Source organism: Rana temporaria (assembly GCF_905171775.1).
Source record: "Rana temporaria chromosome 2 unlocalized genomic scaffold, aRanTem1.1 chr2k, whole genome shotgun sequence".
Taxonomy (NCBI): Eukaryota; Metazoa; Chordata; class Amphibia; order Anura; family Ranidae; genus Rana; species Rana temporaria.
Window position 1 is genome coordinate 888,435 of NW_024404415.1, and position 124,084 is coordinate 1,012,518.

The 124,084-nt window shown below is 51.2% G+C and overlaps 2 protein-coding genes and 1 long non-coding RNA gene across 3 annotated transcripts; 1 reads left to right on the forward strand and 2 right to left on the reverse strand.

Annotated features, from left to right (window-relative positions):
* The first annotated feature begins 24,644 nt into the window (after positions 1-24,644).
* On the forward strand, positions 24,645-118,872 carry CASQ2 (calsequestrin 2). The gene is made up of 11 exons (XM_040334154.1): positions 24,645-24,906; positions 68,564-68,648; positions 68,767-68,867; positions 70,903-71,014; positions 80,798-80,871; positions 93,807-93,937; positions 103,884-103,929; positions 110,780-110,834; positions 111,014-111,114; positions 114,977-115,051; positions 118,375-118,872. The coding sequence occupies exons 1-11, from the start codon at positions 24,673-24,675 to the stop codon at positions 118,615-118,617; spliced, it is 1,257 nt and encodes a 418-aa protein (XP_040190088.1). The 5' UTR covers positions 24,645-24,672; the 3' UTR covers positions 118,618-118,872.
* On the reverse strand, positions 35,204-56,424 carry LOC120921636. Its single transcript, XM_040334153.1, has 2 exons — positions 56,054-56,424; positions 35,204-41,900 (listed from the first exon to the last, which is right to left on the reverse strand). Exon 2 carries the CDS (start codon positions 39,622-39,624, stop codon positions 35,692-35,694), a length of 3,933 nt encoding a protein of 1,310 aa, XP_040190087.1. The 5' UTR covers positions 39,625-41,900; positions 56,054-56,424; the 3' UTR covers positions 35,204-35,691.
* Positions 73,570-74,156, reverse strand: LOC120921638. Its single transcript, XR_005744921.1, has 2 exons — positions 73,861-74,156; positions 73,570-73,777 (listed from the first exon to the last, which is right to left on the reverse strand). It is a non-coding gene; the product is annotated as an uncharacterized LOC120921638 (long non-coding RNA).
* Positions 118,873-124,084: the final 5,212 nt, after the last annotated feature.

The window sequence follows — 124,084 nt, forward strand, 5'->3', positions numbered from 1 at the left end:
TCTCCCAACCCTAACCCTCAACACTAACCCCATCTCCCAACCCTAACCCTCAACACTAAGCCCACCTCCCAACCCTAACCCTCAACACTAACCCCCATCTCCCAACCCTAACCCTCAACACTAACCCCCATCTCCCAACCCTAACCCTCAACACTAACCCCATCTCCCAACCCTAACCCTCAACACTAACCCCATCTCACAACCCTAACCCTCAACACTAACCCCATCCCCCAACCCTAACCCTCAACGCTAACCCCATCTCCCAACCCTAACCTTCAACACTAACCCCACCTCCCAACCCTAACCCTCAACACTAACCCCATCTCCCAACCCTAACCCTCAACACTAACCCCATCTCCCAAACCTGAACCCTCAACACTAACCCCATCTCCCAACCCTAACGCTCAACGCTAACCCCACCTCCCAACCCTAACCCTCAACACTAACCCCATCTCCCAACCCTAACCCTCAACACTAACCCCCATCTCCCAACCCTGACCCTCAACACTAACCCCCATCTCCCAACTCTAACCCTCAACACAAACCCCATCTCCCAACCCTAACCCTCAACACAAACCCCATCTCCCAACCCTAACCCTCAACACTAACCCCATCTCCCAACCCTAACCCTCAACACTAACCCCATCTCCTAACCCTAACCCTCAACACTAACCCCATCTCCCAACCCTAACCCTCAACACTAACCCCATCTCCCAACCCTAACCCTCAACACTAACCCCACCTCCCAACCCTAACCCTCAACACTAACCCCATCTCCCAACCCTAACCCTCAACACTAACCCCATCTCCCAACCCTAACCCTCAACACTAAGCCCACCTCCCAACCCTAACCCTCAACACTAAGCCCACCTCCCAACCCTAACCCTCAACACTAACCCCATCTCCCAACCCTAACCCTCAACACTAACCCCACCTCCCAACCCTAACCCTCAACACTAACCCCACCTCCCAACCCTAACCCTCAACACTAACCCCATCTCCCAACCCTGACCCTCAACACAAACCCCATCTCCCAACGCTAACCCTCAACACTAACCCCACCTCCCAACCCTAACCCTCAACACAAACCCCATCTCCCAACCCTAACCCTCAACACTAAACCCCATCTCCCAACCCTAACCCTCAACACAAACCACATCTCCCAACCCTAACCCTCAACACTAACCCCACCTCCCAACCCTAACCCTCAACACTAAGCCCACCTCCCAACCCTGACCCTCAACACAAACCCCATCTCCCAACCCTAACCCTCAACACTAACCCCACCTCCCAACCCTAACCGTCAACACTAGGCCCACCTCCCAACCCTAACCCTCAACACTAAGCCCACCTCCCAACCCTAACCCTCAACACTAACCCCATCTCCCAACCCTAACCCTCAACACTAACTCCATCTCCCAACCCTAACCCTCAACACTAACCCCATCTCCCAACCCTAACCCTCAACACTAACCCCACCTCCCAACCCTAACCCTCAACACTAACCCCACCTCCCAACCCTAACCCTCAACACTAACCCCATCTCCCAACCCTGACCCTCAACACAAACCCCATCTCCCAACGCTAACCCTCAACACTAACCCCACCTCCCAACCCTAACCCTCAACACAAACCCCATCTCCCAACCCTAACCCTCAACACTAACCCCACCTCCCAACCCTAACCCTCAACACTAACCCCACCTCCCAACCCTGACCCTCAAAACAAACCCCATCTCCCAACGCTAACCCTCAACACTAACCCCATCTCCCAACCCTAACCCTCAACACAAACCCCATCTCCTAACCCTAACCCTCAACACTAACCCCATCTCCCAACCCTAACCCTCAACACTAACCCCATCTCCCAACCCTAACCCTCAACACTAACCCCACCTCCCAACCCTAACCCTCAACACTAACCCCATCTCCCAACCCTAACCCTCAACACTAACCCCATCTCCCAACCCTAACCCTCAACACTAAGCCCACCTCCCAACCCTAACCCTCAACACTAAGCCCACCTCCCAACCCTAACCCTCAACACTAAGCCCACCTCCCAACCCTAACCCTCAACACTAACCCCATCTCCCAACCCTAACCCTCAACACTAACCCCATCTCCCAACCCTAACCCTCAACACTAACCCCATCTCCCAACCCTAACCCTCAACACTAACCCCACCTCCCAACCCTAACCCTCAACACTAACCCCACCTCCCAACCCTAACCCTCAACACTAACCCCATCTCCCAACCCTAACCCTCAACACAAACCCCATCTCCCAACCCTAACCCTCAACACTAACCCCCATCTCCCAACCCTGACCCTCAACACTAACCCCCATCTCCCAACCCTAACCCTCAACACAAACCACATCTCCCAACCCTAACCCTCAACACTAACCCCCATCTCCCAACCCTGACCCTCAACACTAACCCCCATCTCCTAACCCTAACCCTCAACACAAACCACATCTCCCAACCCTGACCCTCAACACTAACCCCCATCTCCCAACCCTGACCCTCAACACAAACCCCATCTCCCAACCCTAACCCTCAACACTAACCCCACCTCCCAACCCTGACCCTCAACACTAAGCCCACCTCCCAACCCTGACCCTCAACACAAACCCCATCTCCCAACCCTAACCCTCAACACTAACCCCCATCTCCCAACCCTAACCCTCAACAGTAACCCCACCTCCCAACCCTAACCCTCAACACTAACCCCACCTCCCAACCCTAACCCTCAACACTAACCCCACCTCCCAACCCTAACCCTCAACACTAACCCCATCTCCCAACCCTGACCCTCAACACAAACCCCATCTCCCAACGCTAACCCTCAACACTAACCCCATCTCCCAACCCTAACCCTCAACACTAACCCCCATCTCCCAACCCTGACCCTCAACACTAACCCCCATCTCCCAACTCTAACCCTCAACACAAACCCCATCTCCCAACCCTAACCCTCAACACAAACCACATCTCCCAACCCTGACCCTCAACACTAACCCCCATCTCCCAACCCTGACCCTCAACACAAACCCCATCTCCCAACCCTAACCCTCAACACTAACCCCACCTCCCAACCCTAACCCTCAACACTAAGCCCACCTCCCAACCCTGACCCTCAACACAAACCCCATCTCCCAACCCTAACCCTCAACACTAAGCCCACCTCCCAACCCTAACCCTCAACACTAACCCCACCTCCCAACCCTAACCCTCAACACTAACCCCACCTCCCAACCCTAACCCTCAACACTAACCCCCATCTCCCAACCCTGACCCTCAACACTAACCCCCATCTCCCAACTCTAACCCTCAACACAAACCCCATCTCCCAACCCTAACCCTCAACACGAACCCCATCTCCCAACCCTAACCCTCAACACTAACCCCATCTCCCAACCCTAACCCTCAACGCTAACCCCATCTCCCAACCCTAACCCCCAACGCTAACCCCATCTCCCAACCCTAACCCTCAACACTAACCCCATCTCCCAACCCTACCCCTCAACAGTAACCCCATCTCCCAACCCTAACCCTCAACACTAACCCCATCTCCCAACCCTAACCCTCAACACTAACCCCACCTCCCAACCCTAACCCTCAACACAAACCCCACCTCCCAACCCTAACCCTCAACACTAACCCCATCTCCCAACCCTAACCCTCAACACTAACCCCATCTCCCAACCCTAACCCTCAACACTAACCCCATCTCCCAACCCTAACCCTCAACAGTAGCCCCATCTCCCAACCCTAACCCTCAACAGTAACCCCATCTCCCAACCCTAACCCTCAACACTAACCCCATCTCCCAACCCTAACCCTCAACACTAACCCCATCTCCCAACCCTAACCCTCAACACGAACCCCATCTCCCAACCCTAACCCTCAACACTAACCCCATCTCCCAACCCTAACCCTCAACACTAACCCCATCTCACAACCCTGACCCTCAACACTAACCCCATCTCACAACCCTAACCCTCAACACGAACCCCATCTCCCAACTCTAACCCTCAACACTAACCCCACCTCCCAACCCTGACCCTCAACACAAACCCCATCTCCCAACCCTGACCCTCAACACAAACCCCATCTCCCAACCCTAACCCTCAACGCCCAATCCTAACCTCCTAATCCTCACCTCTGATCCCAACCCTAACCCTCAACACTAAACCCATCTCCCAACCCTAACCCTCAACACTAACCCCATCTCCCAACCCTAACCCTCAACACTAACCCCATCTCCCAACCCTAACCCTCAACACTAACCCCACCTCCCAACCCTAACCCTCAACACTAACCCCACCTCCCAACCCTAACCCTCAACACTAACCCCATCTCCCAACCCTGACCCTCAACACAAACCCCATCTCCCAACGCTAACCCTCAACACTAACCCCACCTCCCAACCCTAACCCTCAACACAAACCCCATCTCCCAACCCTAACCCTCAACACTAACCCCCATCTCCCAACCCTGACCCTCAACACTAACCCCCATCTCCCAACCCTAACCCTCAACACAAACCACATCTCCCAACCCTAACCCTCAACACTAACCCCATCTCCCAACCCTAACCCTCAACACTAACCCCCATCTCCCAACCCTGACCCTCAACACTAACCCCCATCTCCTAACCCTAACCCTCAACACAAACCACATCTCCCAACCCTGACCCTCAACACTAACCCCCATCTCCCAACCCTGACCCTCAACACAAACCCCATCTCCCAACCCTAACCCTCAACACTAACCCCACCTCCCAACCCTAACCCTCAACACTAAGCCCACCTCCCAACCCTGACCCTCAACACAAACCCCATCTCCCAACCCTAACCCTCAACACTAACCCCCATCTCCCAACCCTAACCCTCAACAGTAACCCCACCTCCCAACCCTAACCCTCAACACTAACCCCACCTCCCAACCCTAACCCTCAACACTAACCCCACCTCCCAACCCTAACCCTCAACACTAACCCCATCTCCCAACCCTGACCCTCAACACAAACCCCATCTCCCAACGCTAACCCTCAACACTAACCCCATCTCCCAACCCTAACCCTCAACACTAACCCCCATCTCCCAACCCTGACCCTCAACACTAACCCCCATCTCCCAACTCTAACCCTCAACACTAACCCCACCTCCCAACCCTAACCCTCAACACAAACCCCATCTCCCAACCCTAACCCTCAACGCTAACCCCATCTCCCAACCCTAACCCTCAACACTAACCCCATCTCCCAAACCTAACCCTCAACACTAACCCCATCTCCCAACACTAACCCTCAACACTAACCCCATCTCCCAACCCTAACCCTCAACGCTAACCCCATCTCCCAACCCTAACCCTCAACACAAACCACATCTCCCAACCCTGACCCTCAACACTAACCCCCATCTCCCAACCCTGACCCTCAACACAAACCCCATCTCCCAACCCTAACCCTCAACACAAACCACATCTCCCAACCCTGACCCTCAACACTAACCCCCATCTCCCAACCCTGACCCTCAACACAAACCCCATCTCCCAACCCTAACCCTCAACACTAACCCCACCTCCCAACCCTAACCCTCAACACTAAGCCCACCTCCCAACCCTGACCCTCAACACAAACCCCATCTCCCAAACCCTAACCCTCAACACTAACCCCACCTCCCAACCCTAACCCTCAACACTAACCCCACCTCCCAACCCTAACCCTCAACACTAACCCCCATCTCCCAACCCTGACCCTCAACACTAACCCCCATCTCCCAACTCTAACCCTCAACACAAACCCCATCTCCCAACCCTAACCCTCAACACGAACCCCATCTCCCAACCCTAACCCTCAACACTAACCCCATCTCCCAACCCTAACCCTCAACGCTAACCCCATCTCCCAACCCTAACCCCCAACGCTAACCCCATCTCCCAACCCTAACCCTCAACACTAACCCCATCTCCCAACCCTACCCCTCAACAGTAACCCCATCTCCCAACCCTAACCCTCAACACTAACCCCATCTCCCAACCCTAACCCTCAACACTAACCCCACCTCCCAACCCTAACCCTCAACACAAACCCCACCTCCCAACCCTAACCCTCAACACTAACCCCATCTCCCAACCCTAACCCTCAACACTAACCCCATCTCCCAACCCTAACCCTCAACACTAACCCCATCTCCCAACCCTAACCCTCAACACTAACCCCATCTCCCAACCCTAACCCTCAACAGTAGCCCCATCTCCCAACCCTAACCCTCAACAGTAACCCCATCTCCCAACCCTAACCCTCAACACTAACCCCATCTCCCAACCCTAACCCTCAACACTAACCCCATCTCCCAACCCTAACCCTCAACACTAACCCCATCTCCCAACCCTAACCCTCAACACGAACCCCATCTCCCAACCCTAACCCTCAACACTAACCCCATCTCCCAACCCTAACCCTCAACACTAACCCCATCTCACAACCCTGACCCTCAACACTAACCCCATCTCACAACCCTAACCCTCAACACGAACCCCATCTCCCAACCCTAACCCTCAACACTAACCCCACCTCCCAACCCTGACCCTCAACACAAACCCCATCTCCCAACCCTGACCCTCAACACAAACCCCATCTCCCAACCCTAACCCTCAACGCCCAATCCTAACCTCCTAATCCTCACCTCTGATCCCAACCCTAACCCTCAACACTAAACCCATCTCCCAACCCTAACCCTCAACACAAACCCCATCTCCCAACCCTACCCCTCAACGTCCAATCCTAACCTCCAAATCCTCACCTCTGATCCTAACCCTGAACCCACAACACTAACCCCATCTCCCAACCCTAACCCTCAACACTAACCCCACCTCCCAACCCTAACCCTCAACGTCCAATCCTAACCTCCTAATCCTCACCTCTGATCCTAACCCATACCCCACAACCTTCATTCCTAACCTTCAACTCTAATCTCCTAATCCTAACCCGAAGCCTTATCCTTCTAATCCTAACTTCCAACCCTAACCTCCTAAGCCTAACCACCAACCATAACCCTCAACACTAACCCCCTAACCCTATCTCCCAATCTCCCAACCATAACCCTCAACGCTCACTCCTAACCTCCTAATCCTAACTACTACCCCCAACCCTACACTTCTAATCCTAACTTCTAACCCTAACAATGAACCCTACGATCCCCAACACTGGCCCCTAACCCTAATTCACAAACTCCCAACCCTAACCCCCAAACCCTCACTCCTAACCTTCCAATCCTAAACACTACCCCCCAACCCTAACCTTCTATTTCTAATCCTAACCTGTAAACCAGGGGTCTCTAAAGTCTCACTAGGCATTGCAAGGCTGACAGTTACAAACAACAGGCAGAGGCATATTGGAACTTGTAGTTTACAACAGCTGGAGGGCCGACAGTTTTAGACCCTTGCTCTAAACCCTAACCACCAACCCTAACCTCCTAATCCTAACCTCCAAGCCTAACCACCAACCCTAACCTCCTAATCCTAACCTCCAAGCCTAACCACCAACCCTAACCTCCTAATCCTAACCTCCAAGCCTAACCACCAACCCTAACCTCCTAATCCTAACCTCCAAGCCTAACCATCAACCCTAACCTCATAATCCTAACCTCCAAGCCTAACCACCAACCCTAACCTCCTAATCCTAACCTCCAAGCCTAACCACCAACCCTAACCTCCTAATCCTAACCTCCAAGCCTAACCACCAACCCTAACCTCCTAATCCTAACCTCCAAGCCTAACCACCAACCCTAACCTCCTAATCCTAACCTCCAAGCCTAACCATCAACCCTAACCCTCAAAACTAACCTCTGACTTCTTAATCCTAACCCCTAACGTCCTAATCCTAACTCCTAAACCTAACCCCCAACCCAAACTCCTAACCCCCTAATCTTAACCACTACCCCCCAATCCTAACCTTCTTATCCTCACCTCTAACCCTAACCACCAACTCTAACTCCCAACCCTAACCCCCCTAAACCCTAGCTTCTAATACTAGCCCCTACCTCCAGCCCTTACCCCCTAGCCCCTAAACCTAACCACCAACCCCAATCCCCAACACTAACCCTTAGCCCTAACTCCTAGCATCATAATCCTAACCCCTACCCTCAACCCTAACATTCTAAATCTAACCACCAACCCTAACCCCACAATCCTTTCTACCTAATCCTGGCCCCCTAACCATAACCACCTAACTCTAACCCCCTAACAACCAACCCTAACCCCCAACCCTAATCATAACCATAATGCCCTAAGCATAACCCCCTGAGTTAACATCCAAAGACAATGGCTTGTTATTGCCTAGGCCTATGCCAATGCATCAAAACGCATGCTATATGAATTTTCAAGCCTTACTATTGACTTCTATTGGACGCCCAACTCTCTAATGCGCCAAAAAGAACACAAATTTTCCACCGCACTACGTTTTAGAAAATACGATATGCTCTTGTTTTTCTTCTGTGTTTTAGTGGGCTGGGAAACGCAGGAAACGCACGTTGACAATTCAGCTGCCTAAACGCACCTCTACGCACAAACGGATAAATGGGCTTCCAAATCTGGGGTATAAGGGGGACATTTTTTTTATATTTTTTACCAATGAATCCTTTTTGCCGTTTTATTCATAACTTCCCTCCTGCAAATCGGAGCAAAGGTGATTATGTTGCCCTTTTATATCAATGGCCCCCCCCATAGGATGGCGACTCGACTTTCCAGCCCATCTATAGAATAAGCCGCAGGCTAAGAGACGGCTCAGCCACCCGCCTCCGTCATTCCGCATTATGGGGCTCGTCGTTCCCATCCCAAATTCACCCCAATATTTCTGATGGACTCCCCATTCTCTACCTGAGGCTAATACTAACCTCTAACCCTAACCACCAACTCTAACTCCCAACCCTAACCCTCTAATCCTCAACCTTAACCCTCTAACCCTAGCTCCTAATCCTAACCCCTACCTCCAGTCCTTACCCCCTAACCACCAACCCTAATCCCCAACACTAACCCTTAGCCCTAGCTCCAAATCCAAACCCCTACCTCCAGTCCTTACCCCCTAACCACCAACCCTAATCCCCAACACTAACCCTTAGCCCTAACTCCTAATCCTAACCCCTACCTCCAGTCCTTACCCCCTAACCACCAACCCTAATCCCCAACACTAACCCTTAGCCCTAGCTCCAAATCCAAACCCCTACCTCCAGTCCTTACCCCCTAACGACCAGCCCTAATCCCCAACACTAACCCTTAGCCCTAACTCCTAACATCATAATCCTAACTCCTACCCTCAACCCTAACATTCTAACCCTAACCTCCAACCCTATCCACCGCAACCCTTACCCCATAATCCTTTCTACCTAATCCTGGCCCCCTAACCATAACCACCTAACTCTAACCCCCTAACAACCAACCCTAACCCGCAACCCTAACTCCTAACCCCCTAATCCTAACCACTACCCACAGCCCTAACCTGCTAATCCTAACCCCCAACCCTAACCACCAACCCTAACCCCCTAACAACAAACCCTAACCACCTAACAACCAACCCTAACCACCAACCCTAACCACCAACCCTTATCCCCCCAACCACCAACCCTAACCCCCCCAACCACCAACCCTAACCACCAACCCTAACCCCCTAACAACAAACCCTAACCCCCAACCCTAACCCCCTAATAACCAACCCTAACCCCCAACCCTAACTCCTAACCCCTAATCCTAACCACTACCCCCAGCCCTAACCTTCTAATCTTAACCCCCAACCCTAACCACCAACCCTAACCCCCTAACAACAAACCCTAACCACCTAACAACCAACCCTAACCACCAACCCTAACCCCCTAACAACCAACCCTAACCCCCAACCCTAACTCCTAACCCCCTAATCCTAACCACTACCCCCAGCCCTAACCTTCTAATCCTAACCCCCAACCCTAACCACCAACCCTAACCCCCTAACAACAAACCCTAACCACCTAACAACTAACCCTAACCACCAACCCTAACCACCAACCCTAACCCCCTAACAACCAACCCTAACCCCCAACCCTAACTTCTAACCCCCTAATCCTAACCACTACCCCCAGCCCTAACCTTCTAATCTCAACCCCCAACCCTAACCACCAACCCTAACCACCAACCCTAACCCCCTAACAACCAACCCTAACCACCAACCCTAACCCCCCAACCACCAACCCTAACCACCAACCCTAACCCCCCAACCACCAACCCTAATCCCCTAACAACCAACCCTAACCACCAACCCTAACCCCCTAACAACAAACCCTAACCACCAACCCTAACCCCCTAACAACCAACCCTAACCTTTTAACCATAACGCCCTAAGCCTAACCCCCTAACCTGTTGACATTCTTTCATAATGTATATTGGTGCTCTGATGTCTTCTATACCTGAAGCCCCCTCTTCCCTCCCATCATGCCCTGGGTTGTTTTGGTGATGCTTACTGGCCCCTACAGTAAGTGGTGCCAACCCTAACCCCAACCCCTCCTAATCCCGGCCACTACCCCCAGCCTTAACCTTCTAATCCTAACCCCCAACCCTAATGGATCTTTTTTGCTGTTGTTTTATTCGTAACTTTCCTCCTGAAAATCGGAGCAAAGGTGATTATTTTTCCCTTTTTTCTCAATGGCCCCCCCCCCCATAGGATGGCGACTCGACTTTCCAGCCCATCTATAGAATAAGCCGCAGGCTAAGAGACGGCTCAGCCACCCGTCTCCGTCATTCCGCTTTATGGGGCTCGTCGCTCCCATCCCAAAATCACCCCAATATTTCTAATGGACTCCCCATTCTCTACCTGAGGCCCCCTCTTCCCTCCCATCATGCACCGGGTGGTTTTGGTGATGGCCCCTACAGTAAGTGGTGTCATCAGTCGTCTCCAAATCAGAAGAAGCAAAATATGAGGCCCCCGTATATCTCAGGTTCAGGGGGCCCCTCCAACACACAATGGAGGTGTCCTACCTGGCCTCTGCCAGGTGGAGCTATTTGGTAGGAAAACACTATAGTGGGAATATGGGGCCTCTACTTTAGCGGGGCCCTGGGGGGGGACCTCTACTTTAGCAGGGCCCTCGGGGGGGGACCTCTACTTTAGCGGGGCCCTGGGGGGGACCTCTACTTTAGCGGAGGCCCTCAGGGGGGGGACCTCTACTTTAGCGGAGGCCCTCGGGGGGGGACCTCTACTTTAGCGGGGCCCTGGGGGGGACCTCTACTTTAGCGGAGGCCCTTGGGGGGAGGGCGGACCTCTACTTTAGCGGGGCCCTCGGGGGAGGCCTCTACTTTAGCGGGGCCCTCAGGGGGAGGGGGGTTGTCACAGGATGAATGTAAATATGTAAAGTGATAATTCTGGAGCCCCTAACCCAATACTTTCCCTCCCTGGTGTTAGGATACAGGGGGGGGGGGGTAATAACCTCCAACCCTTGAGGACTCCAGTCTTCTATATTGTGTGGACTGAGGTCTATATCTTTTATCAAAATGTTTCCCAACAAGGACTGTCTGCATTGCCCTTCAGCAGCCAATCACATTGAAGTCTGTGCTAGAAAGTGAAGGACAGTGATAGATTGAATGTGATTGTCTGCGGTGGGGTGATAAGACCAGTTTTTACTGAAGGGGCACTCACACATAATAGCTATTTATATTGGGGGCCCCCAATGTCTACCTAGAGGGGCCCTTATCTCCAAAAGCACATAGAGCCCCTCCATCCCGCTGCCGCTGGCTTTGCTTGGTCAGGGAAATGTACTAGTTCCTAACCAGGAGCCATTATACTGTGTGGTCGCTCTGCAATACCAGACTTCACCAGCAGGTGGCGAGTTCTGTAATTGCAGGTTTTGTCTGGAGGTCCAGAACTTCCAGGGGGAGATCATTCCATTTGAAGAACAAAGACTGCAGTCTGGGTGGGGGGTTGTTTTTTTTCTTCTTCAGATATTGGGGGGGGGGGGGGTTCTCTGCCTTGTGGGAGGGGCCAGTCTCTGACAGTGCCCGCCTCCCCTCTCTTGTCAGTGAGCTGTGATTGGAGTCCTTCATCCTCATCTCTCCCTCATCAGGCTTCTGATTGGTTGCTGTGGGCAGTGTTCTGCCCGTGTTTGTAGTGCGGTCTGGTGGTACCCGGTGTGGGGGCGGGGCTCCATAATGAGGTCAGCGGTCAGATATATACCTAATACTTCTAATCCAAAGATCTTTGGGTTCAGGGTTTGTGACTTTCTACGTACAATGCAATATTTTGTAGTGAATCTGTCTCCTCGTTTCTACAGATAGACTTTTCTTATGACTCGTGTCCGATATCGTCCAATCACTGTAATAAAATCTTCTATGAAAACTACAAAGATTGTGTCCAGTCCTTGTGTCGTGAGATCCATACCACCGGTACCAGGTCCAGTCCTTGTGTTATGAGATCCATACCACCGGTACCAGGTCCAGTCCTTGTGTTATGAGATCCATACCGCCGGTACCAGGTCCAGTCCTTGTGTCGTGAGATCCATACCGCCGGTACCAGGTCCAGTCCTTGTGTTATGAGATCCATACTGCCGGTACCAGGTCCAGTCCTTGTGTCATGAGATCCATACCGCCGGTACCAGGTCCAGTCCTTGTGTTGTGAGATCCATACCGCCGGTAAGAGGTCCAGTCCTTGTGTTATGAGATCCATACCGCCGGTAAGAGGTCCAGTCCTTGTGTCGTGAGATCCATACCGCCGGTACCAGGTCCAGGCCTTGTGTTATGAGATCCATACCGCCGGTACCAGGTCCAGTCCTTGTGTTGTGAGATCCATACTGCCGGTACCAGGTCCAGTCCTTGTGTTGTGAGATCCATACCGCCGGTAAGAGGTCCAGTCATTGTGTCGTGAGATCCATACCGCCGGTACCAGGTCCAGTCCTTGTGTCGTGAGATCCATACCGCCGGTACCAGGTCCAGTCCTTGTGTTATGAGATCCATACCGCCGGTAAGAGGTCCAGTCCTTGTGTTGTGAGATCCATACCGCCGGTAAGAGGTCCAGTCCTTGTGTTATGAGATCCATACCGCCGGTAAGAGGTCCAGTCCTTGTGTCGTGAGATCCATACCGCCGGTACCAGGTCCAGTCCTTGTGTCGTGAGATCCATACCGCCGGTACCAGGTCCAGTCCTTGTGTTGTGAGATCCATACTGCCGGTACCAGGTCCAGGCTTTGTGTTATGAGATCCACACCGCCGGTAAGAGGTCCAGTCCTTGTGTTATGAGATCCATACCGCCGGTACCAGGTCCAGTCCTTGTGTTATGAGATCCATACCGCCGGTACCAGGTCCAGTCCTTGTGTCATGAGATCCATACCGCCGGTACCAGGCCCAGTCCTTGTGTTATGAGATCCATACCGCCGGTAAGAGGTCCAGTCCTTGTGTCGTGAGATCCATACCGCCGGTACCAGGTCCAGTCCTTGTGTTATGAGATCCATACCGCCGGTACCAGGCCCAGTCCTTGTGTCGTGAGATCCATACCATCAGTAAGAGGTCTAGTCCTTGTGTTATGAGATCCATACTGTCGGTAAGAGGTCCAGTCCTTGTGTTATGAGATCCATACCATCGGTAAGAGGTTCAGTCCTTGTGTTATGAGATCCATACCGCGGTACCAGGTCCAGTCCTTGTGTTATGAGATCCATACCGCCGGTACCAGGTCCAGTCCTTGTGTCGTGAGATCCATACCGCCGGTACCAGGCCCAGTCCTTGTGTTATGAGATCCATACCGCCGGTAAGAGGTCCAGTCCTTGTGTCGTGAGATCCATACCGCCGGTACCAGGTCCAGTCCTTGTGTCGTGAGATCCATACCGCCAGTATGAGGTCCAGGCCTTGTGTTGTGAGATCCATACCGCCGGTAAGAGGTCCAGTCCTTGTGTTATGAGATCCATACCACCGGTACCAGGTCCAGTCCTTGTGTTATGATATCCATACCACCGGTACCAGGTCCAGGCCTTGTGTTGTGAGATCCATACCGCCGGTAAGAGGTCCAGTCCTTGTGTTATGAGATCCATACCACCGGTACCAGGTCCAGGCCTTGTGTCGTGAGATCCATACCACCGGTACCAGGTCCAGTCCTTGTGTTATGAGATCCATACCGCCGGTACCAGGCCCAGTCCTTGTGTTATGAGATCCATACCGCCGGTACCAGGTCCAGTCCTTGTGTCGTGAGATCCATACCGCCGGTACCAGGTCCAGTCCTTGTGTTATGAGATCCATACCGCCGGTACCAGGTCCGGTCCTTGTGTTATGAGATCCATACCGCCGGTACCAGGCCCAGTCCTTGTGTTATGAGATCCATACCGCCGGTAAGAGGTTCAGTCCTTGTGTCGTGAGATCCATACCGCCGGTAAGAGGTCCAGTCCTTGTGTCGTGAGATCCATACCACCGGTACCAGGTCCAGTCCTTGTGTTATGAGATCCATACCGCCGGTACCAGGTCCAGTCCTTGTGTTATGAGATCCATACCGCCGGTACCAGGTCCAGTCCTTGTGTTATGAGATCCATACCGCCGGTACCAGGTCCAGTCCTTGTGTTATGAGATCCATACCGTCGGTACCAGGTCCAGTCCTTGTGTTATGAGATCCATACCGCCGGTACCAGGTCCAGTCCTTGTGTTATGAGATCCATACCGCCGGTACCAGGTCCAGTCCTTGTGTTATGAGATCCATGCCGCCGGTACCAGGTCCAGTCCTTGTGTTATGAGATCCATACCGCCGGTAAGAGGTCCAGTCCTTGTGTTATGAGATCCATGCCGCCGGTACCAGGTCCAGTCCTTGTGTTATGAGATCCATACCGCCGGTAAGAGGTTCAGTCCTTGTGTTATGAGATCCATACCGCCGGTACCAGGTCCAGTCCTTGTGTTATGAGATCCATACCACCGGTACCAGGTCCAGGCCTTGTGTCGTGTGATCCATACCGCCGGTACCAGGACCAGGCCTTGTGTTATGAGATCCATACCACCGGTACCAGGTCCAGTCCTTGTGCTATGAGATCCATACCGCCGGTTCCAGGTCCAGGCCTTGTGTCGTGAGATCCATACCGCCGGTACCAGGTCCAGTCCTTGTGTCGTGAGATCCCTACCGTCGGTAAGAGGTCCAGTCCTTGTGTTATGAGATCCATACCACCGGTACCAGGTCCAGTCCTTGTGTTGTCAGAGCCATACCACCAGTACCAGGTCCAGGCCTTGTGTTTTGAGATCCATACCACCGGTACCAGGTCCAAGCCTTGTGTTGTGAGGTCCATACCGCCAGTATGAGGTCCAGTCCTTGTGTTGTGAGGTCCATACCGCCGGTACCAGGTCCAGTCCTTGTGTCGTGAGATCCATACCGTCGGCAAGAGGTCCAGTCCTTGTGTTATGAGATCCATACCGCCAGTATGAGGTCCAGTCCTTGTGTTGTCAGATCCATACCGCCGGTACCAGGTCCAGGCCTTGTGTTGTGCGATCCATACCGCTGGTACCAGGTCCAGTCCTTGTGTTGTGAGATCCATACCGTCGGTAAGAGGTCCAGGCCTTGTGTTGTGAGATCCATACCGCCGGTAAGAGGTCCAGTCCTTGTGTCGTGAGATCCATACCGCCGGTACCAGGTCCAGTCCTTGTGTTGTGAGATCCATACCATCGGTACCAGGTCCAGTCCTTGTGTCATGAGATCCATACCGCCGGTACCAGGTCCAGTCCTTGTGTTATGAGATCCATACCGTCGGTACCAGGTCCAGTCCTTGTGTTATGAGATGCATACCGCCGGGAAACCAGGTCCAGTCCTTGTGTTATGAGATCCATACCGCCGGTACCAGGTCCAGTCCTTGTATTATGAGATCCATACCGCCGGTAAGAGGTCCAGTCCTTGTGTCGTGAGATCCATACCGCCAGTATGAGGTCCAGTCCTTGTGTTGTGAGATCCATACCGCCAGTACCAGGTCCAGGCCTTGTGTTATGAGATCCATACCACCGGTACCAGGTCCAGTCCTTGTGTTGTGAGATCCATACCATCGGTACCAGGTCCAGTCCTTGTGTTATGAGATCCATACCGTCGGTACCAGGTCCAGTCCTTGTGTTATGAGATCCATACCGCCGGGAAACCAGGTCCAGTCCTTGTGTTATGAGATCCATACCGCCGGTACCAGGTCCAGTCCTTGTATTATGAGATCCATACCGCCGGTAAGAGGTCCAGTCCTTGTGTCGTGAGATCCATACCGCCGGGAAACCAGGTCTAGTCCTTGTGTTATGAGATCCATACCGTCGGTACCAGGTCCAGTCCTTGTGTCATGAGATCCATACCGCCGGTACCAGGTCCAGTTCTTGTGTTATGAGATCCATACCGCCGGTACCAGGTCCAGTCCTTGTGTTATGAGATCCATACCGCCGGTACCAGGTCCAGTCCTTGTATTATGAGATCCATACCGCCGGTACCAGGTCCAGGCCTTGTGTTATGAGATCCATACCACCGGTACCAGGTCCAGTCCTTGTGTTATGAGATCCATACCACCGGTACCAGGTCCAGGCCTTGTGTTATGAGATCCATACCACCGGTACCAGGTCCAGTCCTTGTGTTATGAGATCCATACCGCCGGTACCAGGTCCAGTCCTTGTGTTATGAGATCCATACCGCTGGTACCAGGTCCAGTCCTTGTGTCGTGAGATCCATACCGCCGGTACCAGGTCCAGTCCTTGTGTTATGAGATCCATACCGTCGGTACCAGGTCCAGTCCTTGTGTTATGAGATCCATACCGCCGGGAAACCAGGTCCAGTCCTTGTGTTATGAGATTCATACCGCCGGTACCAGGTCCAGTCCTTGTATTATGAGATGCATACCGCCGGTAAGAGGTCCAGTCCTTGTGTCGTGAGATCCATACCGCCAGTATGAGGTCCAGTCCTTGTGTTGTGAGATCCATACCGCCAGTACCAGGTCCAGGCCTTGTGTTATGAGATCCATACCACCGGTACCAGGTCCAGTCCTTGTGTTGTGAGATCCATACCATCGGTACCAGGTCCAGTCCTTGTGTCATGAGATCCATACCGCCGGTACCAGGTCCAGTCCTTGTGTTATGAGATCCATACCGTCGGTACCAGGTCCAGTCCTTGTGTTATGAGATCCATACCGCCGGGAAACCAGGTCCAGTCCTTGTGTTATGAGATCCATACCACCGGTACCAGGTCCAGTCCTTGTGTTATGAGATCCATACCGCCGGTAAGAGGTCCAGTCCTTGTGTCGTGAGATCCATACCGCCGGGAAACCAGGTCTAGTCCTTGTGTTATGAGATCCATACCGTCGGTACCAGGTCCAGTCCTTGTGTCATGAGATCCATACCGCCGGTACCAGGTCCAGTTCTTGTGTTATGAGATCCATACCGCCGGTACCAGGTCCAGTCCTTGTGTTATGAGATCCATACCGCCGGTACCAGGTCCAGTCCTTGTATTATGAGATCCATACCGCCGGTACCAGGTCCAGGCCTTGTGTTATGAGATCCATACCACCGGTACCAGGTCCAGTCCTTGTGTTATGAGATCCATACCACCGGTACCAGGTCCAGTCCTTGTGTTATGAGATCCATACCACCGGTACCAGGTCCAGTCCTTGTGTTATGAGATCCATACCGCCGGTACCAGGTCCAGTCCTTGTGTCGTGAGATCCATACCGCTGGTACCAGGTCCAGGCCTTGTATTGTGAGATCCATACCGCCAGTACCAGGTCCAGTACACGTGTCAGGAGAAGAATACTGGTTCCAGTTCATGTGTCCAGAAACCAGTACTGAGACCAGTCCATGTGACTATAGACCAATATTTGCCCGGATTCACAGACAGCAGGCGCACATTACGCCGCCGTAGCGCAAATAATATACGCTACGCCAACGCAGCGCAGAGAGGCAAGCAGGGAATTCACAAAGCCAGTGCTCCCAAAACTGCGCTGGGTTTCTCAGGCGTAAGCCGGCGTAGGTGGAAGTGGGCGTGAGCCATGCAAATGAGGCGTGACCCCATGCAAATGATGGGCCGAGCGCCAGACAGATACGTATAACGAACGGCGCATGCGCCGTCCCGTGGACGCATCCCAGTGCACATGCTCACAACCACGTCGGAACAATTGCCTAAGATGCGTCGGATCACTGTGTACGTCGTTAACGTAACCTACTCCCAGTCACACACACGTCCAACGTAAACTACGTAAAATACGCCGGCTTGAGTTCCCTGGTGCAGCCCTTTGCATGTCTGCTGCCGAGTTACACCTCCTTTATGGGGAATAACTTTACGCCGGACGTAGAACTTACGCAAACCGCGCATAGCATGCGCTGGGCGCACGTACATTCGTGAATCGCCGGATTTCCCTCATTTGCATATTTGAATGGCGGATCAATGGGAGCGCCACCATGCGTCCAGCGTAAATATGCGCCCACCCTACGCCGGTGTAGGCAAGTTACGTCGGTGGGATGAAGCCTGTTTTTAGGCGTATCTTAGTTTGTGGGTCCGGCGCACAGATACGACGGCGCACATTTGCACTTACGTGGCGTATCTGGAGATACATCAGCGCAAGTGCTTTGTGAATCCGGGCCCTTGTGTCCAGTCCGTGTGACTATAGACCAATATTGTGTCCAGTCCGTGTGTCCCGAGACAAGTATACGGTGTATCTGCAGTGTGATGTCATCTAAGGCTGGGTTCACACTACGGTTTTCCCGTCCGTCAGCCGCATACGATTTATATGGAAAACCGTATGCGGCTGAAACGGACGGGAACGTATGGAACCGCACACATGTGCGTTTTCCATTAACATTAATGTTAAAGGAAAACTTATGCGTTTGCCATACTGTTTTAAAAACGACCGCAAAACCGTGGTTGAACACGGTTTTGCGGACGTTTAAAAAACGTTTTGCCAGCAAATCGTACGCACCCGGATGCATCTGAGTGCATACGATTTGCAATGCATTCTCTATCTATACGTTTTCCCGTCCGGGCCCGTACGTTTTCAATACTGAAATCGTATGCGGCTGACGGACGGGAAAACCGTAGTGTGAACCCAGCCTAAGGCACTGCCGGTCTCACCAGATGTGGAGTGAGATTTGGTGATGACACTCCTGTGCTGCTCACGGTTCTCCTTGCTGGAGAGGAAGATGTACCTGAGGAGCTCCAGTGCAAGGATCTCCCTGATTCTTCTCCATCCATTCTGTGGATCATTGATCCCTCCACCTCTCATTACCCCACCAGTTATCAGAGGGGGGTGGCTCTGATCTGAGGAAGCAAAGCCCTGCCTTTACCAAGATGGCCGCCTCCACACAGAGTTGCAGAAGAAAGCCTGGTAAGTCAGCGATGAAGGAAAAAATCACCTGCAGAGAGACGGCAGACAATCCCGGTGGCCAGACCATTGTCTCGGCTTCCACCCCCCCCTTCCCCCACACCCGCCACTCATTAGAGGCTCACCCTTAGATTTGTCTGGAGTGTGATATTTCTGAAACTTTATCACCAAAACCAACTCCACCGTGATATGTTTTTAGTATTAGATGGAGCGGAGGAGGGTGAGAGTTTCTGCCGGGATGTATTTTCTGTCTATGGGAGATTTCACCTCACTTCCTGTCTATTGGACGGGTGTCACCAGAACAGGAAGTGAGGAAGAATCTCCCAGTGTGCTATAGAAACAATGGGCCAGATTCAGGTACCTGCGCTGCGGCGTAACGTATCTCGTTTACGTTACACCGCCGCAAGTTTTCAGCGCAAGTGCTTGATTCACAAAGCTCTTACCTGTAAACTTGAGGCGGTGTAACGTAAATGCGTTCGGCGCAAGCCCGCCTAATTTAAATCGGGCGTGTACCATTTACATTAGGCGCGTTCCCGCGCCGAACGTTCTGCGCATGCTCCTTTAGGAAATTTCCTGCTGTGCTTTGCGCCCTGACGCGTTTTTTGAACGGCGATGTGCGTTACGTCCTTTGTATTCCCGGACGTCTTACGCAAAATATTTTTTTTTTAAATTCGACGCGGGAACGACGGCCATACTTTAACATGGCTGGTCTAAATCTAAGCCATGAAAAAGCAGCCGTAAGTTTGCAATGGGAAAAGCCGACTAGCGACGACGTAAGAAAATGCGACGAACGCGCGTACCTTCGTGGATCGACGTAAACAGCTAATTTGCATACCCGACGCGGAAAACGACGCAAACTCCACCCAGCGGGCGCCGGAGTATTACACCTACGATCCGAAGGCGTACGAAGCCGTACGCCTGTCGGGTCGAAGCCTAAAGCCGTCGTAACTTGTTTTGAGGATTCAAAATTTGAAAATACGCCGGAGTATCAGTAGATACGCCGGCGTATTACAACTGTGAATCTGGCCCAATGCTTCCATTACAAATGAGAGGAACTAAAACCTCGGTCGGGTTTTTTGTTGACCTTCACTTCCTGTCCTGGTGTCATCTGGGTGTCAGGGTGTCACTACAACAGGAAGTGAGGTGAAATGACCACCATGGAGGCTCAGACATCTGCCTGAACAGATCCGGTGTGCTATAAAAAAAACCTGGACTCGATCGCATCACTTCCGGTGCGTCTATGTCACGACACAGCTGTTCACTGGGCTTTACTGCGCATGTGCAACGTCACCGCTGTTTTTTCGCGCATGCGCAATTTTCGGGTCCAGAAAAATTAGCGGGTGGGCGGAGCAGCAATTTGTTTAAACTCATCAGCCCGGATTCAGAAAGGAGTTACTTCGGCGTATCTCCAGATACGCCGTCGTAACTCCGAATGCGGGCCGTCGCATCTCGGCGCCTGAGTCATAGAATCAGATACGCCTCAATGTTGCCTAGATACGAGCGGCGTAAGTCTCCTACACCGTTGTATCTTAGTTGCATATTTACGCTGGCCGCTAGGGGCGCTTTCCTAGACTTCCGCGTCGAATATGCAAATTAGGTAGATACGGCGATTCAGAAACGTACGTCCGCCCGGCGCATTTTTTACGTAAGGCTTTTTCCGGCGTAAAGTTACCCCTGCTCTATGAGGCGTAGCCAATGTTAAGTATGGACGTCGGGCCAGCGGCGAATTTTGCGTCGTTTGCGTAAGTCTTTTGCGAATAGGGCTCTGCGTAAGTTACGTTCACGTCGAAACCAATGAGGCTTTGCGGCGTAATTTGGAGCATGCGCACTGGGATACGTCCACGGACGGCGCATGCGCCGTTAGTTAAAAAAACGTCATTTACGTGGGGTCACCTTTCATTGACATACAACACGCCCACTGCCTGGATAATTTGTATTACGCGGGCTTACGCCGGACCACATACGCTACGCCGCCGTAACTTAGGGCGCAGGTTCTTTCTGAATACAGAACTTGCCTCACTAAGTTACGGCGGCGTAGCGTATCTGAGATACGCTACGCCCGCACAAAGTTACGCCGGGCTTTCTGAATCCGGGCCATCATCGGCTGCACCGCGTCCAGCCCCGCCCCAGCCCCTAGGCTGTTCTTTCTACTAACCCGTAGCGAGGGAAAGTGGGAGTGCTATACACGGGGCCCGCCCCCCCTCTCCAAGCACCACTCTATCTCCCCCTCCCACTTTTCCTCGGTACGGGTTAGTAGAAAGAACAGCCACGGGGCGGGGGCGGGGCTGGGGCGGGGCTGGACGCGGTGCAGCCGATGATGGCCCGGATTCAGAAAGCCCGGCGTAACTTTGTGCGGGCGTAGCGTATCTCAGATACGCTACGCCGCCGTAACTTAGTGAGGCATGTTCTGTATTCAGAAAGAACCTGCGCCCTAAGTTACGGCGGCGTAGCGTATGTGGTCCGGCGTAAGCCCGTGTAATACAAATTATCCAGGCAGTGGGCGTGTTGTATGGTAACGAATGGTGACCCCACGTAAATGACGTTTTTTACTAACGGCGCATGCGCCATCTGTGGACGTATCCCAGTGCGCATGCTCCAAATTACGCCGCAAAGCCTCATTGGTTTCGACGTGAACGTAACTTACGCAAAGCCCTATTCGCGAACGACGTACGCAAACGACGCAAAATTCGACGCTGGCCCGACGTCCATACTTAACATTGGCTACGCCTCATAGAGCAGGGGTAACTTTACGCCGGAAAAAGCCGAACGTAAACAACGTAAAAAAATGCGCCGGGCGGACGTACGTTTCTGAATCGGCGTATCTACCTAATTTGCATATTCAACGCGGAAGTCTAGGGAAGCGCCCCTAGCGGTCAGCGTAAAAATTGCACCCTAAGATACGACGGCGTAGGAGAACAGGTTAGTAGAAAGAACAGCCACGGCAGGGCAGGGGCGGGGCTGGAGGCGGTGCTGTCGATGATGAGTTTAAACAAATCGCCGCTCTGCCCACCCGCTCGCGTCTATAATTTTCTGGACTCGAAAATTGCATCCGCAATAAAACAGCGGTGAAGTCGCGCATGCGCGGACCGCTGTGTCGTGACGTGGTCGAGGAATTTCGTGGGTCGAGATGTTTTTTATTACACCGGCAATCCCACGCCGATATCACAGGACACCCGCCGTGACCCGACTGCTATTACCAATGCTGGGAGTCAGACATTTACCACCCCAGCTGGTGATCGCCGTCATTTGACTGCGTAACCTGGACTGTAGCTGGTAACTGCTGCAGAACTTCTCCCTTCGTGGCGGTGCAGTGTGGACAGGGATAAACTGAATACCCATGAATGCAGAAGTGCAGCAGCCATCTTTACAGAGACCACTAGGCAACGCTCGTCTATGGAGTGTCTTCGGTGCAGGGGGCGGCCATGTTGGCTGGGATTGAATCGATCCTGGAGGTGATGGAACAAAGCAAGGAGAAGTGAGAAAGGGAGAGACTACCTTGAAGCAAGCAGGTGTGGGGAAAGAACTGAGCCGCTGCTGCTAGCTGAACGGATCCCTGCCTTAGCTGACCACAATCGGGGTGAGAACTCAGAAAAGCAAAGAGAACATGAACCTTTTCCCCCGGGAGGGTGTGATTCGGGAGCCTGGTAAGAATCAGACTGTGCTGGAGAGCGCTGCTACCTGTCACGTACCTGATGGTAGTGCCCGGTATGCAGGGAGAGGCCTCTGGTATGTGAACCCCTGATAGGACAGACAGGAGGCTCGGGAGTGCTCGGCAGGAACACTGGTGCAGGAGCTGAGCCGTACTTCCGAGGACTCACCGAAGAGACTTGCAGTGCAGGTGACGGCTGGAGACAGGAACAAGCTGGAAGCCGGACACAGCAGTCAGTGGAGGAGGTGTTCTGTAGATCAGAGCACAAGCAGGTACAGACAGGCCGGGTCATACACTGGCGGGCGGATGAGGTTCAGAAGCAGAGTCGTGGTACAGGCTGGGGGTTGGTAGTAGGCGGGCAGCAGGCAGACCAAGGAAGAGGCAAAAGCGTAGTCAGGACAAGCCGGGATCAAAGGCAGGGGTGGTCAGGAACAAGCCAAAGTCAACAGGAACAGGTATGCAGAAACAAGCAGGTAGCAGGGGGGGTCTCAGGAAACGCTGTAGACCGGACAGCAAAGAACCTGGGCGTCAGTCTCCTTTAAAAAGCTCATCTGGAGCCAAGAGTTGTCACGATGCGCATACGCGCACACGTCATTCGCGAGGCTGCGCATGCGTGTGCACCGTACGGCTCTCCCTACTGGAAACCTGTGGGCAGATGTTCTTCTGCCATTTTGGTTGCTGGCTTGCCCTTCTTGACACTACCACTTGTAAAGAAGGAAAGGAGGGACTGTCTCGGCAGGATTGAAGGAGAGAGATCGCAGCGACTCCTATGTGACAACCCCTAAGTGACAACTCCTAAGTGACAACTCCTAAGTGACAACTCCTAAGTGACAACTCCTACGTGACAACTCCTACGTGACAACTCCTAAGTGACAACTCCTACGTGACAACTCCTACGTGACAACTCCTAAGTGACAACTCCTATGTGACAACCCCTAAGTGACAACTCCTATGTGACAACACTAAGTGACAACTCCTATGTGACAACCCCTAAGTGACAACCCCTAAGTGACAACTCCTATGTGACAACACTAAGTGACAACTCCTATGTGACAACCCCTAAGTGACAACTCGTATGTGACAACTCCTATACCTGTCTGAGGACTGAACCAGAGCAGGTGTCCGGAGAGCCACAAGGGGGCGCCCTGGGTCTGGTAAAAGACTAACACGGCACAAGTTCATCTGTTGTCTGCTGGGACCTGTTGTGTTTTCTTCATGGGCCCCAACGTTGCCGGCCAATGTTCCTTCTTATCATTTAGTGGCCGGTGTCACCAAACTGGGACTGTTATAGAAAGTGGGGACTGTGATAGAAAGTGGGGACTGTTGTAGAAAATGGGGACTGTGATAGAAAGTGGGGACTGTTGTAGAAAGCGGGGACTGTGGTAGAAAGTGGGGACTGTCTTTATGATGTCCCTGGGTGAGTGCGGTTGAGTTCTGGTGGTCCCATCTCTCTCGGAGTGACATTATTGTCCCGGTGATTGTAGAACGTTGTCTCTTCTCTGAGAACACACTTCGGACTCATCTGTCTATAAAGAGGACCCGTCACCTCCTAGATCCCCTCCCCCTCCCCCCCCCCATCCCATCGGCCGCCTATTTATAGCACCGAAACAACTGTGTCCTAAAAATGGAGTGAGGGGTGTGAGCTGTGGGGGGGGGGGGGGAATCTATGTAAGGTGGTCGGTCCCGCCGGACCCCTCAGTCATTCGCCCTCCTCCATGCAGACGTCCACGTTCCTCGCCCTGGGGGCTCTCCTCGCCCTGTGCGCGGCCGAGGAGGGTCTCCACTTCCCCTCCTACGATGGGAAGGACCGCGTCCTGGAGCTCGGCGAGCGCAACTACCGCCAAGTCATGAAGAAGTACGACATCTTCTGCCTGCTGATCTGGGAGAGTCCGGCGGCCGGAGACCGCACGGCGCAGAGACAGACCCACCTGACCGAGATGGTGCTGGAGGTGAGGGGTCCCGGGGGGGGGGGGGGGGGCTTCATGTCTGATACTGACCAATCACTCCACATAAACCTGAGATCTCAGCTACAGGTGGAGACTGAAATATCCATGATATTGGGGGCGGAATGACCATTCGGGCACTGCCCGAGGGCCCCATGCCACTAGGGGGCCCCATCAGGGTTGCCAGGCCCGGTAAAACCAGTGGCCCAGATTCAAAGAGATTTGCTCTTTTTTTTTGCGGAGGCGCAGGGCAACGATTGTGCCCTGCGCCCCCGCAAATTTGCGCCCGCTGCCCTCGATTCACGGAGCGGTAGCTCCGTAAATGGCGAGGGCGCGCCGGCAAAATTGCCCGGCGTAAGCGCGCGCAATGTAAATGATCCCGCCGGGGACGGGAATCATTTAAATTAGGCGCGCTCCCGCGCCGAGTGTAGAGCGCATGCTCCGTCGGGAAACTTTCCCGACGTGCATTGCGGCAAATGACGTCGCAAGGACGTCATTTGCTTCAAAGTGAACGTGAATGGCGTCCAGCGCCGTTCACGAATCACTTACGCAAACGACGTGAAATTCGTACGTCGCGACGCGGGAAGGGCGGGTATACTTTAGCATTGGCTGCCCCTGCTATTAGAAGGGGCAGCCTTACGCTAAAGACGCCGTACGGAAACTATGTAACTTGCGTACGCAGGGCCCGCGCAACATTGTGAATCGGTGTTAGTATGCAATTTGCATACTATACGCTGAGCACAATGGGAGCGCCCCCTAGCGGTCAACGCAAGAATGCAGCCTAAAATCTGCGCGGCATAAGAGCCTTATGCCACGCAGATTTTAGGCTGCAGTCGGCGTTACGATGTTCCTGAATCAGGAGCATTCGTAACGCCGGAGCAAGTAAGCAATTGCGCTGCGTAACTATGGTTACACGGGCGCAATTGCTTCTTGAATCTGAGCCAGTGTGTGAAAATCTGTCCCTGAAATGTCCGATACCGACATGCTTTTGATGTGAAAATCCCGAGATTTTAGCTGCCCCGTCTCTGCAATGCCTTGTAAAACCCGGGTAACTCAGCACAGGGATGGTGGGAACCCCTCATAATGGGGCACAGCGGGTGTACAGACCCGGGAACTCAGCACAGGGATGGTGGGAACCCCTCATAATGGGGCACAGCGGGTGTACAGACCCGGGAACTCAGCACAGGGATGGTGGGAACCCCTCATAATGGGCACAGCGGGTGTACAGACCCGGGAACTCAGCACAGGAATGGTGGGAACCCCTCATAATGGGCACAGCGGGTGTACAGACCCGGGAACTCAGCACAGGGATGGTGGGAACCCCTCATAATGGGGCACAGCAGGTGTACAGACCCGGGAACTCAGCACAGGGATGGTGGGAACCCCTCATAATGGGGCACAGCGGGTGTACAGACCCGGGAACTCAGCACAGGGATGGTGGGAGCTCCTCATAATGGGCACAGCGGGTGTACAGACCCGGGAACTCAGCACAGGGATGGTGGGAACCCCTCATAATGGGCACAGTGGGTGTACAGACCCGGGAACTCAGCACAGGGATGGTGGGAACCCCTCATAATGGGCACAGCGGGGGTACAGACCCGGGAACTCAGCACAGGGATGGTGGGAACCCCTCATAATGGGCACAGCGGGGGTACAGACCCGGGAACTCAGCACAGGGATGGTGGGAACCCCTCATAATGGGGCACAGCGGGTGTACAGACCCGGGAACTCAGCACAGGGATGGTGGGGACCCCTCATAATGGGCACAGCGGGGGTACAGACCCGGGAACTCAGCACAGGGATGGTGGGAACCCCTCATAATGGGGCACAGCGGGGGGTACAGACCCGGGAACTCAGCACAGGGATGGTGGGAACCCCTCATAATGGGCACAGCGGGTGTACAGACCCGGGAACTCAGCACAGGGATGGTGAGAACCCCTCATAATGGGCACAGCGGGTGTACAGACCCGGGAACTCAGCACAGGGATGTTGGGAACCCCTCATAATAGGCACAGCGGGTGTACAGACCCGGGGACTCAGCACAGGAATGGTGGGAACCCCTCATAATGGGCACAGCGGGGTACAGACCCGGGAACTCAGCACAGGGATGGTGGGAACCCCTCATAATGGGCACAGCGGGTGTACAGACCCGGGAACTCAGCACAGGGATGGTGGGAACTCCTCATAATGGGGCACAGCGGGTGTACAGACCCGGGAACTCAGCACAGGGATGGTGGGAACCCCTCATAATGGGGCACAGCGGGTGTACAGACCCGGGAACTCAGCACAGGGATGGTGGGAACCCCTCATAATGGGCACAGCGGGTGTACAGACCCGGGAACTCAGCACAGGGATGGTGGGAACCCCTCATAATGGGCACAGCGGGTGTACAGACCTGGAAACTCAGCGCAGGGATGGTGGGAACCCCTCATAATGGGCACAGCGGGTGTACAGACCCGGGAACTCAGCACAGGGATGGTGGGAACCCCTCATAATGGGGCACAGCGGGTGTACAGACCCGGGAACTCAGCACAGGGATGGTGGGAACCCCTCATAATGGGGCACAGCGGGTGTACAGACCCGGGAACTCAGCACAGGGATGGTGGGAACCCCTCATAATGGGCACAGCGGGTGTACAGACCCGGGAACTCAGCACAGGGATGGTGGGATCCCCTCATAATGGGCACAGCGGGGGGTACAGACCCGGGATGTGTTCTGCTCTGCAGAGCGTCTCCCCTCAGCTGTCCCTCTCCTCTGTGATCTGACGCTGGCAGAGATTTCCCCGCTGGCAGTTGAAGACGATTACGCAGTGCAGGCGCCGGGCCGTGTTCTGGGATCCGGTGTCAGATAATTGGGGATTTCCATCATCACATGACGGGGAGGAAAGTCCATGAAATGTTCCACCATCGCCCCCCAGAGGCCGACGGGTCACCTCGCCCCGCTCTGTGTTTAATAACTCTGCGCTACTACCTATGTCGGCGATTTTAATGCGTTATTTTCTTGTAGTAGATTTAATGTTGGGGGGAGGGGCTTACATCATGTTGTATAATTCTGAATAATTGGTACATTACACCCCACCTTCCCCCACCTTCATCTCTACAGAGGTCCCCCCACCTTCATCCCTACAGAGGTCCCCCCACCTTCATCCCTACAGAGGTCCCCCCACCTTCATCCCTACAGAGGTCCCCCCACCTTCATCCCTACAGAGGTCCCCCACCTTCATCCCTACAGAGGTCCCCCCACCTTCATCCCTACAGAGGTCCCCCCACCTTCATCCCTACAGAGGTCCCCCACCTTCATCCCTACAGAGGTCCCCCACCTTCATCCCTACAGAGGTCCCCCACCTTCATCTCTACAGAGGTCCCCCACCTTCATCCCTACAGAGGTCCCCCACCTTCATCCCTACAGAGGTCCCCCCACCTTCATCCCTACAGAGGTCCCCCCACCTCCATCCCTACAGAGGTCCCCCACCTTCATCCCTACAGAGGTCCCCCCACCTTCATCCCTACAGAGGTCCCCCCACCTTCATCCCTACAGAGGTCCCCCCACCTTCATCTCTACAGAGGTCCCCCACCTTCATCCCTACAGAGGTCCCCCCACCTTCATCCCTACAGAGGTCCCCCCACCTTCATCCCTACAGAGGTCCCCCCACCTTCATCTCTACAGAGGTCCCCCCACCTTCATCCCTACAGAGGTCCCCCACCTTCATCTCTACAGAGGTCCCCCCACCTCCATCCCTACAGATGTCCCCCCACCTTCATCCCTACAGAGGTCCCCCCACCTTCATCTCTACAGATGTCCCCCACCTTCATCCCTACAGAGGTCCCCCCATTTTCATCTCTACAGAGGTCCCCCACCTTCATCCCTACAGATGTCCCCCACCTTCATCCCTACAGATGTCCCCCACCTTCATCCCTACAGAGGTCCCCCCACCTTCATCCCTACAGAGGTCCCCCACCTTCATCCCTACAGATGTCCCCCACCTTCATCCCTACAGAGGTCCCCCCATCTTCATCTCTACAGATGTCCCCCACCTTCATCCCTACAGAGGTCCCCCTACCTTCATCTCTACAGATGTCCCCCATCTTCATCTCTACAGAGGTCCCCCACCTTCATCTCTACAGAGGTCCCCCCACCACCATCCCTACAGAGGTCCCCCCACCTTCATCCCTACAGAGGTCCCCCCACCTTCATCCCTACAGAGGTCCCCCCACCTTCATCTCTACAGAGGTCCCCCCACCTTCATCCCTACAGAGGTCCCCCACCTTCATCTCTACAGAGGTCCCCCCACCTCCATCCCTACAGATGTCCCCCCACCTTCATCCCTACAGAGGTCCCCCCACCTTCATCTCTACAGAGGTCCCCCCACCTTCATCCCTACAGAGGTCCCCCCATCTTCATCTCTACAGATGTCCCCCACCTTCATCTCTACAGATGTCCCCCACCTTCATCTCTACAGAGGTCCCCCCACCTTCATCCCTACAGAGGTCCCCCCACCTGCATCCCTACAGAGGTCCCCCACCTTCATCCCTACAGAGGTCCCCCCTCTGTTGCTCGTGGGGGATCTATGGTTGCTGGGATGGGTCTTATGATGCTGGGGGGTCAGTCGTTGCTGGGAGGGATGTACTGTTGAGGGGAGGGTTTTTTGTTGCTGGCTGCTGGAGGATCAATTGATGTTGGCTACTGGGGAATCTATTGTTGCTAGAGGGGATCTGATTTTGTAGGGGGGTCTATTGTTGCTGATGGGGGATCTATTGTTGCTAGGGCTGGGTCTTATGCTGCAGGTTTGTCAATCATTGCTGGAAGGGATCGACTGTTAAGGGAGGGGTCTAATGTTGTTGGCTGCTGGAGGGTCTATTGGTGCTGGCTGTTGGGAGTCCATTGTTGTTGTAGTGGATCTATTGTCGCTGGGGTGTCCATTGTTGATTGATCTATTTTATGCCTTTCTTGTTATCATTAACAAATTTCGTACAATATTCTTAACACCACAAAATGATACTTGGTTCTGTATTCTTTAAAAGGGGCAGTACTAGGAGGTAGGTAGGGGGGGGGACCAAGGGATGTTGCTCAGAGGTGGGTAGGGGGTGGAACCAAGGGATGTTGCTCGGAGGTGGTTAGGGGGTGAAACCAAGGGAATTTGCTCAGAGGTGGGTAGGGGTGGAACCAAGGGATGTTGCTCAGAGGTGGGTAGGGGGTGGAACCAAGGGATGTTGCTCAGAGGTGGGTAGGGGGTGGAACCAGGGGATGTTGCTCAGAGGTGGGTAGGGGGGTGGAACCAAGGGATGTTGCTCAGAGGTGGGTAGGGGGTGGAACCAAGGGATGTTGCTCAGAGGTGGGTAGGGGGTGGAACCAAGGGATGTTGCTCAGAGGTGGGTAGGGGGTGGAACCAAGGGATGTTGCTTAGAGGTGGGTAGGGGGTGGAACTGAGGGATGTTGCTCAGAGGTGGGTAGGGGGTGGAACTGAGGAATGTTGCTCAGAGGTGGGTAGGGGGGTGTAACCAAGGGATGTTGCTCAGAGGTGGGTAGGGGGGTGTAACCAAGGGATGTTGCTCAGAGGTGGGTAGGGGGGTGTAACCAAGGGATGTTGCTCAGAGGTGGGTAGGGGGTGGAACCAAGGGATGTTGCTTAGAGGTGGGTAGGGGGTGGAACTGAGGGATGTTGCTCAGAGGTGGGTAGGTGGTGGAACCAAGGGATGTTGCTCAGAGGTGGGTAGGGGGTGTTACCAAGGGATGTTGTTTAGAGGTGGGTAGGGGGTGGAACCAAGGGATGTTGCTCAGAGGTGGGTAGGGGGGTGGAACCAAGGGATGGTGCTCAGAGGTGGGTAGGGGGTGGAACCAAGGGATGTTGCTCAGAGGTGGGTAGAGGGTGGAACAGAGGGATGTTGCTCAGAGGTGGGTAGGGGGTGGAACCAAGGGATGTTGCTCAGAGGTGGGTAGGGGGTGGAACCAAGGGATGTTGCCCAGAGGTGGGTAGGGGGTGGAGTCAAGGGGCAACTCAGACAGGAGGAGTTCCTGCACCTATTCTCTGAGAAAAAAGTCCTGCTTATACTTACCTGTGCCATGCTATCCTGCCACTCCTGGGGAGCCCTCCAGGTATTGGGGGGAGGACATGTCACCTCCTCCTAGAATGCAGAGTTTGGGATGGTGCAGCCAATCATCTGGCCGGAGCACCGTCACATGAAGACATGAGGAGGAGGATGAACTCAGCAACCTGAGAACCTACATAAGCTCTGGATTCCTGGACGCAACCATGTGATGGAGTGGTGGGGGGGCACAGCAGAGGGCAAGGGGGGGTACCTTGTGTTGGCGGAGAGACTCGGTCACATTGCCCCGAATGGGCAGAACATCAACATTTCTGTAAATCAATATAAGATGGGCTGAGAGAATCTGGACGTGAATCTTAAAATATCCGCCGTCACATCGGACCACCGGATGTCACACCGGACCACCGGATCTCACACCGGACCACCGGATCTCACACCGGATCTCACACCGGACCACCGGATGTCACACCGGACCACCGGATCTCACACCGGACCACCGGATCTCACACCGGACCACCGGATCTCACACCGGGGATCTCACACCGGACCGGAACATCACACACAAGAACATTTTTATTACATTTTATTGATTGATAAATGTAGAAATTACAATAATCTATAATAATAGTGATGGGGAATCTCCATCTGACAAAGTACAACAACCGGTCTGCACCGGTATCATTACATGTATGGTGGGAGGTCCCATCTGAACATTCATAGGTCGGAAGGATGAGGTCCTCAACCAACAGGAACCTCTGGTGGAGTATTAGACGGGCACAGATTGATCACGCCCCTCCCTCTTGGATCTCCGTATCCGGAACACCCGGCTTGTCCTCGGATCTCCACCAGACATCTCCAGTAGGACGATCCTCCTCCATCCATTATTGGTGGGACGTTCAGTGGGGAGGAACGAGGACTACGTATCCAATAATTCAGAACATCCCGGCCTGTTCATGTGGAGTCTACAACTGATAGCCACCTCTGGCCGATGCAGAGCCGGCTACAACTGACGGGCCGCCAAATTCCACCATCCATTCAACTAAAACAAGTAAATTGTTGGAGGAAATCATCTCACCCAATCTGACCGGAGTCATGAAAGTCCAACTAGTAGCGGGTCCACTATTGTCCCTGGGATCTGGGTGTCATACCTCCCCCCCTCAACCCTGAGGCTTATGGGATTACAAAAAGGTAGAGGTCATTGGCTGCCATTACTGTCCTTCTTCTGAAAATGTGAGTCGCCTGGCTGTTTTACTGGTTCACCCCTCTACTGGATTCAGTCGTCCACCAGGATCACCTCTCTACTGGAATCACCCCTCTACTGGATTCAGTCATCCACCAGGATCACCTCTCTACTGGAATCACCCCTCTACTGGATTCAGTCATCCACCAGGATCACCTCTCTACTGGAATCACCCCACTCCTGCAATAGCCCCTCTAACAGGATCACCCTTCCACTGGAATCACCCCACTACCTGGATGACTCCTCTACTAGATTCAACGCACTTCCAGGATCACCTCTCTACTGGAATCACCCCACTACTGGGATCCCCTCTCTAACAGAATCACCCTTCTATTTACAATATAGATTAGCAAACAGTGACATACCTTGAGGAGCAGGACATGAAGAAGTCAGCCTCGGGAAGAGCAAACTGGGGATGTTATAAAATCACATTCTAATTCACTTTTATATACAAGCAGCACCCAGTGGCAGGAAGGGAGAAGTGCACGTCTAAAGGGAAGCCAGGGGTGCTGTACATTTTAAAACACTGGGAAGGGAAGCAGTACTGTCACTGGCTGCGTGTCGCTGATGATTTTCAGCCTGATTTGTGGGCAGCACAGGGGCTTAACGGGCGGCAGGGATCAGGAATTATGGGGCCACTTACACAGCTTCAGGCATGGGCCCCCTGGAGCAGAGAACCAGGATGGGGGGGTGCTGCCGCCTGAAATTGAGAAGCAGGGGGGGGCTGCCGCGAATTTAGAAGCGGGGGCCCTTTACAATAAAGAAAAAGAAATAAACAAAAATATATATAAAAAAAGGGGTGTAGCCATCCTCTGGGCCCTTTAATAAAAAGAAAAAAAGAAATAAAAAATATATATAAAAAATATATTTTAAAAAAGGGGTTGCAATCTGGGGCCCTGGGGACCTCTGGGCCCTTCAATAAAAAAAAAAATATATAAACAAAAATAAAAAAATAAACATTTATAAAAAAAAATAAAGGGTGTTTGCCACATGGGGACCTCTGAGCCCTTTAATAAAAAAAAAATATATATATTAATTTATTTTTTATTTTATTAAAAAATAAATAAAAAAAGGGGTGTTGCCATCTGGGCCCTGGGGGCCTCCGGGCCCCTGGGGACCCCTAAAAAATTGTCCCTTTAATAAAAAAAAAATACATTAAAAAAAAATATTTTTTTTTATTTAAAAATAAATAAAAAATTGGGGGGTTGCCATCTGGTTGCTTTGGGCCCCCAACAGTGACAGGGCCCAGGGCACCTGCCCCATTTGCCCTGCGGTAAAGACGGCCCTGTATGTAGGTATAGAGTACTTGTGCCCCCCCCCCACAAGAGAGATTATCTCCAATCCACCATAGCCACCTTAGTGGAGACCAACCTTCAAAAATATACATCTACCAAGAGTCCACTGTACCCCCGAGGACTTGTAGAGTCCTCCACATACAATATACGGAGATTAGACAAAGCCATTACTCAGAACCATCACACCGATACCAAAGACTAGAACAGACATACCGTACCACCACCACACACATAGAGATCATTGGAAACGGAACCCCTTGACAAAAAGACAACGAGGAGGAGGCCGGGGCGGAGCTGTGGTGATGTGGTAAACCACTTGGATGGGGGGGGGGGGTTGGGGGATTCCAAGGATGAAGTATATCTATGGAAACCACACGGGTCACTCCCTAATGCCGGAGGAGGTGTAGGATTGGGGAGGTCGTATATGAAGGATGGTTATTGCATTTCTGGTACTTGGCAGGGAGTGAAGCTTCTTCTGGAGCTCTATCTATAGACGAGGGGCGGGCAATTCAATTACCAGAGTGGCTTCTAATAGTGTGGCCCTATAGGACGGGGCCTCTGTACACTTCTGTGGTCAACATGGAATATAATACCAACAAAGACGAGAAAAACGATTGCCAACCAAGAGGTTTACAACATTAATAAAGCACCACATGTTTACTTCAGATTGTAATTTCATCTTAAGGACTGCAAACTGCTGATCAGATGTCATAGTGAGAGGCTCCGCCCCGGGACTCCTCCTATAGGATATGTTCTCCATGGACAGCCTTTCTCAACTAAGGCTAAGGTTCCTCCAGAAGTTCCTAGGGGTTCCTTGAGCAATACCTCCCAGATAAGTAATCACTGACACCAATCAACTTTTTTAGCTATATGTAAAGGGGGGGGGGGGTCTTCCTACTGACCTCAAATATAAAGAGCATTCTTCTCACTGATCACCAATGTAAGGAACATTCTTCCCACTGATCACCAATGTAAGGAACATTCTTCTCACTGATCACCAATGTAAGGGACATTCTTCTCACTGATCACCAATGTAAGGGACATTCTTCTCACTGATCACCAATGTAAGGAACATTCTTCTCACTGATCACCAATGTAAGGAACATTCTTCCCACTGATCACCAATGTAAGGGACATTCTCCTCACTGATCACCAATGTAAGGGACATTCTTCTCACTGATTACCAATGTAAGGGACATTCTTCTCACTGATCACCAATGTAAGGAACATTCTTCCCACTGATCACCAATGTAAGGGACATTCTTCTCACTGATCACCAATGTAAGGGACATTCTTCTCACTGATCACCAATGTAAGGGACATTCTTCTCACTGATCACCAATGTAAGGGACATTCTTCCCACTGATCACCAATGTAAGGGACATTCTTCTCACTGATCACCAATGTAAGGGACATTCTTCTCACTGATCACCAATGTAAGGAACATTCTTCCCACTGATCACCAATGTAAGGAGCATTCTTCCCACTGATCACCAATGTAAGGGACATTCTTCTCACTGATCACCAATGTAAGGGACATTCTTCTCACTGATCACCAATGTAAGGGACATTCTTCTCACTGATCACCAATGTAAGGGACATTCTTCTCACTGATCACCAATGTAAGGGACATTCTTCCCACTGATCACCAATGTAAGGGACATTCTTCTCACTGATCACCAATGTAAGGAACATTCTTCCCACTGATCACCAATGTAAGGAACATTCTTCTCACTGATCACCAATGTAAGGGACATTCTTCCCACTTGCCACCAACAGAGGGGGCATTATTCTCACTGACCATCCCCTTAATGTACTGTGAAGTGTAGCTTTAGTACCGGAATTATTATTAGTGGATACTTCAGGCCTGATATTACTTCGAGGGTTCCTCCATGTTATAAAGGTTGGGAAAGGCTGTTCTAGGAATCTGGTTACAGTGATATCTATGTGCAGAGGCCGTGGTACCATAGATCTGTTCTTGTGGTGTATTGTATAATACGTTTTGTATGAGATTCGTTGATGATATACGCCTTCAATGAAAAGGTTTCTTGGTACAATTTGTACATACACATAATGATTCAGTATAGATCTCTCTATCCAATGAGATGAATTTATCACCATTGGTGTTTGAGGGGCTCCAGTACCCCCATATGAGGAAAGGGCAGTTCACCAGCATACATTGTTATCAGGCTTGTGGGACCAATGATGGCCCTTTAATATCCGTAAGGTAACGTGGTGAAGTCGGGCGCTAGCTGCCTCTTCGTGTACACGCACCTCTGTGTCTTGCGCTGCACTCTTGTCTCAATCTGCCAACTCTTCCTATCTCTGACAATACTGGACTGCTCCACGCCTATCGATCTCTGCGTCTGAGGATCCGAATTTTCAGAGTAATCCAGCACCAGGTCCTTCAGGCTCTCAAAGTTAATGACTTGCCTGTTGGCGACATTTAAAGTTATACCCTTAACTTTTAGGACTGTCTCCCCAGTGTTCAGTTTGTAGCCGTAGGATTTGGGCCCGGCCGATACAAACTCGGTGATGTGTGTTCCGTCCGGAACCTCGCTGGTCAGTTCCCCCAGATAATACCCCAGTGGGGGGTCCCAATCCCCCTTCTTACTCACAAAGATGACTGAGTCAGTGTCGTGGTAGAAGCACCTTTCCTGAAGCCCATCCAGCAGCTTGTACAGCTCTAGTCTGGCATGGGCCGTGGTGAAACAGGCTATGAAGATGTTGGTGTTTTTGTTGGCCTTGTGGTGGCCTTTGGCGTGTTTCCAGTTGACAATTGTCGTCTCATCATTTATGATATTTACCTCAGAAATCTCGACGCAGGGGGAAAACATGAGCCTGAAATGTTCATCAGGGTCTGTGACGATGCTGGTGTGTGGTAAGTCGGTTCTCTGCCCAAATTTACCCCACAAGGAGTTGAGGAAGAGTTTGGAAATTTGTCTCTTGGATGGATTCACTTTAATGTCCTCAGCACATAGCTGAACATCCTCTCTTTTATAGAAGGAGTCAATGAATTCCTTCTTCTTGGCATCATCCGTACACCCGCTGGGATATCCCGAAGCCTCCTGTTTGTACCGGAGATGTTGTTTGACGTAAGGTGCGAAGAGGTCCTCTGTGGTGTCTGGGAAATGCCAGACTTCGTAGATTTGGACGATCTTGTATCCCTTCTCTACCGCTAACTTCAGCTCCACGGTGCACCAAGTCCCGGTCAGAGAGCGCTCCTCATCGCTGTGGGTGCACGGCTCTGGCTGGGAATCTGAGGCACATGTGTAACAAAGAGGAAACAGCAGTTTGTTGTTCAGTTTAACCGGCAAGACCGGAAAAAACAATCTCCTCGGTGGATTGACTTTCACTTTTGCGATACCAAAATATTGCTCAATGGAGCCAAAATCTTTATAAATGATTTTAGGGTGACCCTTGGGGTAGGCTTTGGTTTTATTGATGAAGGGGTAAAGACTTGTGAAATCGTAGTATTTTATTGTCTCATCTTCTTCTGCTTTGTGATAGAACTTGATAGCGTTCGTTCTTCCACCATAAAGAGCATCGCGGGGGTCCAGGGGCTCCGGGAGCTCCTTTTCTAGAAGAAATTTCTGAAGCGATTTATCTTTTTTTAACATCTCATTCCATTCATGTTCCCACAGTATACGGACCACGTAGTCGAGTCCTTCTAGGAAGGACTTTTTATCCAGGAATCGGTGGTACCGTTGGTCGTATGTGAATTTGGTGCCCTCATTGAGATCGTCCCTCTTGTAGCAATCAGGACAGCCGTGGTAAAAACAACCCAGAAACTCGAATGCTATGTCCCTGCCTTTAACAAAAGCATGGCCATCCAAGAAGTACTTCCCAACGTTCTTTTCACCTCCCTTTAAAGCGTGCCGTATGTAAATCTTCTCTGTGTGCTCTACGTACATCAGCCACTGGATAGACGGCGTGGAAAATCGTTTCTGCGTCTTCTGATAATTGTCTGCTGGTAGAATGGCGATGGTGTCTGGTGGGAGAGATGTAAACTGGTACATGGCCATGCAGACCGAGGCCAGCGTCAGGCGCTGAAAGGGGTCAATTGCTCGAGTCTCCGACACCTCTTCACTTTTTTTGCCTTTTCTCCGGCGGTTTACTTTGACTTCCTTTTTGGTCATTTCTATGATGGCGTCTCTGTACATCTGGCAGGCCTCTCTCAGAACGTCCACATCCTTCTTACAATAGGCCTTCAGCTCTTCCTGGAAATGAAACCTGTCCTGCTTGTGCTCCTCGTACCACGCCGACAGTTCTGCTTTCTCGCCGGGCATCATGTTGTCCATCCCATAATGCTCCAGGCCTGGCATGGCACCAACATAGTTTTGGTTCGATTCAGTATTAAAGAAGTGTGGAAAAAAACCTTTGGATCCTGAAAAGCCCATGGCTTGGGGTAACTTGCTGAGTTTCATGGGCAGGAAGTTTAGAGAGTCTATAAATCGAATGTTTAAATCCGGTAAAGTCACACCCAGCAGTCGCCCCCCTTGGTTCACCACCTGGACCTTCATCTTCTCCTTTATTAGCTGTGAAAGGATAAAATAAGAGTCGTACCTCCCGGCATTGTGTGCAATGAATGTATAATCTTTAAATTTAGTCTTGATAAAACATTTGACAAAGTCTTGCACACACGTCGCACCTCGGAACTCCCAGTCGCTGGGGTCAGACAGTCCTTTGGCGTAGATGTAATTGGGAATATGCGTCCCCGTCTCTTGCATGCACTCAAAGTCATAGATGATGTATTTGGTAGTCTCTTCTGGTGGTTTGTATGGCTGCATGTAACAAAGGTGTTTCTTGGTGTCGTCAATGCGTGCACCACACACGTCACAACGCAGGCCGTTGCATTCGTGTTCTTTGATGTTGGTCACAAAACGGTGGCACTTCTTACAGTAAGATTTCTCTACGCACATTGAGCCATCGGCAGTGGCCAGACGACCGTGCTCCTCTAAGCACTTCTCTGAGCGGCAGAAGACGCGGCACCGCTGGCACCTCAGCGTTGGGCCCTTTACCTCCACACAGTCATCTCTCCGACAGGCCCTACAGCAGTATGGGCAGCTATGAGCATTCTTGCGGTGGTAGACCGAGTTACACCTCTCACAGAAGTACGGTTCTCCAAGAAAACTCTTCACATTCTTTATTCCATAATAATGATCGTTGTGGTGTAAAATGTAGAAAGTCTTCTCCTGGGAATGTGATCTCGTCTCATAAAACTGCCAGCGGTCCTGACTCTTATATACTACTTTAATCGTGACATTAAGGTACTCTTCAAACTTCTCAATGTGACTGAATGACACCATCTGATCCTCCGGTATCCCCAAATCTCTGTGTAATCGTTTAGCTTGTTCTAATATACCAATTTCATTGGGGAGGTCCATAAGTGCGTACAGACTGGCCGCGAGGCACATCTTCGAGGTTGGGTCATCAAAGTTGTAGAGCCATCGTTTCTTCTCTGTGATTATCTCACTGTAAGGAATTGACTTCAAAGGTTTCCTCGCACCGCCGCGCTTGTTCCTGAACACCATCACCGTCAGTTTCAGGCAGTTGTTGGAGAGACACTCGGCATTACTCTGAAGCGCGTTGGCGATGTTTTCCAGAAAAGTTTCGGCGTTGAAGAGCTCCTTGGCCTGCTTCTTTGAGAAGACCACATGCAGTGTTTCCCCACCATCGAGCCCCAGCTGGATAAAGTCCCCTGCCTCCACTTCCACCATGCTTTCATTTAATAGAGTCTGAATAGTGGACTGCACAGCTGATAAAGCTTCTGCAAACGTCTGTATCCTGTCCAGGTTGACGAAGCGGAATGTATGGGTGTGTTTGACACCATTAAACTTGGTCAGATTTCTCTCACGGTGGGAAATGTGTTCAAGGTAGACTGACCCGTCTTCAGTCTGAGAGCCGTCATGAGCCGGTCCACGAGGCCCCTGGTCAGTGACCTGGACCGCGATCTCAGTGTCTGGCAGCTGAGCGCCTTGTGTCTGTGATGGTCCAGAATCAGATGTATGGGGGGTCTCGGAGGTTCCAGGCTGCTCTGATTGGCTGGATGCCAAGGTCGATGTTGTAGCATCTGTATTTACATTGTCACAAGGGTGGTCAAGACATCTCCGTTTGCTTAATGGACTTTCATTATCCTGTGACATGGTGAGAGCTCAATATGGTGCCCGAGGCCTCAGAGGAGCCTTTCAACAACAAAGTTCAACTGTCTGTAGGTAGACTGTAGGGTAGGAGGGCTATAGACTGTAGGGTAGGAGGGGTATAGACTGTAGGGTAGAAGGGGTATGGACTGTAGGGTAGGAGGGGTATGGACTGTAGGGTAGAAGGGGTATGGACTGTAGGGTAGGAGGGGTATGGACTGTAGGGTAGAAGGGCTATAGAATGTAGGGTAGAAGGGGTATGGACTGTAGGGTAGAAGGGGTATGGATTGTAGGGTAGAAGGGTTATGGAATGTAGTGTAGAAGTGCTATAGAATGTACGGTAGAAGGGGTATGGACTGTCGGGTAGAAGGGGTATGGATTGTAGAGTAGAAGGGGTATGGACTGTAGGGTAGAAGGGCTATAGATTGTAGGGTAGAAGGGTTAAGGATTGTAGGGTAGAAGGGGTATGGACTGTAGGGTAGAATGGCTATAAACTGTAGGGTAGAAGGGGTATGGATGGTAGGGTAGAAGGGCTATAGATTGTAGGGTAGAAGGGGTATGGATTGTAGGGTAGAAGGAGTATGGACTGTAGGGTAGAAGGGGTATGGACTGTAGGGTAGAAGGGGTATGGACTGTAGGGTAGAAGGGGTATGGACTGTAGGGTAAAAGGGGTATGGACTGTAGGGTAGAAGGGCTATAGACTGTAGGGTAGAAGGGCTATAAACTGTAGGGTAGGAGGGCTAAAGACTGAAGGGTAGTAGAGCTATAGACTGTAGGGTAGGAGGGGTATAGACTGTAGGGTAGGAGGGGTATAGACTGTAGGGTAGGAGGGGTATGGACTGTATGGTAGAAGGGGAATGGACTGTAGGGTAGGAGGGGTATGGACTGTATGGTAGAAGGGGTATGGACTGTAGGGTAGAAGGGGAATGGACTGTAGGGTAGAAGGGGAATGGACTGTAGGGTAGAAGGGGTATGGACTGTATGGTAGAAGGGGTATGGACTGTAGGGTAGAAGAGGAATGGACTGTAGGGTAGAAGGGGTATAGAATGTAGGGTAGAAGGGGTATGGACTGTAGGGTAGAATGGCTATAAACTGTAGGGTAGAAGGGGTATGGACGGTAGGGTAGAAGGGCTATAGATTGTAGGGTAGAAGGGGTATGGATTGTAGGGTAGAAGGGGTATGGACTGTAGGGTAGAAGGGGTATGGACTGTAGGGTAGAAGGGGTATGGACTGTAGGGTAGAAGGGGTATGGACTGTAGGGTAAAAGGGGTATGGACTGTAGGGTAGAAGGGCTATAGACTGTAGGGTAGAAGGGCTATAAACTGTAGGGTAGGAGGGCTAAAGACTGAAGGGTAGTAGAGCTATAGACTGTAGGGTAGGAGGGGTATAGACTGTAGGGTAGGAGGGGTATAGACTGTAGGGTAGGAGGGGTATAGACTGTAGGGTAGGAGGGGTATGGACTGTATGGTAGAAGGGGAATGGACTGTAGGGTAGGAGGGGTATGGACTGTATGGTAGAAGGGGTATGGACTGTAGGGTAGAAGGGGAATGGACTGTAGGGTAGAAGGGGAATGGACTGTAGGGTAGAAGGGGTATGGACTGTATGGTAGAAGGGGTATGGACTGTAGGGTAGAAGAGGAATGGACTGTAGGGTAGAAGGGGTATAGAATGTAGGGTAGAAGGGGTATCTTGTATTGTGAAGATGATTTCCTGTTGAGTCTTTATATTGTATATTGCTTGGAGACTCCTTGCGGTGATCCGGTAGATGGTGGCGGTGGAAGGTTAGTCTATCTCCAGTGATCCGGTAGATGGTGGCGGTGGAAGGTTAGTCTATCTCCAGTGATCCGGTAGATGGTGGCGGTGGAAGGTTAGTCTATCTCCAGTGATCCGGTAGATGGTGGCGGTGGAAGGTTAGTCTATCTCCAGTGATCCGGTAGATGGTGGCGGTGGAAGGTTAGTCTATCTCCAGTGATCCGGTAGATGGTGGCGGTGGAAGGTTAGTCTATCTCCAGTGATCCGGTAGATGGTCGCGGTGGAAGGTTAGTCTATCTCCAGTGATCCGGTAGATGGTGGCGGTGGAAGGTTAGTCTATCTCCAGTGATCCGGTAGATGGTCGCGGTGGAAGGTTAGTCTATATCCAGTGATCCGGTAGATGGTCGCGGTGGAAGGTTAGTCTATATCCAGTGATCCGGTAGATGGTCGCGGTGGAAGGTTAGTCTATATTCAGTGATCCGGTAGATGGTGGCGGTGCCGTCTCTTGTTGTGTCACGTTGAAGTTTTCTTCTGGAAGTAAAAAATAGAAACATTAAAATTTTCGCACTTTGGATTTTCACCATTAAATTACATCACAAAAAAAATGGATGGAGTACAGCGCTCAGGGTGTTTGCACGAAACAATCAACAAAGGGTTAAAAACTAAGTAATAATAATAAAAAATAAAATAATAATGAAATTAAAAGATCAATTAAAAACTGGTAATAAAAGTCACAAACCACATTGGGGATATACGGTATGACTATTCATGTTCAAAGGTCCATGATAGGTTCAGTCCCAGCAAAATGCCAAAAAAGGCTGTGATTGATGACAATGAGGAACTGTTTGTGGTTGAAGGCAGTAAATCAGGGCTGCTATCCGGGAGCGAAGCCAGCTCGGTGTATACAAGAGAAAGACAAAAGAGAGAGAAGCGCCTCTGAGTATGCTGCTTTTAATTTTAAAACAAAAAATATATCCAGCACTTACATCATAGTATTATGGTGCAGTCGTGGGAGCTGGTGTACATCTGTGGCAGACAGTCCGCAAAGCATGAGAGCTGGGCAGCCGGAGGGAGCCGGGGAGAGAGACGGCTAAGTCCTCGTTGTTGTGCCGCTGCTAGGCAATGAATTCATCAGCTGTTGCGTGACGTCAGATCGGACGGAGGCTGAGGGGGACCACAACGCGTTTCAGAGCCTGCGCATGGAAACAACCAGCGCGCTCCTTTTTCAAGTGTGATGGATAGAGGACAAGGCTCATATTTTAAGCAATCATGTGATCAGTGCCGACCAATAGGAGTGCAAGGATAACGAGCAAATGAAAATAAATAAAGCTGCCTAGTTACAGCTGACTGCGGGGACAAAAAATATATACTTAAACTGGGGGATGTTGTAGATTGTAATCTGAAGAAGGTAAAATTTAGCTATAATGAAGTATATATGAGAGGGTTATATATAATAATATAATAAATATATGTGTAGAAAAAGGAGCTATGTCTATACATACATACAAAGGGGGAAGCATGATTGACAAGTAGAGGCAACGTGTTACAAACATTGAGCACTAGGGGGCCACTAGAGTAAGACTATATAAAAGGCACCTCAATTAAAAATATATTATAATGGCAATGCTTGTTAATGGCATTACTAGGGGTGGTATTAGTATTAGTTTAAGACCCGCAAAGCCATAGTGGGGCAGATACAAACATAACATAAAATAATACAATACAAGGACAAGTAGGAACAATCATTAAGCATATTAAGCCCAAATGTAAATGGACACTGGTAAGTAATAGGATATAAGAAAATATATATATATAAATATATGAGTAAAAAATACACATACATATATATAGATAACAATGTAACAATGTAAGGGTGGAAGGACATTGATTATTAGAGAGGGGGGGGGGGAAGCGGGGCGGCCATACATGTAGGGGCACATACATAAACACACATATGCATGTGCCCACATACATGCATACACACACAGTGAAGTTAGAAATGTAAGGAATATTATATTTGAAGTTTAAAGCTTTTCCAGACTGTGCGAACGCGAGACTTTCTGGATATTCACTCTTGATTGTCTCGCTCCTCTCGGCCTCAACGAAGAATTAGATGTTAACGCCATTCTTTAAACTTCAAATATAATATTCCTTACATTTCTAACTTCACTGTGTGTGTATGCATGTATGTGGGCACATGCATATGTGTGTTTATGTATGTGCCCCTACATGTATGGCCGCCCCGCTTTCCCCCCCCCCCCCCCTCTCTAATAATCAATGTCCTTCCACCCTTACATTGTTACATTGTTATCTATATATATGTATGTGTATTTTTTACTCATATATTTATATATATATATTTTCTTATATCCTATTACTTACCAGTGTCCATTTACATTTGGGCTTAATATGCTTAATGATTGTTCCTACTTGTCCTTGTATTGTATTATTTTATGTTATGTTTGTATCTGCCCCACTATGGCTTTGCGGGTATTAAACTAATACTAATACCACCCCTAGTAATGCCATTAACAAGCATTGCCATTATAATATATTTTTAATTGAGGTGCCTTTTATATAGTCTTACTCTAGTGGCCCCCTAGTGCTCAATGTTTGTAACACGTTGCCTCTACTTGTCAATCATGCTTCCCACTTTGTATGTATGTATAGACATAGCTCCTTTTTCTACACATATATTTATTATATTATTATATATAACCCTCTCATATATACTTCATTATAGCTAAATTTTACCTTCTTCAGATTACAATCTACAACATCCCCCAGTTTAAGTATATATTTTTTGTCCCCGCAGTCAGCTGTAACTAGGCAGCTTTATTTATTTTCATTTGCTCGTTATCCTTGCACTCCTATTGGTCGGCACTGATCACATGATTGCTTAAAATATGAGCCTTGTCCTCTATCCATCACACTTGAAAAAGGAGCGCGCTGGTTGTTTCCATGCGCAGGCTCTGAAACGCGTTGTGGTCCCCCTCAGCCTCCGTCCGATCTGACGTCACGCAACAGCTGATGAATTCATTGCCTAGCAGCGGCACAACAACGAGGACTTAGCCGTCTCTCTCCCCGGCTCCCTCCGGCTGCCCAGCTCTCATGCTTTGCGGACTGTCTGCCACAGATGTACACCAGCTCCCACGACTGCACCATAATACTATGATGTAAGTGCTGGATATATTTTTTGTTTTAAAATTAAAAGCAGCATACTCAGAGGCGCTTCTCTCTCTTTTGTCTTTCTATTAAATTACATCACAGTGCTGGAGAAGTGACACCCCCACCTACAGGTGTCACCGGCTGAGCTCTTCTCGGCTCGGATTGGACGGTGCGGAGCGGATGTCGGCTCTCCCCAACTTAGACGAGTAACTCCTGAGCCCTTCACTCTGTGGGCCGGATTCAGATACCTGAGCGTATCTGTCCGGCCGGCGTAAAACGCATCTCCGATACGTTACGCCGCTCTAACTTTGGGTGCGAGTTCTTTATTCAGAAAGAACTTGCGCCCTTAGTTACGGCGGCGTAACGTATGTGTTTTGCGGCGTAAGGCCGCGTAATTCAAATTATTTAAATTTGTGTTGACCCCGCGTTTTTTAAGTTTTATTTGAATGGCGCATGCGCCGTCCGTAAAATATCCCAGTGTGCATTGCTCTAAATGACGTTGCAAGGACGTCATTGCTTTCGACGTGAATGTAAATTACGTCCATCCGTATTCGCGACCGACTTACGCAAACGACGTAAAAATTCAAAACTCGGCGCGGGAACGATGGCCATACTTAACATTAGCTCCCCCTCATATAGCAGGGGTAACTATACGCCGGAAAAAGCCGAACGCAAACGATGTAAAAAAAAAGCGGGAAGGGAGCTCTCAGCCTACACGTCTGTCCAGGTCGGCTTCTGGCCCCGTGACCGGAAGCCGACCTGGACAGACGTGTAGGCTGAGAGCTCCCTTCCAGCCCGCAGCTACCAGGCATCGAATCGGGGGTTAAACTTACCCATCCATGGGCGAATCTCGCACCACACGATCCTCGTCAGCCAGGGGATCATCCCAGCCGCCGCCGGGACCACCGCAGTCGTTCCGGGCATACTTTACATCGCCCCACATGTCGCTGGGCGGGCACAGCAAGATGGCGCCGGACACTACAGCCTCTTGCCACCGCGCCTCCACGCCGCCATCCCCACAGAGCCGCAGCACACTACAGGAGATTTCGACCTCCCCACGGGCGACCCCGAGCTCTACTGGGTCCCAACAGGCGGTGAGTTCCCGGCTACATCCCCTCCACTCTCCGCTCCCGTGTGGGGAGCAGGCCGCACTCCAGCCTCCATCGCAGTACACACAGTGTACAGAGGCCTTCCCTCAACTGCTGAGGATGGCGTCGGATCCCGGCTTACAGGCCTCTGGATCCCTTTCCCCTACTCCATCGGACGCAGCGGAGGACTTCCCAGCCCTCCCAGGCCCCAGCTACCCACTCGAGGCCCCAGGCTTTTTAGGCGGTGGTAGGCCTCAGACCACCACCGGGCTGGATTCTTCCCCAAAGGCCCAGAGGCCCTCTCGATCCAGGGAGCATGGCTCCGCTGGGGGCTCTGCATCAGCCCCCCCCTCCTATGCCCAGGTGGCCTTCACTAAGCAGCAGGTCCCCCAGGAGGACCCACCGGGGCCTAACCCGCTGACCCCCCATGCCACATCATGGTCTGCACCCGGGAAGCCACCATCACCACGGCCTCCCCTCCATGCCCAGGGAGCCCCCTCGGGAGAATACCTTCCACAGGCTACCCTGCTGACCCCCATGCCACATCATGGTCTGCACCCGGGAACCCGCCATCACCATGGCCTCCCCTCCATGCCCAGGGAGCCCTCTCGGGAGAATACCTCCCACAGGCTGCGGCCCCTTACCCGCACTCAGGTTCAGATGGCGGGGCTTGCCCTCCCTGGCAGGCATATCTACAAGCAATACCGACCAAGGAGGATTTCAAACAACTGATAATTGATGTGAAGGCCACCTGCCGAACCGAGATTCAGGCCCTTCATGTAGGCCTAAAGCACCTGGCCGATAGAGTTGAAATGGCTGAGGAGGAAATCCAGGAGACCAAGCTTGCAGTGCACCGGACCCAAACACAGGGCTCGGAGCATCGCCTCATGCTCCGCCACATAGAGGACCTGGACAATAGGGGACGCAGGAATAACATCCGCGTACGGGGCCTACCTGAAACGGAAGATGCTGAGGACCTTCAGGCCACACTACATACACTGTTTAATGAGCTGCTGGGGGAGACCGAAGACAAACGCATCGAGATGGACAGAGCCCATCGAGCCCTCCGTCCTAAAGGCCCCGCTTCTAAGCCCCGGGACGTCATCTGCAGAGTGCATTCCTACCCGCTGAAAGAGGACATCATGCGCAAAGCGCGGGCCGTACGTAACCTGACCTTTAATAACTCCCCGGTACAGATCTATCCGGATCTTTCTTGGATCACAATCCAGAAGCGTAGACTGCTACAACCCCTCCTCCGCTCCTTACAAGAAAATAACATTATTTACAGATGGGGGTTCCCCTTCAGCCTGACGGCCAAACATCAAGGGAAATCAGCTGTTCTACGTTATCCAGATGATCTGGATTCCTTCTGTGACGCCCTGGACATCCCCATCCCTCATCTACCTGAATGGGACTTGGTGGCTGCCCCCCCCCCCCCCGCCACCGATGGTCTGGCAGAAGGTCCCGCCTAACAAACGGTCCAGAGGACAGGACCCGACTCGGAAACCGGCTAAACACAAGAATAACTGACCGGCCCGGCTGGGCCATACCACGCTTTTTCTCACACCCATGAGAGATTCCGAGACCCACTGAAATGACATTCCACCCCCGATTGCCCTTGCTTTATTTTCATCTTATCACTAAGGGCTGGCCTGGGCCGTGGCCTAGGACTGGTCGACTTTTTTCTTCTAACACTGACCCCCCCTGTGGCTTGCCACCCGATAGTTCCCCTCTGGACTTCGGTCTACCCGGGTCTCCCCGGCCCGGACTTTCCCGATTAGTTGGTCGGGGAGTCCAATTGGAACTCCCCCCCCCCCACTTTTTTTTTGTTTTTTTACCCCCCTTTTTTTTTCTTTTTTTGGGGGTTAACTTGATGAAGCTTGTTGTGATAATTGTTCATGCTTTAACCTTAATTCTTTCTTTGCCGCTCTTTAGACCTCCTCTCTTCTCCCCGCAGATTGGCTCCTGCCGGAGGCTTAGTTTTCCTCCGGCTCTCCTCCTGGTGCTGCCATCCTCCCGGACCTGGACTCGTCATCTACTGAAACAGCTAAGTACTCTTACCATCCACCCCTCCAATCACAATGGCTAAGATACTGTCACTAAACGTCCACGGCCTCAATTCCAATAAAAAAACGACATTTGTCGCTCCGAGAATTTAGGCAGTCGAAGGCAGATATAATCATGGTGCAGGAAACGCATTTTAACAAAGGGGACTCCTTCGCATTTGCCTCCAGACACTTTCCCCACACCTATCAGGCTTTTAGCCCGCGTAAGAGAGCGGGAGTCGCCATACTTATTAAAAAGGGGGCTCCCTTTACCTATACCTCCTCCTACTTGGTTGCCAGTAAAAGACAGAATCACTTTTAAGGCACTCTGCCTAATACATAAGTGTATTCAAGGCAACGCCCCCCAATATCTATGCGAAAAAATAAAAGCCCATAACCCCAATCGCATTCTGCGATCCACCAATCAAAACCTCCTCCAGATACCCAAGGCCAGATACAAGTCCAAAGGAGATCGAAGATTTGCAGTCCAGGAACCCCGCCTGTGGAATGCACTACCAACCACCATCCGACTGGAGTCGGACCACTTGGCCTTCAGGAGAAAGATTAAAACCCATCTCTTCTGAGGTCAAGGGGTTCCTTACCCATGAAATGGATACAGCGCCCAGAGGCGATTCAGTTCGCATGTGTTGCGCTTTACAAGTCTCTCTCTCTCTCTCTCTCTCTCTCTACTTGGACCCGCAGGGCCACTTTATCATCCTCAGGGGTCACTGGCAGACACAGGCCATTACCCTTTGTGTTTTGTATGCCCCGAACGTACGTCAGCATAGATTCCTGGCCAAGGTCCTTGCCCGTCTGTCCCGGGACTCTCATGACTATCTGGTGATAGGGGGGGACTTTAATCTTGCTCATTCCGCAACCTGCGATCGCCTGGTGGTGAGCCCTCGGGCGCCACAAGCCCGAGCCCTTAGGGACTCTAAACTATTTCGGCAGCTTACCAGAAGGCACGCTTTGTTTGATGCCTGGAGGGCCCTCCACACGGGCGAGCGCCGATACACCTTTTACTCTGCCCCTCACCACACCCACTCGCGCATAGACTACTTCTTCGTAAACAATAACACGCTGCACGCTGTCAAGTCCGCTCACATACTCCCCATCTCCTGGTCAGACCATGCCCCCCTCACCCTATCCCTCCGCCTAGGCACCCCCCCTCCGCAGGCCCTACAATTGGAGGATGAATAACTTCCTCCTACAACACGACACCTCTAAAGCGGAGTTGGAATCCGCCCTGCGACACTACTTCGTCGAAAACGACACACTGTGGGCTGCCCATAAGGCAGTCCTCAGAGGCCGTTGTCTCGCCCTCTCCTCGGATTTGAAGAGGGATGCCAGAGCAGCCAGAGCGCTGGCTGAGAAACAGTTGGGGGCCCTGGAAGCCCAACTCCAAACCGCTCCATCCATGCTACTCCTTAAACGCATCGTTAGTGTGCGAACGACGCTTCGGGACTTGGCACTAGGCCATGTGGAAAAAGCACTGACCCGACTGAGACAGCTTTACTACGATAAGGGCAACAAAGCACAGGCACTTTTAGCCAGGAAGTTGGCAGACCGGACCCTCACTTCTACCCCACACAACATCACGAATAGAGGGGGGGGATCTACTGACCCACCCTCAGGAGATAGCGAACACCTTCGCTGACTTCTACACAGATCTTTATAATAAAGCGGAGATTCCACATGACCCCCCGTCACCCAAGCTGTCGGCTCGCATGACCCAGTATCTCGAGCAGGCCAGTTTGCCCAAGCTCCGGGACTCTGACTTGCAGGACTTAAATGCCCCTATTTCGGCGGAGGAACTGGCGGCGACGGTGAAGGCCCTTCCAACACACAAGTCTCCTGGCCCTGACGGGCTGCCGTATGAGTACTATAAGGCCTTCCTTCCCATCCTGAGCCCTCACATGACCAAGCTATTTAATGCTTTACTCCAACAAACCCCTATCCCGAATGACATGCAAGGCTCCTTCTTGACCCTGATCCCAAAACCAGATAAGGACCCGGCCTCCTGCGCAAGTTATAGACCCATAGCCCTCCTAAATTCGGACCTAAAGATTTTCACCAAAATATTATCGACCCGACTGAACGTACTCCTCCCTGCTTTAATACACAAGGACCAGGTGGGCTTTGTCCCTCTGCGTCAGGCGGGGGACAACACCAGGAAAGTCATAGACCTTATAGATATAGCTAATAGAGACAACTCGAAATCCCTGATCCTTAGCCTAGACGCGGAAAAGGCCTTTGATCGGCTGAGCTGGCCATTTATGTTCGCCACATTAAGACATATAGGATTCAGGGGACCCTTCCTCCAGGCGGTACAACATCTTTATTCCTGCCCAACCTCTCAAGTTAAAACCCCCTTCGCCACATCGTCCACCTTCCAAATCACTAATGGCACCCGACAGGGGTGTCCGCTATCCCCCCTGCTATTTGCCCTCTGCGTTGAGCCCCTGGCGGCGACCATCAGGGGAAATCCGGACATTCTGGGTATCTTGGTGCGGGGTAAGGAATTCAAAATATCACTATTCGCGGATGACATCATCCTCACGTTGACCCAACCTAGGATCTCCCTTCCCAATCTGCACGCCGAACTGGACCGCTACGGGGCGTTCTCGGGATATAAAACAAACGCCTCAAAGTCTACGGCCCTTCCAATTAATATTCCAGGGGATGAGGTCCACCATTTGCAGTCTTGCTTTCCCTATAAGTGGGAAAGCACTTCCCTTAAATATCTAGGGGTTCATATTACCCCCTCCTTTAACACCCTGTATCAAGCCAACTTTCCTCCCCTCTATCGGTCGATTAGGGAGCTCCTCCAAAAATGGAAGACCCACCAGATCTCCCTCTTAGGGCGGATCGCGTCTGTGAAAATGGTAATCCTCCTCAAGCTCCTTTACCTATTTCAGACGCTACCCATCCCGATTTCATATGCTCATCTACGCAGGCTCCAGAGCGACATACTACGCTTTGTCTGGAACTACAAAAAACACAGAATACCCGGCTCGGTAATGATGGCGGCGCGCACAGATGGAGGACTAGCGTTCCCCAATCTGATTAAATACTATCAGGCAGCTCAGCTCCGTGCAGTGGTCTTGTGGTTCCCCCAGAGATCCTATAACAAGTGGACGGAAATAGAAAAGATTTGGTTAGCCCCTATACACCCAAACAGTCTCCTTTGGGGTGCAGATGCGGAGGTGGACTCGGGCAGACTGTTGGGATCAGTATCCCAGCTGCGCCAGCTTTGGCGCAAGTTGTCTCGGGAAGGTGAGCTCAAGTCAGAGCACTCACTGCTGAATTCCTTCCTTTGCAACCCGAAAATACCGGACAGTTTGACCCACCAGATGTCTTGGCCGTGGGCGTCGCGGAACCTGTTTCATTTCGGCCATTTAGTAGACCCTCGGTCTCGTAGATTGCTGCCTTTCTCGGAGCTCCAAACTAAATATGACCTGCCAAAAGAGGTGTTCTATAGTTATCTGCAGATCAGACATTTTGCCCAAACCATAGCCCCACATCTCAAATTTTCCCCACCTTCTCCGTTTGAGCGTATTGTTCTGGGAGGGCTCTTCCGTAGAGGGCTGATCTCGGATATATACCAGATCTTGAACGCATACAACATTCCAGCTCGAGCAAAACATGCGTACATGTTACGGTGGGAGAGAGAGCTGGGGGAGGAGCTTACAATGGAGGCTTGGCAGGCCGTCTGGGGGCAGGCTGCTAAAAGCTCCCTGTGCACCCTATACAAAGAGAATGCTTACAAAATTATTTTCTTCTGGTACCAAACCCCGGACATACTCCATAAAATATATCCCTCCACTTCTGACCGCTGCTGGCGTTGCCAGCGGGACAGAGGCTCTCTCTTCCACATATACTGGTGGTCATGCCCCCTCATAGCTCCGTATTGGCAAAGTACACAACAATTGCTATCCCGCCACTTTGAGGAGCGGTTCCCCATGTCACCCAAATTTTTCCTGCTGGGCCTTGATCAGCCAAACATGGCCAAACCGTATAAGAAACTGCTCAGACATATTCTGACTTCAACCAGATGCCTGATTGCCTTGAACTGGACAAACCCCCCCCCCCCCCATCCCAGGAGGCCCTGTACTCCAGGGTCAAGGATGTGGAGCTAATGGAGAAGATGACAGCTAGAATGCAAGATAGGCTGGACGACCATGATGAGGTCTGGGAGAGGTGGCGCCAACGGGAGGACCCGCCATGAGCCAATGCAGGAGTCAACACGGTAACCTAACGCTCTTTTTTACTTATTCTCTCTTCTTTCTCTCTCTTTTCCCTTTCCTCTATCCCTTTCTGGAAAGGCAGACTCTCTCTGCCAAGTTATATGTGATACCAACTTTAGAATATTGTTTACTATGTTTAGTATTAATGGCACCGATACCGAGGGAGACTGTTTACATTTCGCACTGTTTTATACTTTCGGCCCATTCCCCTTTATTTCCGTGGTGCACTCAGTGCGCATTGTTATAACTGTATATGGGTTTCATCTGACTCCTTCTGTGCCAATGTTTTGTTATTACCTATGAGAAATTTAATAAAAACTGTTATTTGAAAAAAAAAAAAACGCCGGCGGGACGTACGTTTCTGAATCGGCGTAAATCCTAATTTGCATATTCCTCGCGTAAAAATACGGAAGCGCCACCTAGCGGCCAGCCTGGAATTGCAGCCTAAGATCCGACGGTGTAAGACAGTTACATCTGTCGGATCTTAGGAATATCTATGCGGAACTGATTCTATGAATCAGGCGCATAGATACGACCGGCAGAACTCAGAGATACAACAGCCGGACTCAGAGATACGACGGCGTATCTCTTTCTGAATCCGGCCCTCTATGTTACACACTCCTGAGCCCTGCGCTCTGTATGTTATACACTTCTGAGCCCTGCACTCTGTATGTTACACACTCCTGAGCCCTGCGCTCTGTATGTTATACACTTCTGAGCCCTGCACTCTGTATGTTACACACTCCTGAGCCCTGCACTCTGTATGTTATACACTCCTGAGCCCTGCACTCTGTATGTTACACACTGCTGAGCCCTGCTCTCTGTATCGTACACACTCCTGACCCCTGCACTCTGTATCTTACACACTCCTGACCCCTGCACTCTGTATCTTACACACTCCTGAGCCCTGCACTCTGTATGTTATACACTCCTGAGCCCTGCACTCTGTATGTTACACACTGCTGAGCCCTGCACTCTGTATGTTATACACTCCTGAGCCCTGCACTCTGTATGTTACACACTGCTGAGCCCTGCACTCTGTATGTTACACACTCCTGACCCCTGCACTCTGTATCTTACACACTCCTGAGCCCTGCACTCTGTATGTTATACACTCCTGAGCCCTGCACTCTGTATGTTACACACTGCTGAGCCCTGCACTCTGTATGTTATACACTCCTGAGCCCTGCACTCTGTATGTTATACACTCCTGACCCCTGCACTCTGTATGTTACACACTCCTGAGCCCTGCACAATGCACATTTCATACTCGGTAGCTTAAACACTCTTTTTTTTTATCAAGCAAATTTATTCAAAGTGAAATTGCCACACTTCCAGGAACAGGGCGTGGGGCTGACGCATCCCTCCCGGGATTTCCAATGACCTCGATTGTTGATCGATGGCGAAACGCGTTAATCCTCCCCATGTTGGTGGAGCGCCCTCATTCTCTCGTGCCAGTCTGGGAACGTTACCAAGGAGCTTTCAGCTGTTGGTTCCATTTCCCTTCCTATTCCTCCTCAGTAAACTTCCCCCCCATCATCCGAGCCGTTCTGGCTGGGGGTTAGTCAGCGTGCTCGCCCCCTCCCTTGGGACCACATCCCTGCGGGGGGACGCTGTGTTCACAGGGGCTCGCCCCCTCCCTTGGGACCACTTTTCTGAGAGATGTGGGGGAGGGGGAGGTCTTTTTGACCCCGCCTCTCTCCATAAAGAAGACCTGTCACGTACCATTCCTATTACATGGGATACTTGTAATAGGAATAAAAGTGATAAAAAAAATTTAAATGTAAAAAAAAGTGTAAAAATAAAAAAAATTCAAGTGGGATTCCACCCGAAGTTTGGCGCCGTTCCACGAGTGTGCCCAATTTTGAAGCGTGACATGTTGGGTATGTACAGTATTTATTCGGCGTAATGTCATCTTTCATATTCTAAAAAAATAAAAAATTGGACTAACTTTACTGTTTGTTATTTTTTTAATTCATAAAAAAATTATTGTGCAAATACCGTGCGAGATAAAAAGTTGCAATGACCGCCTAAATATATATATAATGTTTGGCGGTTCTGAGTAATTTTCCATCAAAAAAAAAAAAGATGATTTTTACGTGAAGGAGAGAATTCCCGGAATAGGCGCGGTATGGGAGGGGTTAAAGTGATTGTAAACCCTCCGAGGCGACTTTTATCTGTTACTAATGTAGATAACAGAGCTCACTGCTTTCGTTTCCCTGGAAATCGTCTCGTAATCCGAAATGGCGCCATGCGCGATTGTGCTGTAGGTGGTTTTCGTTTAACCCCTTCCATGCCGCGCCTATTCCGGCACTTCTCTCCTACATGTACAAATCCTCTATCTTTTGCTAGAAAATTACTCAGAACCCCCAAACATTATATATGTTTTTTTAGCAGACACCCTAGGGAATAAAACGGCGGTCATTGCAACTTTTTATCTCGCACGGTATTTGCGCAATAATTTTTCAAAACGCCTTTTTTTTTTTGGAAAAAAAAAAAACGGTTTCATGAATTAAAAAAATAACAAAACAGTAAGGTTATCGCAATTTTTTGTGATAATGTGAAAGAAGATGTTGTGCCGAGTAAATAGATACCTAACATGTCACGCTTTAAAATTGCGCACACTCGTGGAATGGCGCCAAACTTCGTTATTTAAAAATTCCCATAGGCGACGCTTTGAAATTTTTTACAGGATACCAGTTTAGAGTTACAGAGGAGGTCTAGTGCTAGAATTGTTGCACATGCTCTAACGCACGCGGCGATACCTCACATGTGGGGTTTGGACGGCGTTTACATATGTGGGCGGGGCTTACGTGTGCGCTCGCTTCTGAGCGCGAGCTACCGGGGACAGGGGCGTTTTAAAAAATAATTGTATTTATTTATTTATTTTTATTTATTTTTACACTTTTTTTTTATTTTTTGATCACTTTTATTTCTATTACAAGGAATGTAAACCTCTCTTGTAATAGGAAATGTGTGTGACAGGTCCTCTTTATGGAGAGAGGCGGAGTCAATAAGACCTCCCCCTCCCCCCACATCTCTCCTCCAGGCTGGAAAGCATGAGATTGTGAAAAATAAATCACCGATCTCATGCTTACTAGTCGCAATCGCGGCTTTGTTTACTTCCGGGTACCCGGGCGTGACGTCATCACGTCGCGCTCGGGCCTCCAACGGTCATAGAGATGACCGGTGACCATCTGGTCACCAGTCATCTCTATGCTTCCCATCCAGCGCCGGACGATTCTTTCTCCGGGCCCCCGATGGCACTGGGGGAGCCCGGAGAAGCACCGGATGGCGGCGGGAGGGGGGGGGATGCCCCCTCCCGCCGTCTATAAGAACGAATCCGCCGCCATGATCGTTCTTATGATGCGCAGGATCGCCGCCGCCAAAGAATGATATCTTAATGATGCCTCTAGCTGCCCCCATCGTTCAGATATCCCCCGCACAAAGCCCAGGACGTCATGTGACGCCCACCCGGGATGAGAGATCCCCCTCTGTGGACGTCACATGACTATGGGCCGGTACTAAAAGGGTTAATCGGCACATAAAGAGCGTGCCGTTTCTATTTTCCCTGCACGCCGGGACGTTTGCGTTGGCGAGCTTCCCCCTCAGAACGGCACAGAGGAGAATTCTCGCGATGCCGCTCTGATCATCTGGTTACGGCGCTACGACGCTATGGCGCATGCGCGAGATTTTCGAAGGCAAACATAGTAAAGGGCTGTTGCCTCTTTTGCCTACCCCTCGGCCCTGAATATCAGGAACTGTTTCCTGCTTGCCATCGTGTGTATTGGATATGAGTAGAGCTGTGACCCCCCCTCCCCCTCCAGGAGTGTATGGGTTGCAGAATTTGCCCCCCCCCCCCCCACCCTGCTGAATCGGCCAAAGGCAGCCGCCTCTTCTGCCCACCCCTCAGCCCAGTCCCTGGATATAGAGAATATTTCTGGTGCCCCCAATTCCTCTTCCTGGGGGGGGACGCCTTGCTGGGAGTCAATGAGAGCGGAGAACGATCGGCTGGCGCTCGCGGGCGCCCTTAAAACGCTTGAGTCATGTGACAGCGCGGGACGGAACCCCAACACCCCCCCCCCCCTGAGAGCAGAGAAGAGGAAAATTAGGAGGAATAATGAAATGTCACAAACCTTCTGAGAGCGGAGAGACGCGGCGTCAGTCCTGCGACCGATCGGTGAGGACCGATAATGATGGGCGATCGATCGCCTGGTGGGGGAGACCAGTGAGAGATAATGATAGTCGGCTTCTCTCTGCGCTGAGTGTGAAGTACCTGTGCTTACCTGGCCTGATACACCTGTGTGATGTCATCCTGCCAGTGGGAGGGGCTTGTTGTGCAGGGCGCAGCCTCTGACATCTGTTATCAGTCCTCAGATCAGGAGAAGGGAACAGCTGCAGGGAGGAGGCACGGGGCACATGACACCCCGCAGGGGAGAATGCCGGGGGAGCTGGAAATAGAAGGAAGAATGACATTCAGCTGGAGGAGGTGAAAGAGGAGCCGAGGGAGAGAATTCTGTGAGATCGGCATGGAGGAGATCGGCATGGAGGAAGGAGATCCTCACAGTATGGGAGGGAGGAAGGAGGACCCCAAACAGCAGTCTGATTTCCCAACACAATGACCCCCCCCTGGGGCAGAACCCCCTCACCCAGCCCCCGAGAAACTGACATACCTCCAACCAATCGTCTAATTCCTCCACACAATGACCTCCCCCGACCAGAACCCCCTCCTCCCCGACACCGGGACCCCGGAGAAGCCAACAAACCTACAACCAATCTTCTAATTGCCCCACACAATGACCCCCCCTGGGGCAGAACCCCCTCCTCCCCGACACCGGGACCCCGGAGAAGCCAACAAACCTACAACCAATCTTCTAATTGCCCCAAACAATGACCCCCCCCGACCAGAACCCCCCACGAGCCCCCGAGAAACCGACATACCTCCAACCAATCTTCTAATTCCCCCACACAATGACCACCCCCCCCCGACCAGAACCCCCTCACCCAGCCCCCGAGAAACCGACATACCTCCAACCAATCGTCTAATTCCCCCACACAATGACCCCCCCCCCGACCAGAACACCCTCACCCAGCCCCCGAGAAACTGACATACCTCCAACCAATCGTCTAATTCCCCCACACAATGACCCCCCTGGGGCAGAACCCCCTCCTTCCCGACCCTGGGACCCCGGAGAAGCCAACAAACCTACAACCAATCTTCTAATTGCCCCACACAATGACCCCCCCCCCCGACCAGATCCCCCTCACCCAGCCCCCGAGAAACCGACATACCTCCAACCAATCTTCTAATTCCCCCACACAATGACCCCCCCCCCCCCGACCAGAACCCCCTCACCCAGCCCCCGAGAAACCGACATACCTCCAACCAATCGTCTAATTCCCCCACACAATGACCCCCCCTGGGGCAGAACCCCCTCACCCAGCCCCTGAGAAACCGACATACCTCCAACCAATCGTCTAATTCCCCCACACAATGACCCCCCCTCCCGACCAGAACCCCCTCACCCAGCCCCCGAGAAACCGACATACCTCCAACCAATCGTCCAATTCCCCCACACAATGACCCCCCCCCGACCAGAACCCCCTCACCCAGCCCCCGAGAAACCGACATACCTCCAACTAAGCGTCGAATTCTCCCACACAATGACCCCCCCCAACCAGAACCCCCTCACCCAGCCCCAGAGAAACCGACATACCTCCAACCAATCGTCTAATTCCCCCACACAATGACCCCCCCTGGGGCAGAACCCCCTCACCCAGCCCCTGAGAAACCGACATACCTCCAACCAATCGTCTAATTCCCCCACACAATGACCCCCCCTCCCGACCAGAACCCCCTCACCCAGCCCCCGAGAAACCGACATACCTCCAACCAATCGTCCAATTCCCCCACACAATGACCCCCCCTCCCGACCAGAACCCCCTCACCCAGCCCCCGAGAAACCGACATACCTCCAACTAAGCGTCGAATTCTCCCACACAATGACCCCCCCCAACCAGAACCCCCTCACCCAGCCCCAGAGAAACCGACATACCTCCAATCAATCGTCTAATTCCCCCACACAATGACCCCCCCGACCAGAACCCCCTCACCCAGCCCCCGAGCAACCGACATACCTCCAATCAATCGTCTAATTCCCCCACACAATGACCCACCCCCCCCCCCACCAGGCCAGAACCCCCTCCTCCCCGACAGTAAGATGAGACCCAGGAGATGAGAGGAACCAGTAAGATGAGACCCAGGAGATGGGAGGAACCAGTAAGATGAAACCCAGGAGATGGGAGGAACCAGTAAGATGAGACCCAGGAGATGGGAGGGACCAGTAAGATGGGACGCAGGAGATGGGAGGGACCAGTAAGATGGGACCCAGGAGATGGGAGGAACCAGTAAGATGGAACCCAGGAGATGGGAGGAACCAGTATGATTGGACCCAGGAGATGGGAGGAACCAGTATGATTGGACCCAGGAGATGGGAGGAACCAGTAAGATGGGACCCAGGAGATGGGAGGGACCAGTAAGATGAGACCCAGGAGATGGGAGGGACCAGTAAGATGGGACCCAGGAGATGGGAGGAACCAGTAAGATGAGACCCAGGAGATTGGGGGAACCAGTAAGATGGGACCCAGGAGATGGGAGGAACCAGTAATATGGGATCCAGGAGATGGGAGGGACCAGTAAGATGGGACCCAGGAGATGGGAGGAATCAGTAATATGGGATCCAGGAGATGGGAGGGACCAGTAAGATGGGACCCAGGAGATGGGAGGAACCAGTATGATTGGACCCAGGAGATGGGAGGAACCAGTAAGATGGGACCCAGGAGATGGGAAGAACCAGTAAGATGGGACCCAGGAAATGGGAGGAACCAGTACGATGAGACCCAGAAAATGGGAGGGACCAGTAAGATGGGACCCAGGAGATGGGAGGAACCAGTAAGATGGGACCCAGGAAATGGGAGGAACCAGTAAGATGGGACCCAGGAGATGGGAGGAACCAGTAAGATGGGATCCAAGAGATGGGAGGAACCAGTAAGATGGGACCCAGGAAATGGGAGGAACCAGTAAGATGGGACCCAGGAGATGGGAGGGACCAGTAAGATGGGACCCAGGAGATGGGAGGAACCAGTAAGATGGGACCCATGAGATGGGAGGAACCAGTAAGATGGGACCCAGGAAATGGGAGGAACCAGTAAGATGGGACCCAGGAGATGGGAGGAACCAGTAAGATGGGATCCAGGAGATGGGAGGAACCAGTAAGATGGCACCCAGAAAATGGGAGGAACCAGTAAGATGGGATCCAGGAGATGGGAGGAACCAGTAAGATGGGACCCAGGAGATGGGAGGAACCAGTAAGATGGGACCCAGGAGATGGGAGGAACCAGTAAGATGGAACCCAGGAGATGGGAAGAACCAGTAAGATGGGACCCAGGAGATGGGAGGGACCAGTAAGATGGGACCCAGAAAATGGGAGGAACCAGTAAGATGGAACCCAGGAGATGGGAAGAACTAGTAAGATGGGACCCAGGAAATGGGAGGAACCAGTAAGATGGGACACAGGAGATGGATGGGGGGGGAACCAGTAAGATGGGACCCAAGAGATGGGAGGGACCAGTAAGATGGCACCCAGGAGATGGGAGGAACCAGTAAGATGGGACCCAGGAGATGGGAGGGACCAGTAAGATGGGACCCAGGAAATAGGAGGAACCAGTAAGATGGGACCCAGGAGATGGGAGGAACCAGTAAGATGGGACCCAGGAAATGGGAGGAACCAGTAAGATGGAACCCAGGAGATGGGAAGAACCAGTAAGATGGGACCCAGGAAATGGGAGGAACCAGTAAGATGGAACCCAGGAGATGGGAAGAACCAGTAAGATGGGATCCAGGAGATGGGAGGGACCAGTAAGATGGGACCCAGGAGATGGGAGGGACCAGTAAGATGAGACCCAGGAGATGGGAGGGACCAGTAAGATGGGACCCAGGAGATGGGAGGAACCAGTAATATGGGACCCAGGAGATGGGAGGGACCAGTAATATGGGACCCAGGATATGGGAGGGACCAGTAAGATGGGACCCAGGAGATGGGAGGAACCAGTAATATGGGACCCAGGAGATGGGAGGGACCAGTAAGATAGGACCCAGGAGATGGGAGGGACCAGTAAGATGGGACCCAGGAGATGGGAGGAACCAGTAAGATGGCACCCAGGAGATGGGAGGAACCAGTAAGATGGGACCCAGGAGATGGGAGGAACCAGTAATATGGGACCCAGGAGATTGAAGGGACCAGTAAGATGGGACCCAGGCGATGGGAGGAACCAGTAAGATGGGACCCAGGAGATGGGAGGGACCAGCAAGATGGGACCCAGGCGATGGGAGGAACCAGTAAGATGGGACCCAGGAGATGGGAGGAACCAGTAATATGGGACCCAGGAGATTGAAGGGACCAGTAAGATGGGACCCAGGAGATGGGAAGAACCAGTAAGATGGGACCCAGGGGATGGGAGGAACCAGTAAGATGGAACCCAGGAAATGGGAGGAACCAGTAAGATGGAACCCAGGAGATGGGAGGAACCAATAAGATGGAACCCAGGAAATGGGAAGAACCAGTAAGATGGTACCCAGGAAATGGGAGGAACCAGTAAGATGGAACCCAGGAGATGGGAGGAACCAATAAGATGGAACCCAGGAAATGGGAAAAAACCAGTAAGATGGGACCCAGGAAATGGGAGGAACCAGTAAGATGGGACCCAGGAGATGGGAGGAACCAGTAAGATGGGATCCAGGAGATGGGAGGAACCAGTAAGATGGCACCCAGGAGATGGGAGGAACCAGTAAGATGGGACCCAGGAGATGGGAGGAACCAGTAAGATGGGATCCAGGAGATGGGAGGAACCAGTAAGATGGCACCCAGGAGATGGGAGGAACCAGTAAGATGGGATCCAGGAGATGGGAGGAACCAGTAAGATGGGATCCAGGAGATGGGAGGAACCAGTAAGATGGGACCCAGGAGATGGGAGGAACCAGTAAGATGGGATCCAGGAGATGGGAGGAACCAGTAAGATGGCACCCAGGAGATGGGAGGAACCAGTAAGATGGGATCCAGGAGATGGGAGGAACCAGTAAGATGGGATCCAGGAGATGGGAGGAACCAGTAAGATGGGATCCAGGAGATGGGAGGGACCAGTAAGATGGGATCCAGGAGATGGGAGGAACCAGTAATATGGGACCCAGGAGATGGGAGGGACCAGTAAGATAGGACCCAGGAGATGGGAGGGACCAGTAAGATGGGACCCAGGAGATGGGAGGAACCAGTAAGATGGCACCCAGGAGATGGGAGGAACCAGTAAGATGGGACCCAGGAGATGGGAGGAACCAGTAATATGGGACCCAGGAGATTGAAGGGACCAGTAAGATGGGACCCAGGCGATGGGAGGAACCAGTAAGATGGGACCCAGGAGATGGGAGGGACCAGCAAGATGGGACCCAGGCGATGGGAGGAACCAGTAATATGGGACCCAGGAGATTGAAGGGACCAGTAATATGGGACCCAGGAGATGGGAGGAACCAGTAAGATGAGACCCAGGAGATGGGAGGAACCAGTAATATGGGACCCAGGAGATGGGAGGGACCAGTAAGATGGGACCCAGGAGATGGGAGGAACCAGTAAGATGGAACCCAGGAGATGGGAGGAACCAATAAGATGGAACCCAGGAAATGGGAAGAACCAGTAAGATGGGACCCAGGAAATGGGAGGAACCAGTAAGATGGGACCCAGGAGATGGGAGGAACCAGTAAGATGGGATCCAGGAGATGGGAGGAACCAGTAAGATGGCACCCAGGAGATGGGAGGAACCAGTAAGATGGGATCCAGGAGATGGGAGGAACCAGTAAGATGGGATCCAGGAGATGGGAGGGACCAGTAAGATGGGACCCAGGAGATGGGAGGGACCAGTAAGATGGGACCCAGGAGATGGGAGGGACCAGTAAGATGGGACCCAGGAGATGGGAGGGACCAGTAAGATGGAATCCAGGAGATGGGCGGGACCAGTAAGATGGGACCCAGGAGATGGGAGGGACCAGTAAGATGGAATCCAGGAGATTGGGGGAATCAGTAAGATGGGACCCAGGAGATGGGAGGAACCAGTAAGATGGGACCCAGGAGATGGGAGGGACCAGTAAGATGGGATCCAGGAGATGGGAGGAACCAGTAAGATGGGACCCAGGAGATGGGAGGAACCCGTAAGATGGCACCCAGGAGATGGGAGGGACCAGTAAGATGGGATCCAGGAGATGGGAGGAACCAGTAAGATGGAACCCAGGAGATGGGAGGAACCAGTAAGATGGGATCCAGGAGATGGGAGGAACCAGTAAGATGGGATCCAGGAGATGGGAGGAGGTCAGTGGTGCTCCATCCTGTTGGCAGGATATGGGCTCTTGGCTGGAAGTCCTCCGGATCAGTTTACTGTCACCCTGGGCTGCCCCTCCTCCGGCCTGTCCTCCAAGATACACTGAGAAATTGTCACCTCACCCGGGGGAATTCACACATCAGGAGCCAGAGGAGACATTCAATTCTCTCCTGGAGGAACTCCCATCTCCTAAATGGTTTATATTTCATTACACTGGCCGTATCATATAATATACAGACCGTATCCCACCCTTCTCATGTCCCAGTCCCACCACTCAGGTCCTGACAACCACCATGTCCCACTCCTCATGTCTCACCTCCTCCATGTCCCACTCGCCATGTCCTACTCCTCATGTCCCACTCCTCATGTCTCACCTCCTCCATGTCCCACTCCTCATGTCCTACTCCTCATGTCTCACTCCTCATGTCTCACCTCCTCCATGTCCCACTCGCCATGTCCCACTTCTCATGTCTTACCTCCTCATGTCCCACTCGCCATGTCCCACTCGCCATGTCCCACTCCTCATGTCCCACTCCTCCATGTCCTACTCCTCATGTCTCACCTCCTCCATGTCCCACTCGCCATGTCCCACTTCTCATGTCCCACTCCTCATGTCCCACTTCTCATGTCTTACCTCCTCATGTCTCACTCCCCATGTCCTACTCCTCATGTCTCACCTCCTCCATGTCCCACTCGCCATGTCCTACTTCTCATGTCCCACTCCTCATGTCCCACTTCTCATGTCCTACTCCTCATGTCTCACTCCCCATGTCCTACTTCTCATATCTTACCTCCCCCATGTCCCACTCGCCATGTCCTACTTCTCATGTCCCACTCCTCATGTCTCACCTCCTCCATGTCCCACTCGCCATGTCCTACTTCTCATGTCTCACTCCTCCATGTCCTACTTCTCATGTCTCACCTCCTCCATGTCCCACTCACCATGTCCTACTCCTCATGTCCCACTCCTCATGTCTCACCTCCTCCATGTCCCACTCCCCATGTCCTACTTCTCATGTCTTACCTCCTCATGTCCTACTTCTCATGTCTTACCTCCCCATGTCCTACTTCTCATGTCTTACCTCCTCATGTCCTACTTCTCATGTCTCACCTCCTCCATGTCCCACTCGCCATGTCCCACTCCTTATGTCTCACCTCCTCCATGTCCCACTCGCCATGTCCCACTCCTTATGTCTCACCTCCTCCATGTCCCACTCGCCATGTCCCACTCCTTATGTCTCACCTCCTCCATGTCCCACTCGCCATGTCCCACTCCTTATGTCTCACTCCCCATGTCCTACTTCTCATGTCTTACCTCCTCATGTCTCACTCCTTATGTCTCACCTCCTCCATGTTCTATTTCCCATGTCCACACTCCCAATGTCTTACCACCCATTATGTCCACGCGCCCTATGTCCCACTCCTCATGTCCCACTCCCCATGTCCACACTCCCCATTTCCTACTCCTCGTGTCTTGCCACCCATTATTTCCACACTCTCCATATCTCACCCCCACAATGACCTCTACATCTCCTCATGTCCTGCCAACCACCATATCCATGCTCACCATGCCCCCACTCCCCATGTCTCACCTCCCTCATGTCCTAACCACTATGTCCACACTTCCCAGGTCCCATTCCTGATGTCTCACCTTCCCCATGTCCCACTCTTCATGCCCGTCCCCATATCCTACCCTCTCTCTGTGTTTCCACCGTGCCCCAAGCTCCCCTTGCTCTCGCCATGTTCTCCCATTCTCGCGCTTTGCGAGTTCCACCTTCTCTAGCGGTTGGAAGCATTATTTTCTTGTGTTTTGTGGCCTCAGATCGGATTGTTCAATGGACCCCAGTCTTGCCTTCAGGATCTGTAAGAAACTGGACGGGTCCTCGGTGGATTACAAACACTATCTCAGAATTTCTTCGATTTTGTAGAGTTTGGGGCGGAAGACAAGCAGAGGAAACCGGGAGCGGGGCGGGAGACCCGAGGGCTCCGGGTACAGAGATCAGGTGCAACCCTCTATTCCTTCCCCTTCATCCTCAGTTACATGTTCTTCTCCCTGAGAGGTAGACATTTTGTTTCAAGTCGTTTTCGGGAGAAAATTTCATTTTCCGAGATTCAGATGTATAGTACAAGAATTTCCCAATGGACACCGTAACGCACTTTTACCGAAAAGACCCAGAATTCCCTGGGGCGATCCTTTTACCCGAGCTCAGGCCCATCCCATCCCCCAAATTAACCAATCCTTGAATGACCACCACCTTGACCTCTACCTGGCCACGCCCCCATCAGTCAAGGCTCTCTCTCCCGAAGGCCTTCATTTGTTTCATTGGGATGACGTCACGCGATGCGATGGTCGTTCGGCCCAATGGGGGAATTAATTCAATTTTCGAAATTCGTTCGATAATTTGGACTCGCATGACGCCAGACGATATTGTCCAATCAACTCATGCCATTTCTCTTGGTGGGTTGGCCTAGTGTCCTCCCGATCGTAATCCGGCCGAATCGATAATAGATTGAATAATTCGCCATCTTCCAGAAAAACCGCAACGTTTTTCAAATCCACCCGGACCGACGAATATACAAAACGCATTCCGAAAATACAAAACTGATTCCGAAAATACAAAACGCATTTCGAAAATACAAAACGCATTCCGAAAATACAAAACGCATTCCGAAAATGAATCGGGTCAACATAACGAATATGACAAAACAAAGTTCTTCAATAAATGGAATTAGAAAAGTAACGGAAATCCCCGACGTGCGCATGTCTACTGGGGGGGTCACTGAGGGCTCTGAGTACAGAGAACCAGTGTAACCGTCTATTCCTCCCCCCCCCTTCCTCAGTCACATGTTTCTCTCCCTGGGGGGGTCACTGATATCTCCATGGCTATTTTTGTCCCCCATAACTCATCGGTGACACCAGCGAGGTCCCACCTGTCACCCCGAATCCTCCATAGGGAGAAGTTAGCTGCGTTGGTGGGGGGAGGGGGGATTTTCTGAAACTGAAAAGTGAAAAATCTGGTTTGGCTCTGCAGAGAAACCAATCAGCTTCCAGATTTTATTGCCAAAGCTTAATTGAAGAAGCTGATTGGCTGCCATGCACAGATGCACCAGATTCGTAGTGCTCCACTTTTAGTAAATCTACCCACCTTGGGCCAGATTCATAAAGACTTACGACGGGCGTATCAGTAGATACGCCGTCGTAACTCCGAATCCGCGCCGTCGCAACTTTAAGCGTATTCTCAAACTGAGATACGCCTAAATGTTGCTAAGATACGACCGGCGTAAGTCTCCTACGCCGTCGTATCTTAACTGCATATTTACGCCGGGCCCTAGGGGCGTCTACGCTGATTTACGCCTAGAAATATGTAAATCAGCTAGATACGCCTATTCACGAACGTACGCCCGGCCGTCGCAGTAAGCTCCCATTCACACCTAGGCGTTTTGTCACCTATAGTGTGACGCCGCAGCAGCCCCGAGACGCTGGAGGGATGAAAACACATTGCCCTCTATGGAGATGGTTCACATCTCAACGCCGAACGCCGTACGCCTGTCGCCTGAAAAAAAGTCCCGGACCTTTTTTTCAGGCGGCTTTCGGCGTTCGGCATAGGAGACGTGAACCATCTCCATAGAGGGGGTGAGGCTGCATTCACAATCGTGGCGTTTTGTCGCCGCAAATCGCGGTACAAAACGCCGCAATTTGTCACCGCAATTCGCGGGACAAAAATGCAGCGATTTTGTACGCCTAGGTGTGAATGCAGCCTTAAGATACGCCGTTTACGTAAGGGGTTTTCAGGCGTAAAGATAAACCACCAAAAAGATGGCGCAGCCAATGTTAAGTATGGACGTCGGAACAGCGTCAATTTTTTCAAATTTTACGTTGTTTGTGTAACTCGTCCGTGAATGGGGCTGGGCGTAATTTACATTCACGTCGAAAGCATTGACGATTTGCCGACGTCATTTGGAGCATGCGCACTGGGATACGTCCACGGACGGCGCATGCGCCGTTCTTTAGAAACGTCAAATACGTGGGGTCACTAGTATTTTGTATAGAACACGCCCCCAACCAGCCTATTTTGAATTAGGCGGGCTTACGCCGGCCCAGTTACACTGCGCGGCTGTAAGTTACAGCGCGAGTTCTTTGTGAATACAGGACCTGGTGCTCTAACTTACGGCGGCGTAGTGTATCTGAGATACGCTACGCCCGCAGAAATCTATCTGAATCTACCCCTAAGAGGAGATAGTTGTGTGTTGCTGAGCAGCAGAGAGTCTCGGGGCCTCTCTCAGTGGCTCTGTACCCCTCCCCCTGTCAAAAACATGTAATCTGTGGCCCCTCTTGCTGGCAGCCCCTAGGCAGGGGCCCACTTTTATGGGGGTGGGAATGATGCGTGTCAGAGGTGCGGTCACCTGGGTGTGGTTGCTATGGGTTACTGTGGTCCGTTGCTCTCTCTGAATGAGTAAGAAGATGTCAGACGCAGAGTCTGTCCCTCTGACAGAGAAGATGAGAGCCGACAGCTGACATCCCCCAACGGTAACCCAACTCCAGCCGTCAGAATTTCCTGCCAGGGGTGATACAGGCCAGAGAGACAGACCAACAACCAATCACAGCTCAGCATCTGACTGCAGGGACCCCCATAAAGATTCCCAATGTGACTGCAATCATGCTTAGCAACCAATCAGAGCTCAGTGTTTAAGTGCATTAACCCCGAGCAACAGGGGCGGACTGACAACTCATGGGGCCCCCGGGCAATAGGAGATTATGGGGCCCCCGGGCAATAGGAGATTATGGGGCCCCCGGGCAATAGGAGATTATGGGGCCACACAGTATACATACACACAGAATACACATACACACACACTAAAAAGGTACTGGAGAGGCGGGGCAGCTTTAATCTTGGGATTTTTTTTTAAAACACAGATTTTTACATACTATCCCGGGTTTTACTGAGGCTGGCAACCCTGATGGGGCCCCCTAGTGGCATGGGGCCCTCAGGCAGTGCCCGGGTTTTCGAATGGTCAGTCCGTCCCTGCCAAGCAACCAATTAGATCTCAGTGTTTGACTGCAGTAACTCGTAGCAAAAAATCAGATCTCAGTAACTGCAGTAAGTAACTGCAATGATCCCTAGCAACCAATCACATCTCACTGTGTATCTGCAATCAGATCGCAGTGTTTGAATGCAGTAACCCCTAGCAACCAATCAGATTTTAGCTTGTGACTCACAGTAACCAATCATATCCCAGGATGGGTTGTGGCTTGTATAAGCAGGTGGACAGGTGGGAAGGTATGGGTGGGGCTTGTATAGGTGGGAAGGTATGGGTGTGGCTTATATAGGTGGGAAGGTATGGGTGTGGCTTGTATGGACAGTTGGGAAGGTATGGGTGTGGCTTGTATAGATGGGAAGGTATGGGTGTGGCTTGTATAGGTGGGAAGGTATGGGTGTGGCTTGTATGGACAGGTGGGAAGGTATGGGTGTGGCTTGTATGGACAGGTGGGAAGGTATGGGTGTGGCTTGTATAGATGGGGAGGTATGAGTGTGGCTTGTATAGGTGGGAAAGTATGGCTGTGGCTTGTATAGGTGGGGAGGTATGGGTGTGGCTTGTATGAGCAGGTGGACAGGTATGGGTGTGGCTTGTATGAGCAGGTGGACAGGTATGGGTGGGGCTTGTATGGGCAGGTGGACAGTTGGGAAGGTATGGGTGTGGCTTGTATAGGTGGGAAGGTATGGGTGAATCTTGTATAGGGGGGAAGGTATGAGTGTGGCTTGTATAGGTGGGAAGGTATGGGTGAATCTTGTATAGGGGGGAAGGTATGGGTGTGGCTTGTATAGGTGGGAAGGTATGGGTGTGGCTTGTATAAGCAGGTGGGAAGGTATGGGTGGGGATTGTATGGGCAGGTGGACAGGTGGGAAGGTATGGGTGGGGCTTGTATGGGCAGGTGGGAAGGTATGGGTGGGGCTTGTATGGGCAGGTGGACAGGTGGGAAGGTATGGGTGGGGCTTGTATAGGTGGGAAGGTATGGGTGGGGCTTGTATGGGCAGGTGGACAGATGGGAAGGTATGGGTGGGGCTTGTATGAGCAGGTGGACAGGTATGGGTGTGGCTTGTATGGGCAGGTGGACAGTTGGGAAGGTATGGGTGTGGCTTGTACAGGTGGACAGGTATGGGTGTGGCTTCTACATGTTAGGGGTGGGGTTTGTTTCCCTGACCTCCCTATGTTGTGTCCTCCAGCTGTCTGCACAGGTTCTGGAGAAGAAGGATATCGGCTTTGGAATCCTCGACCCGAAGAGCAATGCCAAGATTGCCAAGAAGCTGGGTAGGTACCTCCATGGTGGTGGGACCGGCTGCCAACCCTTCCAGGCCACGTGATTGGATATCACTCATCGGTGTCTATAGTGCTTCATGTATGACGGTCTCTGTCTGTCTCTCCATAGGGACCACCGAGGTGGGCAGCCTCTATGCATTTAAAGAGGACCACGTGATTGAGTTTGATGGAGAGCTGGCGGCTGACATTCTGGTGGATTTCCTGCTGGATGTGAGTGTACGATATATATATATATATACTCTACATGATACACCCCTATACATTCCACCCCCAGACTGAACATTGTAATCCCTCCATAGGATCCCACACTGACCAATCACTGACCCCCCTCCATAGGATCACACACTGACCAATCACTGACCCCTCCATAAGATCCCACACTGACCAATCACTGAAACCCTCCATAGGATCCCACACTGACCAATCACTGACCCCCCCTCCATAGGATCTCACACTGACCAATCACTGACCCCCCCTCTATAGGATCCCACACTGACCAATCACTGACCCCCCCTCCAATGGATCCCACACTGACCAATCACTGACCCCCCCCCCTCCAATGGATCCCACACTGACCAATCACTGACCCCCCTCCATAGGACCCAACACTGACCAATCACTGACCCCCCTCCATAGGATCCCACACTGACTTATCACTGACCCCCCTCCATAGGATCCCACACTAACCAATCACTGACCCCCCTCCATAGGACCCAACACTGACCAATCACTGACCCCCTTCCATAGGATCCCACACTGACTAATCACTGACCCCCTCCATAGGACCCACACTGACCAATCACTGACCCCCCTCCATAGGATCCCACACTGACTTATCACTGACCCCCCTCCATAGGATCCCACACTAACCAATCACTGACCCCCCTCCATAGGACCCAACACTGACCAATCACTGACCCCCTTCCATAGGATCCCACACTGACTAATCACTGACCCCCTCCATAGGATCCCACATTGACCAATCACTGACCCCCTCCATAGGATCCCACACTGACCAATTACTGACCCCCCTCCATAGGATCCCACACTGACCAATCACTGACCCCCCTCCATAGGATCTCACACTGACCAATCACTGACCCCCTCCATAGGATCCCACACTGACCAATCACTGACCCCCCTCCATAGGATTCCACACTGACCAATCACTGACCCTATCCATAGGATCCCACACTGACCAATCACTGACCCCCTCCATAGGACCCAACACTGACCAATCACTGACCCCCCTCCATAGGATCCCACACTGACCAATCACTGACCCCCCTCCATAGGATCCCACACTGACCAATCACTGACCCCCTCCATAGGATCCCACACTGACCAATCACTGACCCCCTCCATAGGATCCCACACTGACCAATCACTGACCCCCCTCCATAGGATCCCACACTGACCAATCACTGACCCCCTCCATAGGATCCCACACTGACCAATCACTGACCCCCCTCCATAGGATCCCACACTGACCAATCACTGACCCCCCTCCATAGGACCCCACACTGACCAATCACTGACCCCCCTCCATAGGATCCCACACTGACCAATCACTGACCCCCCTCCATAGGATCCCACACTGACCAATCACTGACCCCCTCCATAGGATCCCACACTGACCAATCACTGACCCCCTCCATAGGATCCCACACTGACCAATCACTGACCCCCCTCCATAGGATCCCACACTGACCAATCACTGACCCCCTCCATAGGATCCCACACTGACCAATCACTGACCCCCCTCCATAGGATCCCACACTGACCAATCACTGACCCCCCTCCATAGGACCCCACACTGACCAATCACTGACCCCCTCCATAGGATCCCACACTGACCAATCACTGACCCCCCTCCATAGGATCCCACACTGACCAATCACTGACCCCCCTCCATAGGACCCCACACTGACCAATCACTGACCCCCCTCCATAGGATCCCACACTGACCAATCACTGACCCCCCTCCATAGGATCCCACACTGACCGATCACTGACCCCCCTCCATAGGATCCCACACTGACCAATCACTGACCTCCCTCCATAGGATCCCACACTGACCAATCACTGACCCTCTCCATAGGATCCCACACTGACCAATCACTGACCCCCCCCCCCCTCCATAGGATCCCACACTGACCAATCACTGACCCCCTCCATAGGATCCCACACTGACCAATCACTGAGTATAGTACACACTGTGAAATCTCCCCTCTCACACCTCCAGCTGATTGAGGATCCGGTGGAGAACATTAATAGTCGGGCAGAACTGAAGGCCCTGGACCGCATGGAGGAGGAGACCCGAGTGATCGGATACTTCAAGAACCAGGACTCTGAGCGTAAGTGTACGGGGGGGAGGGGGTCATGAGGGGGCGGGGGCGGGGTCTGTGTGACTTAATGACCAACATATTATCACCACCACAGATCAGTCTCTGGACCAAAGGAGCTTGCACTCTAATGTCCCCTCCCCCCCCCACTCACACACTATTATTATTATTATATATATTCTGCAGTGGTTGCATGTTCCTTTTGTATATAGCACTCGGAGGACAGAGTCTGAAGGTAAGAGTGCCCCATCCCCCGTACCCATACTGACCCGTAGGGATGAGCTTCACGATCGGGTCGAAACATGAGTTTGACTCAAACATTGCCCGTCCGCCCCTTCCCCGAACAGCGAGCAATTTGGGGTGTTTGCAGCAAATTCAAAAGCCAGGGAACACCCTTTAAGCGTCTATGGGAGAAATCTAAAGTGCTAATTTTAAAGGCTAATATGCAAGTTATTGTCCTAAAAAGTGTCTGGGGACCCGGGTCCTGCCCCAGGGGAGTGTTTGGGGACTCGGGTCCTGCCCCAGGGGAGTGTTTGGGGACCCGGGTCCTGCCCCAGGGGAGTGTTTGGGGACCCGGGTCCTGCCCCAGGGGAGTGTTTGGGGATCCGGGTCCTGCCCCAGGGGAGTGTTTGGGGACCCGGGTCCTGTCCCAGGGGAGTGTTTGGGGACCCGGGTCCTGCCCCAGGGGAGTGTTTGGGGACCCGGGTCCTGCCCCAGGGAAGTGTTTGGGGACCCGGGTCCTGCCCCAGGGGAGTGTTTGGGGATCCGGGTCCTGCCCCAGGGGAGTGTTTGGGGACCCGGGTCCTGCCCCGGGGGAGTGTTTGGGGACCCGGGTCCTTCCCCAGGGGAGTGTTTGGGGACCCGGGTCCTGCCCCAGGGGAGTGTTTGGGGACCCGGGTCCTGCCCCAGGGGAGTGTTTGGGGACCCGGGTCCTGCCCCAGGGGAGTGTTTGGGGACCCGGGTCCTGCCCCAGGGGAGTGTTTGGGGACCCAGGTCCTGCCCCAGGGGAGTGTTTGGGGACCCGGGTCCTGTCCCAGGGGACATGTATCAATGCAAAAAAAGTTTTAAAAACGGCCGTTTTCTTGGGAGCAGTGAATTTAATAATGCTTAAAGTGAAACAATAAAAGTGAAATATTCCTTTAAATTTTGTACCTGGCGGGTGTCTATAGTATGCCTGTGAAGTAGTGCATGTTTCCTGTGCTTAGAACTGTCCCTGCACAAAGTGTTATTTCTAAAGGAAAAAAAGTCATTAAAACTACTCGCGGCTATTCATGAATTGTCGGGTCCCGGCAATACAGAGAAAAGTCATTGGGGAAAAACAAACCAAAATGTAAAAAAAAATGCGTGGGGGTCCCCCCAAATATCATATGAGGCCATATCAGGCCCCCTCCCTTTTTTTCCCTTTTTTTTTAAAAGGACTTGTCCCAAGCTGTGTACTGTGGTTTTTAACATTTGGACACTTTTTTTGTGAAATGGTAGGGGTACCCCCTTACCAATTCACATGGGGGCCAGGATCTGGGGGTCCCCTATGTTAAAGAGGGCTTCCAGATTCCGAAAAGCCCCCACCCTGCAGATCCCCACAACCACCAGGCAAGGGTTGTGGGGATGAGGCCCTTGTCCCCAAACAACATGAGGACATCCTCCCCACGTTGAGGGTATGTGGCCTGGAACGTTTCAGGAGGGGGGTCACTCTCTTGTCCCCCCCCTTTTTTCCTGCAGCCTGCCATGTTGCGTGTTAGGATAAGGGTCTGGTATGGATTTTTGGGGGAACCCCACGCCATTTTTTTTTTATTTTGGTTCGGGCAGTTTTTTTCAATGACTTTTCTCTGTATTGCCGGGACCCAACAATTCATTATAGCCACAAAAAGTTTTAAATTACTTTTTTTTCTTTACAAATGACACTTTGTGCAGGGACACGGGAAACATGCGCTACTTTACAGGCATACTATACACACCCCCCAGGTATGAAATGTAAAGGAAGATTTCACTTTTGTTTCACTTTTAGCATTATTAAATTCACTGCTCCCGAAAAAACGGCCGTTTTTAAAACTTTTTTTTTGCATTGATACATGTCCCCTGGGGCAGGACCCAGGTCCCCAAACACTCCCCTGGGACAGGACCCGGGTCCCCAAACACTCCCCTGGGGCAGGACCCGGGTCCCCAAACACTCCCCTAGGGCAGGACCCGGGTCCCCAAACACTCACCCTGGGGCAGGACCCGGGTCCCCAAACACTCCCCTGGGGCAGGATCCGGATCCCCAAACACTCCCCTGGGGCAGGAGCTGGGTCCCCAAACACTCCCCTGGGGCAGGACCCGGGTCCCCAAACACTCCCCTAGGGCAGGACCCGGGTCCCCAAACACTCCCCTGGGGCAGGACCCGGGTCCCCAAACACTCCCCTGGGACAGGACCCGGGTCCCCAAACACTCCCCTGGGGCAGGACCCAGGTCCCCAAACACTTTTTATGACAATAACTTGTATATAAGCCTTTAAAATGAGCACTTGTAGAAAAAGAAATTTACCCCACGGGGCTTTGGACAGCAAAGGTATAAAAGTGTAACAAATGTAATATAATAAAACATGGTTTATTTTATGGTTGTCAATAACATACATTTTAAATGCAATAACAATTAAAAGAAAACCCTTTACGGATCTGGTGATACAATACATATTCCACAATATTGGACAAATGTATACAACATTGCTTTATGCTGTGTGATGTGCGTTCCCCGACGCGTTTCGACCTCTAAGTGGTCTCTTCAGGGGGATGGTTGATTCTACAAAAATATACATAACATAAATTTGCGATCAAAAAAGTATAAATATAAATCACATGAATTGACCCAAGAATAAGGTTTACCGTTAACGAATGAAGTGGGTTTTGTAATGACCAGAGGTCTGCAGAGCCGTTAGAAAATCCGAAGGGAGCGCCACCCACAACCCCATGGGGGAGAGAGGGAAACCAAAACAGACCCCAGGGGGGTTGCAAGGAGCCGCACAGTGGACGCCCTCCGAGGATCAGGGGAGCCGGTGCCTGCAGAGTGCCCCCAATGGGTTAGCCCTGTGTAATTGAAGAGAATTAGAAATATTAAATCATAGCATATTGTGCTAAAGTGTAGGATTATCTGTGGGTAAGGCATGTATAAAAAAAGAGGGACTGGCAGCAGGTTTGTAATCTTATCTGAGAAAAAAAGAAAAAAAAAGAAAAAACACTTTTTCCCTTTTTCCTCTTTATTGAATTAGATCTACTCATTGATGACCCGAAGGGGTAACTAGTCAATGAATAATGGTCAGGAATTGATGTGTATATTAAGGTACTTAATATAAAAATAGTGTAAGAGTGCTCCAATGGCAGACAAAAGTGATTAAGAGACTTTATTAGTCTGGTAAAGAGTGCGTGTCCATGGGTGGGGATGTGTGAGACACATTACAATGTGTATGTTATGTGGACCATCAAAGAATATGTGGATACATATGGTGATAGTAAAAATTTCACACCCGTTCCCCTTAAAATTAGCACTTAAGATTTTTCATGTTTCTGTCCCATAGACTTTAATGGGGTTCGCGTGTTCGAACAATTTTTTTGCCTGTTCACATGTTCTGCTGCAAACCGAACCGGGGGGGGGGGGGGGGGGGGTAGTTGGCTCATCCATACTGACCAGTGTTGTGTATGTCCTCGGGGTATCTCTATGACCAGTGTTGTGTATGTCCTCGGGGTATCTCTATGACCAGTGTTGTGTATGTCCTCGGGGTATCTCTATGACCAGTGTTGTGTATGTCCTCGGGGTATCTCTATGACCAGTGTTGTGTATGTCCTCGGGGTATCTCTATGACCAGTGTTGTGTATGTCCTCAGGGTATCTCTATGACCAGTGTTGTGTATGTCCTCGGGGTATCTCTATGACCAGTGTTGTGTATGTCCTCGGGGTATCTCTATGACCAGTGTTGTGTATGTCCTCGGGGTATCTCTATGACCAGTGTTGTGTATGTCCTCGGGGTATCTCTGTGACCAGTGTTGTGTATGTCCTCGGGGGGAGTCGGGGTATCTCTGTGACCAGTGTTGTGTATGTCCTCGGGGGGAGTCGGGGTATCCATATGACCCGTGTTGTGTATGTCCTCTGGGTATCTCTATGACCAGTGTTGTGTATGTCCTCTGGGGATCTCTATGACCCGTGTTGTGTATGTCCTCGGGGTATCTCTATGACCAGTGTTGTGTATGTCCTCGGGGTATTTCTATGACCAGTGTTGTGTATGTCCTCGGGGGATCTCTATGACCAGTGTTGTGTATGTCCTCGGGGGGAATCGGGGGATCTCTATGACCCCCGTGATGTGTAAGTCCTCAGGGGGAGTCGGGGTATCTCTATGACCAGTGTTGTGTATGTTCTCGGGGGGAGTCGGGGGATCTCTATGACCCGTGTTGTGTATGTCCTCGGGGGGAGTCGGGGTATCTCTATGACCAGTGTTGTGTATGTCCTCGGGGGGAGTCGGGGGATCTCTATGACCCGTGTTGTGTATGTCCTCGGGGGGAGTCGGGGTATCTCTATGACCAGTGTTGTGTATGTCCTCGGGGGGAGTCGGGGGATCTCTATGACCCCCGTGTTGTGTATGTCCTCGGGGGGAGTCGGGGTATCTCTATGACCAGTGTTGTGTATGTCCTCTGGGTATCTCTATGACCAGTGTTGTGTATGTCCTCAGGGTATCTCTATGACCAGTGTTGTGTATGTCCTCGGGGGGAATCGGGGGATCTCTATGACCCCCGTGATGTGTAAGTCCTCAGGGGGAGTCGGGGTATCTCTATGACCAGTGTTGTGTATGTTCTCGGGGGGAGTCGGGGGATCTCTATGACCCGTGTTGTGTATGTCCTCGGGGGGAGTCGGGGTATCTCTATGACCAGTGTTGTGTATGTCCTCGGGGGGAGTCGGGGGATCTCTATGACCCCCGTGTTGTGTATGTCCTCGGGGGGAGTCGGGGTATCTCTATGACCAGTGTTGTGTATGTCCTCTGGGTATCTCTATGACCAGTGTTGTGTATGTCCTCAGGGTATCTCTATGACCAGTGTTGTGTATGTCCTCGGGGTATCTCTATGACCAGTGTTGTGTATGTCCTCGGGGGGAGTCGGGGTATCTCTATGACCCGTGTTGTGTATGTCCTCGGGGGGAGTCGGGGTATCTCTATGACCCGTGTTGTGTATGTCCTCGGGGGGAGTCGGGGTATCTCTATGACCAGTGTTGTGTATGTCCTCGGGGGGAGTCGGGGGATCTCTATGACCCCCGTGTTGTGTATGTCCTCGGGGGGAGTCGGGGTATCTCTATGACCAGTGTTGTGTATGTCCTCTGGGTATCTCTATGACCAGTGTTGTGTATGTCCTCGGGGGGAGTCGGGGTATCTCTATGACCAGTGTTGTGTATGTCCTCGGGGGGGGTCGGTGTATCTCTATGACCAGTGTTGTGTATGTCCTCGGGGTATCTCTATGACCAGTGTTGTGTATGTCCTCGGGGGGAGTCGGGGTATCTCTATGACCAGTGTTGTGTATGTTCTCGGGGGGAGTCGGGGTATCTCTATGACCCGTGTTGTGTATGTCCTCGGGGGGGAGTCGGGGTATCTCTATGACCAGTGTTGTGTATGTCCTCGGGGGGAGTCGGGGGATCTCTATGACCCCCGTGTTGTGTATGTCCTCGGGGGGAGTCGGGGTATCTCTATGACCAGTGTTGTGTATGTCCTCTGGGTATCTCTATGACCAGTGTTGTGTATGTCCTCTGGGTATCTCTATGACCAGTGTTGTGTATGTCCTCTGGGTATCTCTATGACCAGTGTTGTGTATGTCCTCGGGGGGAGTCGGGGTATCTCTATGACCCCTGTGTGGTGTAAGTCCTCGGGGGGAGTCGGGGGATCTCTATGACCCGTGTTGTGTATGTCCTCGGGGGGAGTCGGGGGATCTCTATGACCAGTGTTGTGTATGTCCTCGGGGGGAGTCGGGGTATCTCTATGACCAGTGTTGTGTATGTCCTCGGGGGGAGTCGGGGGATCTCTATGACCAGTGTTGTGTATGTCCTCGGGGGGAGTCGGGGGATCTCTATGACCCGTGTTGTGTATGTCCTCGGGGGGAGTCGGGGGATCTCTATGACCCGTGTTGTGTATGTCCTCGGGGGGAGTCGGGGGATCTCTATGACCAGTGTTGTGTATGTCCTCGGGGGGAGTCGGGGGATCTCTATGACCCGTGTTGTGTATGTCCTCGGGGGGAGTCGGGGGATCTCTATGACCAGTGTTGTGTATGTCCTCGGGGGATCTCTATGACCAGTGTTGTGTATGTCCTCGGGGGGAATCGGGGGATCTCTATGACCCCCGTGATGTGTAAGTCCTCAGGGGGAGTCGGGGTATCTCTATGACCAGTGTTGTGTATGTTCTCGGGGGGAGTCGGGGTATCTCTATGACCCGTGTTGTGTATGTCCTCGGGGGGAGTCGGGGTATCTCTATGACCAGTGTTGTGTATGTCCTCGGGGGGAGTCGGGGGATCTCTATGACCCCCGTGTTGTGTATGTCCTCGGGGGGAGTCGGGGTATCTCTATGACCAGTGTTGTGTATGTCCTCGGGGGGAGTCGGGGTATCTCTATGACCAGTGTTGTGTATGTTCTCGGGGGGAGTCGGGGTATCTCTATGACCCGTGTTGTGTATGTCCTCGGGGGGAGTCGGGGTATCTCTATGACCCGTGTTGTGTATGTCCTCGGGGGGAGTCGGGGTATCTCTATGACCCGTGTTGTGTATGTCCTCGGGGGGAGTCGGGGTATCTCTATGACCAGTGTTGTGTATGTCCTCGGGGGGAGTCGGGGGATCTCTATGACCCCCGTGTTGTGTATGTCCTCGGGGGGAGTCGGGGTATCTCTATGACCCGTGTTGTGTATGTCCTCGGGGGGAGTCGGGGTATCTCTATGACCAGTGTTGTGTATGTCCTCTGGGTATCTCTATGACCAGTGTTGTGTATGTCCTCGGGGGGAGTCGGGGTATCTCTATGACCAGTGTTGTGTATGTCCTCGGGGTATCTCTATGACCAGTGTTGTGTATGTCCTCGGGGGGAGTCGGTGTATCTCTATGACCAGTGTTGTGTATGTCCTCGGGGTATCTCTATGACCAGTGTTGTGTATGTTCTCGGGGGGAGTCGGGGTATCTCTATGACCCGTGTTGTGTATGTCCTCGGGGGGAGTCGGGGTATCTCTATGACCAGTGTTGTGTATGTCCTCGGGGGGAGTCGGGGGATCTCTATGACCAGTGTTGTGTATGTCCTCTGGGTATCTCTATGACCAGTGTTGTGTATGTCCTCGGGGGGAGTCGGGGTATCTCTATGACCAGTGTTGTGTATGTTCTCGGGGTATCTCTATGACCAGTGTTGTGTATGTCCTCGGGGGGAGTCGGGGTATCTCTATGACCAGTGTTGTGTATGTTCTCGGGGGGAGTCGGGGTATCTCTATGACCCGTGTTGTGTATGTCCTCGGGGGGAGTCGGGGTATCTCTATGACCCGTGTTGTGTATGTCCTCGGGGGGAGTCGGGGTATCTCTATGACCAGTGTTGTGTATGTCCTCGGGGGGAGTCGGGGTATCTCTATGACCCGTGTTGTGTATGTCCTCGGGGGGGAGTCGGGGTATCTCTATGACCAGTGTTGTGTATGTCCTCTGGGTATCTCTATGACCAGTGTTGTGTATGTCCTCTGGGTATCTCTATGACCCGTGTTGTGTATGTCCTCGGGGGGAGTCGGGGTATCTCTATGACCCGTGTTGTGTATGTCCTCGGGGGGAGTCGGGGTATCTCTATGACCAGTGTTGTGTATGTCCTCGGGGGGAGTCGGGGGATCTCTATGACCCCCGTGTTGTGTATGTCCTCGGGGGGAGTCGGGGTATCTCTATGACCAGTGTTGTGTATGTCCTCGGGGGGAGTCGGGGTATCTCTATGACCAGTGTTGTGTATGTTCTCGGGGGGAGTCGGGGTATCTCTATGACCCGTGTTGTGTATGTCCTCGGGGGGAGTCGGGGTATCTCTATGACCCGTGTTGTGTATGTCCTCGGGGGGAGTCGGGGTATCTCTATGACCCGTGTTGTGTATGTCCTCGGGGGGAGTCGGGGTATCTCTATGACCAGTGTTGTGTATGTCCTCGGGGTATCTCTATGACCAGTGTTGTGTATGTCCTCGGGGGGAGTCGGTGTATCTCTATGACCAGTGTTGTGTATGTCCTCGGGGTATCTCTATGACCCGTGTTGTGTATGTCCTCGGGGGGAGTCGGGGTATCTCTATGACCAGTGTTGTGTATGTCCTCGGGGGGAGTCGGGGTATCTCTATGACCAGTGTTGTGTATGTTCTCGGGGTATCTCTATGACCAGTGTTGTGTATGTCCTCGGGGGGAGTCGGGGTATCTCTATGACCAGTGTTGTGTATGTTCTCGGGGGGAGTCGGGGTATCTCTATGACCCGTGTTGTGTATGTCCTCGGGGGGAGTCGGGGTATCTCTATGACCCGTGTTGTGTATGTCCTCGGGGGGAGTCGGGGTATCTCTATGACCAGTGTTGTGTATGTCCTCTGGGTATCTCTATGACCCGTGTTGTGTATGTCCTCGGGGGGAGTCGGGGTATCTCTATGACCCGTGTTGTGTATGTCCTCGGGGGGAGTCGGGGTATCTCTATGACCAGTGTTGTGTATGTCCTCTGGGTATCTCTATGACCAGTGTTGTGTATGTCCTCGGGGGGAGTCGGGGTATCTCTATGACCCGTGTTGTGTATGTCCTCTGGGTATCTCTATGACCAGTGTTGTGTATGTCCTCGGGGGGAGTCGGGGTATCTCTATGACCCGTGTTGTGTATGTCCTCGGGGGGGAGTCGGGGTATCTCTATGACCAGTGTTGTGTATGTCCTCTGGGTATCTCTATGACCAGTGTTGTGTATGTCCTCTGGGTATCTCTATGACCCGTGTTGTGTATGTCCTCGGGGGGAGTCGGGGGATCTCTATGACCCGTGTTGTGTATGTCCTCGGGGGGAGTCGGGGTATCTCTATGACCCGTGTTGTGTATGTCCTCGGGGGGAGTCGGGGTATCTCTATGACCCGTGTTGTGTATGTCCTCGGGGGGAGTCGGGGGATCTCTATGACCCCCGTGATGTGTATGTCCTCGGGGGGAGTCGGGGGATCTCTATGACCCGTGATGTGTATGTCCTCGGGGGGAGTCGGGGGATCTCTATGACCCGTGTTGTGTATGTCCTCGGGGGGAGTCGGGGGATCTCTATGACCAGTGTTGTGTATGTCCTCGGGGGGAGTCGGGGGATCTCTATGACCCGTGTTGTGTATGTCCTCGGGGGGAGTCGGGGGATCTCTATGACCCCCGTGTTGTGTAAGTCCTCGGGGGGAGTCGGGGTATCTCTATGACCCGTGTTGTGTATGTCCTCGGGGGGAGTCGGGGTATCTCTATGACCCGTGTTGTGTAAGTCCTCGGGGGGAGTCGGGGGATCTCTATGACCCCAGTGTTGTGTAAGTCCTCGGGGGGAGTCGGGGGATCTCTATGACCCCCGTGTTGTGTAAGTCCTCGGGGGGAGTCGGGGTATCTCTATGACCCGTGTTGTGTATGTCCTCGGGGGGAGTCGGGGTATCTCTATGACCCGTGTTGTGTATGTCCTCGGGGGGAGTCGGGGTATCTCTATGACCCGTGTTGTGTATGTCCTCGGGGGGAGTCGGGGGATCTCTATGACCCCCGTGTTGTGTTTGTCCTCGGGGGGAGTCGGGGTATTTCTATGACCCGTACTGATGGGTTTCTCGGTCTGAATTGCAGATTACAAGGAATTTGTAGAAGCTGCGGAAAATTTTCACCCGTACATCAAGTTCTTTGCGACATTTGACAAGTCGGTAAGATGGACCTATCACACGGCGGTGTATGTAGAGGGAGAACTCGTCATTAGTATGAGGCACATGGCTTGTTAGGTCCAGATCTAGAGGAGGGCAGGAAGGTGTCCGGACTCATGAGGACCGGTGTAAGCACTGAGGGGTCAGGTGAAGGGGGTGATGAGGATTGGGGGAAGGGACCGATGGGGACAGATGTAGGGATTGATGGGGTCAGGTGTAGGAACTTATAAGGTCAGGTGCAGAAATTGATGAGGATAGGTGTGGGATCTGATGAGGGCAGGAGCAGGGAGTGATGTGCATTGGGGGAAGGGACTGATGGGAGAATTGTAGGAAACGATGAGGTCAGGGGTAGGGATTGATGAGGTCAGGTGTGGGGATTGATGAGGTCAGGTGTAGGGACTGATGAGGTCAGGTGTAGGGATTGATGAGGTCAGGTGTAGGGATTGATGAGGTCAGGTGTGGGGACTGATGAGGTTAGGTGTAGGGACTGATGAGGTCAGGTGTAGTGATTGATGAGGTCAGGTGTGGGGACTGATGAGGTCAGGTGTGGGGACTGATGAGGTCAGGTGTAGGGATTGATGAGGTCAGGTGTAGGGACTGATGAGGTCAGGTGTAGGGACTGATGAGGTCAGGTGTGGGGATTGATGAGGGCAGGTGTAGGGACTGATGAGGTCAGGTGTAGGGATTGATGAGGTCAGGTGTATGGATTGATGAGGTCAGGTGTAGGGATTGATGAGGTCAGTTGTAGGGATTGATGAGGTCAGGTGTAGGGACTGATGAGGGCAGGTGTGGGGACTGATGAGGGCAGGTGTGGGGACTGATGAGGTCAGGTGTGGGGATTGATGAGGTCAGTTGTAGGGATTGATGAGGTCAGGTGTAGGGACTGATGAGGTCAGGTGTGGGGATTGATGGGGTCAGGTGTAGGGACTGATGAGGTCAGGTGTAGGGATTGATGAGGTCAGGTGTGGGGACTGATGAGGGCAGGTGTGGGGACTGATGAGGTCAGGTGTGGGGATTGATGAGGTCAGTTGTAGGGATTGATGAGGTCAGGTGTAGGGACTGATGAGGTCAGGTGTGGGGATTGATGAGGTCAGGTGTAGGGATTGATGAGGTCAGGTGTGGGGATTGATGGGGTCAGGTGTGGGGATTGATGAGGTCAGGTGTGGGGATTGATGAGGTCAGGTGTGGGGATTGATGAGGTCAGGTGTAGGGATTGATGAGGTCAGGTGTGGGGACTGATGAGGTCAGGTGTAGGGATTGATGAGGTCAGGTGTGGGGACTGATGAGGTCAGGTGTGGGGATTGATGAGGTCAGGTGTATGGATTGATGAGGTCAGGTGTAGGGACTGATGAGGTCAGGTGTGGGGACTGATGAGGTCAGTTGTAGGGATTGATGAGGTCAGTTGTAGGGATTGATGAGGTCAGGTGTAGGGACTGATGAGGGCAGGTGTGGGGACTGATGAGGTCAGGTGTGGGGATTGATGAGGTCAGGTGTAGGGATTGATGAGGTCAGGTGTGGGGACTGATGAGGGCAGGTGTGGGGACTGATGAGGTCAGGTGTAGGGACTGATGAGGTCAGGTGTGGGGATTGATGAGGTCAGGTGTGGGGATTGATGAGGTCAGGTGTAGGGATTGATGAGGTCAGGTGTGGGGACTGATGAGGTCAGGTGTGGGGACTGATGAGGTCAGGTGTGGGGACTGATGAGGTCAGGTGTGGGGATTGATGAGGTCAGGTGTAGGGACTGATGAGGTCAGGTGTGGGGACTGATGAGGTCAGGTGTGGGGATTGATGAGGTCAGGTGTGGGGACTGATGAGGTCAGGTGTGGGGACTGATGAGGGCAGGTGTGGGGATTGATGAGGTCAGGTGTAGGGACTGATGAGGTCAGGTGTATGGATTGATGAGGTCAGTTGTAGGGATTGATGAGGTCAGGTGTGGGGACTGATGAGGGCAGGTGTGGGGACTGATGAGGTCAGGTGTGGGGATTGATGAGGTCAGTTGTAGGGATTGATGAGGTCAGGTGTAGGGATTGATGAGGTCAGGTGTAGGGATTGATGAGGTCAGGTGTGGGGACTGATGAGGGCAGGTGTGGGGACTGATGAGGTCAGGTGTAGGGATTGATGAGGTCAGGGGTAGGGACTGATGAGGTCAGGTGTAGGGATTGATGAGGTCAGGTGTGGGGACTGATGAGGTCAGGTGTAGGGACTGATGAGGTCAGGTGTGGGGATTGATGAGGTCAGGTGTAGGGATTGATGAGGTCAGGTGTGGGGACTGATGAGGTCAGGGGTAGGGACTGATGAGGTCAGGTGTGGGGATTGATGAGGTCAGGTGTAGGGACTGATGAGGTCAGGTGTGGGGATTGATGAGGTCAGGTGTAGGGATTGATGAGGTCAGGTGTAGGGATTGATGAGGATAGGTGTGGGGACTGATGAGGTCAGGTGTAGGGATTGATGAGGATAGGTGTGGGGACTGATGAGGTCAGGTGTAGGGATTGATGAGGTCAGGTGTGGGGACTGATGAGGTCAGGTGTAGGGATTGATGAGGTCAGGTGTGGGGACTGATGAGGTCAGGTGTGGGGACTGATGAGGGCAGGTGTGGGGATTGATGAGGTCAGGCATAGGGATTGATGAGGTCAGGTGTAGGGATTGATGAGGTCAGGTGTGGGGACTGATGAGGTCAGGTGTAGGGATTGATGAGGTCAGGTGTAGGGATTGATGAGGTCAGGTGTAGGGATTGATGAGGTCAGGTGTATGGATTGATGAGGTCAGGTGTAGGGATTGATGAGGTCAGGTGTATGGATTGATGAGGTCAGGTGTAGGGATTGATGAGGGCAGGTGTGGGGATTGATGAGGTCAGGGGTAGGGACTGATGAGGTCAGGTGTAGGGATTGATGGGGTCAGGTGTAGGGACTGATGAGGGCAGGTGTGGGGACTGATGAGGTCAGGTGTGGGGATTGATGAGGTCAGGTGTGGGGATTGATGAGGTCAGGTGTAGGGACTGATGAGGGCAGGTGTGGGGACTGATGAGGTCAGGTGTGGGGATTGATGAGGTCAGGTGTAGGGATTGATGAGGTCAGGTGTAGGGACTGATGAGGTCAGGTGTAGGGATTGATGAGGTCAGGTGTGGGGACTGATGAGGGCAGGTGTGGGGACTGATGAGGTCAGGTGTGGGGATTGATGAGGTCAGTTGTAGGGATTGATGAGGTCAGGTGTAGGGACTGATGAGGTCAGGTGTGGGGATTGATGGGGTCAGGTGTAGGGACTGATGAGGTCAGGTGTAGGGATTGATGAGGTCAGGTGTGGGGACTGATGAGGGCAGGTGTGGGGACTGATGAGGTCAGGTGTGGGGATTGATGAGGTCAGGTGTAGGGACTGATGAGGTCAGGTGTGGGGATTGATGGGGTCAGGTGTGGGGATTGATGAGGTCAGGTGTGGGGATTGATGAGGTCAGGTGTAGGGATTGATGAGGTCAGGTGTGGGGACTGATGAGGTCAGGTGTAGGGATTGATGGGGTCAGGTGTGGGGATTGATGAGGTCAGGTGTGGGGATTGATGAGGTCAGGTGTAGGGATTGATGAGGTCAGGTGTGGGGACTGATGAGGTCAGGTGTATGGATTGATGAGGTCAGGTGTGGGGACTGATGAGGGCAGGTGTGGGGATTGATGAGGTCAGGCATAGGGATTGATGAGGTCAGGTGTAGGGATTGATGAGGTCAGGTGTGGGGACTGATGAGGTCAGGTGTAGGGATTGATGAGGTCAGGTGTAGGGATTGATGAGGTCAGGTGTAGGGATTGATGAGGTCAGGTGTATGGATTGATGAGGTCAGGTGTAGGGATTGATGAGGTCAGGTGTATGGATTGATGAGGTCAGGTGTAGGGATTGATGAGGGCAGGTGTGGGGATTGATGAGGTCAGGGGTAGGGACTGATGAGGTCAGGTGTAGGGATTGATGGGGTCAGGTGTAGGGACTGATGAGGGCAGGTGTGGGGACTGATGAGGTCAGGTGTGGGGATTGATGAGGTCAGGTGTGGGGATTGATGAGGTCAGGTGTAGGGACTGATGAGGGCAGGTGTGGGGACTGATGAGGTCAGGTGTGGGGATTGATGAGGTCAGGTGTAGGGATTGATGAGGTCAGGTGTAGGGACTGATGAGGTCAGGTGTAGGGATTGATGAGGTCAGGTGTGGGGACTGATGAGGGCAGGTGTGGGGACTGATGAGGTCAGGTGTGGGGATTGATGAGGTCAGTTGTAGGGATTGATGAGGTCAGGTGTAGGGACTGATGAGGTCAGGTGTGGGGATTGATGGGGTCAGGTGTAGGGACTGATGAGGTCAGGTGTAGGGATTGATGAGGTCAGGTGTGGGGATTGATGGGGTCAGGTGTGGGGATTGATGAGGTCAGGTGTGGGGATTGATGAGGTCAGGTGTAGGGATTGATGAGGTCAGGTGTGGGGACTGATGAGGTCAGGTGTAGGGATTGATGGGGTCAGGTGTGGGGATTGATGAGGTCAGGTGTGGGGATTGATGAGGTCAGGTGTAGGGATTGATGAGGTCAGGTGTGGGGACTGATGAGGTCAGGTGTATGGATTGATGAGGTCAGGTGTGGGGATTGATGAGGTCAGGTGTGGGGATTGATGAGGTCAGGTGTAGGGACTGATGAGGTCAGGTGTGGGGATTGATGAGGTCAGGTGTAGGGACTGATGAGGTCAGGTGTGGGGACTGATGAGGTCAGGTGTGGGGATTGTTGAGGTCAGGTGTGGGGACTGATGAGGTCAGGTGTGGGGACTGATGAGGGCAGGTGTGGGGATTGATGAGGTCAGGTGTAGGGACTGATGAGGTCAGGTGTGGGGACTGATGAGGTCAGGTGTAGGGATTGATGAGGTCAGGTGTGGGGACTGATGAGGTCAGGTGTGGGGACTGATGAGGGCAGGTGTGGGGATTGATGAGGTCAGGCATAGGGATTGATGAGGTCAGGTGTAGGGATTGATGAGGTCAGGTGTGGGGACTGATGAGGTCAGGTGTAGGGATTGATGAGGTCAGGTGTAGGGATTGATGAGGTCAGGTGTAGGGATTGATGAGGTCAGGTGTATGGATTGATGAGGTCAGGTGTAGGGATTGATGAGGTCAGTTGTAGGGATTGATGAGGTCAGGTGTAGGGACTGATGAGGGCAGGTGTGGGGACTGATGAGGTCAGGTGTGGGGATTGATGAGGTCAGGTGTAGGGATTGATGAGGTCAGGTGTAGGGACTGATGAGGTCAGGTGTAGGGATTGATGAGGTCAGGTGTGGGGACTGATGAGGGCAGGTGTGGGGACTGATGAGGTCAGGTGTGGGGATTGATGAGGTCAGGTGTAGGGACTGATGAGGTCAGGTGTGGGGATTGATGGGGTCAGGTGTAGGGACTGATGAGGTCAGGTGTAGGGATTGATGAGGTCAGGTGTGGGGACTGATGAGGGCAGGTGTGGGGACTGATGAGGTCAGGTGTGGGGATTGATGAGGTCAGTTGTAGGGATTGATGAGGTCAGGTGTAGGGACTGATGAGGTCAGGTGTGGGGATTGATGGGGTCAGGTGTGGGGATTGATGAGGTCAGGTGTGGGGATTGATGAGGTCAGGTGTGGGGATTGATGAGGTCAGGTGTAGGGATTGATGAGGTCAGGTGTGGGGACTGATGAGGTCAGGTGTAGGGATTGATGAGGTCAGGTGTATGGATTGATGAGGTCAGGTGTGGGGACTGATGAGGTCAGGTGTAGGGATTGATGAGGTCAGTTGTAGGGATTGATGAGGTCAGGTGTAGGGACTGATGAGGGCAGGTGTGGGGACTGATGAGGTCAGGTGTGGGGATTGATGAGGTCAGGTGTAGGGATTGATGAGGTCAGGTGTGGGGACTGATGAGGGCAGGTGTGGGGACTGATGAGGTCAGGTGTAGGGACTGATGAGGTCAGGTGTGGGGACTGATGAGGTCAGGTGTGGGGATTGATGAGGTCAGGTGTAGGGATTGATGAGGTCAGGTGTAGGGACTGATGAGGGCAGGTGTGGGGATTGATGGGGTCAGGTGTGGGGATTGATGAGGTCAGGGGTAGGGACTGATGAGGTCAGGCATAGGGATTGATGAGGTCAGGTGTAGGGAGTGATGAGGTCAGGTGTAGGAACTGATGGGGTCAGGTGTAGGGATTGATGGGGTCAGGTGTAGGGATTGATGGGGTCAGGGGTAGGGACTGATGAGGTCAGGTGTGGGGACTGATGAGGTCAGGTGTGGGGACTGATGAGGTCAGGTGTGGGGATTGATGAGGTCAGGTGTAGGGATTGATGAGGTCAGGTGTAGGGATTGATGAGGTCAGGTGTGGGGACTGATGAGGGCAGGTGTGGGGACTGATGAGGTCAGGTGTGGGGATTGATGAGGTCAGGTGTAGGGATTGATGAGGTCAGGGGTAGGGACTGATGAGGTCAGGTGTGGGGACTGATGAGGGCAGGTGTGGGGACTGATGAGGTCAGTTGTAGGGATTGATGAGGTCAGGTGTAGGGATTGATGAGGTCAGGTGTGGGGACTGATGAGGTCAGGTGTATGGATTGATGAGGTCAGGTGTAGGGATTGATGAGGTCAGGTGTGGGGACTGATGAGGTCAGGTGTATGGATTGATGAGGTCAGGTGTAGGGATTGATGGGGTCAGGTGTGGGGACTGATGAGGTCAGGTGTGGGGACTGATGAGGGCAGGTGTGGGGATTGATGAGGTCAGGTGTGGGGACTGATGAGGTCAGGTGTGGGGACTGATGAGGTCAGGTGTGGGGATTGATGAGGTCAGGCATAGGGATTGATGAGGTCAGGTGTAGGGATTGATGAGGTCAGGTGTGGGGATTGATGAGGTCAGGTGTAGGGATTGATGAGGTCAGGCATAGGGATTGATGAGGTCAGGTGTAGGGATTGATGAGGTCAGGTGTGGGGACTGATGAGGTCAGGTGTGGGGATTGATGAGGTCAGGTGTAGGGATTGATGAGGTCAGGGGTAGGGACTGATGAGGTCAGGTGTAGGGACTGATGAGGTCAGGTGTAGGGATTGATGAGGTCAGGTGTGGGGACTGATGAGGGCAGGTGTGGGGACTGATGAGGTCAGGTGTGGGGACTGATGAGGTCAGGTGTGGGGATTGATGAGGTCAGTTGTAGGGATTGATGAGGTCAGGTGTAGGGATTGATGAGGTCAGTTGTAGGGATTGATGAGGTCAGGGGTAGGGACTGATGAGGTCAGGTGTGGGGACTGATGAGGGCAGGTGTGGGGACTGATGAGGTCAGTTGTAGGGATTGATGAGGTCAGGTGTAGGGATTGATGAGGTCAGGTGTGGGGACTGATGAGGTCAGGTGTATGGATTGATGAGGTCAGGTGTAGGGATTGATGAGGTCAGGTGTGGGGACTGATGAGGGCAGGTGTGGGGATTGATGAGGTCAGGTGTGGGGACTGATGAGGTCAGGTGTGGGGACTGATGAGGTCAGGTGTGGGGATTGATGAGGTCAGGCATAGGGATTGATGAGGTCAGGTGTAGGGATTGATGAGGTCAGGTGTGGGGATTGATGAGGTCAGGTGTAGGGATTGATGGGGTCAGGTGTATGGATTGATGAGGTCAGGCATAGGGATTGATGAGGTCAGGTGTAGGGATTGATGAGGTCAGGTGTGGGGACTGATGAGGTCAGGTGTGGGGATTGATGAGGTCAGGTGTAGGGATTGATGAGGTCAGGTGTGGGGACTGATGAGGTCAGGTGTGGGGACTGATGAGGTCAGGTGTGGGGATTGATGAGGTCAGGGGTAGGGACTGATGAGGTCAGGTGTAGGGACTGATGAGGTCAGGTGTAGGGATTGATGAGGTCAGGTGTGGGGACTGATGAGGGCAGGTGTGGGGACTGATGAGGTCAGGTGTAGGGATTGATGAGGTCAGTTGTAGGGATTGATGAGGTCAGGTGTAGGGATTGATGAGGTCAGTTGTAGGGATTGATGAGGTCAGGTGTGGGGACTGATGAGGTCAGGTGTGGGGATTGATGAGGTCAGGTGTGGGGATTGATGAGGTCAGGTGTAGGGACTCATGAGGTCAGGTGTGGGGATTGATGAGGTCAGGTGTGGGGATTGATGAGGTCAGGTGTAGGGACTGATGAGGTCAGGGGTAGGGACTGATGAGGTCAGGTGTGGGGACTGATGAGGTCAGGTGTAGGGATTGATGAGGTCAGGTGTAGGGACTGATGAGGTCAGGTGTGGGGATTGATGAGGTCAGGTGTAGGGATTGATGAGGTCAGGGGTAGGGACTGATGAGGTCAGGTGTATGGATTGATGAGGTCAGGTGTATGGATTGATGAGGTCAGGTGTAGGGATTGATGAGGTCAGGTGTATGGATTGATGAGGTCAGGTGTATGGATTGATGAGGTCAGGTGTGGGGATTGATGAGGTCAGGTGTGGGGACTGATGAGGGCAGGTGTGGGGATTGATGAGGTCAGGTGTGGGGACTGATGAGGGCAGGTGTGGGGACTGATGAGGTCAGGTGTAGGGATTGATGAGGTCAGGTGTGGGGACTGATGAGGTCAGGTGTGGGGACTGATGAGGTCAGGTGTAGGGATTGATGAGGTCAGGTGTGGGGACTGATGAGGTCAGGGGTAGGGACTGATGAGGTCAGGTGTAGGGATTGATGAGGTCAGGTGTAGGGATTGATGAGGTCAGGTGTGGGGATTGATGGGGTCAGGTGTAGGGACTGATGAGGTCAGGTGTAGGGATTGATGAGGTCAGGTGTAGGGACTGATGAGGTCAGGTGTAGGGACTGATGAGGTCAGGTGTGGGGATTGATGAGGTCAGGTGTGGGGACTGATGAGGTCAGGTGTAGGGATTGATGGGGTCAGGTGTAGGGATTGATGAGGTCAGGGGTAGGGACTGATGAGGTCAGGGGTAGGGACTGATGAGGTCAGGTGTGGGGACTGATGAGGTCAGGTGTAGGGATTGATGAGGTCAGGTGTAGGGATTGATGAGGTCAGGTGTGGGGATTGATGAGGTCAGGTGTGGGGACTGATGAGGTCAGGTGTAGGGACTGATGAGGTCAGGTGTGGGGACTGATGAGGTCAGGGGTAGGGATTGATGAGGTCAGGGGTAGGGATTGATGAGGTCAGGTGTGGGGACTGATGAGGTCAGGGGTAGGGATTGATGAGGTCAGGTGTAGGGACTGATGAGGTCAGGTGTAGGGACTGATGAGGTCAGGTGTGGGGATTGATGGGGTCAGGTGTGGGGACTGATGAGGTCAGGCGTAGGGATTGATGAGGTCAGGTGTAGGGACTGATGAGGTCAGGTGTAGGGATTGATGAGGTCAGGTGTAGGGACTGATGAGGTCAGGTGTGGGGATTGATGAGGTCAGGTGTAGGGACTGATGAGGTCAGGTGTAGGGATTGATGAGGTCAGGTGTAGGGACTGATGAGGTCAGGTGTGGGGATTGATGAGGTCAGGTGTAGGGATTGATGAGGTCAGGTGTATGGATTGATGAGGTCAGTTGTAGGGATTGATGAGGTCAGGTGTGGGGACTGATGAGGTCAGGTGTAGGGATTGATGAGGTCAGGTGTGGGGACTGATGAGGTCAGGTGTAGGGATTGATGAGGGCAGGTGTGGGGATTGATGAGGTCAGGTGTGGGGATTGATGGGGTCAGGTGTAGGGACTGATGAGGTCAGGTGTAGGGATTGATGAGGTCAGGTGTAGGGACTGATGAGGTCAGGTGTAGGGACTGATGAGGTCAGGTGTGGGGACTGATGAGGTCAGGTGTAGGGATTGATGGGGTCAGGTGTAGGGATTGATGAGGTCAGGGGTAGGGACTGATGAGGTCAGGTGTGGGGACTGATGAGGTCAGGTGTAGGGATTGATGAGGTCAGGGGTAGGGATTGATGAGGTCAGGTGTGGGGACTGATGAGGTCAGGGGTAGGGATTGATGAGGTCAGGTGTGGGGACTGATGAGGTCAGGTGTGGGGACTGATGAGGGCAGGTGTAGGGACTGATGAGGTCAGGTGTGGGGACTGATGAGGTCAGGTGTGGGGACTGATGAGGTCAGGTGTGGGGACTGATGAGGTCAGGGGTAGGGATTGATGGGGTCAGGTGTGGGGATTGATGAGGTCAGGTGTAGGGATTGATGAGGTCAGGTGTAGGGATTGATGAGGTCAGGTGTGGGGACTGATGAGGTCAGGTGTGGGGACTGATGAGGTTAGGTGTAGGGATTGATGGGGTCAGGTGTAGGGACTGATGAGGTCAGGTGTGGGGATTGATGGGGTCAGGTGTGGGGACTGATGAGGTCAGGCGTAGGGATTGATGAGGTCAGGTGTAGGGACTGATGAGGTCAGGCGTAGGGATTGATGAGGTCAGGTGTAGGGACTGATGAGGTCAGGTGTAGGGATTGATGAGGTCAGGTGTAGGGACTGATGAGGTCAGGTGTGGGGATTGATGAGGTCAGGTGTGGGGATTGATGAGGTCAGGTGTAGGGACTGATGAGGTCAGGTGTAGGGATTGATGAGGTCAGGTGTAGGGACTGATGAGGTCAGGTGTGGGGATTGATGAGGTCAGGTGTAGGGATTGATGGGGTCAGGTGTAGGGATTGATGGGGTCAGGTGTAGGGATTGATGGGGTCAGGTGTGGGGACTGATGAGGTTAGGTGTAGGGATTGATGAGGTCAGGTGTAGGGACTGATGAGGTCAGGTGTGGGGACTGATGAGGTCAGGTGTAGGGATTGATGAGGTCAGGTGTGGGGATTGATGAGGTCAGGTGTAGGGACTGATGAGGTCAGGTGTGGGGATTGATGAGGTCAGGTGTAGGGATTGATGAGGTCAGGTGTATGGATTGATGAGGTCAGTTGTAGGGATTGATGAGGTCAGGTGTGGGGACTGATGAGGTCAGGTGTGGGGATTGATGAGGTTAGGTGTAGGGATTGATGGGGTCAGGTGTAGGGACTGATGAGGTCAGGTGTGGGGATTGATGGGGTCAGGTGTGGGGACTGATGAGGTCAGGCGTAGGGATTGATGAGGTCAGGTGTAGGGACTGATGAGGTCAGGTGTAGGGATTGATGAGGTCAGGTGTGGGGATTGATGAGGTCAGGTGTAGGGATTGATGAGGTCAGGTGTAGGGACTGATGAGGTCAGGTGTAGGGATTGATGAGGTCAGGTGTGGGGATTGATGAGGTCAGGTGTAGGGACTGATGAGGTCAGGTGTGGGGATTGATGAGGTCAGGTGTAGGGATTGATGAGGTCAGGTGTATGGATTGATGAGGTCAGTTGTAGGGATTGATGAGGTCAGGTGTGGGGACTGATGAGGTCAGGTGTAGGGATTGATGGGGTCAGGTGTGGGGATTGATGAGGTCAGGTGTGGGGATTGATGAGGTCAGGTGTAGGGATTGATGGGGTCAGGTGTAGGGACTGATGAGGTCAGGTGTAGGGATTGATGAGGTCAGGTGTAGGGACTGATGAGGTCAGGTGTAGGGACTGATGAGGTCAGGGGTAGGGATTGATGAGGTCAGGTGTAGGGATTGATGGGGTCAGGTGTAGGGACTGATGAGGTCAGGTGTAGGGATTGATGAGGTCAGGTGTAGGGACTGATGAGGTCAGGTGTAGGGACTGATGAGGTCAGGTGTGGGGATTGATGGGGTCAGGTGTAGGGATTGATGAGGTCAGGGGTAGGGACTGATGAGGTCAGGTGTGGGGACTGATGAGGTCAGGTGTAGGGATTGATGGGGTCAGGTGTAGGGATTGATGAGGTCAGGGGTAGGGACTGATGAGGTCAGGTGTGGGGACTGATGAGGTCAGGTGTAGGGATTGATGAGGTCAGGGGTAGGGATTGATGAGGTCAGGTGTGGGGACTGATGAGGTCAGGGGTAGGGATTGATGAGGTCAGGTGTGGGGACTGATGAGGTCAGGTGTGGGGACTGATGAGGTCAGGTGTGGGGACTGATGAGGTCAGGGGTAGGGATTGATGGGGTCAGGTGTGGGGATTGATGAGGTCAGGTGTAGGGATTGATGAGGTCAGGTGTGGGGACTGATGAGGTCAGGTGTGGGGACTGATGAGGTTAGGTGTAGGGATTGATGGGGTCAGGTGTAGGGACTGATGAGGTCAGGTGTGGGGATTGATGGGGTCAGGTGTGGGGACTGATGAGGTCAGGCGTAGGGATTGATGAGGTCAGGTGTAGGGACTGATGAGGTCAGGTGTGGGGATTGATGAGGTCAGGTGTAGGGATTGATGGGGTCAGGTGTAGGGATTGATGGGGTCAGGTGTAGGGATTGATGGGGTCAGGTGTGGGGACTGATGAGGTTAGGTGTAGGGATTGATGAGGTCAGGTGTAGGGACTGATGAGGTCAGGTGTGGGGACTGATGAGGTCAGGTGTGGGGATTGATGAGGTTAGGTGTAGGGATTGATGGGGTCAGGTGTAGGGACTGATGAGGTCAGGTGTGGGGATTGATGGGGTCAGGTGTGGGGACTGATGAGGTCAGGCGTAGGGATTGATGAGGTCAGGTGTAGGGACTGATGAGGTCAGGTGTAGGGATTGATGAGGTCAGGTGTGGGGATTGATGAGGTCAGGTGTAGGGATTGATGAGGTCAGGTGTAGGGACTGATGAGGTCAGGTGTAGGGATTGATGAGGTCAGGTGTGGGGATTGATGAGGTCAGGTGTGGGGATTGATGAGGTCAGGTGTAGGGACTGATGAGGTCAGGTGTAGGGATTGATGAGGTCAGGTGTGGGGATTGATGAGGTCAGGTGTGGGGATTGATGAGGGCAGGTGTAGGGATTGATGAGGTCAGGTGTAGGGACTGATGAGGTCAGGTGTGGGGACTGATGAGGTTAGGTGTAGGGATTCATAAAGGTGTACGGGAAGGGGCTTTCAAATTCTGTATCTGATATGTCAGCCGAGGTAAAGGCATTAACGTTTTTCTTGATGATGATGATGATGATGATGGTGGTAGGTGGCGAAGGCTCTGACACTGAAACTGAATGAAGTGGACTTCTATGAACCTTTTATGGATGAACCGGTCACCGTCCCGGATAAACCGTACACTGAGCAGGAGCTGGTAGACTTTATCAACAAACACAAGAGGTAAGTGATCCCTAAACTGCCCACATAATGATCCCACTAACCCATACTACCTCAGACATGACCCTACAGACCCATACTACCTCCAGACATGACCCTACAGACCCATACTACCTCAGACATGACCCTACAGACCCATACTACCTCCAGACATGACCATACAGACCCATACTACCTCAGACATGACCCTACAGACCCATACTACCTCAGACATGACCCTACAGACCCATACTACCTCAGACATGACCCTACAGACCCATACTACCTCAGACATGACCCTACAGACTCATACTACCTCAGACATGACCCTACAGACCCATACTACCTCAGACATGACCCTACAGACCCATACTACCTCAGACATGACCCTACAGACCCATACTACCTCAGACATGACCCTACAGACCCATACTACCTCAGACATGACCCTACAGACCCATACTACCTCAGACATGACCCTACAGACCCATACTACCTCAGACATGACCCTACAGACCCATACTACCTCAGACATGACCCTACAGACCCATACTACCTCAGACATGACCCTACAGACCCATACTACCTCAGACATAATGACCCTACAGACCCATACTACCTCAGACATGACCCTACAGACCCATACTACCTCAGACATGACCCTACAGACCCATACTACCTCAGACATGACCCTACAGACCCATACTACCTCAGACATGACCCTACAGACCCATACTACCTCAGACATGACCCTACAGACCCATACTACCTCAGACATGACCCTACAGACCCATACTACCTCAGACATGACCCTACAGACCCATACTACCTCAGACATAATGACCCTACAGACCCATACTACCTCAGACATGACCCTACAGACCCATACTACCTCAGACATGACCCTACAGACCCATACTACCCTCATACATGACCCTACAGACCCATACTACCTCAGACATAATGACCCTACAGACCCATACTACCTCAGACATGACCCTACAGAGCCATACTACCTCAGACATGACCTTACAGACCCATACTACCTCAGACATGACCCTACAGACCCATACTACCTCAGACATGACCCTACAGACCCATACTACCTCAGACATGACCCTACAGACCCATACTACCCTCATACATAATGACCCTACAGACCCATACTACCTCAGACATAATGACCCTACAGACCCATACTACCTCAGACATAATGACCCTACAGACCCATACTACCCTCATACATAATGACCCTACAGACCCATACTACCTCAGACATGACCCTACAGACCCATACTACCTCAGACATGACCCTACAGACCCATACTACCTCAGACATGACCCTACAGACCCATACTACCTCAGACATGACCCTACAGACCCATACTACCTCAGACATGACCCTACAGACCCATACTACCTCAGACATGACCCTACAGACCCATACTACCTCAGACATGACCCTACAGACCCATACTACCTCAGACATGACCCTACAGACCCATACTACCTCAGACATGACCCTACAGACCCATACTACCTCAGACATGACCCTACAGACCCATACTACCTCAGACATGACCCTACAGACCCATACTACCTCAGACATGACCCTACAGACCCATACTACCTCAGACATGACCCTACAGACCCATACTACCCTCATACATGACCCTACAGACCCATACTACCTCAGACATAATGACCCTACAGACCCATACTACCTCAGACATGACCCTACAGAGCCATACTACCTCAGACATGACCTTACAGACCCATACTACCTCAGACATGACCCTACAGACCCATACTACCTCAGACATGACCCTACAGACCCATACTACCTCAGACATGACCCTACAGACCCATACTACCCTCATACATAATGACCCTACAGACCCATACTACCTCAGACATAATGACCCTACAGACCCATACTACCTCAGACATAATGACCCTACAGACCCATACTACCCTCATACATAATGACCCTACAGACCCATACTACCTCAGACATGACCCTACAGACCCATACTACCTCAGACATGACCCTACAGACCCATACTACCTCAGACATGACCCTACAGACCCATACTACCCTCATACATGACCCTACAGACCCATACTACCTCCAGAAATAATGACCCTAAGGACCCATACTACCTCCAGAAATAATGACCCTAAGGACCCATACTACCTCCAGAAATAATGACCCTACAGACCCATACTACCTCAGACATGACCCTACAGACCCATACTACCTCAGACATGACCCTACAGACCCATACTACCTCAGACATGACCCTACAGACCCATACTACCTCAGACATGACCCTACAGACCCATACTACCTCAGACATGACCCTACAGACCCATACTACCTCAGACGTGACCCTACAGACCCATACTACCTCCAGAAATAATGACCCTACAGATCCATACTACCTCCAGAAATAATGACCCTACAGACCCATACTACCTCAGACATGACCCTACAGACCCATACTACCTCAGACATGACCCTACAGACCCATACTACCCTCATACATAATGACCCTACAGACCCATACTACCTCAGACATGACCCTACAGACCCATACTACCTCAGACATGACCCTACAGACCCATACTACCTCAGACATGACCCTACAGACCCATACTACCTACAGAAATAATGACCCTACAGACCCATACTACCTCAGACATGACCCTACAGACCCATACTACCTACAGAAATAATGACCCTACAGACCCATACTACCTCAGACATGACCCTACAGACTCATACTACCTCAGACATGACCCTACAGACCCATACTACCTCAGACATGACCCTACAACCCCATACTACCTCAGACATGACCCTACAGACCCATACTACCTCAGACATGACCTTACAGACCCATACTACCTCAGACATGACCCTACAGACCCATACTACCTACAGAAATAATGACCCTACAGACCCATACTACCTCAGACATGACCCTACAGACCCATACTACCTCAGACATGACCCTACAGACCCATACTACCTCAGACATGACCCTACAGACCCATACTACCTCAGACATGACCCTACAGACCCATACTACCTCAGACATGACCCTACAGACCCATACTACCTCAGACATGACCCTACAGACCCATACTACCTCAGACATGACCCTACAGACCCATACTACCTCAGACATGACCCTACAGACCCATACTACCCTCATACATGACCCTACAGACCCATACTACCTCAGACATAATGACCCTACAGACCCATACTACCTCAGACATGACCCTACAGAGCCATACTACCTCAGACATGACCTTACAGACCCATACTACCTCAGACATGACCCTACAGACCCATACTACCTCAGACATGACCCTACAGACCCATACTACCTCAGACATGACCCTACAGACCCATACTACCCTCATACATAATGACCCTACAGACCCATACTACCTCAGACATAATGACCCTACAGACCCATACTACCTCAGACATAATGACCCTACAGACCCATACTACCCTCATACATAATGACCCTACAGACCCATACTACCTCAGACATGACCCTACAGACCCATACTACCTCAGACATGACCCTACAGACCCATACTACCTCAGACATGACCCTACAGACCCATACTACCCTCATACATGACCCTACAGACCCATACTACCTCCAGAAATAATGACCCTAAGGACCCATACTACCTCCAGAAATAATGACCCTAAGGACCCATACTACCTCCAGAAATAATGACCCTACAGACCCATACTACCTCAGACATGACCCTACAGACCCATACTACCTCAGACATGACCCTACAGACCCATACTACCTCAGACATGACCCTACAGACCCATACTACCTCAGACATGACCCTACAGACCCATACTACCTCAGACATGACCCTACAGACCCATACTACCTCAGACGTGACCCTACAGACCCATACTACCTCCAGAAATAATGACCCTACAGATCCATACTACCTCCAGAAATAATGACCCTACAGACCCATACTACCTCAGACATGACCCTACAGACCCATACTACCTCAGACATGACCCTACAGACCCATACTACCCTCATACATAATGACCCTACAGACCCATACTACCTCAGACATGACCCTACAGACCCATACTACCTCAGACATGACCCTACAGACCCATACTACCTCAGACATGACCCTACAGACCCATACTACCTACAGAAATAATGACCCTACAGACCCATACTACCTCAGACATGACCCTACAGACCCATACTACCTACAGAAATAATGACCCTACAGACCCATACTACCTCAGACATGACCCTACAGACTCATACTACCTCAGACATGACCCTACAGACCCATACTACCTCAGACATGACCCTACAACCCCATACTACCTCAGACATGACCCTACAGACCCATACTACCTCAGACATGACCTTACAGACCCATACTACCTCAGACATGACCCTACAGACCCATACTACCTACAGAAATAATGACCCTACAGACCCATACTACCTCAGACATGACCCTACAGACCCATACTACCTCAGACATGACCCTACAGACCCATACTACCTCAGACATGACCCTACAGACCCATACTACCTCAGACATGACCCTACAGACCCATACTACCTCAGACATAATGGGCCATATTCTGAGTAAATATCCGCCAGCTTCGCTTAGGGCACTTACACTCCGCTGTCCCAACTTACTGGAGCAGGTGTTGTATTCCCCAACCACTTGCTCCATAAGTTGGGACAGCGGAGTGTAAGTGTCCCGGCGTAGCCTGGCGGATCTCCAAGGGGGCGGCTTCTATTCAAATGAAGCGCGCCCCCGATACAAAAGAACTGGGCATGCACCGGGCTGCAAAAAGCCCAGTGCGCATGCTCCAGTTCTCGGCGGAAAACGTCAATGACGCCGACGTGTGCGTCATTGACGTAAAGTCGTATTCAAGAACGACTTACGTAAACGACGTATCCGACGAAAAAACACGACGGGGACCCGACGCCATCCGTGACATGGCCTACGTGGGACTTGCGGAAACTTACCCCTCATATAGCAGGAGTAAGTTTCCGCTTACGCAAACGACGTTAGCGACGGTTACGCGACGCGAACTCGTTCGTGAATCGGCGTAGAAGGATCATTTGCATACGCAAATGACTCCTTCACTTAAATGCCATCTAGCGGCGGCCGGCGTCATTGCATTTAAGATCCGCCAGTGTAAGTGACTTACAGATGGCGGATCTTGGGCCAGATTCACAGAAGAGATACGATGGAGTATCTCAGATCCCCCATCGTATCTCGGATTTTTTCTGGTCCTATCTATGCACCTGATTCATAGAATCAGTTACGCATAGATAGGGCTGAGATCCGACAGTGTCACACTGTGTTACACTGTCGGATCTTTTTTTTGATTTAAAAATGGCGCCGGGGGCGTTCCCGCTGATTTACACTGAATAATATGTAAATCAGCGAGATACGCGAAATTCACGAACGTACGCGGACCCGACGCTGTGTTCTTACGTCGTTTCCGTAGCGGTTTTCCGTCGTATACTTACCCTTTCTAAAAGCAGGGGTAAGTATTGTTAAGTATGGCCGTCGTTCCCGCGTTGATTTTGAATTTTCCTACGTCGTTTGCGTACGCCGATTCACGAACACGCGCGTCGCAAGTCCCGCTCACGTCGCAACCACTGACGTCCTATTGACGTCAGTGGGAGCAATGCACGCCGGGAAATTCCCCGGACGACGCATGCGTATTTAAATCGGCGCGGGAGCGCGCCTGATTTAAATATGACACTCCCCTAGCCGCGGAATTTGAATTCCGCTGGGGGAGTTAGGATCCGCCGTCGCAAGTTTGGAGGTAAGTGTGTTGTGAATTTGACACTTTCCTCACAAACTTGCGAGGGCGGATCTTAAATCACATAGGTTACACGGATCTAAAGATCCGCTAACCTTTGTGAATCTGGCCCCTTAAGTGTATCTATGCAAAACTGATTCTGAGAATCAGGAGCATAGATACACGGGTCAAAAAAGGGAGTTACGATGGAGTATCATGAGTTACTCCATCGTAACTTTACTCAGAATATGGCCCAATGACCCTACAGACCCATACTACCTCAGACATGACCCTACAGACCCATACTACCTCAGACATGACCCTACAGACCCATACTACCTCAGACATGACCCTACAGACCCATACTACCTCAGACATGACCTTACAGACCCATACTACCTCAGACATGACCCTACAGACCCATACGACCTCCAGACATAATGACCCTACAGACCCATACTACCTCAGACATAATGACCCTACAGATCCATACTACCTCCAGACATGACCCTACAGACCCATACTACCCTCAGACATAATGACCCTACAGATCCATACTACCTACAGAAATAAGGACCCCCACAGACCCATATTACTCTCATACATAATGACCCTACAGACCCATACTACCTCAGACATGACCCTACAGACCCATACTACCTCAGACATGACCCTACAGACCCATACTACCTCAGACATGACCCTACAGACCCATACTACCTCAGACATGACCCTACAGACCCATACTACCTCAGACATGACCCTACAGACCCATACTACCTCAGACATGACCCTACAGACCCACACTACCTCAGACGTGACCCTACAGACCCATACTACCTCAGACATGACCCTACAGACCCATACTACCTCAGACATGACCCTACAGACCCATACTACCTCAGACATGACCCTACAGACCCATACTACCTCAGACATGATGACCCTACAGACCCATACTACCTCAGACATGACCCTACAGACTCATACTACCTCAGACATGACCCTACAGACCCATACTACCTCAGACATGACCCTACAGACCCATACTACCTCAGACATGACCCTACAGACCCATACTACCTCAGACATGACCCTACAGACCCATACTACCTCAGACATGACCCTACAGACACATACTACCTCAGACATGACCCTACAGACCCATACTACCTCAGACATGACCCTACAGACCCATACTACCTACATACATGACCCTACAGACCCATACTACCCTCATACATAATGACCCTACAGACCCATACTACCTCAGACATGACCCTACAGACCCATACTACCTCAGACATGACCCTACAGACCCATACTACCTACATACATGACCCTACAGACCCATACTACCCTCATACATAATGACCCTACAGACCCATACTACCTCAGACATGACCCTACAGACCCATACTACCTCAGACATGACCCTACAGACCCATACTACCTCAGACATAATGACCCTACAGACCCATACTACCTACAGAAATAAGGAAGGACCCTACAGACCCATACTACCTCAGACATGAGCCTAGAGACCCATACTATCTCAGACATGACCCATACTACCTCAGACATGACCCTACAGACCCATACTACCTCAGACATGAGCCTAGAGACCCATACTATCTCAGACATGACCCATACTACCTCAGACATGACCCTACAGACCCATACTACCTCAGACATGAGCCTACAGACCCATACTATCTCAGACATGACCCTACAGACCCATACTACCTCAGACATGACCCTACAGACCCATACTACCTCAGACATGACCCTACAGACCCATACTACCTCAGACATGACCCTACAGACCCATGCTACCTCAGACATGACCCTAGAGACCCATACTACCTCAGACATGACCCTACAGACCCATACTACCTCAGACATGACCCTAGAGACCCATACTACCTCAGACATGACCCTAGAGACCCATACTACCTCCAGACATAAGGACCCTACAGACCCATACTACCTCCAGACATGAGGACCCTACAGACCCATACGACCTCCAGACATAAGGACCCTACAGACCCATACTACCTACAGAAATAAGGACCCTACAGACCCATACTACCTCAGACATGACCCTATAGACCCATACTACCTCAGACATGACCCTACAGACCCATACTACCTCAGACATGACCCTACAGACCCATACTACCTCAGACATAATGACCCTACAGACCCATACTACCTCAGGCATGACCCTACAGACCCATACTACCTCAGACATGACCCTACAGACCCATACTACCTCAGACATGACCCTACAGACCCATACTACCTCAGACATGACCCTACAGACCCATACTACCTCAGACATAATGACCCTACAGACCCATACTACCTCAGACATGACCCTACAGACCCATACTACCTCAGGCATGACCCTACAGACCCATACTACCTCAGACATGACCCTACAGACCCATACTACCTCAGACATGACCCTACAGACCCATACTACCTCAGACATGACCCTACAGACCCATACTACCTCAGACATGACCCTACAGACCCATACTACCTCAGACATGACTCTACAGACCCATACTACCTCAGACATGACCCTACAGACCCATACTACCTACAGAAATAAGGACCCTACAGACCCATACTACCTACAGAAATAATGACCCCCACAGACCCATATTACCCTCATACATAATGACCCTACAGACCCATACTACCTCAGACATGACCCTACAGACCCATACTACCTCAGACATGACCCTACAGACCCATACTACCTCAGACATAATGACCCTACAGACCCATACTACCTCAGGCATGACCCTACAGACCCATACTACCTCAGACATGACCCTACAGACCCATACTACCTCAGACATGACCCTACAGACCCATACTACCTCAGACATGACCCTACAGACCCATACTACCTCAGACATAATGACCCTACAGACCCATACTACCTCAGACATGACCCTACAGACCCATACTACCTCAGGCATGACCCTACAGACCCATACTACCTCAGACATGACCCTACAGACCCATACTACCTCAGACATGACCCTACAGACCCATACTACCTTAGACATGACCCTACAGCCCCATACTACCTCCAGAAATAATGACCCTACAGACCCATACTACCTCAGACATGACCCTACAGACCCATACTACCTCAGACATGACCCTACAGACCCATACTACCTCAGACATGACCCTACAGACCCATACTACCTCAGACATGACCCTACAGACCCATACTACCTCCAGAAATAATGACCCTACAGACCCATACTACCTCAGACATGACCCTACAGACCCATACTACCTTAGACATGACCCTACAGCCCCATACTACCTCCAGAAATAATAGCACCTACAGACCCATACTACCTCAGACATGACCCTACAGACCCATACTACCTCAGACATGACCCTACAGACCCATACTACCTCCAGAAATAATCACCCTACAGACCCATACTACCTCAGACATGACCCTACAGACCCATACTACCTCAGACATGACCCTACAGACCCATACTACCTCAGACCTGACCCTACAGACCCATACTACCTCATACATGACCCTACAGACCCATACTACCTCAGACATGACCCTACAGACCCATGCTACCTACATAAATAATAACACCTACAGATCCATACTACCTACAGACATTGAGACCCTACAGACCCATACTACCCCCAGACATGACTCTACTGAACCATAGCGCCCCCAGTCACAATGATCCTACTGACCCATATTACACTGTATATAAAGATCCTACTGACCCCGATTACTTCCAGACATAATGACCCTAGTACCCCCCACATCACAGGAAACCCAGCTAGGTTCAGCCAACCATTACTGAGCCCATCTTAAAGATATTAACTTTGAAGGACTTTTTGGATCTCCAGGTTTTTTTTAGCTTAAAAAAATAAACCAGTTCATCTGTGATTTGTAGTTCTTCCACATACTGCCAACTGCTGCAGTAGAGAAGAAGCTCTGGGCTGGGTGAGGTGGGTGGAGAAGTCGGGATTTCAATAATCGCACTGTGACAATTCTTCTCATTATATACGGCCAGTTCCTTAATGTAGCTCCTCCTCCTTTTTTAGGGCCACACTGCGAAAGCTGCGACCGGAGGACATGTTTGAAACCTGGGTGAGCCAGACCCCTGTTTGTGAGTTTATTGTTTGTATGTCCTTCATCTCCTATACCTATAGACACTGGGGATGTCACGTCACCTATGGACACCGGGAATGTCACCTCGCCTATAGACACCGGGAATGTCACATCACCTATAGACACCGGGAATGTCACGTCATCTATAGACACCGGGGATGTCACAACACCTATAGACACCGGGGATGTCACATCACCTATAGACACCGGGAATGTCACATCACCTATAGACACCGGGAATGTCACATCACCTATAGACACCGGGAATGTCACATCACCTATAGACACCGGGGATGTCACATCACCTATAGACACCGGGGATGTCACAACACCTATAGACACCGGGGATGTCACATCACCTATAGACACCGGGAATGTCACATCACCTATAGACACCGGGAATGTCACAACACCTATAGACACCGGGAATGTCACGTCATCTATAGACACCGGGAATGTCACGTCACCTATAGACACCGGGAATGTCACGTCACCCATAGACACCGGGAATGTCACGTCATCTATAGACACCGGGAATGTCACGTCACCTATAGACACCGGGAATGTCACGTCACCCATAGACACCGGGGATGTCACATCACCTATAGACACCGGGAATGTCGCATCACCTATAGACACCGGGGATGTCACAACACCTATAGACACCGGGAATGTCACGTCATCTATAGACACCGGGAATGTCGCATCACCTATAGACACCGGGGATGTCACGTCACCTATAGACACCGGGAATGTCGCATCACCTATAGACACCGGGAATGTCGCATCACCTATAGACACCGGGGATGTCACAACACCCATAGACACCGGGGATGTCACATCACCTATAGACACCGGGAATGTCGCATCACCTATAGACACCGGGGATGTCACGTCACCTATAGACACCGGGAATGTCACAACACCTATAGACACCGGGAATGTCGCATCACCTATAGACACCGGGGATGTCACGTCACCTATAGACACCGGGAATGTCACATCACCTATAGACACCGGGGATGTCACAACACCTATAGACACCGGGGATGTCACATCACCTATAGACACCGGGAATGTCACGTCATCTATAGACACCGGGAATGTCACGTCACCTATAGACACCGGGAATGTCACGTCACCTATAGACACCGGGAATGTCACGTCACCTATAGACACCGGGGATGTCACGTCACCTATAGACACCGGGAATGTCACATCACCTATAGACACCGGGAATGTCACATCACCTATAGACACCGGGAATGTCACATCACCTATAGACACCGGGAATGTCACATCACCTATAGACACCGGGAATGTCACATCACCTATAGACACCGGGGATGTCACATCACCTATAGACACCGGGAATGTCACATCACCTATAGACACCGGGAATGTCACGTCACCTATAGACACCGGGATGTCACGTCACCTATAGACACCGGGGATGTCACGTCACCTATAGACACCGGGGATGTCACATCACCTATAGACACCGGGAATGTCACATCGCCTATAGACACCGGGAATGTCACAACACCTATAGACACCGGGAATGTCACATCACCTATAGACACCGGGAATGTCACATCACCTATAGACACCGGGAATGTCACATCGCCTATAGACACCGGGAATGTCACATCGCCTATAGACACCGGGAATGTCACATCGCCTATAGACACCGGGAATGTCACAACACCTATAGACACCGGGAATGTCACATCGCCTATAGACACCGGGAATGTCACATCGCCTATAGACACCAGGAATGTCACATCGCCTATAGACACCGGGAATGTCACATCACCTATAGACACCGGGAATGTCACATCACCTATAGACACCGGGAATGTCACATCACCTATAGACACCGGGAATGTCACATCACCTATAGACACCGGGAATGTCACATCACCTATAGACACCGGGAATGTCACATCACCTATAGACACCGGGAATGTCACGTCACCTATAGACACCGGGATGTCACGTCACCTATAGACACCGGGAATGTCACGTCATCTATAGACACCGGGAATGTCACAACACCTATAGACACCGGGAATGTCACATCACCTATAGACACCGGGAATGTCACAACACCTATAGACACCGGGAATGTCACAACACCTATAGACACCGGGAATGTCACAACACCTATAGACACCGGGAATGTCACAACACCTATAGACACCGGGAATGTCACATCACCTATAGACACCGGGGATGTCACATCACCTATAGACACCGGGGATGTCACGTCACCTATAGACACCGGGAATGTCACGTCACCTATAGACACCGGGAATGTCACATCACCTATAGACACCGGGAATGTCACATCACCTATAGACACCGGGAATGTCACATCACCTATAGACACCGGGGATGTCACATCACCTATAGACACCGGGAATGTCACATCACCTATAGACACCGGGAATGTCACATCACCCATAGACACCGGGAATGTCACAACACCCATAGACACCGGGAATGTCACAACACCCATAGACACCGGGAATGTCACATCACCTATAGACACCGGGAATGTCACATCACCTATAGACACCGGGAATGTCACATCACCTATAGACACCGGGAATGTCACATCACCTATAGACACCGGGAATGTCACGTCACCTATAGACACCGGGAATGTCACATCACCTATAGACACCGGGAATGTCACATCACCTATAGACACCGGGAATGTCACATCACCTATAGACACCGGGAATGTCACATCACCCATAGACACCGGGAATGTCACATCACCTATAGACACCGGGGATGTCACAACACCTATAGACACCGGGGATGTCACAACACCTGTAGACACCGGGAATGTCACAACACCTATAGACACCGGGAATGTCACATCACCTATAGACACCGGGAATGTCACATCACCTATAGACACCGGGAATGTCACATCACCTATAGACACCGGGGATGTCACATCACCTATAGACACCGGGAATGTCACGTCACCTATAGACACCGGGGATGTCACAACACCCATAGACACCGGGGATGTCACATCACCTATAGACACCGGGAATGTCGCATCACCTATAGACACCGGGAATGTCACATCGCCTATAGACACCGGGAATGTCACATCACCTATAGACACCGGGAATGTCACATCACCTATAGACACCGGGAATGTCACATCACCTATAGACACCGGGAATGTCACATCATCTATAGACACCGGGAATGTCACATCATCTATAGACACCGGGAATGTCACAACACCCATAGACACCGGGAATGTCACAATACCTATAGACACCGGGAATGTCACATCACCTATAGACACCGGGAATGTCACATCACCCATAGACACCGGGAATGTCACATCGCCTATAGACACCGGGAATGTCACATCACCTATAGACACCGGGAATGTCACAACACCTATAGACACCGGGAATGTCACATCACCTATAGACACCGGGAATGTCACATCACCTATAGACACCGGGAATGTCACATCACCCATAGACACCGGGAATGTCACAACACCCATAGACACCGGGAATGTCACATCACCTATAGACACCGGGAATGTCACATCACCTATAGACACCGGGAATGTCACATCATCTATAGACACCGGGAATGTCACAACACCCATAGACACCGGGAATGTCACATCACCTATAGACACCGGGAATGTCACAACACCTATAGACACCGGGAATGTCACAACACCTATAGACACCGGGAATGTCACATCACCTATAGACACCGGGAATGTCACATCACCTATAGACACCGGGAATGTCACATCACCCATAGACACCGGGAATGTCACAACACCCATAGACACCGGGAATGTCACATCACCTATAGACACCGGGAATGTCACATCATCTATAGACACCGGGAATGTCACGTCACCTATAGACACCGGGAATGTCACAACACCTATAGACACCGGGAATGTCACGTCACCTATAGACACCGGGAATGTCACGTCACCTATAGACACCGGGAATGTCACGTCACCTATAGACACCGGGAATGTCACGTCACCTATAGACACCGGGAATGTCACGTCACCCATAGACACCGGGAATGTCACATCACCTATAGACACCGGGAATGTCACATCACCTATAGACACCGGGAATGTCACATCACCTATAGACACCGGGAATGTCACATCACCTATAGACACCGGGAATGTCACATCACCTATAGACACCGGGGATGTCACAACACCCATAGACACCGGGAATGTCACAACACCCATAGACACCGGGAATGTCACATCACCTATAGACACCGGGAATGTCACAACACCCATAGACACCGGGAATGTCACATCACCTATAGACACCGGGAATGTCACATCACCTATAGACACCGGGAATGTCACATCACCTATAGACACCGGGAATGTCACATCACCTATAGACACCGGGAATGTCACGTCATCTATAGACACCGGGAATGTCACATCACCTATAGACACCGGGAATGTCACATCACCTATAGACACCGGGAATGTCACATCACCTATAGACACCGGGAATGTCACATCACCTATAGACACCGGGAATGTCACATCACCCATAGACACCGGGAATTTCACATCACCTATAGACACCGGGAATGTCACATCATCTATAGACACCGGGAATGTCACATCACCTATAGACACCAGGGATGTCACCTATAGACACTGGGAATGTCACATCACCTATATACACCGGGAAGGTCACATCACCTATAGACACCGGGAATGTCACGTCACCTATAGACACCGGGAATGTCACATCGCCTATAGACACCGGGAATGTCACATCGCCTATAGACACTGGGGATGTCACAACACCTATAGACACCGGGGATGTCACCTATAGACACCGGGAATGTCACATCACCTATATACACCGGGAAGGTCACATCACCTATAGACACCGGGAATGTCACGTCACCTATAGACACCGGGGATGTCACATCACCTATAGGAACCCAGGGATGTCACAACACATACACCAATTATTATATACTGAGGGGAGGGCAGGAGGGGAAGCCACCCAAAGTGTAGCATTAACAATATGAACAGGGTGCAGTTCTTCATTTTGGACCGGGGCTTTGGGTGAGAATATCTCGGCACTGGGTAGAGGTTTTGTAGGTAAGGAGAGGGGGAAGGTGTTCTGTAGTCCAGCAAGCAGGCATGAAAACACTGGCTGGGATGTCACTGCAGGAATTTAGGAGCTCGTTGGATTTCCGACAGATCATCAGGAATTTTCTGTCATTTTTATTACACACTTCTGGGTCCAAATGCCAAGCACCAAGTACCGAAGACCCACATGTGGCCCTCAGGCTGCAGAGTGGCCCCCCCGGGGCTGGTTCTGGCATTGTGCTGGTGGTGACAGGTGGCGGTGAGAGGACGGCTTTGTTGGCTCCGGAAGAATTAGCATTTAGATGGAATGTCTAATAATAGAGCGTTGTGATCCGGCGGAGTCTCGGTTTACAGAATCCATTATGGAGAACACCCCCCCCCCCTCTGTAATATCTATTAGTGCCCCCCCCCACTCTGTAATATCTAATAGTGCCCCCCCCCCACTCTGTAATATCTAATAGTGCCCCCCCCTCTGTAATATCTAATAGTGCCCCCCCCCCACTCTGTAATATCTAATACTCATCTCAGCCAGACGATAATTGACTTGTCTGCAATATCTGTGTGTCTGCAGCCAATCGACAGACCTCCCGTGCGATGGACGGGAGGGGGGGGCGTCCTCCTCGCCCCTCCAGCACACAGACAAGGAGCTCAGCCCGGGGTCTGCTGCCATGTGCTGCCGCCACTCATAATAGCGAGCGATGGAAGCTTACCACCCATATTTGTCCGATCCGGCCAAAAATAGCCCAAATAATTGTTTGTTGTCTCATGTCTTTTTTTTTTTTTTTAAGTGTATTTTGTGCCACGTGTACTCGAGAGAGGAGCCGGACTGCAGGAGTTGGGAGTAGGCAGGCCTCCCCCAGAGGCAATCTGCCACCTTTCTCCATGCCCCGGGTGGCAATGGCGGGTGTGTGAGGGGGTCCTCCCACACAGCCCGACCTACCTGCTCCGCTTCGAAGCCCAATGGGGCAGAGGGACTCCCTATAAGGGAGTGAGAGGATTTGCCCGCTCAACCAGCCCTGTTAGTCCTTCTCCTCTCTTTTTTAGAGACCGCGTGGTCAAAGTGCGTGCATGTTAACCCAATTTCGAGTGCGTGGAAGTGTGGTGGTTTTTATGGGAGGGGGGTGAGCGTACTAAGCGCAGGCTTACCTCGCATAGCACACCCACCGGGAGCCGGGCTGAGACCACCAAACTCAATTCACATGAAGCCGAGAACGGGATCCGAACCCCTAGCTGCAGAGGTGAATGGCTTATCAGCGCAGTGCCAATCGCGTTGAGCCACCGCAGCTCTGTCTCATATGTCTTAAAGCGAAACTTTATCAAAAATAAAAAAAATATTTTTTTGGAGAAATGTCCTTCTCGGGGTTCCATCTGCCAATTTGTACAGGACCCCCGTGTGACAGCGCTCAGGGATTGTCAGTAAGTCCTTTAGGGGTCCTTTAGGGGTGAGGCCCAGTCATGTGGGGTATTGGGGGGTTGTACCTATCCCCCCCCCCCATTCCTTATGGTTGTTACGATCCTCTTAAGTCCCGATAGAAGGCAGGTGTCAGTGGTCCCAGGTGTGGGAGGAGTCAGGCCTGATTACATCATCACACACTGCTCTATGACATCATTTAAACATTTCATCTACACTTATTACAATGTTATGACCGGTGATATCATTGTACCGTTTTGCAGGAGGATGATCTGGACGGAATCCATATTGTGGCCTTTGCTGAGGAGGAGGACCCAGGTACAGTTAGAGGAGTGTGCTGTCACTGTGATGTCACTGCAGTCTCCAGCACACGGGATGGTCTCTAGATACGTGTGGTGGCTCCGGTGCTCTGTCGTGGTTGGGGGAAGTCAAAGTGACAAGATAGAGTTTTATGTATTTTCTGACCTGATCTCACGGCCCCCGTTTCTGCTTTTTAGATGGTTATGAATTCATCCAGATCCTGAAGGAAGTGGCCAGAGAAAACACCGAGAACCCCGAGCTCAGCATCGTCTGGATCGACCCCGATGACTTCCCACTGGTGCGTGTCACTGTCAGCTCTCACTCCTCCAATGAGAAATTGTCCCTCCCTACCCTATGATGTCACATTGTGTCCCTCTGATAGGACCTCCTTTCCAAGTCATGCCTCTCAATGTCACATGATCACCCATCCTTACCATCTGATGATGTCACATCATGTCCCTCTCAGAGGACCTCCTCTCCAAGTCATGCCTCTCAATGTCACATCATCACCCATCCTTACCATGTGATGATGTCACATCATGTCCCTCTGATAGGACCTCCTTTCCAAGTATTACCAGCAATGTCACATGATCACCCATCCATACCATCTGATGATGTCACATCGTGTCCCTCTGAGAGGACCTCCTCTCCAAGTCATGTCTCTCAATGTCACATGATCTCCCTTCCTTACCCTCTGATGATGTCACATCATGTCCCTCTGAGAGGACCTCCTTTCCAAGTATGACCAGCAATGTCACATGATCTCCCTTCCTTACCCTCTGATGATGTCACATCATATTTCTCTGGTACGCCCTCCTCTCCAAGTCCTGTCCAATAATGTCACATGATCATCCTTTCCTTTAGACATCCTGATGATGTCACATCGTGTCCCTCTGAGAGGACCTCCTCTCCGAGTCATGCCTCTCAATGTCACATGATCACCCATCCTTACCAGGTGATGATGTCACATCATGTCCCTCTGAGAGGACCAGTTTTCCAAGTATGACCAGCAATGTCACATGATCACCCATCCTTACCATGTGATGATGTCACATCGTGTCCCTCTGAGAGGACCTCCTCTCCAAGTCATGCCTCTCAATGTCACATGATCACCCATCCTTACCAGGTGATGATGTCACATCATGTCCCTCTGAGAGGACCAGTTTTCCAAGTATGACCAGCAATGTCACATGATCACCCATCCTTACCATGTGATGATGTCACATCGTGTCCCTCTGAGAGGACCTCCTCTCCAAGTCGTGTCTCTCAATGTCACATGATCATCTTTCCTTAACTTCTGATAGCTCCACATCGTGTCCATCTGAAAGGACTTTCTCTTTAAGTCCCGTCTGCCAGTGTCACATGATCACCCTTCCTTACCCTCTGATGATGTCACATGATATTTCTCTGGTACGCCCTCCTCTCCAAGTCCTGTCCAATAATGTCACATGATCACCTTTTCCTTTAGAGATCCTGGTGATGCCACATCATGTCCCTCCTTTAGGACCACTTCTGCCATGTCCACCAATGTCACATGATCACCCCTCTGATAATGTCACATGATCACCCCTCTGATAATGTGACATGATCACCCCTCTGATAATGTGACATGATCACCCCTCTGATAATGTCACATGATCACCCCTCTGATGATGTCCCATCATGTCCCTCTGATATGACCTTCTATCCAAGTCACAATTGTCAATGTTACATCATCACCTTTCCTTAACCTCAGATGATATCACATTATGTCCACCTGATAGGACCTCCTAAGTCATGTCAAGCAATGTCACGTAAATTGCCCTTCCTTACCCCCTAAAGATACAAGGTCAAATCTCTCTGGAAAGGCCTCCATGTCGCTGTCATAGGACTTCCCCTATGAGTCATATCCATTATTGTCACATGATCACCTATCTGCCATCTGATGATGAAACATCATGTCCCTTTGATAGGACCTCATTATCATTCTTCCTCACACTATGATGTCATAATGGGTCCTACTTATAGGATTTCCTCTCCAAGTCATGTCCCGATGTTACTCAATCCACCAATGTCCCACCACTACCATTTGTCTAATGTCAAATCATGTCCCTCTACCATGATCTCTTCTCTGAATCATATCCCGCTGTTATTCCGTCTACCAATGTCCCATCACAACTCCCTACCTTCTGATGATGTCACATTGTGTCCCTCCCATAGGATCTCCTCTTCAAGTCATGTCCCACCTATATCACTTTAACTCTCTCTACCCTCTGATGATGTCACACCATGTCCCTCTTGTAGAATCTTCTCCTGGAGTCATGCCCACCAATGTCCCATCACTGCTCCCTACCTTCTGATGATGTCACAATCACGTCCTCCCAATAGGATCTTCAAGTCATATTCCTCTGTCACCCCATCTTCCATTGTTCCTTCACTGCTCTCTACCATCCAGATAATGTCATATCATGTCCCTCTTATATGATCTCTTCTCCGAATCATGTCCTAATGTTCCATCACAACTCCCTACCTTCTGATGATGTCATATTGTGTCCCTCCGATAGGATCTTCTCTTGGATTCATGCCCACCAATGTTCCATCACAACTCCCTACCTTCTAATGATGTCACATTGTGTTCCTCCAATAGGATCTCCTGTCCATGGCATGTCCCAATGTCAAACCCATGGGCCAATATCACATTACCCATCTCTACCCCCTGATGATGTCACAGTGTGTCCCTCCTGTAGAATCTTCTTTTGGATTCATGCCATCCAATGTCACACCATTCCTCCTCCCACTCTGATGATGTCACATTGTGTCCCCCTGATAGGATCTTCTCATGGAGTCATGCCGTCCAATGTCATATTATTCCTCCCTCCCCTCTGATGATGTCACATTGAGGTTTATTTACTAACGATGGAAAGCAATATCAGGCTCACTTCTACACAGAAACCAATCAGCTTCCATGTTTTATTAAGGTTAGATGCATCCGTGCCAAGAGTTCCATTAACAGGTATGTGCACAGACACTACCACTCAACATGTTTTGCTTTTTTGGAGCTTCTTCAGGAGATTCTCGTGTCATGTGTAACATACTAAGGATAACAAAAGAGACACGAATGAAGCCTCATGTGAATTGTTTTAAACAACACTGGGTAAGGTTCGCCCCTTATAATTATATATTGTTGATATTAATCATTTTTTCTCTCTTTGTATTCTCTTTTGATATAATGCCAACAACTCCATTGATTTGGTTGTTTTTTTAATGTTTAAAACAATTCACATGAGGCTTCATTCATGTCTCTTTGGTTATCCTTAGTATGTTACGCATGACACGAGAACCTCCTGAAGAAGCTCCAAAAAAGCGAAACATGTTGAGTGGGAGTGTCTGTGCACATACCTGTTAATGGAACATGTAACTCTTGATACGGATGGATTATTTTCCTTGTGTTTTTTTTATCTTTGTAATAAGTTATTAAAATTGTATCCATTTCTGTATTTGTGTCTTTGCACTCTCTCTACTTGGACACCTAAAAGGTCCCGGGGTTTGTTACCCCCCCCCTCCCCCTCCTACTTATTGTTCTCATTAATTGTTGGAATGTGGTGCTTCTATATCTGATCTCTTTGCCTTACATGAAGTTGTGATGTCAGCTTAGTGATGTCATACTGCCAGTTCTCTCTTTGCCTTTTCCTGATGTCATCATCAGTCTTCCTATAGTTGGGTAATGTAATGCTATGCTTCTACTGTGTGATGTCATATAATGATGATGTCATATTATCAGCCTTCCTATAGTTGGGTGATGTAATGCCATGCTTCCACTGTGTGATGATGTCATATAATGATGATGTCATATTATCAGTCTTCCTATAGTTGGGTGATGTAATGCAATGCTTCCACTGTGTGATGATATCATATAGTGATGATGTCATATTATCAGTCTTCCTATAGTTGGGTGATGTAATGCAATGCTTCCACTGTGTGATGATGTCATATAATGATGATGTCATATTATCAGTCTTCCTATAGTTGGGTGATGTAATGCCATGCTTCTACTGTGTGATGATGTCATATAATGATGATGTCATATTATCAGCCTTCCTATAGTTGGGTGATGTAATGCCGTGCTTCTACTGTGTGATGATGTCATATAATGATGATGTCACATCTCATTCTATCTACAGTTGGTGACGTATTGGGAGAGAACTTTCCGCATTGACCTGTTCAGGCCTCAGATCGGAGTTGTTAATGTAACCGATGTGAGTATCAGACATTTTATTTATCCACAAGAGATGACCGGCAGATAACTGATTCTTGGATTACGAGGATATAATGTTCAAAGCACTCGCATATCAAAGCGAGTTTCCCCATAGAAGTCAATGGAAACGAAAATAATTTGTTTCCGCGTAGACTTCAATGAAATGCAATACCGTATGCGGCCAGATGTGGGGGGGGGGTGTGCCGGAGAGCCTCGGAAATGATCGGGGACATCGGGGACAGCTCGGCTGACCTTGGAAAGGCTGGGAAACACACGGGAATGGAGTATTTCCGAACATCTCCGGCGCCCCCCGCACCTCAGGCCAAATGCGGTACTGCACACCCCATTAGCTTGAATTCTGCTCATTTAGCGAGACAACACTCGCAAAAAAAAAAGTTGCTCGTCTTTCAAAATGCTCGTTAACTGCGTTACTCCTAAAACCGAGGTTCCGCTGTAATTGATTAAACTCTGATGAACACCTTTGCAATACTTCACATTATCCAATGTGCTAAGTGGGTTTTGTTTGGTGAATGGTGGATATAGAATGTCTGTATGGCCCAAATCCCTCCAATCATGATATATACACCGTAACATGTTTCCCAAGCAAGTTCATACTTTAAATCCTAAAAGAAAACCTGTGCATTGCTGTTCTGTCATCCAATATCATCTCTCTGACCCCTCCCACTATTCCAGGCATTGTCAGTGCTCAGGATATTGTGGTAGTCGACACAACGCGGCCACTCACTACAATCAGAAGAAAAGAGGTTTAACCTTAAACTACGTAGAGGGTTCTTTACTGTAAGAGCGGCAAGGATGTGGAATTCCTCACTGTAACGGTCAGGGGTTAACACCGTTTACGATATTCCATTCCACCAAACCAAGACAGCTTATCCGACACTCCACAATCCAGCAGACACGATCCATATGAATTTTCCCAGAATAACGAGACACAAGCTCTGTTCTCTGGTTCCAAACGAATGGATCCTTTAATGGTAAACTCAGCACTTCTTATACAGTCAGCAACCAAATATGGACAATGACTCAACTCCACCCACAACATGACACAATGGGTGCTCAATACACATTCCTTTAGATAATGACATTCAGATAATCTACATGAACTAATTACTAGTCATTTACCCAGACGTTCTGACTCCGCGATAAGCTATTCTCACCTGATACACAATGCACATTCCTTTGTAGACAATGGGGTAGATTCACAAAGGGTGTCCTAACTTTGCGGCGGCGTAGCGTATCGTGTTTACACTACGCCGCCGTAAGTTAGCGAGGAAAGTACATGATTTTCAAAGTACTTGCCTGCTAAGTTACGGCGGCGTAGCGTAAATTGGGTGGGCGTAAGGGCGGCTAATTCAAATTTGGCTGAGGGGGCGTGTTTTATGTTAATGGGGCTTGACCTGACGTGATTGACGTTTTTTTGAAATGGCGCATGTGCCGTCCGCCTACATATCCCAGTGTGCATTGCGGCAACGTATGCCACACGGGCCTATTGATTTCGACGTGGACGTAAATGGCGTAAATCCCTTTTCACGGACGACTTACGCAAACAATGTAAAATTTTCGAAGCGGGAACGGCGGCCATACTTAACATTACTATTCCAACTATTTGATGGAATATCTTTAGGCCTGATAATGCGTCACGTAAACGGCGTATCTGTACTGCGTCGGCCGGGCGTACGTTCGTGAATAGGCGTATCTAGTGATTAACATATTCTACGCCGACCGCAATGGAAGCTCCACCAAGCGGCCAGCCTAAATATTGCACCCTAAGATAGGACGGCGCAAGCCCTTGTATCTTAGATAAGTTTAAGTGTATCTCCGTTTGAGAATACACTTAAACTTAGGAGGGCGCAGATTCCGAGTTAGGTCGGCGTATCTACTGATATCTACTTATACACCGGCCTAACTCTACCTGAATCTAGCAAGTAATTGACATGCTAATCCACTACAGCTGAAAAGTTAGCCATCTGACCTTTCAGACTGCCAACCCCCAACACATCTATCATCAATTGATTTCCACACAATGAAATATCTTAGGAGCCAGACTCAATTAACACCTCAACAGTCTATGTGTCCCCACATGAATGATTACTGTCCTATTGACCTGTTGGGTTCAGAATAAACAACCTGTAATATTTCAAGATCTCCTGCAATACATGAATTATCATTACTGTCCCATCTCAGGTGATCCGAGATATCATTTCTCATATCAGTTCTCAGTCATCCTATTCCTCTACTGGACATAGGATGACCCTAGACACAAGAGTCATTGGTGAAGCTGGCACAGGAGTACCCCCCATCCTTCAAAAGTCTCTGGGTATCACGGGCCATACCGTTACACTCACTTTGTCTTTTTTTACCATATTTTGCCTTCAGTTGCCCAAAATGGCCAGAATTTAACCACATGATGCCCCCCTCCCTATAGACATCAAGGGGATTCACCTTTAAGTTTCATTGATACAGGTCCCCATGGCCGTGCCCAGCTCACCATGTTCTTTTTCACAGTAGTTTGCCCTCAAACCCCAAAAATAGACAGAATTCAACCACCTGATGCCCCCTCTATATACTTTAATAGGATTCACCTGTACATTTCTTCGGTACAAGTCCCCATGCCCAGCTCACTGCCGCTCTGTGCTGCTTTTGATTCCTGGGTCCTTTTTTCCTAGGAACTCTGCTATGCGCGTCGGGACCCTTCGGAGTAAGACCACGCCATATTAAGATACTTCTCAACTCAACTATGTCTTTTTCGACAGTATTTTGCCTTCAAACCCCAAAAATGGCCAGAATTTAACCACACATTTGACCCCCAATGATGTCAATAGGATTCACTTATACATTTCATTGGTACATGTCCCCATGGGACATGCCCATCTCACATTGACTTTTTTGATCATATTTTGCCTTCAGTTGCCCAAAATGGCCAGAATTTAACCACATGAAGCCCCCCTCCCTATAGACATCAATGGGATTCATCTTTAAGTTTCATTGATACAGGTCCCCATGGCCGTGCCCAGCTCACCATGTTCTTTTTCACAGTAGTTTGCCTTCAAACCCCAAAAATAGACAGAATTTAACCACTTGATGGCCCCTCTGTAGACTTCAATGGGATTCACCTGTACGTTTCTTTGGTACCCCATGCCCGGCTCCCCATGCTTTTAATGACAGTCGTTGGCCATTTAGCCCTAAAAATAATCAGATTCCCTGAATTATGAACAACAGTCACCAAACCCTTGGAGAATTGAACCTTAGCAGATTCGCCCTTTTATTGGACAGTGTGTCCCTAACAATCCTCTTCTTCTCATGTAGGCTGATAGTGTGTGGATGGATATGGAAGATGCAGAGGACCTTCCATCACCAGATGAACTTGAGCAATGGATTGAAGACGTGTTATCTGGCAAGATCAACACCGAGGATGACGATGATGATGATGATAACAATGATGATGATGACGATGATGATGACGACGACGATGATGACGACGATGATGATGATGACGATGATGACGATGATGACGATGATGATGACGATGATGATGATAATGATAAGTAGGATCTCATCCTGGTAACTCCTATAGTATTTCATACAAGAACTTGATGTTGGGTAGCCATGGACTATCTCTATCCAGGTGCCGTTTACTATTGAGGATTATCTATTTATTATAATACCATCCAATGAATCCCAACTTTAAGCCGGAAGACGAACCAAGGGTAGAACATTGCTTTTTTTCTTTTATGTTTATTTTCTTGGCATTTCCAGGAAATAATATAAATAATTAAATAAAGAAGTGGTGGAAAGGAAATGTCATTGAGTCTGCACATTATTCATTGGGGGGATAACATGTTTCAAGAGGAGAGCCTCCTGCAAATGGTTTCATGATTTCCACTGTTATCGCTCAACGGGAAGACACGTTAAAGAGATTTTATGCTTCATCAGACAGACTACTAAAATATCCACAAGACGGGAGAGATGTCAGGTGAGACCCCTCTACATGAACCCGTCCACCTCACTGTGCACCTGTAGTATGGCAACAAGATCAGTCCAACTGGGGTCACTATCAACAGGATAGAAGATCTGCAATGACAGTTCCACCATGGTCAATATGGGCAGAGTAGAAGACCTGAATGGAAAAGTCCCACTGGGGTCTGTATGGATAGGATAGAAGATCTGCAATGACAGTTCCACCATGGTCAATATTGGCAGAGTAGAAGACCTGAATGGAAAAGTCCCACTGGGGTCAGTATGGACAAGATAGAAGACCAGAAATTACAGTTCAAGATAGGACAAGATAGGTCGATATGGGAAGAATAACCAGTAATGAAGGTCCCATTTGGCTCAGATCCACTATGGTCAATATGATCAGGATAGAAGACCAGTAATGAAGGTCCCACTGGGGTCAGTATGGATGGGATAGAAGACCAGTAATGACAGTTCCACCATGGTCAACATGGGCAGAGTAGAAGACCTGGAAAGGTCCCACTGGGGTCAGTATGGGCAGGATATGAGATCTGTAATGACAGCCCCACTGGGGTCAGTATGGATGGGATAGAAGACCAGTAATGACAGTTCCACCATGGTCAACATGGGCAGAGTAGAAGACCTGGAAAGGTCCCACTGGGGTCAGTATGGGCAGGATATGAGATCTGTAATGACAGCCCCACTGGGGTCAGTATGAACAGGATAGAAGACCACTAATGGCAGTTCCACCATGGTCAATATGGAAATGATAGAAGACCAGTAATGAAGGCCCCACAGGGATCAGTTTGGACAAGATAGAAGACCAGAAATTACTGTTCAATCAGTCAAAAAAGGATAGGATATAAGACCAATATGAAGGTCCCACTGGGGTCGGTATGGACAGGATAGAAGACCAGTAATGACAGTTCTACCATAGTCAATATGGACAGGATTGAAGACCAGTAATGAAGCTCCCATTGGGGTCAGTATGGGCAGGATAGAAAACCAGTAACAGCAGTTCCACCATGGTTAATATGGAAAGGATAGAAGACCAGTAATGAAAGTCCCACTAGGATTAGTATGGACAAGATAGAAGACCAGTAATGACAGTTCCATCAATTAATATGGGCAGGATAGAAGACCAATATGAAGATCCCACTGGGGTCAGTATGGGCAGGATAGACAACCAGTAATGGCAGTTACACCATGGTCAATATGGGAAGGATAGAAGACCAGTAATGAAGGCCCCACTGGGGTCAGAATGGACAAGAAGACCAGTAATATCAGTTCTATCAGTCAGTATGGGCAGGATAGAAGGCCAGTATGAAGGTCCCACTGGGGTCAGTATGGACAGTATTGAAAAACACTAATGGCTGTTCCACAGTGATAAATATGGACAGGATAAAATACCAGTTATGAAGTTCCCATTGGGGTCAGTGTGGACAGGATAGAAGACCAGTAACAAAGGTCCCACTGGGGTCAGTATGGAGAGAATAGAAGACCAGTAATGACAGTTCCACCAGTCAATATGGGCAGAATAGAAGTCCAGTATGAAGATCCCACTTGGGTTAGTATAGACAGTAATGGCAGTTCCACAGTGATCAATATGGGCAGGATAAAAGACCAGTCATGAAGGTTCCATTGTGGTCAGTGTAGACAAGATAGAAGACCAGTAATGAAGGTCCTACTGTGGCCAGTATGGACAAGATAGAAGACCAGTAATGACAGTTCCACCATGGTCGATATGGGAAGAATAGAAGACCAGTAATGAAGGTCCCATTTGGCTCAGTATGGACAGGATAAAAGACCAAAAAGGACAGTCACATTGGGTTCATTATGGAAAGGATAGAAAACCAGTAATGACAGTCCCACTGGGGCCAGTATGGGCACAATAGAAATCCAGTAATGATGGTCCCACTGTGGTCCGTATAGACAGGATAAACGACTAGTAATGACAGTCCTATTGGGACCAGTATGGGCAGAATAGCAAACCAGTAATGGAAGTTCCCCTGTGATAATTATAGACAGAATAGGAGATTAGTAATGACAGTCCTATTGGGGCCATTTTGGAGAGGAAAGAGAATACGAATTGACAGTTCCACTGGGACCAGTATAGACAGAATAAAAGACTGGTGATAACAATCCCACTGGGATAAGTATGGATAAGATAGGAGGCTGGTAATTAAATTCTCACTATGTGCAGTATGGCCAGGATAGAAGACAAGTAAGGACAGTCCCATTGTGGACAGCGTGGACAGGAAAGAAGACCAGTAAAGACAGTCCCATTGTGGACAGCCTGGACAGGAAAGAAGACCAGTAAGGAGATCCCCACTGGGGACATTATAAGCAGCATATGGACAGAACTGAGGACCAGACATTTTCTCGTGGTGATATTATCTCACTCAGCTTCTTATGTTGTGTTTTCTTTACCTCCTTCCTGCCTTGACGTGGTTTCATGCCCACTTTAGCTCTTCTGACAGACAGTGCTGGGTATGCTTGAAGGGTACTCACTGACCCCATGGCCGCTCCCTGTATTTGCACTCAGTGTGAATTAAAAATTGTGTGAAAGAAACAATGTAACATAAATCAAAATACAAAGAGGGTGTCTCCTCTTTATTTATATATTAAATCTCATTGTTCATATTACACATTAGCTCTGTGTGGAGGACAATGGGTCATTAGCTGTATATAGGGAGGAGGGGACATCAGCTGTGGATGGGGATGAAAGTACATCAGCCATGGATGGGGACAATGGGGACATCAGCTGTGTATAGGGTTGAAGGCACATCAGCTGTGAATGAGGACAAGGGGACATTAGTTGTGACTTGGGACAAGGGGATATTAGCTGTGGATTGGGATGAGGGGGCATCAACTGTGTATGTGGATGAGGAGGCACCATCTTTAGATGGGGACAAGTGGGCATCAGTTTTCAATGGGGACAAGGGAACATCAGCTGTGGATGAGGAAACATCCGCTGTGTATGTATGAGGACAAGGGGACATCAGCTGTGTATGGGGACGAGCGGATTTCAGCTGTGTATGGGGACAAGGAAACATCAGCTGTGTATGTATGGGGACGAGGGGACATCAGTTGTGTATGGGGACGAGGGGACATCAGTTGTGTATGGGGACGAGGGGACATCAGTTGTGTATGGGGATGAGGGGACATTAGCTGTGTATGGGGACGAGGGGACATCAGTTGTGTATGGGGACGAGGTGACATCAGTTGTGTATGGGGACGAGGTGACATCAGTTGTGTATGGGGACGAGGTGACATCAGCTGTGTATGGGGACGAGGGGACATCAGTTGTGTATGGGGACGAGGTGACATCAGCTGTGTATGGGGACGAGGGGACATCAGTTGTGTATGGGGACGAGGGGACATCAGTTGTGTATGGGGACGAGGGGACATCAGTTGTGTATGGGGACGAGGGGACATCAGTTGTGTATGGGGACGAGGGGACATCAGTTGTGTATGGGCATGAGGGGACATTAACTGTGTATGGGGACGAGGGGACATTAACTGTGTATGGGGACGAGGGGACATTAACTGTGTATGGGGACAAGGGGACATCAGCTGTGGTTGGACGTGTAGGACATTAGCTGTGAATGAGTGAGTCTGGATAAAGGGGTATCAGCTGTGTATGAAGACAAGGGGGTATCAGCTTTAGAAGGGGTGAGGGAACATCAGCTGTATTTGGGGACGGGAGGCATCAGCTTTCGATGGGTACAATGGGGACAAGTAAATATCAGCTGTGGATAGGGATAAGAGAATTTTAGCTGTGTATGGGGACGAGGAGACATTATCTGTGGATGGGGATGAAGGAAAATCAGCTGAGGATGGGGACGAGAGAATGACAGAAGGCAGATCCTACCATCAGTTTAGGAAGGGATTCTTCACAGTAAGGCCCCGTACACACGACCAAACATGTATGCTGAAACTGGTCCGCGGACCAGTTTCAGCATACATGTTCGGTCGTGTGTAGGCGCGAGCGGGCAGATTTCCAGCAAACATTTGCCCGCCGGGCCTTTTCCCAGCAGACAAATATTCCTGGACGTGTTTTAAAACCGTCCGCTGGAATCCTGCCCGCTCGGACATGTACGGTCGTCAGTACAGACCTACCGTACATGTCCGAGCGCCCGCCGTCCCTCGCATGCGTCAAATGAGTTTGATGCATGCGTGGAAGCATTTAAATGGCAGGCCCGCCCACGTCGCCGTGTCATCGCCACGTCGACGACGCGGCCACGCCCTGCGTATTGTTTACGTGCGGACTTCTGTACGATGGTTAGTACAACCATCGTACAGAAGCCCTCGGGCAGGCATGTACGGTGAAAACGGTCCGGCGGACCAGTTTCATCGTACATGTTTGCTCGTTAGTACCCGGCCTAAGAGTGAATAAGCTTTAGATTGCTTCACCGGGTGATGTAGAAATGGCAAATGAAATGGTGGTATGTATAACCAAAATGGTTTTCCTACAAAGAGTATTTTCAGATTTCTTGACCAATTGATAATCCAGGGATATCTCCATCTGGAAAGGCGATCCAATTGCCCTTGAGGGGTCATAAGGACTTTTCTCTCTTGTTTTGCTTCCTCTGGAAAGGTGGAATCTACCCAGGGGCCAGACACAGAATGATTGTAGTCTACCAGGGGGTCATGATGGCTATTTACCAGAGGGTCATGATAGCAGTCTACCAGAGGGTCATGATAGCAGTCTACCAGAGGGTCATGACCAGAGGGTCATGATGGCAGTCTACCAGAGGGTCATGATAGCAGTCTACCAGAGGGTCATGATAGCAGTCTACCAGAGGGTCATGACCAGAGGGTCATGATGGCAGTCTACCAGAGGGTCATGATAGCAGTCTACCAGAGGGTCATGATAGTAGTCTACCAGAGGGTCGGGATGGCCATCTACCAGAGGCTCTTGATGGCAGTCTACCAGAGGGTCATGATGGCAGTTTACCAGGGGGTTATGATGGCACTCTACCAGAGGGATTATGATGGCTATCTTCCAGAGGATCATGATGGCAGTCTACCAGAGGGTCATGATGGCTTCTATTCTGGT

Coding starts and splice junctions, on each gene's coding strand:
- LOC120921636 (XM_040334153.1), bottom strand. CDS start 39,624: ATGTCACAGGATAATGAAAGTCCATTAAGCAAACGGAGATGTCTTGAC.
- CASQ2 (XM_040334154.1), top strand. CDS start 24,673: ATGCAGACGTCCACGTTCCTCGCCCTGGGGGCTCTCCTCGCCCTGTGC. Junction 68,649..68,766: donor CAAGATTGCCAAGAAGCTGG/GTAGGTACCTCC, acceptor GTCTCTCCATAG/GGACCACCGAGGTGGGCAGC. Junction 103,930..110,779: donor AGGACATGTTTGAAACCTGG/GTGAGCCAGACC, acceptor ACCGTTTTGCAG/GAGGATGATCTGGACGGAAT.